Source organism: Pipistrellus kuhlii, unplaced genomic scaffold (genome assembly GCF_014108245.1).
Source record: "Pipistrellus kuhlii isolate mPipKuh1 unplaced genomic scaffold, mPipKuh1.p scaffold_m20_p_65, whole genome shotgun sequence".
Lineage (NCBI taxonomy): Eukaryota > Metazoa > Chordata > Mammalia > Chiroptera > Vespertilionidae > Pipistrellus > Pipistrellus kuhlii.
Genome location: NW_023425568.1, coordinates 1,451,924 through 1,582,256, shown reverse-complemented (window position 1 = coordinate 1,582,256; position 130,333 = coordinate 1,451,924). Strand labels below are relative to the sequence as shown.

The 130,333-nt window shown below is 58.9% G+C and overlaps 1 protein-coding gene across 3 annotated transcripts; it reads left to right on the top strand.

Annotated features, from left to right (window-relative positions):
• The first annotated feature begins 11,178 nt into the window (after positions 1-11,178).
• Positions 11,179-100,029, top strand: BCL11B (BAF chromatin remodeling complex subunit BCL11B). 3 transcript variants are annotated; one of them, XM_045575102.1, is made up of 5 exons: positions 11,179-11,841; positions 25,447-25,809; positions 50,074-50,286; positions 97,670-99,824; positions 99,877-100,029. In XM_045575102.1, the coding sequence occupies exons 1-4, from the start codon at positions 11,784-11,786 to the stop codon at positions 99,820-99,822; spliced, it is 2,787 nt and encodes a 928-aa protein (XP_045431058.1). In that variant the 5' UTR covers positions 11,179-11,783; the 3' UTR covers positions 99,823-99,824; positions 99,877-100,029. The 3 variants fall into 3 exon arrangements, with proteins under 3 accessions (XP_045431058.1, XP_045431060.1, XP_045431059.1); XM_045575104.1 differs by lacking the exon at positions 25,447-25,809 and having other exon boundaries at positions 97,670-99,822; XM_045575103.1 differs by lacking the exon at positions 50,074-50,286 and having other exon boundaries at positions 97,670-99,822.
• The last annotated feature ends 30,304 nt before the right edge of the window (positions 100,030-130,333 follow it).

The following is a 130,333-nucleotide window of genomic DNA, read 5'->3' as shown; positions in this document are numbered from 1 at the left end:
GAAGAGAGAGAGAGAGGAGAGGGATGAGAGAGAGAGAGAGAGGGAGAGAGAGAGGAGAGAGGAGAGAGGAGAGAGAGAGAGGGAGGAGAGAGGAGAGGGAGAGGAGAGAGAGAGAGGAGAGAGAGAGGGAGAGAAACATCCATCGGGTGCCCCAGGACCTCGGTGCTCTAACCACTGAACACACCAGCCAGGGCCACAAGGCAGCTTCTTAAAAAGGGTCTCACCCAACCTTGCCCTGCAGTCCGGCCCCCAGGGCGGCCCCATGCCGGGCAGGCCCTCCTATGACAGCCTCTCAGAGCCAGACACCCCCAGGAGCTGTTCTTCACAGCCCTGCGATCTCTCCCTAGCTTCCTTTACAAACTTCATGAAAAATGCATGGCAAGTCTTTAAGGGCGTTTTAGGAGGTTTGGGAAATGACGCTCTTTAAGAAGCCTCTGGAATCCCATCACGCTGACACTCAGCGGCCATCATTTCGGCCTCTCCTTCTGACAGATAGCTTTTCGTCATAGGTCCTCTATTTAGCCCTCTGCCTCGCCCCCCCCCTCCCCCCCCCGGCTGAAGTATGGTGACCCTCGGTCCCCAGCTCTGAGATGCCGCCTGCTGACACCATGGGGCTTCCTCCCGGCGTTTGCTCTGTGGGCCGTGCCCGGGTGCAGATGTGCCAGGCCTTGGGCGCAGGCCGAGCTGGCTCCTTGGTCACCTGCCACGTGCCGCCCTGGGCGGAGGAGAGGGGGCAGCGCCCAGGGGCGCTGTAACGCTGGCAGGTGAGGGCCATGATGTCTCCCTCCGGGTTTCCCCAGAGGCCAGGCTGGTCCCTGGCACAGAGCAGGCGCTTCATCGGCGTTAGGTGGCTGTGTTCGCAAATGCACCGCGGCGAGGCGACTCTCCTCAGACCTGAAATGAAAGAAATGCTGAGGTGTGTGCCATCGATGGATTGAGCGTGAGGCTGCTCGGCCCTAGCATAAGGCAACAATAAATAATAATAATAATAATGATAATAATAATAACGATAATAGTAAATACCTGTAATTTATTAAATGATTACTGCGTGCCAGGCCCGGTGCCGGGGGCTTCCAGGTAGGCGATTTGATGCAATCCTCAGAACCTATTGGTCGTAATATGGATGCCGAGAAGGGTGTCCTGGTTCCAGTGGCATCGGCATGTGTGTATGTGTGTGTGTGTGTGTGCATGCGTGCACATGCGTGCACACATGTGCATTAAACTGGTTACCACCTGCCCTGCGTATCTCCCAAGGTTGCTGGAAGGACAAACTGCAGTCTGTGCTCTGTAACTGTCTGTACCGATGTTGACCGGCAGACCCTCTGCCTTCCCCGCCGCCTCTCACTGTGCCCCAAGCCCGTGGCGCCTGCTCGGCCGCCTCTGAGACCCACTGCCCCCAGATGATCCCCATCTTTTCTCCTCCGGACCCCTCTTCGCCTCGGCCACTGGGCTCCAGAGCCCTGGTCTCGTTTCCCCGGATTCCTCCCGAATGAAAGAAAGCTGCTGCTGCTGGCACCCCGGTCGGCTTGGTTTCCCTTTCCGTTCTCCTCCGGGTCCTGGGCCTGCCCTGGCTTTGCCTTTGCCGGCGGTGTCTGCTGCTGCCCGCTGCCGCCTTGCGGGATGGTGGACCTGCATCTGGGAGGGACGGATGGGGAGGCGGTTGTCCCCGGGCTGCCTCTTAGCTTCTGGGAATGAAGATCTTTCGGTTCCTGGGCTAGGCGAGGTCAGCCTGGCAGGGGCCTTGGCCCACCTGCCTGGACCTCACAGGCCTCGAAGGTCAGAGAGGAAGGCTGCAGCCTGGGACCGGCGCCCTGCCCCCACTCCTGTGCCCCGGGGCACTCGGGACTCCGCCAGGAGCCCCTGGCGGGCTGGCTGTCACTGCCAGGACCCTGCACCTGTCACAGACTCTGCTCCACCTCCCACGCTCCTCGGAGCAGCGAGGGTACGGTGGATTCAGGCTGTCTGAACGCGGAGCCGGGTGCTCACCACACACACACACACACACACACACACACACACGCACACGCACACGGACACACACACACGCACGCACGCACACGCACACCCACGCACGCACACACCCGCACCGCTGTCACTGGGCCCCGGCGCCCCTCACGGTGCTTGGCACATAGTGGGCACCCCGTCCCGGTGAGCTTGTTGGAAGAATGAGACGTGGTGATGCTCACGAAGGGATTGCTGGGGGCTGGAGCCTGAGCCGGGCGCCAGGACCCACCTCCCGCAGCCCCGACGGTGGGCCCACAGGTGACGTAAGCCTGTCTGACAGGGAGATCACAGAGCCTCACGTCCTCTCCCCTCTCCCCGGACCACCCAGCCGGAGACCAGCTCTGAGGTCCCGGCCGCACAGAGGGGCAGGGTTTGCCGGGGGGGAAAGGGGGTCCGGAAGCTCTTGGCTGGCGGGGAGGGGCTGGCACTGGGCCTGGCTGCCACTCCCAGCAGGCAGGGCTTAGCGGGTGGCCGCCTCCCAGACCCGGTGCCACTCCCAGCAGGCAGGGCTTAGCGGGTGGCCGCCTCCCAGACCCGGTGCCACTCCCAGCAGGCAGGGCTTAGCGGGTGGCCGCCTCCCAGACCCAGCCTCCGGTGTCCATTTAGAAATGACCCTGGACGGGCGCGGTGGGGGCGGCTGAGGCTAGTGCACAGCCTGGGAGCGAACAGCCGCCGTGGCCCTTGTCCCCTCCGCTGGGTTCCATGCAGAGCCTCAGGGGCTGTGGCTTCAGAGGCAGGGGTCACGCCAAAGGTCGGGCAGCTAAGGAGCGCAGCACCCCCTCCCTGGAATGAATTAAAGGGGACCTAGGCGACCACTGCTCCGCCTCATCGGTGGTGATCAGTCGCAGTGGGAACTGCCTTCAAAGCCCTGGGTGGGCTGAAACTGGTTTGGCTCAGTGGATAGAGCGTCGGTCTGTGGACTGAAAGGTCCCAGGTTCGATTCCGGTCAAGGGCATGTACATTTGTTGCAGGCACATCCCCAATAGGAGGTGTGCAAGAGGCAGCTGGTCGATGTTTCCCTCTCATTAATGGTTCTAGCTCTCTATCCCTCTCTCTTCCTCTCTGTAAGAAATCCATAAAATATATTAAAAAAAAAAAAAAAAAAAAAGGCCTGGGTGGGAAGCAGCAGCTCAGACGGCCCAGCTCGTCCGTCCGGGGCGGAGAACGCCCGGCCCAAGGGCTTCTGGGAGAAACCACAAGCCGGGCTCCAGGACTCCGGCTTCTCGGCCTCCCTGCAGCCCGGGCTGGGAGGCGGGGGCTGGCCCGCCTTTGCCCCTGACGCGGGAGCAGTCCCCCTCGGAGATCAGGGGGAGCCTGGGACTCAGACAATTCAATAAACTCACCATCAAACATCCGCAGCCCTTCATACTTTCTCACTTTCTTTAACTCAATTTATTTTTCATTTTGTGGACAGAGATTTAGTCCGGGTATTAGTTTATGATTTTTCGCTGAAGGAATTACTCAACACACACACATATAAAAAGGAAATATTATTTTTATCATTTATTTTGCGCCATGTATACCATAGAAGGAGAGAAAAAAAAAAAAAAAACTCGGAGTGAAATCACTTCAGTACCGCTGTGTTTTTCATTACAAAGTTATTACATATAGAAATTACTCCAAATTATCTGAAATGAATGGAAATTATGAGGTTTAAATTCCCCAGGTTACTGCAGGCACAGCTCTGGAAATTTATTTTGTCATCTTGCTGAACATAATTGCTACAACAAAATTTCTTCCATTTTACAACTGCGGCATAACTTATTTATACCGGTATAGCTGTAATTTTACATCAATAAGTTGCATGGGAAGGAATACACAGGTGGTAATTGAAAACAATAATTTGTACCGAGGTCCAGGTGGAATGGCTGGCGGAGGGAAAGACTCCAGTTACCGTCGGCAACGGCTCTGTCACCCACCGCACGCTCTTCCCATCCGGTTCGCCAACACCCTGCATCTCACTCAAACGCCCTCCATCACATCCCTGTGGTTGCCCCGGGGGACAGCCGGGACTGTCCGGCTTCCCACCACGGCCCCCGGCGGCATCCTGGTCCGAAACGGAGGCCTTGGGGCCGGGGGTGGGGGGAGAGGGAGGCCCTGGCGTCTCTGTGCGGCCCCTGCCCTTCCCCTCCCACGCCTTCCAACCCGCCTCTGGGTTGGGCACACGTCGGTACCCAGAGCTAATTAAGGTGTTTGATAGATTTCAATCGGAGGATGAGTTTTTGCCAGAAACATCAACAATCCGATTCCCCCAACGCCGCCCGGCACGCTCAACCCACTAATGCTTTATACATTACTGTGTTCCTTCCCCGCCGAATGTGCGGCCTGGGTGCAATCCCGCGCGGGTCCCCGGACGGCGTCCTCCCTCTCCGGCTCTCTAATTGTTCCTGTTAAGCAGATACAAATAATGAAACTGCAGATGCCTGCGCCGAGGCCCCGCAGCCGATGGATGCATCTGCCCGTGTGAATCCTCAGATCCAAACTCACAGGGACGGAAACCGCCCGTGAATCCGCCCTGCTCAGATCGCAGGCCATCGGAGACGGGCCAGGGATGGGGGTCCTTGATTCTGTCCAGTTCCATTTCAGGACCCAAGTGGGAGGGAGAGAGAGAGAGTTAGAGAGATAGAGAGAGAGAGAAAGATGGTGGTGATGGTGGAGGTGGGGTGAGCAAAGGGCTTTGTCGCAAGTTCAAACGGAAAGTGTTATTGCCACATCCATAGTTTAGAAGCCATTGTTGTTTCAACGATCCCGAAGGCTTAAAATCACAGCGAAGTCATTTTTTTTTTTTTTTAAAGAGGACCAGATTAAACGCACATGCCGTCCCAGAAAGCACAGCCACCCAGCGCCTCGGTTTCCCCGGGTGGCATTAATTATCTTTTGTTGCAGCAAATTGTCTGCCTTGTAAATTGAGCCGGGCGTGCGTCTTCCAGCAGATTCAATGTTTTAATATGTGCATAATGGAACTCCTATAACTTCCACGTCCTATAGATCTATTATTCCGCCTCCGACAATGCGCCTGCAGCTTACACTGTACTCCACCTCACATTGTTTGTTGTCTGGCGGCCCCAGCCCCGTCGGTTCAGCAGAGGGAACGCCACTCAAATGTTTTCTAGGGTGCAGACTCCCTTTGTGGGCTTCACTCGAAAGCGTACACGGCTGTTTCTAGAGCTACACAACAACGGATAGCGCCCGGACCTTTCTTCCCCAGCTCCGAAGGCATCTGTGCAGCAAGGTGCTGGCTGGTGTCTATGTTTACTTTTCCGTGCGCGGTCCCTCGCAGCATTCTCATTAGACGTGCCTTTCGGAGGATGCTGGGAGGATGCTGGCCTGACTCACGCCTCTCTCTCCTCAGCTCTTCCCTGAGCCCGTCCTTCCCCCTCGCTCCCCTCCACCACTTCCTCTGCAGTGCACCTCAGCACAGACAGGCATTTCAGAGCCTAGGCTGGAGGTGGGGAGGCTGGGGGTGGGGAGGTTGGGGGTGGGGGGTGGGGGGTTCCACAGAGCGCAGGGCTTGCAACTGAGTCAGATTCATCTACGACTCCAGCTCAGCGTTTCCTGAAGCTTCCTCCTTCTCAAACTGCTTAAGGATACAAACTAATTAATCCTCACAGTCTCATAAAACCCTTGTTAGAAGGTGATCATTATTGCCTCCACCCCACCCCTCCCCGTTCCCTATTATCAGACACCTCGCTGCCACTGCAGTCTGACAGCCCGAGTCAGAACGGAAAACCTTCTTCTGGTTCCCGGTTCTTTCCCAAATGAACCATTTAACCCTCTCCCCCCCCGGCTTGTGCTCTCAGGAGGGGAGATGGACGGCTACTGGACCTATGAATTCAAACCCGTGCATGTACACGTGTGTGTACGTGTGTGTACATGTGTGTACGTGTGTACACATGTGTGTACGTGTGTGTACACGAGTGTGTGTGTGTATGTCTGTGTTGCACACTCAGTCATACAATTCGGAGACTCAGTGACAAGAGAGACACAGCAGAGGGACCCTTTCTGCACATCGCCTCCCCCACATGCCCTCCCCCTCTTACAGTCACTCTGAACTCTGTGCACTGGGGAGGTGGGGTCGGGGTGAGGGTTGGGGATTTGCAGTCGGATCATCTTTGTGAACAGTATTTCTCCCCAGCCGACCAACCGGGTGATGCCAGTCCCTACCAAATCTGAATTGATGACTCAACCGAAGAATTAAAATTAGCAAGGCAAGAAAATTCCAAATGAGGTGAGAAAGCTGTAGAAATAGTTCCAGATCCCCTCGTACCGAGCCATTCAATATCATTTCTGATGACAGGGACAGAGAGCTGGGAACATTCCGTGTGGGTGTGAGCCTTTTTCATATATGGAGAGCTGGGTGAAGGATTTTTTTTTTTCATAAGAAAAATAAGGCATGAATCAGAAACAGAGACTTTGACTTAACCCCTTGCAGGCTGCAGCTGTACGGACAGCCAACAGCGGTGCCCCTTAGATTTCCTAGAACATTCCCACGCTCTACACAGTTAAGCAACAGTCAGAAGTCCACCCTCTCCAGCCCTAGAGTTACAGAAACAAACGAGGTACACACAGGTGGTGCGTTTGAGCTAAGGCGCTGCTGCTAAATTCAGTGCCTGCAGGGACCCAGCCAGCCAGGTGTGGGAAGGCCAGCGCTGTGGTCCTGCCTCAGTACAAGGTGACAGACAGACTGCAAAGCCCCCTTCGGGACCCAGCAAGAGAAGCCTTCCTTGCGTGCTCGTGGCACCCGGGAATTTGCTGTCATTTTCACAAGTGGCGTCCGATAATTCTAGAAGCTATGCTAGCAAGCCCAAACGGCCCCTTTTTGTCTTTTTGTGCTTCTGGATTTGCTGGCTCCTAGAGATCCTCGCGTGGTAAGGAGGGAGGACAGGCCCTCTCAGGAACCTGTGCACGTGTAGGATTTGCTCAGTACCTCCGCTGCGGTTTCCTCGAAAGTGGAAACAAGTCAATCCACCGATCAGGTCGATGCATTTTATTTCTCTTCATCTCCTCGCTCAATAGCGTTTATAGATCCCGAGGACGAGAAAGAGGAGACGGTTCGCTCCGGCACTGGCCCTCCACCTGTAAACACGCAAACGCTCGCAGCCTCTTGGCACGGGTTTCCTGCAGAAACGGTGGGAGTTCCCATTCCCACGGCCATTCCTCATCCCGATTCTTAACAAATTTTTGCAAATACATGATATAAAATATAGCAGCTCAGAAGGTGAAGATGACATTGTAGACAATCCTATAGCCCGCCCCCCCCCCCCCCCCCCCCTCAGCTAAGAGTTAAGGATGGGAATCCTTCCAAGAATTGGAAACAAGAATCTCTGCCCCGGGGAGGGTCCCGGGCCTGTGTCCTCTGCCTGCCACGGCAGGGCAGTCACAGGCAGCGTGCACAGGGAATCAGAGCCCTGCACGGGATGCATGGAAAGCGCACCCCGATTTGATGGATCTGAGCTGTGACGGCTGAACCATTCCTCTATAAGGAAATCTAAAATGACTGAGGATATGGGGGTTGGAATGCACCGCAGAGCTAGGAGACAGAGAGCAGGGAAAGAGTTGTGAGTTCAGAAAGCTTTTTGACATCTGCTGGTTTTTTTTTTTTTTTTCCTTCTCTCTCAAAGACAGTGCAGAAAATGTGGCATTTCTTTCCATCTGATTCTAATTTGCACAAAGCCCCAGCACCGGTCGGCACACAGTAGGCCCATTGCAGGGAGGCGCTGGAGGAATGGGTGTGAAGTTGTGTGGTTATTTGGGACTGCGTAAGCACCTGCACTTTTTCCTTTATATATTTTTTCCTTTATATTTTCATATGTGAAGCACCTGCCCCCCCCCCCAACCCCCTCCCCTATTTGGGATGGAGGGACTTTTATTCTAAACAAAGGCTTGGTAGATCAAGGAGTGTGTGTGTGTGTGTGTGTGTGTGTGTGTGTGCCCGCGCAGTGGCCTCGGAAGGGTACAGGATTACAGGATCCAGGGGCCTCTGCCCGCCTGGGCTCCTGAGGAAGGGGCAGCCGGAGCCCCGCCACCCTCTGGCGAGGGCACCAAGAGAGCGCAGAAATACTAGAGCAGGCCAGCTGCCGGAGCGGGCGGGGTCTAGGGAGAGGTCAAGGTCGGCTATTGATCCGGCTTGGAACTCGAGACAGGGAGCGCAGCAAGACTAAAGGGGGAGCTGTGAGACCAGACATTAACAGCTTTCAGCGCTAATGATGCCCGTGCCAGACGGGCGGAGGGAAAAAAAGGAGACTGGAGCGGCAGCTGGGATTGCTCGCTGCCTGCACCCGGCCGCCTCTCGGGGGAAGAGGAGGAGGAGGAGGAGGAGGAGGAGGGGGAGGAGGAGGAGGAGGAGAAGGAGGAGAAGAAGGAGGGGGAGAAGGGCACAGGGGCCAGCGCCTCCTCTCCCGGGGCCGCGACGAGGTGGGGCGCGCCGGCGGGCGGTGGCGTGTCCAGCCCTGCGCTGGCCCGCCCGCGCGTCCGTCCCTCTTCCCGCCGTCGGGCCGCGCGGGGCCAATGGGGAGGCCTCCTCCGTCCGCCGCCGCCCGGGCCGCCCCCCGCCCCCCACTTCCTGCCGGGGTGGGGCGGAGGTGCCCCTTCCCCAGACCTCCGGCCCCGCGCGCCGGCGGGAGGTGGCAGCTGCAGGGAGGCCCCTGCGCGCCCCGCGCAGTCCCCGCAGGGGCCTCTTTCTTGAAAAAAGGAGGGGGTGTACCCCATTCCCCCAGCCCCAGTCCCCTTCCTGGTAACCAAGCCCCGGAGGGAGAGGGTTGAAGGTGGGGATTTCGGGCGCCCGGGCAGCGGGCACGGCCCCTGCGCTGTGACCTTGGGCAGGCGTGCGCCTTCCCGGGACCTCACCGCGCCCACGGCTCCCCGAAAGGGGGCTCACTCCCCGCATTTAAGACCCCGGGCCAGTGAGGGGGCCGGGCGTGGTTTTGTTAAGTTTATGAAAGGCGCGTGTGGGCATCTCGTCTTGCTCAGGCCACTCTCTGGGAGGGTTTTCGCTGCGGGGAGAGGGAGGGCGGTGCTCCCAGACTCCGGACCACGTGGAGGGGGGTGTGGGGTGTGGGCGGCGGGTGGTGGGGCAGCTGCGCGCAGTCCTCGGGCTGGGGGTGGGGATGCAGGCTCAACCCCTCCCCGTACCCCTCCCCCCGCTGGGCCGACGACCCTGCAGCCCATCTGACCACCTACATGCCAGGGCACATTTTATTGTTAATATTATTATTTTTTGAGTGGTTTGGGCAGGGAGCTCGTTCTCTCCTCGCCAATGGGAGCTGCGCTCGGTGGTTCAGTGGTTGGTACCGTCGCCCACGAAGACCTGGGGGCGAGGGGAGCGGGCGAACCGGGGCGCCCCCAAAGGACAGCCCCCGAGGGAGGCGGCGCGCCCGGAGGCGTACCAGCCGGGCCCCGCGCGCTGCGGTGAGCTGCCCGGCCGCGCCTGGGGGCGGGGTGGGGCGGGGCGGGGTGGGTGCAGCGCGGCCAGCCTGCCAAGCCCGGCCCCGGCCAGGCCCCGACCCGCCCAGGCCGCCTCCTGGCCCGGACGGAGGAGCCCGGAGAAGGGGGAGCGCTGCGGCCGCGTGGCCCGCCCAGCCCGGGGGCGCAGGTCCTCAGACAGGCGGCCAGCCGCGGCCTGGGCAGGGCTGGGAAGGGGATGCCCACAGCCGCGGCCTGGGCAGGGCTGGGAAGGGGATGTTCCAGGGCCACGGTCAAACCCCTGACCTCCACCCCCCTGGCCTCGCCGGCTGGAGATCAAGACAGCTGTGTCCTTCCCAGTCTGCTCCGGGGGGGGGGGGGGGTGGGGTGGGGTGTGTGTGTGGGGGGTTTCAGGTCCGGCCCTGGGCCTGGGCGAGGGGCCCTGGGGTTGGAGGCAGCTTTTCTCCAGGTGGCAGGGATTGTCAGAGGGGAGGGGGGCGGGAACTGGGGAGATCCGGCCACCGCTGCTTCTGGGTCAGCATGGACAAGGTCCTGCCCCACGTGGAGCACCCCCGCCCAGGGGCCCCCACACTTCCCACAGGCCCTGGCCTTGGAGGGAGGAGTGAGAGGGGCTGAGGTGGTGGGAGCACACGGACTGGGATGTGTGTGTGAATACTATTCCAGAATGAGGCTCAAACAAGGTCTCACGTTCCTCCTCCCCCCAGTAAGCTCTTCACTGTCTTATCTTAGTTTCTCTTATTTTGTCCACTTCGCTGGACAAAAACATCAGGACTTATACGGAGACCTTTTTTTTTTCTTTTTGGAAGTTTAACCCCAATCCCCCAATAAAATAAAAAAAGTAAAAACAAGCAGGCTCTTTTACAGGGAGACGAAGGAACTGACCATCCCCTCCAGCCGCGGGGCCCACCCCAACTCTCCAAGAACTTTTGTGGGTGGGTGGGTGGGTGGGTGGGTGCGTGCGTGGGGACTGGCCTTGGTTCAACTTGCACACTCGCTGCACTCCGCCCCCTTCTCAGGGGGCCCTGCTCCCTGGAGGGGAGGAGGGGCATGAGGGTTTTAACATTTTATTTAAAAATCTCCTGCCCATCGGCTCCCCTCCTCTTCCCTTGGCACAAAGGGAGGGGGTCCTGACCCAAACAGCCGCTTGCACGTGTGGCCGGCCTGGGCTGTGGCTGTGGTGTGCACATGGGCAGGAGTGTGTGTGTGTGTGTGTGTGTGTGTGTGTGGTGTGGCGTGGCATGCTTTCTTGTTCTCTTGCAGGGTACAATGTTAAAAAGCCACCGCTAGTCGCCCCCAGTGCTCCGACTCTCTGGGTCTTTTTGTCTCTCTAGTGCAGATTAAACGTCACGTCCGCACTTGAACTTGAATTTTATCCCATTGTACAGAGGCAGCCCCAGCCACAGAGAGACCGAGAGCTCCCAGAGAACCCGGACTCCGCCATCTTCACGTTGCAACCTATAGCTCCCGGCCCGCGCCGCACCGACCCCGGCGCGCCGGGCCAGCCGCCCGCAGCCGCCCCCCGGGCCCGGGCGCCAGGGGAGCGGGGAGCGCTCGCGGGGCCCCGCAGCCCCGGCCGGCGCCAGCTGCCAGGTGGACGGGAGAGGAGCCGCTCGCGGAGTCCCCCCAGATCCGCGCCGGGGTCAGCCTCCGAGAGGAAAGAAAAAGCAAAACAGGCAGCCCGCAGAAAACCCAGAAACAGCCGAACCGAACCGGGCAGTTTTACGTTGCTTTGGCTTTTTTTTTTTTTTTTTTGAGGGGGCGGGGTGAGGGGGTACGAGACAAGTCCCCAAGTTTTCTTTCCTTTTTCTTCTTTTCTTTTTCTTTTTTTTATTTGCATTTTTTTTCTTGCCCCCGCTCCTGGCAGAAGTGCGCTTTCCACCCACCAGACCCTGGAAAGAAAGTGTCAGGAGCCGGTGCAAACCCCGGGTCAAGTCCAAGAAGAAGACCTCGGAAGTCCAGCGGGCCGAGCAGTGTGAAGAAGTGCAACGGATTTTCTTTTCCTTCCGAAGAATATATTTTAAGGAAACCAGCCCGTCCCCGGCAAGCAGCAGCAGCAGCAGCAGCATTTTTTTTTTTTTTTTTTTTTTGCCTCTTTCTCCTATCGAGGTTTTCCTTCTCTTTTCCTTTTGCAAACAAAACAACAAGCAGCCTAGAAGAAAGAGCAACATAAAGAAGCGGAGGAGGGAGAGAGGGCAAGCGAGCCAGGGGACGAGAACCAAAAGCACCGACCGGGGCCGGGGCCGAGGCGAAGGCGCGGCGGCGGCGGCGGCAGGAGCAGCGGCGGCGGCGGCTCGGACCCTCCCCGGCTCCCCTCCCCGAGCGGCTCTCCGGGCGATGCCAGAGTAGATGCCGGGGCAATGTCCCGCCGCAAGCAGGGCAACCCGCAGCACTTGTCCCAGCGGGAGCTCATCACCCGTAAGTGTCCGCGGCGCGCGGGGGCCGGGGCTCGGGGCGCCCGCGGCTGGGGACGCCGCGCCGGGGGCCGCCGGGCCGGGCCGGGCGCCGAGGCGGCCCGCGGAGGCAGCGGGCGGCCCGGAGCGCGGCGGCGGGGCGGGGGTCCGCGGGAAAGTTTCCCGCAGCCCGGGCGCCGGGGCCTGGGAGCGGGCGCCGGGCCGGGCAGGGGCGCGCGGGCTGCCGGAGGCGGGTGTGCGCGCGGAGCCGGGCCGGACGCTCGGCCCTCCGAGCGGCGTGTGTGGCGGCGGCGGCGCTGGCGGCGGGGTTTGCAGCGGAGGGGGAGGGGGCTGGGGGAGCGGAGGAGGGGGAGGGGGAGCCGGGGAGCGGGGAAGAGTTGGCGAGCGCGTGGGTCCGCGCGGACGGCGCGGGCGGAGGGGAGCGGGGCGCGCTCCGGCCGCTCCGGGGGGGACGCGGGGCGCTGGGCAGCCGCCACCGCCGGCTCCGTGGAGGCCCGGGTCGCTGCGCCCCGCCGAGGCGGGCAGGCGGGCAGGCAGGCAGGCAGGGCTCCGGCCACGCCGGTCCGAGGATCCTGGAGCCGCCGTCCTCACCCCTCCTCTCGCTGTTTGCAAAAGAATCCAGCTGCGCGGCGGTGTGCCGGCTCCTGCACCCCCTCCCCGTCTCCCCACCTCCGCAGTCTCCCGGGATGATCTCCCCTTCTTCCCCCCTTCTCCCCCCAAAAACACAAAGTGGGGGTGGGGGCGTTTTGGGGGGTGATGAAAAATCCCGCCACGGGGTGGTGGGGATGGGGGGGGCGCGCAAAGATTGTCAGCGAGGAGTGGGGAGCGAGGGATGTGCTTGTAAATTAGTAGTAAAAAAAAAAAAAGAGAGAGAAAGAGAAAGAAAGAAAAAAGAAGGAAAGGAGACCTATCCGTCTCTTACCCATCCTTGTAGCCAGGAGCTTTCATCTCCTCTGTCTACATAAACAAGGCAGGTCGCAGTGCAAAGCCCGGGGCTGCAGCCCGGCGGACCGGAGCCCGCGGCGGGCGGCGGGCGGAGAGGCTGCAGCGGCTCCCGGCGCGGAGCGGGGCTGGCGGAGGGAGAGCGGGGCCGGCGGGGCCGCGGGCCGGCGGGCGGGCCAGGTGCCGGGCTGGCGGCGGAGCTCCCCGGTGCCCGCGCGGCTGCAGCGCGCCCGGCCCAGCCAGCCGCTGCTGGGCGGCGCGGGAACCTTCCCCTGCGGTCCTTCCTCTCGCGGTGCTTGGGCCGCTGTGGATACACACATTTCCATATACATGCACAATTATACTGCAATAGAAACAAAACATCCTCTGGGTGCCATCGAGAGAGAGGCCGCGGGCAGGTTGCGTTCCTGAAATCCTCCGGGCGCCTCGCTCGCCCGCTCGCGGGGCTGGGGCCGCGCCGCCCGCGTGGAGGGAGCCGGGAGAGCACTGCGCGCCCAGCTGCAGCGGCCGCCGTGGCTGAGGACTGGCTGCGGGGCAGCGGAGAGCCGAATATTTATGTTATATTTTAAAAAATTTAAATAAATAAATAAATATATATATATATATAAAGGGGTTCTCCCCTCCCCTGAACACCCGGCGCAGGAACCATCTGCTCGGAGCAGTTGCTGCTGCCATCGCCGCTCCTTTGTTACGGCAGATACCTTCGTAAGAATTTGTGGATTTATTCTTATATTTTTTTTGGGGGGGGGGGAAGGTAATAGATAATCAAAGTGGGGTTCACCTCGGGAGGGGGGTGCCTGGGTGGGAGGAGGGACGAGGACGCCTCTTTTATTTTGCACCATTCTGACAAGGAGGAGGACTTCCCGGCTGCATTTAAAACAAGATGTTTGGCAGCCGGATTGGAGCCTGGTGGGACCCAGGTCCTCCTTCAGGCCGGTGGACGTTGCGCCCTTTACCGATAATCAATAATCAATCGCTTCTCACCCTGGCTCCCCACCTTCACGGGGTGGCGTGGCGGCTAGGATGTCTGCACTTGCAGACTGCCGGGTCTCTCCAGGAGGCAATTTGCCCCGCACAGCTTCTGGATAATTGCAAGAGTTGTTTTTGAGGAGGGGAAAGTTGTGTGGGGGGGGGGTGTCTGGGAAAGGGGGAGTCGTGGGGGGTGCATTGCTAAGCTGGCAGCTTCACAAAAGCAGCCAGGCGTGTTTGCAGTTGTGTCAGGGGGAAGAAGCAGGTAGGTCTGCGTGGCTTTTGCTCGCTCCCTCTCTGGCATTCCTGGGTGGAAGCCCGGGCCAGGATCTGTGGCAGCTGGGTGAGGGGGGGACCAGGGGCGCCTGGTGCAACATCCTTCCATGTTTCATTTGTTCGGAGTCTCTCTGAGCCTCGCTCGGAGCCGTGCTGGGAAAAGCCAGCGCGGAGTTGGAGCCGTGGCAGGGAGAGGGAAAGGAGAGGCAGAGGAGAAGGGAGATGGGGACGAGGCCGCAAGAGGGCAAAGGGTATGCTGCCGGCCTCTCAGGGCACAGGGAGACCTGAGCACCGGCAGGGTGTAAGCGGGGAGAGTGGTCCAACCAGTTCCCAGACAGGCTGTTTATTACCCCGAAGCAGCTGGCTTTCTGTCTGTCCTGTGCCATGGGAGGTGGGAGCACAGGCCGGGGAAAGGCCAGAGCTGGGTGCTGTGTAGGCTGCACCGATCTGTGCATGTGTCCCTCCACGGTGCCGGGGGCCCGGCTGGGCGGTGGGTGCGCTGGAGCCCTGGTTGGCAAAATGGGTGCCTGGCCCCCTACCTATTGTAGACTGGGAATGTGAAAGCAGCCACCTACAGCGTGGTGCGGCTTCGGCTGGTGGCAGCCCGCCGGCCTGGGGAGCAGCAGCCTTGGCTCTGATGGCCCGGGAGACTCCAAGAGCCCAGAAATGGCCTGGGTAATCTTGGGGTGTCAGGGGGTATGGTAGGGGGGAGTCGAAGGACTCCATCCTGGGTTAGTTCAATGTGCAGACAGGACCCATGAGACAACGGAGGGAGGGACGAAGCGTGCGAGAGACAGCTGGGGACAGAAACCCAGGCTTCTGGGCTGTTTTTGAAACGTTCGACCCACATGGATATGGCTTTTCAAACCGGGGGACGGACGCAGCAGCTATTCATCTCAAGACAAACACGAAACAGACACAGGGACCATCGTGACGAGGGGAGGAAGAGCGGCCGGGATGGCCAGGCCGAGGGAAGGGCCTGGAGCCCGGGTGCCTGCACCCGGGGCGAGAGGCAGGGTGAGAAGCCGGGCAGGGCACCCTTCCACGAGGAGCTGAGGTGCTCCGAGAAGCTAAGATGCCGGTGGTGGCGGATTGCATCACCCCAGGAAGGGTGAGAGCTCACCAGCCCACCAACAGGTTTTCGAGCGAATTTCCGTGGGAAGTCACGGTTTTGTGCAACAACCGGAGACCCGAGATCGGACTCGGACGTTCGGCCGCGTGGATTCCGTGGCTGCCTCCGCGCCGGGCTTTGCTGTAGCTGCGTGTTCGGGAGGCGGCGGTGCCTCCGAGGACCCTCACCCCCCAGGGTACTGTCGTCTGTCTCCAGTCGTCCACAGACCTCTCAGAATGGGGCCTCTGGCACATGGCACAAGCTCCAGGCCCCTCTTTATTTTATTTTATTTTATTTTATTTTTGGTCGTTGGAGGGGGGCAGGGAAGCCTGCCTCCCTTCTGCACAGAAGGAAACCCCATATCATTAGACGTGTGACAGAAGTCAGCTGCTCCGATTCCACGGGAGAATAAAAATGTGTTCGCCCAAGGTGTGATGCCGGGCTGGTTTTATTCATTTGCAGTTCACACCTGAGAGGAAACAGCCGGGGGCCTGTTTTAACAGCCCCTAATATTTTTAAAGGGTCTCGTCTCCTCCCAGAGAGTATGCACAGATGCATGTTTATTTTTTTATTTTTTTATTTTTTTTTTGAGGGGAAGAGATTGCTACCTGCCTGTGCTCTGGCCTCGGTGGTTTTTGTCTGGCCTTTCAACCTATTTCTTAACAGAAAACGAGCCATTTCTCACGGGCTGGCGGGAAGGCAGAGGGACCGGCCTCAGGAGCAGGGAGAAAGGCTGAGGGTGGAGGGGGCGGAGGCCAGGCTTTGCTGACCACTGTGCGGCCCGCTGTGGGTGCCTTTGGCAGTCATTAGCATCACGTAGTCTCCGTCTCCGGGAGATGGAGCAGGCAGGAGAGAGCCGTTTCCCGGCTCCCAGCGCCTTATCAGCATCGGGCTCTCGGCACTGCCTGTTCGCTCAGAACGCGGCCTGCACTAGCCGTCCCCCTTACCCCCTTTTCATCTCCCTTCTCCATCGCTTTGCCATCTCTGCTGCTTGTTGTGATAAGAGACTTTCCAAAATAAACTTTCAGTTGCATCGGCTTCTGCTGGATGACAAGCCGGCGGCGCCGAGCCCGCGCGTGGCGCCGCGCGGCAGCTAGGGGGCGCTCGGCGCCCGTGTCATGTCCCGGCCGCCTCGGCTGCAATGGCGAGGAATGGGCTTCCGCAGGCGGCTCAGGCCCTGGGCGCTGCTGCTGCTGCTGCTGCTGCTGCAAAAATGTCTTAAGTGTGAAGTTGTAATATTGATTTTCCCTGCGGAGATCCGAGCAGGGCAGGAGGAGAGGATAAGTTTGAGAAATCTATTGCCAAGCCATCAGCATTGATTTACAAGCCCTTCTTTGGCAGGTGGGGGCACTTCTCTCTCTCTCTCTCTCTCTCTCTCTCTCTCTCTCTCTCTCTCTTAAAACAAACAATTAAAAAGGGTTCGTTTTGAAGGGTGTGTTTCCCCCGATGAGTCTGTGGTCTTGACTTTCTGAAAACCTCCCCCTCGGCTGCCGAGGCCTGCCTGACCCGGTGAGGGGGTCTGGGGAGGGACAGCATGCTGTCCCTCTCCAAGCGGCACGCCCCGGAGGCAGGGGACAGCCGAGGACCGATGCTCTGGGGAGTCGTCATGTACCCCAAAACGGCATGCTGAATGGAAGTCCTTTTAGCTCACGTTTGACAACATCTGGATTCTCATTTCCATGTATCAGGTCATGTTCCCACTGTCCTAAGGGACATGGGGCATCATATAAAACAAAGATATGAAACGCCGACCCACACAGCGTGTGAAACTTTGTCTGGGAGGAGGGCACGTGTGCTAGGCCCCTTTCACCCCGAACAGGGCTGGCCACGGAAGGCCTCACACACGCTCTCTCCCTCCGTGTGCGGGCTGGTGCCGGGGGACGTGCGTGCGCTTCTGCTCGCAGCATCTCTGCGTCTCCAACGGCTTCTCCTTCACGTCCCCGAAAATCTGGAGGCAGCCCAGCGAACCCCAGATCTCGTGCTCACGTTCAGGATCTGAGCAGAGGAGGGTTGCCCTAACCTGAGAGAGAAATAAATTAGGTCAGACAAAAGCCGGGCGCTGTCAGCCGCCGGAGGAGCCTGCCTCCCTCGCGGGCGCGGAGGGCTGGCGATTTATCTGACGGTCCCCTCCACTTCGTTTCGTGTTTGAGTGGAGCCGGCGGTAAGCACCCCGCCACCTGGCCCTCCGCCGTGGGCCGGGCAGTGGCCTCTGGCCCGCAGAAAACCGTTAGAAACAGTCACATTAGAAAACCCCCATTCTGGGCCTTGGCACTTGGGAGTTTCACAAGCTCTACAACCCCGACCACAGATATGACAAAGCTTGAAAAAAAAATGTGCATAAGGGAGAGGGTGCTGGTGAGGCTCTTGGCCTTCGGAGACTGTCTCCTGCATGTTTTGTGGCTCCAGGAGGGCCCCCCTGGCTGCCCGGTGAGGGCCTGCCGTTGGCTGAAATTCTCCAAGGATGGGGATTCTCGGTTCAGGCGGTGCCACAGTGGGGAGGACGTGGGGAAGGAAATACACGTTGGGGACGGTGCCCTGTGCCTCACGGTCAGGTTATGGATGCCCCGAGTGTGCCCCTCTGGAGGCGGTGTCTGCTGGAGGGACACCGGTATGTTCTTTTTATTTTTTTTATTTTTTGGGGTGGCGAGGGCACAGGAGAACACCAGCGATGCTGGTCTGTGCCACCCAGCTGCTCCGGGAATGGCTCTGTCACTCCGGAGCATTCTGCATGCGCTGAGGATCGGGCCGGAGTCCCGTGTGTCCTGTGCCCGCCCCCACCCCGTGCTCCCTTCCCACACACCCCTCCTCCCCGGGAGCCCGGGTCACCCACTCTCCCGTCCTCCCTCCCGAGCGGGCCACGCGTGGGCGGCCTCCCCGAGCAGCGGTGCTCCGAGGCGAGGCAGAACGTGCGGGGCCAGGCTCCGGGAGGCACCGGGGCCGGGGGACACGCTGCCTGCACCAGCCGGCCACGGGGGGCGGTGGCTGGGGTGGGGGCTGGGGCAGCACGGTTTTTACCGGCAAAAGCCACGCCAGATCGGAGGTTTGATTAGCGGCGCTACCTTCCTGGGGACTTTTCGTCCGGCATTTTGACACATGCAGGCCTTTTGTTGTAGGTGGTGGAATTCAAGATATTCATGCCTTCTTTTCTCTCTCTCTCTCTCTCTCTCTCTCTCTCTTCCCCCCCCCCCCCCCGCCGAAATCTGCTTGGGTGTTGGATTAGGGGGGCTGCACTATTTGACTCTCCTGAAAGCCCAGACCACACAAAATTAAGTGACTTAAAAGTTAAAAAACAAAAGCCCTCTGTTTTACATAACTTCTGCCTGACCCCCTTCCACGGAACTGCTGAAACACAAACACATTTGCTCCTGTCCGAAGGCGTTTTTTACCAAAACAACACGGGAAAACACACACACACACACACAGACACACACAGACACACACTCAGACAGACACACACTCACACACAGACACACACAGACACACACACACACTCTCACACACACAGACACACACACAGACACACACACACTCACACACACATACACACACACAGACACACACACTCTCACACACAGACACACACACACTCTCTCTCACACACACAGACACACACAGACACAGACACACACAGACACACACAATCACACAGACAGACACACTAACACAGACACACACACACAGACACACACACACTCACACACAGACACACACACACAGACACACTCACACACACAGACACACACACACACACTCTCTCTCACACACACAGACACACACACAGACACAGACACACACAGACACAGACACACACAGACACACACAATCACACAGACACACACACTCACACAGACACACAGACACACACACACACTCACACACACACACAGACCCGAGGCAGAGAGCTGGATGCCAGTGTGGCTGGGACTCACGTGGGCTCTGAGTGGAGGTGCCGCCCGGAGGAAGACGGGGGGCTTGGACGTGGGCGTGGAGGACAGCCCGCGCCTGCGATCTTGGCGCCTCCCCCGGAAGGCCCCCGGCTGCCGGTCCCTGTCCTGGGGGAGGGCCCCCCTCTCCGGCTTCGCACCTCTGGGGAAGCACAGCCTTCCGTGCAGCCAGCCTCGTCACCGGCTAAAACAGCGCCCTCCTCTCCCGGCCTCACCCTGCGGGGCCCTGCAGGCTCAGGGCATTGCCGTTCTGTAGGATCTTCTGTCGGGATGTGTTCAGGAGGATGTGTACTGTGTGGTGCTTTTTTTTTTTTTTGTAATTAAGTTGACTTTTATTTATGGAAATGTAGGTCACTCCATTCTTGGATATTACAGACTTGGCTTTTTCAGGAACCGTGTAGCCATGGACTGGGCCTGTGAGAACACCTGGACGCTGTTTTCCCTTTTCTGCTTTGAGTGTCTGAGGCCGGCCTCACACACCTGGGGGTTCCGGAGAGCTGGATGTGGGGGGCGGGGGCGGGGAGGGGAAAGGTCTGTAGAGCAAGCGAGGCTATTTCCAGGGAGCGGTTTTGGATAAGCTGCAGTGCCCGGGCACCAGGCTGTGTGTGTGTGTGTGTGTGTGTGTGTGTGTGTGTGTAGGGCCATGTGGGCATCTGGGCTCGTCCTCACATCCTTGCACTAGCCCATCTGGCCCCACCCCCCCCCCCCGGCTGTGAGGATGAGGTTCCTCCTGCACCCTCATCTCTCGGAGGAGGCCTCCTGACTTCCCCCTCCCCTCAGCCAGGCCCCTGGCCATCTTCCTGGGGGGCACAGCCACGTGGCTGAGGGGGTTGTGGACTGGCAGGTTGTGTACCTCACCGCCTTCTGCCCAGAGGTCAGACTGAGATGCGGTTGGTGTGGAGCAGACAGGCCTCATGGGGGTGAAATGGAGGGGGTGGGGTCCCCAGTGTGCGCTGGTCCGGGGTCCCTCCGGTAACTTGAGGGCGGCAGGGAGGGGCTGTGGAGGTCTCAGGGCGGCCCAGGGCCTGGACCACCAGCTCTGCCACACCCAGAACAGGTGGGCGCCTCAGGCTTCTTTGCAAGAGGGCAGGTGGCCCGGAGAGAGGGTCCGTCAGAATGGCCAGCCGGGTCCGCGCAGGACAGGTCCTTCCGGTGGACCAATGGCCAGGGACCTGGACTGCGGCCCTCGGATCGGTCCTGACCCCTCCCGGCCCTGGGAGGACAGTCCTGACGCGTGTCCGGCCGGGCAGGCGGGCCCCGCTGGGCCCCTCCTGCTGCTCTGCCCGCACCCCATCACTCCCGGCCGGCGCTGGGAGAGCTGCATCAATCCTCCGGCCGAGCCTCACAGCGTCCCCGTCACAGACTATTCTCTTCCCCAGGAACGGATTCCCCCCTCTCCCCTTGCCCCTCGCCCCCCTCCCGCCTCGCCGCGGTGGTTATTTTCTCTGGGATCCAATAAATTAAAAATGGATGGCGGCTCAGAAAGTGTGTGCCCCACGGAGTGCGTGTGCGGGCTGTGTTTCCGCGGCCGCCCGGAGCCCGGGCCCCTCCCTCATGTCCCCCCACCCCCAGAGGGAAAGACCCCCCCCCCCCCCCGCCAGACACCCGGACGCGGGCCGGGGCCCTGGAAGCAGGTGTGGAGTCTCCAGCCGGAGGCCGAGCTGGTGGATGGAGGCTGCACAGCTCCTGTGAACACGGGTCCCATCAGGGGGGCGTCGGTGACGTGGGTGTCACGCGATTTTAAGATCCTTGCACCCCTCCCCCCACACCCTTCCCTATTCCCCCCATATCCCCCCACCCCCCCCCATACCCGAGACAGCCCTCCTGTGTGTGTTTCTCCGGATTGTGGCTTAGCCGTGGCAGACAGGCGTTCGGGTTTGAGTCAGTACGGGGTGAGGGGAACGCAGGCGCCCGCCTCTCTCGGCTGGAGTTCCCGGGGGGAAGGGGAGGGCAGGTGCAGGGGCGGTTGTGAGGGACCCACCCTGTGGGCGGGGCCCGGGGGTCCTGTGTGTGTGGGGGGGTCCAGGCCAGGTGAGGCCCAGCTGAGCTGAGCAGCCTGGTGGGGCCGGCGTCCACCGTGTCTCCCATGTCTGTCTGCGGCCCAGTCCCTTCGCCGCCGAGCGTCTGCCCCAGGACCCAGCGCTTCCCTGTGCACCGCGTGCCCGTTGTTATCTGTGGATCCGGCTTCATGGCTTCTCAGTGCCCTCCCCAGCCGGGAGGAGGCCCTGCCTGGTAAATGACGTGTGGTTTTGTCGTAAAAGCGGAGGAACGGGCCCGGTGTGTGTCCGTCCATGCGTGTCTGGCCGTGCCCGTCAGGATGTAGCGTGTCCCCCGCCCTGGCCCGGGGTGCGGCCTGGGGACCGCGCCCCGGGCACCCACTCGTCTCTCCTCCTCCTGGATCCGACGGGGGCCCTCTCTCCCCCTTACCCGCCCGTCACCGTGAGCGCGGCCATGTTTCCAGGGCTGCCCACCTCGGGGAGCTCCCCACCATGGCCCGCAGCCCCTCGAGGGCACCCCTCCTCTCTCCCTGGGGCCCCAGTCTGCCCGGCGAGGAGGGGCTGGTCTGCGGGGCCCGGGCGTTCCAGAAGCTGGTTCTGTCTGAGCGCGTCTGTCATCTTTCCCGGTGCCTTCTCCTCTCCGGTGGCAGGGGCCCGCTCTGCCCGCCGGGCACAGGCTGGCTCTCCGAGGTGCCGCAGGACGGAGGAAGCAGGGTTCGGGGGCCCGGCGCGGCCCGCGTTGCCGGTCCCTGGGCGGGCCAGTGGCTGTCCCTCCTGTTGTTCCTCCGGCGTCGGGGACGCGGTTCTCAGAAGGGGCGCACCCGCGCAGCCCGGTATCCGCCCGCCGGCGGAAGCAAAGCCGCAGGCTGCTCTGGGGGTGTCTCCCAGGCCCGGGGGTGAAGGTCTAAGGCCCAGGAGGCTCTGACCCAGACAGTCAGCAGTTTGGGGGTTGGGGGTGCCCATGCCCCCGTTCTGGGAGGCGTCTCCTGCAGCAGGCCCCGCGCCCCGGGAGGGGGGACGGGAGCCCCGTTCTCCGGCTGGTGGATGCCCTCCTCAGTGGGAGTTTTCCTTCCAACCCTGGAAGTGGGGGGCGCTTCCTGGTGGGTGTTTGGCCTCCCGGCCTCCCTGGGAGGCACTGAGCGGATCCGGGGTCGGGAGGTGGGGTGGGGTCAGGGCTGCCTGTGGCTGGCCAGTGGGCCCGGCGGCCCTGCTGCCCGGTGGGCTGGCTGTGGGGGGCGGAGGCGGGACCCTGAACCGCCCGCAGGGAATGGACGGGGAGACTCACACTCAGAGGCTGGGGCTGCGGGGCTGGCGCAGGAGGAAGGGTAGGCAGGGACCGCTCAGTCAGGGAAGGCTTACAGATGTTCTCCCCACCCCCCAAAAAAAAAAAAAGAGGGGGTTGGGGGGAGGACAAGGAAGACAGAGCTGGTGCACAGAGGGAGGGAGAGGGAGGCATGCTTGCACACGGCGCTTGTGACCTTGCTAGTGTTTAAAGGAGCCCGTGTTTCTTCCGAATGACAACAGGAATTTGAAATGACATAGCTCCCCCCGCCACGTCCTAGAACTAAGTGCGCAGGGAGCAGGGACCAGGCGGGAAGTTCATGGAAAGCAGCGCAGCCGGCAAGGGCAGGGGAGCCAGAGGCCACGCTCAGCGGCAGCAGGCACCTCCCGGCCTGGGTGCTGCTGGGAGCGGGCGCTGGCCGCCTCCGTCCCCGGCTGCTGGCACCACGTGGCCCGGGGGGCAGGCCGGGGCGCCCCCGGGCAGGACTGGCTCTCACCCGGGGGCGGGGGCCGCCCGCCCTGCCCCCCGGAACTCACCCGTGTCATTGGAACTCTCAATGTCATTTCGTTCCCCCCCCCCCCCATCATTTCCTTCGCGCCTCTCTCTTTTTCAACCAAACAGTATTTTGACACCCTCCTCCTGTTTATTAGGGTCCAATGGCGAGGAGTACGCCCTGCTATTCCCAAAGAGCTGCTCTCACGGCCCTCTCCTCTGGCTCTGGGATTGCGGAGATGTAATTGGTAATTAAAGGTGTGAGCTTTTCAATATAAACAGTATTGCTCAATGCTCGATCGTTAAAGGGAAAAGAGGCTCCGGATAATTACCTTTTTCTTTTTTATCCCCACGAACGGTTTGCGGGAACCCAGCTCCCCCCCCCAAAAAAACACCCCACCCCCCACCCCAAAACCGCATGGGGCGGGAGGGCGGCGACTCCACTCTAACCTGGGAGATCAGTGACGTAGCATTGACCCCCAGCTCCTCTCTCAGTCCGCTCCCGTTCCTCTGGCAGCGTGAGGGGTGGTGGCCGGGGCGGGCTCTGTGCCGAGTGCCTCTCGGACCTCCCGGGTGCTTTTGGGGTTTGGGGTTTCCCCATCTGCGGGGGGCCTTGGTGGGACCACGTTGCCACGTTTTGGTAGTTCTGCGTTCCGTTCATGGAAGGCTCTGTCTGCTCTTCAAGAACCCCAGGCAGCACCTCAGACGCCCATCTCCCTCCCTTCCCAGCGGGTCCTCTTTGGAGACCCACACACGCATGTTTCATACGTGTTCTGTGTCCTGTGGACTCAGGCCTGCCCGCGGACACGCACGGAGGAAGCCTGTGAAGCAGTGATTTATGGATAGGGCGGAAGATGCCGCAGGATGTTTTCCTGAAATTATCTGTTCTCTGGCTCCGGCCCGCCCACCGCTCCACGGCCACGGAATGTGTCTGCTCCCTCCCCGTCCTCCCCTCGGTGCTCGTGCGGTTTGCCCGATCCTCCCTGAGCAGCTCACCCCCGAACGGGGACCTTTCTCCCCGGAGTTCCCGCCGCTGAGGACCCCGACCCTCGTGCCATCTCCCCGACCCCTGCCATTTGCTCTCAAAAATCTGCACCTCGAGTTCACTCAGGCCCGGAGCGGGGCGGGCGCGGCTCAGGGCCACGTCTCTGACTTAGGCACCTTTTTTGCTGCCGGCTCTCCCAGGGCCCCCTACCCCCGGAGGTTTTCATTGGTTCCTAAATATCTGTGTCCTGTGCCCCTTACAAAAATAAAATAAAATAAAATAAAATAAAATAAATACAGAAATGTATCGGCTGCTAAAGAAATCGGAAAATGTACAAAACCCATTGGAAGTGTGGTTTGCCATCGGCCCGGAAATGCCCCTGGACTCCGAAGGATTTCTTCCCTTTCCTTTCTCTGGGAGTGAGAGGGAAGCAGCAGGCACACAGGGCAGCGGCTGTCGGTGAGGCTGGGAAACCTACAGAGCCGTGGTCTGCCCTGTGCGGGGTGCTGGGGACGGCCAGCTGCCCCGCAGCCACAGCCCCGCAGGCCCCTCCCCTCCCGGCCTGGCTCTCCCTTCGGCTCTTTCTCCTGGAGCTGGCACCCCCTTGCTGGGAGCGCGTGGCTCCTCTCTCTCAGCAGGCCCGGGCCTCTGCCGGCCGGCTGCCTGGGCTTCTGTGTTCCCGCCCAGGGCTCAGCCAGGCCTCAGGTGGAGGAATGCAAGTCAGACGCACATGAATGGGGAAGCCATGAATGAGAGGAAGGTGGGAGGCGAGGGGGGCGGCAGGGGGAGCTTCCCCCGCCCTCCTTCCCGGGCCAGAGGGCTCTGGCTCCTGGCTCTCGGCCATGGCTGCCCGTCGGCATCACCCGGGAGTCTTACACCTCGATCGCTCCCTGATGTTGGGGTTCCCTGGTGCTTGGCCTGGGTGTGGGAGGTTTTCCAAGGTCCCGGTGGTTCTCCGATGCTGCAGATTCTGAGAGACGTGTCTCTAGACCACTGGTCGGCAAATACATTCGTCCACAGAGCCAGGTATCAGCAGTGCAACGGCTGAAACTTCTTTTGAGAGCCACGTTTTTTAAACGTAAACCATCTAGGGAGGTGCGTTGTTATTCACGTAATGTCGGCAATACTCCTAAGCTGGCCTCTGCTAAAAACGTCCTCCGTCTGACGGAGGTGCGTTCGCGGAGGCCGACCTCCCCCAAAGAGCCGCCGGTGGCTCGCGAGCCGCGGTGTGCCGACCACCGCTCCGGCTGGTGCCGCCCCATCTGGGAGGGCTGCGTCGCCGTGAAACCAGGATGTGTGTTGTATGCTGTGGGGTGGGGTGGGCGTGGGGGAGGGGGCTGGCAGAGCATCAGCTGGGAAGCAGTTAGGTCAGCCCCGCCGAAGCCAGGAGCTCCAGGGATCCCTGACGTTGCTCCTGGAGCCTCCGTGGGCCCATGTGTCACCCACCTTCGGGACGGGGCGCCCCTGCCTCCGGGAGGCCTGGGGAGGGGGACGTGGGGGGCTCTGGCGTCCTGCCTCCAGCCGGGGATGGGCTGGGACGCAGGCGGGGGTGTGTGCGTGCTGGTGACTGCCTAAGCCATCTCTGTCTTCTCTGCCCCCCCCGCCCCGCAGCTGAGGCTGACCATGTGGAGGCTGCCATCCTCGAAGAAGACGAGGGTCTGGACATAGAGGAGCCCAGCGGCCTGGGGCTGCTGGTGGGCGGCCCGGACCCCGACCTGCTCACCTGCGGACAGTGCCAGATGAACTTCCCGCTGGGGGACATCCTGGTGTTCATCGAGCACAAGCGGAAGCAGTGCGGCCTGGGCGTCTGCTACGACCGGGGCCTGGACAAGGGCAGCCCGCCGCCCGCCGCGCGCCCCGAGCTCAGGAGGGTGTCCGAGCCCGTGGAGATCGGCATCCAGGTCACGCCCGACGAAGATGACCACCTGCTCTCGCCCACGAAAGGCATTTGCCCCAAGCAGGAGAACATGGCAGGTAGGGCACCTCGCGCTGGCCCCCTCCCGCGCCCCACGCCCTCCGTGTCCCATGCCCACCCTCGCCGTGCCGCGTGTCAGTGCCGGGCGGCCTCCGGGCCCCCCGCTGGGCTCGCCCTGTCCGAGGGCCCAGGGTCCAGGTGGCCCTCTGTGGGAGATGGGCCCAGGGTTCAGGGCGGCCCGATGGGCTGGTGGTTGCTTTGCTTTAGGCCAGGGGGCGCCGCCCAGGTCTGGCCTACTGTGCGGGCGGCCAGGAGGTCAGGATGGGAGCCCGGGCGTCTGGCTGGCCCACACGGTGCTGTGGCTCACAGCTTGGTCTTGGGCTTGGGAGCCTTGCTCTTGGGCTGGGATCTGTGCTTCTCAGCGTGGCCCGATCGGTTTCCCGTCTGTGAAAGGGAGCCGGTGACCCCTCGTTCCTCAGGGTCGTGGTGAGCTTCTGGGGCTGCCTGTGGGGGGGCTCTGCCCAGCCCGTGTCCCTGAGCGGGGCAGCCACGTGCCATCGGATTGGGTGCAGATGAGGGTTCGAACCCTGATGGTTGACTCTGCACACGTCGCTCCTGGGCCCGTGCCTCGGTTTCCCCACCTGTCAGCCGAGTGATGACACTGGCCAGCCTGCGGGAGGATTCTGTGGGCAGCGGCTCGGTGAATGCTTCACCCGTGGGACGTTCCTTTGGGGCGGTCCCCTCTGTGCTGCCCTGGGCAAGCGGGTGTCGGCGGCCTGCTGGGCCAGTGTGCGGACCCGTCTCCTTCCTGGTTTGGCCACGGAAGCTAGTGGGGAGGTTGGAGGGACTGAGGCTGTGGTGCCCCGTGGAGGGTGAGCCTGGCCAGCCCACGGGGGAGATGGATGGTGCGTGCAGAGACCCCCCCCCCGCCCCCATCAGGAGGCCGTGGGGGCGGTAATACAGCAAGCCCAGCTTCTCTGCAGCAGCCACGTGACTGTGGGCCGGCTTTGCCCATCTGTAAAATGGGATCAGGGAGCTAGATCTGTGGTGGTCTGCGCTGGGGACACTGGCCTGGGGTCGGGGGGGTGTCCCAGCAGGAGAGCGCTCACACGCCTCCGGCACCGAGGTCGTTGAGAACAATGCCCCAGGCCCCGGTCACAGAGACCCCAGCTTCCGAGCTCCGTGCAGGCCCGAGCAATGCTGCCTTCGTTATGTCTGAGAACAGTGCCGCGTCCCTTTGTCTGTACCGGTGAGGGCCTCGCCCTTTCTGTTCTTAATCACGTGCGCGAAGATGGCTCTCCCAGCAGCACCAACGCCTGGCATCGGTGCCCACAGACCCTGGCGGCTCTGCCGGGGACGGGCGGCTCCCTGCGTTTGCCAGGAGCCCTCTGAGTCCTCCTATCGGGGCGGCAGGTGCTTTTCCAGGGAGAGGCTGCATGCAGAGCACGGAGGGCATGTGTGTTTCAGAAAGCAGCTACGTATGCTTTCCTAAAAGGCCACGTTAATTCCTAAGGCCCTGTGTCTCTCCCCCGGCCCTCCCCTTTGGGTGTAGGCTGTAATACAGCAGCGGCCTCCTGGTACTGTTGCGTCATGTGACCAAAGGTATCCTCGGCCTTTTCTGTTCCACAGCAGGGCGGATGGCTCTCTCCATTCCTGAGGACCATGTAAAACAGCCCCTTAGCAGTCTAAAGGGACGTGTTTGTTCAGAGCTTTGAATGTGGCATTTCCATCAGAGGCACAGAGCCGTCCCCATGCCACGCCAGCCGGAGACGGGGTCCGAGCCACGGCCCACCACACTCCTTCTCTCTCTCCCGCCCCCCCATCCCCCTTCCGACTTTGGCACCAACTTTTTATTTTATTTTAATTTTTATTTAATAAAAAGGGGAAGATTAGAGAATAAAACTTCAGGGGCTCCCACGTATGAAGTAATCTAATATGGTGGGAGCATTAATTATTTTAGCGTAATTGAATTCTGAGGACTGCGGCGGTTGCATTTCTGTCGACAAGCCCTGTTTATTCTTTCTCCGTGTAGATGAACAGCAAAGGAAACGCAGATAACTCCCAGTTATTTATTGTAAAATAAATGTGTCAATTCATGTGTAAAGCAAGCTGCTCCGGGATAATTGAGCCTTTATATTTTAAGAGGAGGCCAGGGACCCCAGGCTCGGCTCCCCAGGGCTCCCGGAACCCCGCCTGGCTGCTGCCCGGGCCCCTGGCACCGCTGGCTGTGCCGGGCCTCCCGGTGGCTGTTCGTTCTCGGGGCCTCGCCGCTGGCATGGGGTCCGAGGGGAGGTGCTCGCGGTGGCCAGGCGGGTGGTGACTTGCCTGGGGGGCCGTCTGCGTGTTGTCCCCCTTGAGGCCAGGTGCTTCTGGAAGCCGTGATCCAGAAATAGATGTGCAGGGCTGCCCGGTCACTCGTGGGGGTCCCTCCCGCTCTGGTGGGCAACCCCGGTGAGAACTACCTTGGGATTCTGTCAGTCATCACATTAGGGCGGGACTTCCGGTCACCCTTTCCTGGGGACAGTCATTCTGGGGATGGGGATGAAGGATGAATTCCTATTCCTTTTTATTTTTATTATTTTTTTAATGGGAGGGAAATAGGAGAATGGAAGGAGGACGTTTTGGAAGCCTTGTCTCCTGAGGGCCTGCATTCAGACATCCATCCATCCGTTCAATCATTCAGCAACTGAGGGATGACTGCCCTCCACCCCCCACTCCCCACCCCCACCGGGTGGTGGAGTCCTAGGGGCCCGGAGCACGTGGGGCTGCTGCTGTGTCCCGCGTGGGGGATGCGGCCAGAGTGAGGGCGGGTGGGGTCCCCACCCTTGATGTGTGTGTGGCTACAGGCCCAGGCCCGACGCCCTGAGCGTCCACTCTGGGCGAGGCGGTCTGTGGTGCTTACATCCCATCTGGGGACAGAGAGGCGACGCTGGTCACAGGGGAGGACCTTGGCTTGGAGGTCTGAGTGGGAGGAAGGCATCTGATTCTGGGACATACCAGTCTGTGCAGGAGCTCTTTCCTTCCTTACGGTCCCTTCCTACAGCCCACCCTGCCTCTGGGAGGTTTCTGATGGAGCTCGGCGCACCGGGGGGGGGGGGGGGGGGTGGAGACCCTGGGGGGGGCCGTCGGGAGGTTCCGGGGTTTGCCCAGAGCAGGGCTCTCTGAGCCCATGTCGGGGCCGGCCGTTTTGAGGAGGGGCGAGGGGAAAGGGAGCTCGAGGGGGTGAGGGGTTTGTGGCCTGCCGCCTGGCAAAGGACCCCGCCCAGGTGTGTGCCACCCTGCTGCCTGCCCACCTCGCTGAGCTGCAGTGCCCGCACCTGGGGACGTCCCTCACGGTGATGGTGACTTCACATGACACGTGCTACCCACGTGAGCGCCCTCCCCTCGCCCCAGCCCCGTCGAGTCCTGGGGTTCGTGTGGGCCCCTCTGGACCACTGGGTTCTGAGGATCCCATCGCCAGAAATATGGTGCCGCCCTGTGTGTCCCTCCCCTGCCAGCCCCCATCCCGGTCGCATTGCTGTCCTGGGGCGGTGCTCTCAGGGTGCGCCACCCTGGGGAGGGTCTGGGGTCCGAGCAGCCAGGGCTTGGGCATTGGCTGGACCCTGGAAGGCCAAGTCCCTTTCTGGAACTCCATTGCTACGCCTGCACCTGCTCCTCAGCACACAGATCCTGTGACCACGGAGAAGGGGAGGCTTTGCGAAAGCCGAGCTTGGCGGGGGGCCGGGGGGGGGGCGGGGATGGACCCTGCTTGGCGGCGCGAGGGGCTCGCTTCCCTCAGGGGAATGTCTGGAACGTGTGCGTGGTCCTCTCAGCCGCGTCCCCGAGTTCCGTCCTTAGCATCCCCGTCTTACGGCCTCGGGAGGGGAGGCTTTCCGTCACGCGTGCTGGGTTCCTGCGTGCTCTCCCCTCTCCCCTCACCAAACGGAGCTTCAGCCATCACTCAGAGGTCTGCCTTTTGCCTTCTCTTCCTCCTCCTCCTCCCCCCACACCCCGAATGTCAGATTGCCGGAGACAGGCGGGAGACAGGCAGCGGGGACAGAGGGGGCAGGCGGTCCCCCGCCCGCGGACGGGTCTTCACCTGGAGCCCCAGAGCCGGGGTGGGCCTGGGCCGGGGCGCGGACAGGGGGTCCGGTGTGGGGTCCCGGGGACCCACTGCAGCACGGAAGGCACCGGAGGGAAAAGGCGCCTCATCAGCGGGAGGATTTACATGCTGCCCTGAGACTTCGCCTCAGACGTTTAAAAATAAACAAAATAAGTGCGGTGGGGGGGGGGGGGGGGGTGGAATTGGCTTGGCCAGTGGCAGGAACGAAATAACTTGGCTCGTGCTGGGAGCTCGAGATAAACTCGCTCGCAGTTCGTCTTGAAAAACTTGCATTTGATACATTTCGAGTTGTTATTTTCCCTCCAAATTAAGATTGGTTAAATCCGTGTGTGTTGTGGCATGGATTATCTTTTTCTATTATTAAACCGTGACAGCTAATTATTAGCTGTGTCTACACCATGGAAGAGGGGAGCGCTGTCGGAGGGAAGTGGTCTGGGCTCAGGCTGCAATGCTGACTGCCCCCTTCCCGCGCCCCCCTCCCCTCACCCCGAGCTTGGGCAGGGCTGGTGAGTGCAGGGAAGGGGGTCTGGTCTGCCTGGTAACCCACCCTATGCTAGGTGCTTTTTTTTGGGAGAAATAGTCAGCAGCACTGAAACAGATACCTGTGACCCCCCCCCCCCCCACTTTGAAATGAGACATCCCTAACCCTACTTTGCACTGGGGTTCAGAGAGGTTAAGGGACTTGCCCAAGGTCACACAGCAAAGTGGAATCGGACTCCAGCCTGGCCTCCGTGGACCACACGGGGACAGAAGCTTTTGGTGAGAGGTCGGCAGAGCCAGTGGAGGCAGGCACTGCCTCTAGACCCCATCCGAGGTGGTCCTGGCAGCTGGTCCCAGGTGTGATCCTTACCCTCAGGTTCCCAGAGGCCCTGGCCCACACAGAGTCAGCTCTCCAGGTCTCCGCTCCCTGTCGAATGGAGATCACCTCTCTCACCTTTCAGACCTCTCGTCGGTTTAACTTAGACAATGGATGCCAATCCCGGGGCCCTGCGATCCTGGGTTGTTAGTCACGCAGAGTCACGGCGGGATGCAGGGCAGGGCTCTGGCCTGCTGACCGGCCGGAGGGACCCCATGGGTGTGCCTCCCGCTCTGCCCCGGCGGGGAGACTTGTCTGAGCATGTGTCCCCGGTGCTGGCAGGGCTGAGCCCAGACCCGTGGGGGTCGAGTCAGGACAGGTGGCCTCCTGCCACACCAGGCTGCCCAGCCCGGTGGCCGGAGACCAAGCATGTCTTCCCCTCAGAGTTCTGTGTCCTCACCTGGGACCGGGGGGAGGAATTGCTGTCCGGCCAGCCTCCCGGGAGGCAGTGGACCGGCTGTGCGTGTGCAAACAGCGTCCTCAGCTACGGAATGGGTAAGGCGACCAGACGTCCCGCTTTTGGCGGGACAGTCCCGATTTTTAACAATTTGTCCCGCATCCCAAGGCGTTTTTTTTTTTTTAAAAAAATCCCAATTTTTGGAATCTTTCCAAAACTTGGGACTTTTTAAAAAACATCTCGGGACGCGGGACAAATTGTCAAAAATTGGGACTGTCCCGCCAAAAGCGGGACGTCTGGTCACCTTAATGGGCCTGTCCACCCAGCGGTCGTGGGAAATTTGACCGAATGAAAACGAAGACAGACGTACTGGTCAGCATTTTTTTTTCTTTTTCTCATTAAATTCGGGGCCGTAGGACTGTGATTTAGGCAAGGGGCCCCCACTCCAGGCCAGGAAAGAGGGAGGGAGGGAGGAGGCAGGGGAGAGAACGGGGCCCGGCTCCTGTGGCCCGAACCTAGCCGACAGCCTAGCGACTGTTATTATTATGAGGGTTTTTATTTGACAGTAAGTAGTTAGCAGTTGACTTAAGTTTTTTATTAGGCATTTGACAGCTTTTTTTTTTTTTTCCTTTGCTAATTTTCCCGCCTGACTAATGCATGTTCACCCAGTGCTAGACTCGGCTAGGAGCGGGCTCCTTGCAGGGAGAGGCCCTAGGAATAAGGCGGCCCAGGTGCCACCCCTGCGCCCTCTGTTCATGGAAAGAAACAGAAAGATGGAGTTGTTCATAGTAGGGTTTTTAAAAACATATATTTATTGATTTGTTACAGAGAGGAAGGGAGATAGAGAGCTAGAAACATCGATGAGAGACATCGATCAGCTGCCTCCTGCACACCCCCCACCGGGGATGTGCCCGCAACCAAGGTACATGCCCTTGACGGGAATCGAACCTGGGACCATTCAGTCTGCAGGCCGATGCTCTATCCACTGAGCCAAACTGGTTTCGGCCAAATTAGGGTTTTTAATGGCGCACCAACTCTTACAGCTTCCTACGAGCCAGTCCCTGTTTGGAGGGCTTCCCAAACCTTAATCAACATAATCCTACTGACAGTTCAGCAGGTAGGTGCCAGGGTCCACCCCGCTTTGCAGAATTGAAAACTGAAAGCACAGAGAGGTTAAGCCGCTTGCCCAAGGTCACACAGCCGGTGCGCAGCGGCTCGGGGTGTGAACTCTCCAGTCACGCTCTGCTCTTCGCTGAGGTGGGGCGGTGCTGCCCTGGCCGGGTTTCACCTCATGTTCCCATCCTCGTCTCCGCCCCGCGAGGTGGCAGATCAGATATGAGTGTCACTGTAGCTGAGGAAACCGAATCTCCGAGGGGGTGAGCCCTGGAGTCCTCACCCTGTGGGCAGCCGAGAACTCGGGCGCTGGCTTCGGGCTGACGCCTTCACAGGGGAGCCCCGGGCGGTCGCCGGGCCACCTCCCTCCCGTTGTGTGGCGGCCACTGCCCAGGCTCCCTCTGCTGCCGGCCGGCGATGCGGGGTTTATTTCCAGTCATTTTGGGTGAAGCCCGTGACGGGACTGGGGCCCAGCGTGGGGCGAAAGAGCCAGGACAGCGGCCTCCGCGGGTCCCACACACGTCTGTGGATTTCGTGCCGACTGCCAGCGTTTGTGCAGAGTCCACCTTGTTGGGGTTGGGGGTCAGGGAGAAGGGGGGCAGGCAACGTGGACTCGTCCACTAGGGAAGGGGTCCTGGCTCTGGCTGACATGCTGTGACCTTGAGCAGACCCTCCCCTTCCCTGGACCCGAGCGTCCGGAGCTGAAGGGTGAGACGGTGTTGCCAGTGGTTTCCAGCAGCTGTGAGGGCCTGGCGGGAGGGTGGGGTCCTCCATTCCAGATCCCCACCCACCTGATCCCCTCCCACCCAGCCGCCCGCCCCACCCCCTTCCCTCCCTGTTAGAGACCAGGCTCAGGGAGTTTTCTTTGAAGAAATTGGTGGCGGGAAAGGAAAGCGCTTATCCTACCTAGCCCAGTGGTGGGCAAACTCGTTCGCCTACAGAGCCAAATGTCAACAGTGCAACGCTTGAAATTTCTTTGGAGAGTCAAATTTTTTAAAACTTAAACTATCGAGGTAGGTACATTGTGATTAACTCAATTAGGGCCCTCCTAAGCTGGCCTTTGCTAAAAACTAAGGGGGCCAAAGAGCCCCCTGTGGCTCGCGAGCCGCCACCGTGTGCCGGCCGCGGGCCTGGAGGATCATCACAGGGTCTCTCTGGCTCCACGCTGGGCAGACTCTCCTGGGAGGGATTGGTGCCCTGACCGTGAGGGGTGAGGGAGAGCGCGCAGGCTCAGGGTACCTCCTGTGCCCAGGCCCCTAGTGGAGGTGTGGTTTGATATTTGCTGTTTTTGTTAAGAGCCCCCCCCCCCCCCCCCAATTATATAAACCTGGGCCCCCATCAGATCGGGCCCCGCCCTGGCGCAGGCACTGCTAGGCGGCGGCCAGTGACCTGAGGGCGCCAGGATGTCAGCCTTCCCTCCGATGGCAGGTGTGGTCAGGGCCCCGAGGCCCTCAGCTGGGCCCAGGGCGGGTCTGTCAGCCCTGGTGTGTTTTTGCAGTGGGTGGGTTTTCTTAGCGCCCTCCAGCTGGCCTGCTGGTTTTGATGTGGAAGGGGAGGTGGCTCAGGAAGGAGGAGTGTGTGTGTGTGTGTGTGTGTGTGTGAGAGAGAGAGAGAGAGAGAGAGAGAGAGAGAGAGAGAGAGAGAGAAAGAGAGAGAGAGGGAGAGAGGGAGCGAGAGGGAGATGGGGCTGGAGGAGGGGTGTGAGAGTGGTGGCCTGGGAGGGAGAGGGGAGACCCCTGGGTGAGAGGCAAGTCTGGGAAAGGCTGCCTGAGCTGCTCAGACTCCATGGAAACTGGGACTCTGGGCTCCGTTGTGGGGAGAAATAGCAACGAAACGGCCTTTCCTTGGGAGGCGAGAAGTCAGAGCTCAGGCCTGGTGCGGAGACGAGGCAGCTTCAGGTGGACCACGAGGCAGGGAGAACGCCCAGGCCGGGACAGCCCCCAGGGCTGAGGCCGCGGCAGCTCGCAGAGCCTGCTGGCTGTAGGTGTGGACGCAGCCTTGGGCAAATGAATCGAGATTCCAGGTACTAACTCACAATGCAGAGTCCTGGGCCTAACCTCCCTCGAGCCTGGTCTGATGGGGCTCCGGCGAGGATAGCTGTCCGCCCCGCAGTGCCCAGAGAACACCATGCCGCTCTCCCGGCTTCAGGAAAGGGACCTTTATAAATTTATTTTAAAAATATATATATATATGGATTGATATCAGGGAGGAAGGGAGAGGAAGAGAAAGATAGAAACACCAATCGTGAGAGAGAATCATTGGTTGGCTGTCTCCTGCATGACCCCTACTGGGGATGGAGCTTGCAACCTGGACCGGAATCGAACCCTGGAACCCTTCAGTCCGCAGGCCGAAGCTCTATCCACTGAGCCAAACCGGCTAGGGCAGGAAAGGGATCCTTGGAGGCAGTGGAGAAAACACTGGCTTTGTTTCCATGGCTTTTTTGGGGCAGAGTATGGCATCTGGAGAGTGTACCCCCCCGATGGGATTCCAGGGGTCCTCCCTCCCTTGGGACCGGGGCCGGAGACTGCCTGCCCGGTATCAGGGTGATGCCTGGGCCTCCCTCCCCGTTCGGGAGGCACAGGGCAGACCTGTGATGACCCCTTCCCGCCCCAGCGACCGCTGAGTGGGCTGAGGTCGGTAGACCCCACAGAACTACCTCCTCCAGGGCAGCCGGCGCGGATTCCTTTCCCTCTCCCACCTCCAGTTCAAAGCCTGCCAATTAAGCAGCCTAAACAGTGCGGTCTCCGCCGGCCTCGCTGACATCACGGGCTTGTAAAACTTTCCCCGCGAAGCGGGCGGCTGGATTCGCCGGGGGGAGGAGAGGTCTGTAATTTTCCCGGCCCCGGCCTTTGCTTTGGAGAGAACGGGGAGGAAGGGAGGACTCATTTCCAGAAACAAATGGGCCCACGAGGGCAAACACGGTCCATCCAGTGGGGGGGCCTGCGGCAGGGGGTGCTGAGGTCCAGGGCTCCCCAAAACCGCGTGCAGACGCGGGGGATGGGGGGTGGGGCTGCCAAGGACTGGGGGGCCTGGGCTGGCGCGTTCCAACACCAGGAGCGGGGGGAGGCTGGGGAGATGGACACCAAACTCCTTCCGATCAGAGGCGGGATCTCCTCTCCGGCCGCATGAAACCACCTGCCTCCCTCCGACTGCGGCTCCCCCCCCCCCCCCCAATGCTGGCAGGACGCAGGATGGTTGCAACTTGCAAGACCCGTTCTGCCCGCCCGGTGTCTGAATAGCCAGCGACCCCTCCCCCCGCCCGCCCGCCCGCTCGCCCCCTGGACCGTGCCCACCTCCTGCAAACCATCCCTCCCCCTGCGGGAGGGGCCAGGGCAGCTCCTCCGGCCTGCCTGCTGGGGACTCAGGCCCTGCCCTCCAGCCAGGGGCTCCAGGCACACAGGCCTTCTCCGCGGCTCAGGCGGGGGTGGGGGAGGGTGGGGGTGTGGGGTGGCCCGCACCTCTCCCATCCCGCACGGGAACCGGCAGACGCTCTGGAAAACTTGGTGATTGTGGTGTGTGTGCGGGGGGGCGGGGGAGGGGGCTTCCCTGCTGTCCGTGCCCTCCCCTGCCCACTGCGCACCGGGCATCCCGGGCCCTCAGGTGCGCCTCACACTGGCCGGGCAGCGGCCTCACCCACCGGCCTGTGGCCTCCCGGCTTGGCCTCGGCTACCTCCCCCCTGCTCTCCGGCCGACCCCCCCCTCCCCGCCCCGCGCACGCTGACTGTGTGTTTCTGGGGCGGGCAGGCACATGCATAATTCGGGGCTTAATGAGCCAGCTGCCGGAGGGGAGGGCGGGGTGGGGCGGGGGCTCAGCTGACCCTGCCCGGTCTGGCCCTGCGGGGGGGGGGGGTGGGGGGGGCGCTCTCCTTTCTTCCTCCGGTGACGGCTCCCCTCCCCCTCCAGGCCGGTCCGCTGGGGAGGGAGGGGGGCTGGCGAGACGTCGGGCCAGGGAAGGGGAGGGGCTTCCCGCGAGCACCCGTGCGACTTTTGCTCTGAGGGGGTGGAGGGGGGGCGGGAGGCACACAGGGACTCGGATCCGCCCCAGGACCAGGTCCTGAAGGAGCCGGGCCTTGGGAGGCAGGCTTCCTGGGAGCAGCTCCTGAGGTTTTTTTTCCAAGTCCCGCCCCCTCCTCTCCTCCTCCTCCACCCACCCCCTCCCGGCCCCCTGTGGGCGCCCCACCTCGCTGCGGCCCCGCCAGCCCAGCTCGCCCCTGGCCCCGAGCCAGCCCCTCTCCGGGCCCGGCTGCCGCTGGAGATGGATGGAGGCGGAGACCCAAGGTCAAGGGCGGGAGCCCGCCATCCCGGGCCCCTTTGTGTGCTGGGCCGCCCCTCCTCCACCCGCCGCCCCCTCCTCCTCCGCTCAGGGGCGCGTGCCCCGGCTAGTGACCATCCCAGACCTGGGGGGTTGCATTTCAGGACCTTGGGAACTCCTGCCCGCAGCCCCTCCCCAAAACCTAGGGTCCTGGCCGGGGTGGCTTTCCTGGGGTGAGGTGTGTGTGTGGGGGTGCCCCAGGGTCGTGCCTCCATCCCCAGCGCGGGCCCCGGGGAGCGGGGCTGGAAGGAGCTGGGTCTCCCCTGCGTCTTTATGTCCTCCGGGGCCGGTCCCGCCCAGGGGGGCGGCGGTGTTCTCTGGAGCTCTCTCCCGCTGCCTCCCAGGAGGGGCAGCCCGCTCTCCCGGAGGGAATTCCTGGGCCCGGGGTTTTAAAACACTCCACACAAGTGCTTTCCCAATGGCGCGGGCATGGAACCCTCCGCCGTGCGGAAGCGCAGGAAATGAATGTCAGCCCTCCCTCCCTGCAGCCGGCAGGCCGCCTTTCCAGCGAACGCCTCCCTCCGAGGGAATTTGTATGCAAATGGCCACCTCGCTCAGAGCCTCTATTTTCGCTTCTTAAAAATTGGCCACGGATTGTTCAGAGCCCTCCTGCCGGCCCTCACAGGCCCAGAGAAGCCAGGGTCCAGACTCCCCGTGCCTTTACCACGGAGCTCCGAAGGAAACGTTCAAACATCTCCCCACAGCTGCTGCCTGGACACAAAAACGCATGCTGTTTGGCTCCCGGAGATTAAAAGTTTACCTTCTCAGGGACAGCTCTCCTAGCCGAGCACTGGAAGAACCACGTCTATTTCCCCCCCCCCCCCCATTATTCAGAAATGTGCTGTTAACCAGTGTCAAGGTGATTAAAAAAAAAATGTGCTTGCACCTATCTCCTTAAGATCTGGGCTGACCCAGAGCATCACAGGACCCTGCCCTCGCCAGTGCTCTCAGAGGTGCAATATTTGCAACCCGTGCCTCCGTGGCATTTTGAGTAAGAGCTGACCTTAAAAAACAAAACAAAACACAACAAAAAAAAAAAAAACCCAAAAGAGATCTCCGCGTGAGTGAACCCGAGCTCTGAGCAGCTGGCTTTTCCTGCCGGAGGCCTCTGCAGGTTTCTGTCAATGTCCTTTTTTTTTTTTTGAAAGGCCCGTGGAAAAGGTAACGCATTCAGCGCTGCTGCTGGCGGTCCCGGGCAGGGAGGTTTGCGTACCTGCTCGGACTTGCTGGCTGGCCCCTCAGACGTCCATTTATAACAGTCCTAACAAGATAGAATCTGCCTCTGACTATCTGTAAATACAGGTAAAGATCACAATCCGCCTCGCATAATGGCCCCAGACTGAAAAGGCAGATCCCCGTGTTTGATTAATATTTATGCTGCCGGATTCCTCCGGAGAAAGGGAGATAAAACACGGGGTCACGTGCGTGTGTGTTCCTGGGCCCCCGCCGAGGCCCCCGCGTGTCTTTGGAAAGACGTGAGCGTGGGGGTTTGGGGAGACGAGGCGTGTGTCGGGGGGAATAGCTCAGGCTCTGCCCGGAAGACAGTGACGTGTGGCTGGCCGCCGACTTCATGACTGTCACCGGGGGAGGAGGCCCACGTACCTTTTTCTCTTTATTTTGATGGCTCAGCACGGTGAACATGGCCGGAGATTTCTCCCTCTGGTTTTAGGCTGAAAGCCCCCCTCCCCTCTGCTCTCGTTCCTTTGGGGGCGCCCACCTCGGTGCCCGTGGCAGGTGGGCTGCCTGGCGGGCCTGCCGTGCGGAGTGTGCACGCCGAGCCTGCAGGGCGCAGGGGACTGCCTGCCTGGCTTTGTCCCGGGGCCGTGTGTGGGGAGACGTGCTCGGGAACGGGGGCCTGGGCCGGCCCCATCGCTTGGCGATGGATGCCCGTGGGATCCCAGGGGGCCCTGTTGGAGGTGTGGATCTTCTGTGTTTGACTGTGAGACATCCTGATGCTCTACAGGCTTTTCTAGAAGCCTGGCCTCTCGCAGCGGCACCCGGGCCCTAGCGAAACCTTCATCAGTATTTGTTGCTGCAGGAGCTGGGAGGGGGGCACGTGGGTGCGGAAGCACCCATGGGAGGTGTGGGCACGCACTGCCCTGCCCGTCTCCGAAGTGTTTGTTCGGAACGGCCCGGGCAGACCCGCTCGGCTCCCCGTCCTCGGCTGTCACCCGGGGATGTGCTGTTGTGCTGGCTCCCGCCGCCGCCCGCCGTCCAGGTGCCACACAGAGCACACCCTTTGCCGGGAGGGGAGTCGTTGCCGATTTCAAAGACATGAAAGAGCACAGACTGTCACTGTCCCGCTCCCGGGGGCGGAGGGGGGAGGGGCGCAGGGTGAGTGGTTTGCAGAAGGGTGAGGAGTCACATAGCTGCTCCTGTAGCACGTCATGTTCAAGGTGAGGGGGCTTAGCGGAGGGAAGGGGGGGCGCTTACAAGGAGGAGGGCTTGAGTTTTCAGTTTAGTGGCCTGAAACCAATAGGAAACGTTCTCCCCCGCATTCCCATTCATTTTAGGGGGCTGGCCCCCTCCCCCAGCCCTGCGTTTGGGGACTGCCCTGGAACTCAGGGCCCTGACACTGGCGGGGCCTGCTGCTGCTGCCCTTTGACCTGAGCAGACCGCCGAAGGTGTCTCTCCTGGCTGTTTGGTGTCTGGCTCTCAGCAAGAGAGGGCGTGGGCAGAGGGCGCAGGGGAGGACTGCATACAGCAGGCGGCCTTTAAGAGCGCAGCCTTGCTCCTGGCGGGTGAGACGGCCACTCCGTACGGACGGGCGGGGGATTCGTGTCGCTTCTGCCGCCACCGCCTCTGGAAGCGGACAGGAACCGGCATCTGCGCCCACAGAGCACGCAGCTGGCGCTCGCTCGGGGAGAGGAGCGGGCCTGAGTGTCCTGCGGGGCCCGTCTTCCTGTTTTGTTGCTTCTCTCTCCGAGGGGCTCGGATCCCTCCTCCCCCAGCAAACGCGGAGCGACCTGGATGGGAGCTTTAATCGGAGTCACCTGTGGAGGCCCGGCCCCTGCTGCTCAGACTCGCTCTATAGAGCAGACAGATGCCGGCTTTCTGCGCGGCCTCGGTTCACCCCAGCAGGGCCCGGACCGCCGGCTCGCGTGTTGGGGTGGGGGGTGAGGGGGTGGCCCGCTGCCTTCTCCCCCGGGCACTCGAGGGAGCCCCGTTCCCTGGCATCGGAGCCGGAGCGGGGTGGGGGCCTGGCAGATCCCCGTGGCTGCGTTGGGGCGGGCACGGAGCCAGCGGCTGTCTGGTGTTCCTTAATTGAATACAGATCCCAGTCCATTCCGTGGGGGCATGCCAGAATGGGCAGGGAGGGCAGGGAGCACCCCCCGCCTCCAGGCCGGGCCTCAGAAGCTCGGACCCCCCACCTGAGCGGGCTCCGGGCCTGTCCCCACACCCGGCCCGCGTGGTTTGAAAAAAAAAAAAAAAAAGGAAGGGAGGGAGGTGGGCGCCCTGCACACGCTGTTTGTAGGAGCTGGGTCTTCTCTCCTTTGTCGGAGGCAGCTCGCTAATTAACCGGCAGATGAGTGCAGCCTTCTTGGACACACGCATGTATTTGGGGGCAAGGATATGGTCTTTCCCCTGAAACTCTGAAGTCCCGGTAGCTGCCACCTCTTCCCACGATGCCCCGTGGTCCTCCCTGCCCGCCCCTCCCCCCCCTCCAGCCTCCCCCTCACCCCGAGGGACTAGGCTCCCAGCCCCGGCGGGGAGCGGGGGGGAGAGGGGGGAACAGGCGCGCTCCACGCCGCTAAATAAATCATGTTTACGCTCGGCGTTCTCGGGAGCGAAGGATCTGTTGGCTGTTTTTACTTCCTTATTTCTCAGCATTTGCTTCCTACCTGTTTTTGAGTGCGTGCCCAGAAATAGTAGTTTTGTCAAATGAGGGTAGAATGCCAGCCAGCCTCGCGCTCTGCCAAGGAAGCTGCTGGATTTTGCAAAAACAGAGTGACGTGTTTTTTTTAGTGACACTGATTCCACCCCCCCAAAAAAAAAATAAAAAGAAAAGAAATTAGGATGTAGAATAAGGGTATGAAAACGCACACAGGGAAGGAAAAAAAAAAACCCTCTGTCCGGTTGCCCCGGAGGCCCAGGGCTGCACAGGAGCCATGGAGACAGGGCCGGCGGGGCGGCAGGCACAGCCGGGGAGAGGCCGCAGCTGTTGAGGCGGCCGAGCTGAGTCAGGCTCCTTGCTCTCAGCCCCGAGACTTCCTTTTTCCCTGCCATCTTGACCGATGCGGTGCAGAGATGTTTGTTTTCTCATCTCAGGTTGGTTTTGTGTCTGTGTGGTTCCCGAGGCCTCCTGAGCCGTGCGCGCTGGGTCCTTCCTCGGAGGAGGCGACAGCGAGAGAGATCCCAGTCCCAGCCCGGCTGGCTGGGGCGCCGTGGGGACGGGCCGCCCTGGCATTGTTTACACACAGCGCGGCCAGGGAGGCGCCCCTGCCTCTGCCTTGTGCCCACCTCCTTGTTTCGGGGTGCCTGACAAGGCATGGTCCTGGGGGGTGCTGGGCAGAGAATGATAACCCAAGAGAGCATGCAGGTTATTTATTTATTTATTTATTTATTTATTTAAACGATTTCCCAAAACAAATAAATGGCAAATAAAAGTGGGGCGGGTGCTGGTGCCAGGAGGCCAGGCCTGGCTTCTCCGGGGAGTGTGCCTGGAGCAGCCGGGCCTCTGGGGCGAATCCAGCCCAGCACACCAGCTCTGTGTCAGAAACACTGAGAAAACAGGGCAGCAACCCAGCGCCGGCGTGCTGCGACCCCCAGGTTCCCGAGGGGCGCCCTCGGCAGGGACACGCTGTTTCCACGCAGGACCCTGCACGGCCCCTTTAATCACACCGAGCGCGGAGCGAGGCGCGGCAGCACCTCGGCAGCAGTCAGCAAGGCTCGACTGCATCTTTGCATCGGGAGGAGCAGCGTTCCCGGCGCTAATGCGCTCACCATCTTTGCTGCATGAATCCCGCCGAGTGTTAATTTTTACAAATTCTTGTTGCTGCACCCACGGCCGTCAGCGTCGGTGCGTGAGGGGATGGACGTGGACCTGGCGTCGGGAAACAAGCAGGGGCGACGGGCCAGGCTGCTGCCTCGGAGGGAATGTGGGCGATCGTCGGCAGAGGCCTCCTGTGCGGGAAGGCGGGCTCCGGACCCGTGGCTGCCACGCCGCCTGCCTTCTCGCCCCCCCCCCCCCCCCCCCGCACACACCCCCCCCCCCCCCCCCCCGCCCCAGAGGATTGCAGGCCCCCGGGCAGTGGCGTTTCAGACGTGGCGTGGCCACCGAGAGAGGCCACAGAAAGATGCTCTTATGTGATGGAGCCCCCACCGTCTCTCCCTGTTAGTAAGAGGTAAAAAGAAACGAAAAGGAAAAAAAACCCAAAACCAAACCAAACCAACAACACAATCCAGAGGAAGCTGGTGTGTGCTTATTTTTACTGTAGGAGGCCCACTGCCTACAACACTACTGACTGCAACTAAAAACAAGACACGTATAAAGCTATGAGAGGGTCCCCTTTTTGCCAGTTTGATTTCTTCTGCTTTCTTTTTGCACCTTCTGCTAAGCCGGTGGCAATTCTGCTCGCCGACAAGGAGCCTGCTGGCCCGGGGGACAGCCCCCCTCCTGCCCAGTATAATGTCATGGACTGATCTTAAAAAGGGAGTGAGGCTGACATTTCTCCCCCCCACCCCTGCCCCTGGGCTGTAATCCCTCTCCCTGGCTGTCACCTCCTCGCTGGGCGCTGTGCGTCTCGGTTTCTCGGGGTTCTCTTTATTGGCGGGGCTGCGTGTCCTCCCCGGATTCTCTGAGCTCCTCGGGGTTCGGGCTTCCTCCTCAGTGGACGCTCTCTGGTGCAGGCGGCTGAGCGTGTGGGCCTGAGACCACAGCTTCCTGAGGGCCCCCCCCCCCCGCCTCCCGCGTTAAACACGCCCCAGAGAGGACCGCCCGGTGTCCAGCGAGGACCTGGCCTCGGCATTCCCAGGTCCTCCCCTCCTCAGAGGCCAGGCCCCGTGGATGCCGATGGGGAAGAGCAATGTGCTGTTCGCTGGAATCTTCTTCTGGTTTATTTCCCTGATGTGACGTGAGACTTCGCTCTTGACTGTGGTCCCTGCCCTCTCCACCCCGCTCCTCCGCCCCTGTCCTTCCCCGCCCTCACACACACACACTCACACACACACACACACACACACATGCAACTGTGAGGTGGGGACATGGCTGAGGGGTGGATGCCTGGCCACGCCGGTCATTGGGGTCTGGCCACTAAGTCCCACCTGAAAAGAGGCCACAGGTCCCTGACCCCAGCCAGGCCCCAGTTCTTCACGGCTGGAGCCCCAATGGCGCATCCAGCTTTTTGCTTCCGTTTGCAGGCCGTGCTGTTCATCTGGGGGTGGGGGGGGGGTGTGCATCGGGAAGAGGGGTGCAGGTTGGTGTGTGTGGGTCCCGATGCAGCTTGAGAGGCGATGAGTGGAGGAGCTGTTTCAGGGCAGAAGGCCGGAGACGGACGCCGATCGGGAGGCCAGGAAGAGGGGCGGCGCCTCTGGGAGACTCTGTCCCCTCCCGCCTGTCCGTGACCCCTGGAGCTTCATGGGGATGGGGACTCACACGGTGCCGTGCCCACGTTGCTGACACATGTGCATAGTCTGTGTAACAGAGAAGCATGCACACAGCTCCCCAACTAGAGAAACACGTGGTTTCGCCTGCTGCCCCCAGGCCTGCCCGCTCCAGGATCAGGGCCTCGATTCTGGGGGTCCACCTGCTGAAGTCACCCCTGAGGACTCAGATCTGTGCCGGGGGGGGGGGGTGGGTGTGTGTGTCCCGAAGCCGGGGTCAAAGGCCGCGGCGTCTGGCTGGAGCTTGGGAGTTCTGTTCATTTGCATTCCAGCAGTAGGGATCTCGTGTTCCCGCGGTCCGCAAACTGCGGCTCTCGAGCCACATGCGGCTCTCTGGCCCCTTGACTGTGGCTCTTCTACAAAACACCACGGTCTGGGCGAGTCTATGTGGAAGGAGTGGCCTTAGGAGACGTTTAAGATTAAAAAATGCGGCTCTCCAAAGAAACGTCCGTCGTCGTCGTGCTGTTGATCTTGGGCTCTGTGGACTAGTGAGTGTGCCGACCACTGGCTGTAGGGTTGGCTCAGGGGTGGCAGTGACCAGCTCCTCCACTTCCCCCGAGGAGTTCAGGAGGAGGCTGGGACCCAGCCCTCCTCCCAGCAGGCCCCGGGTGCTCTCTGCCCCCTCTCTGGGCAGGGCCACAGGGGGACGGGGACCTGTGCTGGAACCCCACCGCCCCCCGGCCCGGCTGCAGGAAGGGGTCCTGGCGGCCGCACCCAGAGGGGGTTGGGGTTGGCCCCTGTGCGTGGGGCCCGGTGAAGGGGTGGTCTGTACCCCTTCCCTCCGTGAGACGCAGCCCTGGTGGGAAGAGGAAGGCGGATTTGGGGGTGTTGGGGGCCTATTGTTCTTGGCCCCGCCTCTGCCTTTTCTGGGGTGCATTCAGTGACAGCAGGCTGGGGAGCACAAGCAGTGGAGGCGGTGACTCACCCCTGACAGATCTCAGAGCGGCGGGCGGGCCTGTGGGTGGGGAGGGAGCCGGGGGCGGGGAGGCGCCCAGGGGAGGGGCCCGCTCAGATGCCAGGAGGGACGGGAAGGCAGGTGTGGGGTCTTCGGGTGGGCGCTGTGGAAGCCCTGCCCTCCCTCTGCGACCCCCCTGCCTCCCGCCAGCCAGGCCCAGGGGTGAGGGCAGCCCGTCAGCTCAGGCCCCGGAAGGGCTGTGCTCTCAGCAGGCAGCCCAGTACCGGCTGGCTGTGGATTCGAACCGTGTTTTCGTGTCTCCCATGTAACGGCCTAAAGGAAATCTTCAAACGCAGCTGTGCAAACCCTGTGCCACCCACTTCCCCTCCCCATGGCTCCGCCTTCAAAGGTCACCTCCACGTGAACCCCCAAATGCCAACCCGTGGCAGCTGGGGACCCAGAGGCCGGTGACGGGCACCTGATTTGGACGGAGGCATTGGAGGTGGGGAGTGGGACTTGGGGAGCCCTAGCTCCCCACAGAGGACTTTTTGGTCCCCCAAATGCCTGGTGCCAGGAGCTGAGCCATGCAGTACCCTCTGGACCTCCCCCCACCTCCCGCATACCCCCCTCCAGCTTACAGGTTTCCACGGTGACTTCCTCGGTTCTCGGAAATGCTTGCATTCCTGACTGTTTTGTCTTATTATGATGACATATATTTATAGTGAAATGAAAAGCAAGTTCCAGGCTTTGCTGGTTCCCGGACCTTAGCAATTAAAAACTAAAAAAAAGTTGGAGGGAAGAAATTTATTATTTGACCCCCCCCCCCCCCCCCCAGGCCAGGACCCTTGCTGCTCTGAAATTGAGTAACAAAGATGCCTTAGGATCCTTCTTCTGGGTTCCTGCTGTCTGTCTCAGCCAGGGCCTGCCCCCACCCCCCTGTTCCCCAAAGGGCAGGAGAGACGAGGACAGGTGAGGGCCAGGACCTGTCTGGGAAGTACCAGCCGTCTCACTGAAGGTGGCATTCCGCTCCTTTCAAAGAGGAAATTGCCAAAATGGATGCCACCGGCTGCCAATGAGGCGCATTTTAACCGCGGGGTGGTTTTGCCAGCGAGCGCTGTTACTCTGTGCTTCCCTGTGCACAGGCCGGGCTGGGAAAGTGGGGGTCCTGGGCCGCGGCCATGGAGGCTCCCTCTGTTTGGGGCCGGCTGGTTCCCCCGGGGTGGCCCTGAGATGGCCAGGCCAGGCCCCTCGCCGAAGTCTGGGTCCTTTTAGCTTCTGGACATGCTTCTGCCTTCCCCCTGGGACCCCCTCCTGTGTGTGTTTCTGCCAGGGAGGTGCCGAGCTCTTCAGGCTGGGGCCCCCAGAGTCACACCTCTCCCTCCCTCCCTCCCTCCCTCCCTCCCTCCCTCCTCCTCCTCCTCCTCCTCCTCCTCCTCCTCCTCCTCCTCCTCCTCCTCCTCCTTCTTAACTCGCGCGCTCGTGCGCGCTCTCTCTCTCTCTCTCTCTCTCTCTCTCTCTCTCTCTCTCTCTCTCTCTCTCTCTCCCTCCGTCCTCCAGTCCCCTCTGAGAAGCAACACCTGACCGCCCCAAACTGGCCAGCCTTGGGTTTCCAAGCCTGAGCTGGAAACCTCGCCCTAGCACACCGGAAAAAGAGTCCCGATTTCCCTCCCGTCAGGTAGGGGGAGGTGGGCTGGGACTCGGATCAGGATCCTTCACTGTGAGCCCTGCCTTTGACTTCCCGTGATTTCTCTCTTTCTCGCCCCCCCCGCCTGCCCCACCCCCTTCATACATAGCATTTTTATCCTCCTTAAGACAAAGTAGCTGGCAAAATATTGAAGCGATCCGAAAGAGATGTTTTTATTTGCCCGCCTGCTAACTGGGTTATCTGCCTATCTTGTTTGTGAAATTGGAGGCTGGCTTTTCCTGCAGTCTGCTCCGGCTCTCACATCTTCCCCGGCTCCCATTTCCATATTTCTGCGTGCATGTTCTTTGTTAATCACTTGGCAAGCGCTTATTTGAATATTAAAAATTTCTTTAATCATCAAAGGCAGGAGCACAGCCTCATGAATATTCATATTTTTCCCCCTCCTCATTACCCTGCAGTAAAAGCCAAACAGCCATCAATCGCCCTCATTACGGGCTCTGGCGTTTTGATTGGCTGCCGGCTGCCCAGCGCTTTTCAATTTTTTTTTTAATTTTTTCCCCTTCTCCTATGAGCTGTCGCTTACCTGCCAACTACAAAAAAAAAAAAATCAACGATGCAAGAATAAATTCCTCTGGTTGAAATGCAACTTTGCAAACTTGTCACAGGGTCCGTGTGGCTTGCTGCTGCCGACACGGCCCTCGGCGGCACTACCTGAGCCTCTAAAAAAAAAAAAAGATAAGATTCAGGAAAAAAAGAAGGGGGGGGGGGGAGAGGAAAAATTAAATAAATAAAGAGGGAGAAACTTGAGCCTCCGCGATGAATATTTGTCAAGAGAGTTGACGTAAGTTTCATTTGCATAATGACTTTGTACTTCTGCATTAATAAAATTTGCATATGAAGCCATGTTAATTACTCCTGATCATGCTTTTTGCATTCATGCATAGTAATTTTCCCCGACTTGTGAGAATTAATGTCTTGGCGTTGGGGGGAGGGGCGAGGGGGCTGTCAGGTTCCCTTGCCAGGGGCCCTCGCCACGGGCGGGCGCTGGCTCCCCGGCTGTCTGTCTGTCTGTCTGTCGCCCTCCGGGGCCTGCGGCTGGTTTTTTGCACTCTCAGGAGGAGCTCTTGGCTTTTAAAAAAATGTTATCCGTTGAAAGGCACCGGTAGGGAGAAAAATACACTTGGACACCGTGTATTCCAGAGCTCGTCTCCCGGCTGGGGGTCTGCACCGCTCCCACCCAAGGGGGAGGGGCGTCACCCGAGGGTGCAGCCTGGGGAAAGGCTCCCATTCCCCTCCGAACCAGGCCCTGACTCTCCCGGGAGGGTTTTTGTGTCTCCACGCCGCCCGTGGGCGTGTGCATGCGTGTGTGTGTGTGTGTGTGTGTGTGTGTGCATGCGTGTGTGCTGGGCTAGTGCGCATGTGCGAGGAAGGAAGCCGCACCCTCTGCAGGGCCCGTCCCGAGGGGAGAGCGGGTTACACGCCCCCCCACCCCCCACCTCCTGGAATGATGCATTAAAAAGGACCTCACGCCCGGATGCGGAGTCAGACACGTGTGGGGCCTCGGCGTGGGCGTGTCCTCTGTGTGCGGATGTGCAGAGGGAGGGTCCGAAGCCCACGGCCCGTGGTCCGGGCCCCCAGCCTCGGTTTCCTCATCTGTGCGAGAGGGCGGTGCAGTCACTGGCTCCCTGGGGCGGCGGCCGGGGGCGGGGGGGGGGGGCCCATGAGAGGATAGATGCATTCGCCGTTGATTTCTCTTTCCCTAATGAAAGTGAGCTTCCGTGATAAGCGGGCCAGCCAGCCAGGGGTTTATGTTTAAGCCGCCCGGATCCCCGTAAAGCTGGGATGGCGTCTCGGCGTCCCTCTGCCACATACCACCGCACACGTGCGTCTGGGCCTGTGCCAGGGGCACCCGCCGAGCCCGCCGGAGACATTGTTCTGTGCAGGCGCGCCCTGCAGGGCTCCTCGGGGTGCCTTTCCGCGGGGAGCGGAGGGAGGGAGGAGGTCCAGAAAGGAAAAGAGAGGCATGAACGAAACAATGAATAAATACATAGTGTAAACGAGCAGGGGGACCAGTGATTGCGTGTCTCCCAGAAGCTCTGCTCAGGCCCCACGTGTCCGGACTGTCCCTCAGAGGCGGAGTCTGTGGAGTGACTCACCCAGGAAATGGCAGAGGGGAGAGGAACGGCGGAGGGGAGATCAGAACCCAGGCCTCGGGCTCCGGGCCGCCTCTCCCTGAGCTCCCGGCTTCCTGTGCACGTGTCAGCGCCTGGTCACAGGGCCTGAGCGCTCTCTCAGGGGTTCTGCACTTTATTGTTTTAAATTATCGATTTTTAGAGAAAGAGGAAGGGAGAGGGATAGAGAGTCAGAAACATCGATGAGAGAGAAACATCCATCAGCTGCCTCCTGCACCGCCCCCCACTCGGGCTGTGCCCACAACCGAGGTACATGCCCTTGACCGGAATCGAACCTGGGACCTTTTGATCCGCAGGCCGGCGTTCTATCCACTGAGCCAAATCGGTTAGGGCTGCATTTTATTTTTTTAAATTATGTTTTCTATTGATTTTCAGAGAGAGAGGAAGGGGGAGGAATTGAGAGAGAGAAAGAGAGAAAAACACGGATGAGAGAGAAACATCATTGACCGGCTGCCTCCTGCACGCCCCATGCTGGGGCCTGAGCCTGAAACCGGAACATGTGCCCCAACCGGGAATCGAACTGTGACCTCCTGGCCCACGGGCCGAGGCTCCACCCCCGAACCACACGGGCAGGGCACTGCCCGCGCCTGTGAGGGCAGACACGCGTTCCTGGAGGAGGAACCAGAGCTGGGAGGTGGCCTGGGCTGGGCAGTGAAGCCAGAGACAGGCTTGAAAAGGAAATGGAGATGAGATTCACATAAAAAAAAAAATTCACCGTTTTAACCCTTGCAAGGGGGACAGGTCATGGTTTTGAGTGTAGTCACAGTGTTGGGCAGCCGTCACCACGATCTAATGCCAGAACGTTTTCATTCCTCCGAAAGCAGGCCCTCGCTCTCCGCTCCCCCCCCTCCCCCAGGGCTCTCTCTGGGTTTGCCTGCCCCGGAGCCTGCCTGCACATGTGAGCACACAGTAGGTGGCTCCTCTCAGCACCTTGGGCTTTGGCCCTCGCTTGGGGCCCGGACTGCTGGAGTCGGGGCAGGCTTATACTGCTCCAGCAGTGACTGCCTCCGCCCCCAGCAGGCCTCCTGTGCAGGCGGGTCAGGACTGGGACTTTTTTAAAAATCCCTCGGTACTTGGGGCAAATTGTTAAAAATCGGGACTGTCCCACCAAAAGCGGGATGACTGGTCCCCTTAGTGTACAGCCTTCTGGGCCCAGGTCCTCAGTTTCCGGGTCTGTGCAATGGGTATCGTAGGCCTCACCCCAGGGCATGTTGGGAAGCTCGCTGGCGGCGAGCACTGTGGCTCCTGGCTCCCAGCGGGCTTGCAGGGCCTGGTGGCCCTCTGGATGGCGGGTCCCAGTGGGGCCATGGGGTGGACACACGCCCCCCTGCAGACCTGCATGGGGCGGGGAGCCGGCCCCGGGCCCAGCGGCCTGTCGTCTTGTTGACGTTTTTCTTTTTGTCTCTCTGATGCTTCCCCGCTCAGCTATTTACCCAGGGAATTTGGGCTTCTTCACTTGTGGTTTTGGCAAGGGCTTCACACAAATGTTTTGCCCTGGTGGTCTCTCCGCCGTTTAAGATAAACGGCCAAATCAGACGCAGGCCGTGCCGGGCAGCTGGGGCGGGCAGGCCCCTGGGGCGGGCAGGCCCCCGGCCCCTTGTCCTGGCCGTCGGGCCGGGGAAGGGCGGGAGTGCGGAGGGGGGCTGGGCGGTGCCAGGCAGGGCTCTCTTGGGGGCGTCTGAAGCCTCGGAGAGGCCTGGGGCGTGGGGCGCGGAGGAGGGCCTGGGGCCTGGGGCGGCACCCGCTGGCCGCTCGCCAGGCTGGAGGCTAACGGGCGCCCAGCGCTCCGAGGTGGATGGGGGAGCCGGGCCTGTACAGACAGCCGTCCCGGCAGAGCACGGGGGCCTGGAGTTCCCCGGAGGGGGGTGGCCCAGAGGTACGGGAGCAGATGCCCCATGGAGCCTGCTCCCCAGCACTTTAGACGCTCTACCTCCCCCCCCCCCCATAGGGGGACCTACCTGGGAGTGGGCACCCTGACAGCTCCCTGCCTCAGGCCCTCGGGGATGGGAGCCTGGCCCTCAGACAGCCCAGCCCGGCAGCTGTAGCACCGCCAGGCCCCAGCCTGTGCCCCGCAGTCTCCCCCGCAGGGCCTGGCACCCCGGAAGGGCGGCCTGCAGCCCTGTGCCCCCGGGCCCCCGTCCTGCACCCCGAGCCTCGTGTCCCGTCCAGGGCCCGACTGACCAGTCTTTTCTATTGTTTTTTCTCCAGGGCCGTGCAGGCCTGCCCAGCTGCCCGCGATGGCCCCCATAGCTGCCTCCTCCTCCCACCCTCACGCATCCGTCATCACCTCACCTCTGCGCGCCCTGGGCGCTCTGCCCTGCTTCCCCCTGCCGTGCTGCAGCGCGCGCCCGGGCTCGGGCGACGGGACTCAGGGCGAGGGGCACGCGGAGGCTCCCTTTGGATGTCAGTGTCAGTTGTCAGGTAACAGACGCCGCGGGGCTGGGGGGCGGGCTCCCGGGGGGAGGGGGCGCGGGGTGCACCTGGCAGAGCTAGCCGCTGCCACCTCTCCGGGTGGGCCGGGGCAAGGTGGGGACCGGGGGGGGGGGGGGGCGTGCAGCCTCTCCCTGCCCCCAAAGGCATTTTCGGGTGGGGACGGGGGCCTGCAGGGGACGTGGTGAAGGATGCGGACGGAACGGAGCACCGGGGCCTGGTCCCCGTGGGTCAGGAGGTCCCCACGCCTGCCTCCGCCCGTCCTGAGAGTCTCCCAGAATGCACTGCCAGCCTCCCAATTCCATCTCTCTGGGCTGTTTAGCTAACGCTTAATTGGATAACGGCTAACATCTGAGGTTCCCGCCTGCCCTCGCCACTGCCGGCCCCTTCCCCGCCCCTCCCCATCCCCGTCCCCCCGGCCCCCCCCTCCCACGCCAGACACAGCCAGCAGGATTCCGTGGTGGCTGTCTGTGTACGTGGCCGAGCCGTCCACAGCGCGTTTCTCTCCGTGAGAATGTGTTGCCCATTGGCTTCGAGGGGAAAAAACACTTTAAAGGAGACTTTCGGGGGGGGGGGGGGTGAGTTGGGGGAGGGTGAAGGGGCTGGGGCAGGGCCGTGTGCTTACTGAGGGGCTGAGCGCCTACTGTGCGCCGGCTTTCGGTGGACGAGGCTCGGGCCCGCAGGGGCAGTGAGATGACTCACCCTGGCCGCCATGACAACCACCGCCCCCTCCCCGCCCCCGAGTCCCCAAACTGAGCGCCGCCTCCTGCTCTGGCCTGGGCCTGGCGTGTGTGCCGTGTGCCGTGCCCGATGCCCACACGCCCAGGTGGTGGGCGCACCTGCTGGCCGATTTCCAGGCAGGAGGGGGGAGGGTGGGCGCAGAGCGGGACACGGGCAGGCTTCTCTTGGCGCGGGTGGTGGAAGGAAGGCGGTATTTGTGGGGCCGGGTTTGCATGTCGTTGAAGCCGTTCCCAGGGAGGATTCCCGCCGGAGCCTCATCTCTGTGGAAGGCCACAGACGGCCCAGCTCCAGGGCCACGAGCTCGCTGGGCCTTGCTGCTGGTGAGGTCGCCTTCCCAGCAGCCCCTCTGACAGGTGCTGGCATCGTAGGGCCTGGGGTCCAGGGTGACGGGGGCTCCTGTCCCAGCTGGTAGGTCTGGGCCGTGGTCCCTGCTCGCGGGGTGCTGGGGTCTGGGCTGCCTGGGCGGCTTCCTGTGATCAGCGCTGCGGGCGGGGCAGGGAGGGCGAGCTGTCGGAGATCAGCAGATGTGTACGACCAGACTCCGTCACGTCCTGGGGGGCAGGCGCACCATCTCCTTGGCGCTCAGGGCTCTGCCGAACCCTCTGCTGGCTCCAGCCCTTCCGAGAAGCAGCTGGGCCGTGCGGGGGCGGCTCCGTCCCCATCGCGCAGACTGGGAAGTCACGTCTCCGCTGGGGAGGCTGGGCCGAGCTGGGGGCCTGGGGTCTGTCAGCAGGATGCCTCCTGACAGGGCCGCCCTCCTCCCACCGCGTCCCACGCCTCTGCCTGTGTCCAGGGGATGCTCCTCTCACACCTGCTCGCAGCCACCGGGCCGCCTCCTTCTTGTGAGGGTGAGGACTGAGGGCCTCCTGCTCGCCGCCTTGTGCTGGGCATGCTGCGTACGTTCTTGAATGTAATCCTCACAGCAACCTTGGGTTCTCTCCCACGTTACAGGTGAGAGAACGAGGCTCAGAGACGTCAAGGGCTCTCCGCTCTCATTCATTCATTCATTCACTCATTCACTTATTCACTCATCCATTCCTCCACAGGAGGCCATGCTTGGGTACCAGGGTCTGATACACACTACTTTGTAGACACTGTGCAGCCCAGGCAGAGTCAGGTGAGGGTCCCTGCCCTCCCGCTGCATGTAGTCTGGTGGTGGTGGAGGAGCAGGAAGGGGCCTGTCCCCCTGTAGGGATCCCTGAAAGGAAATGGAGGAGCAGAGGTAGGATTTGATCCTGTGGCATGGCCTCTTCTTTTTTTTTCCTTTTTTAAAAAAAAAATATATTTTATTGATTTTTTTTACAGAGAGGAAGAGAGAGGGATAGAGAGCTAGAAACATCGATGAGAGAGAATCATCCATCAGCTGCCTCCTGCATGCCTCCAACCTGGGGATGTGCCTGCAACCAAGGCACATGCCCCTTGACCGGAATCGAACCCAGGACCCTTCTGTCCGCAGGCCGACGCTCTATCCACTGAGCCACACTGGTTTCAGCCATGGCCTCCTCCGTCTGAGGCCTTCTTGGGTGGTATAGCTTGATGCTCTGAGGACTCAGAGACCGGAGCAGCCCCCACACTTGCTGGCAGCGGGGTGTCTGTGTGTGGGGTTCCTGGGACCTCTCCTTCTGATCCCCAGGGGCCGCTCTCAGTCTCCAGCACTCCACCCTGATTCCTACCGTGTTTCCCCGAAAATAAGACCTACTTACAGGTCTCCTTCTGAGTGAAATATAAGGCATCCCCCCGAAAATAAGGCCCCCCCAGGCTAAACATGAGAGATTTGGTCCACTGATTCTGAAAGAAATGGAGTCACAAGAAATCCACCAGGAAATTCAGGAATTGGATTGTTATGATGATGTTCCAGAAGATGATGACATGATTGTCATTGAATAAATGAGTGAATTCTTGATACTGTAGGATTCACAGTTTGTCTGGTTTGCGTTGACAGCTACCGTACTACCGTACCGTATACAGGTAATAAACTTCCTTTATTTTCATTTAACAATAAATGTGCACTGTATTCTTCTCCATGGACAAATAAGACATCCCCTGAAAATAAGACCTAGCGCATCTTTGGGAGCAAAAATCAATATAAGACACTGTCTTGTTTTCAGGGAAACAGGGTAGCACTGTCCCCCATGCATCAGCTGCGCCGGGCCGCACCCCTGGATTTCCCCGCTCCGGTGGCGCCTGTCCCTCCCAGGCTCCCGCCAGGGCCCCGGCTGTCGGCTTCAGTGGGTCCAGTGCCCATTTGGGAGCCAGGGCACCCCCGGTCCCCGCGAGGCGGGGCAGGCTGCTCCGCAGGTGGGAAGGGCCGCCGTCCGCACTCGGCCTCATCCCTTTCTGGATCTGGATGCACCGAGCCTCTCTCTCCAAGTTAACACGGAAACCCCGTGTGACCGCGTCTCGCACGGGTTAACTGCGCGCCCAGGAACACGCTCGCAGCTCTCGATAGGAGGGGGTGATTGACGGGGGAGAAGACCACACAGATGGGGTGCTGTGCGTCTCTCAGGCTGGTGGCCCCCCACAAGCCCCACCTCCTAGGACTCCCTTCTGGTGGTCAGGGTGGGGGCAGGGACTTGCTTTCTGACCCGAGGGGTCCAGGCGCTCCTGGGAAAGGAAGGTTTCCCTGAGAAATTCCATGCGGGGACATGTCCAGGCCGCCCGTGGAGTCAGGCGGTTCAGGCTGTGGTCCTGGCCCCTCCTGTTCCTGACTGGTGACCTTGAGCACGTGACCCCCTGCCCCACCCCCCACTCTGAGCCTCATTTTCTCCTCCTAATGGAGAGGTACTATGCAAATTGACCCTCACACCCTCACACAAGATGGCCATCCCCATGTGGTCAAACATGGCCACCACAAGATGGCCAGTGGGTGAGGGCAGTTAGGGGCAACCAGACCTGAAGGGTAGGGCAGTTAGAGGCACCCAGGATGGCAGAGGAGGGCAGCTGGGGGGGCATGTTGGCAAGGGAGGACAGTTGGCGGGACCAGGCTTGCAGTTGGGGGTGATTGGTCCAGTAGGGGAGCAGTTAGACATCAGTCAGGCTGGCAGGTAGAAGTGGTTAGGGGCAATCAGGCAGGCAGGCAGGTGAGCAGTTGGGAGCCAGCAGTCCTGGATTGTGAAAGGGATCAGGCCTAACCCGGCAGTTGGACATCCCCTGAGGGGTCCCAGATTGGAGAGGGTGCAGGCAGGGCTGAGGGATTACCCCCCCCCCCACTCCTGTGCACGAATTTCATGTACTGGGTTTCTATGTGTGTGTGTGTGTACACACATACATATACAGGGTGTCCCCTCAAAATGTAAACATACTTTAAGAGCTGATAGCTCAATTTTGAAAGTGAAATGTATTTTATTACCTTTATAATGATTCAAAGTGTGTGTATGCATTTTTGGGGGGACGCCCCATCTGTCTGTATTACCCATGCTGCAGTTAAAAAACGGGGCTCCTTATACCGATCTCTGAAATGGACCCCTTAGTCCTTCCAGCTACAGAGTGACTGTGGGTGACTGGGCCTGGGGCAGGCTGCGGCTCAGAGCTGAGTTTGAGAATCCCTGGGCCGAGACCTGAACCCAGCACCTTCGATTCAGAGGCAGACACTCCAGGGTATCCGTCCCTGGGTGAAGGCTGCTCTGCGCCGTTTGGCCGTGTGACCGAGGAGAAGTCATTTCCTCCCCTTCTCCCATTTCCCCACCCGCATGGGGTGGTGCGTGCTGTGAAGGACTGTTTTGAGGATCGCATGAGGTCATACCCTGTTTCTTTAAATAAGACAGTGCCTTCTATTAATTTTTTCTCCCAAAGTTGCGCTAGGTCTTATTTTCAGGGGATGTCTTATCTTTCCATGCGCTAGGACTTATTTTCGGAGGATGTCTTGTTTTCAGGGAAACACGGTAGGTCAGGAGTTGAGAACCGTGCCCCGTGCCGAACCCCCGAGTCTCCGTTCTGAGAGGCGGACCCCGCGCCAGCCTGGGGAGGCAGAGAGGAAGCGAGAGGCGTGGCTGCCACGCGGATTCCTACGGGAGGGTGGTGGGGCTCCAGGTTGCACGCGAGGCCACCCAGGACCCCAGCTCGGGTGGTGAGCGTGTCTGGGTTCGGGAGGAGGAGTCAGCGGCTGTCCTGGGGTAGCTGCTGACACCACAGGCCATCCTGTCAAGTTCAGTTCCACTGGCTTTCCTACCGGGAGCGTGCTTGCGGTGCTGTGCAACCAGGCTGGGGTTTCTTGGCTTGGGCTAAAGGTAAGGTGGTCAGACGTCCCGCTTTGGGGCGGGACAGCCCCGATTTTTAACCATTTGTCCCGCGAACCACGGCGTTTTAAAAAAAAGAAGGCCCCTTTCCAGACTGAAAAAATCGGGACTGTTTTTAAAACGCCGTGGGACGCGGGACAAACTCTTTCCAAAAATCGGGACTTTTTAAAAACGCCAAGGGGCTGAAACCGGTTTGGCTCAGTGGTAGAGCATCTGTGTGCGGACTGGAGGGTCCCAGGTTCGATTCCGGTCAAGGGCATGTACATTGGTTGCGGGCACATCCCTGGTAGGGCGTGTGCAAGAGGCAGCTGATCAATGTTTCTCTCTCATCCATGTTTCTAGCTCTCTCCCTTCCTCTCTGTAAAAAAGTCAATAAAATATATTTAAAAAAATAAAAATAAAAATAAAAACACCGAGGGATACGGGACAAATTATTATATTAACAATCGGGACTGTCCCGCCAAAAGCGGGACGTCTGGTCACCTTAGCTAAAGGGACCGTAAAGACAGAAGGTAACACCTGGACGCACACAGGAGGGTTTACCCGTAGAACCCGCCGCTTCCCCCTCCTGCTCTATCCCAGGGTTCGGGGTGTGTAGGTTTTTAAAACCGGGCTGTCTGGTGGGGCGCCGTGGACCGGACCCCCCACACCCCCCCGCTGTGGACGCTTCGGTGCAGTTAATGCAGTCTGTCTGGAAAGGGGCCTTCTTTCGGGGAGCTGATGTTAATGAGAGGGCCCGTGCTTTGCACATTTCATCCCAGAACAGGGCCGAGCGGCGGTGGCACTCCGGCCGGACTGGGTTTGCTCAGCACCGGGGCGTCCGTCGGTGGGCAGCCACAGGTCGCGGCTGCCTCGGCCGGTGCAGGGGTGCAGAGGTGCCCCAGGGGGAGTGAGAGCCTCCATGGAGACTCTGGAGGGAGGGGTGGGTACGGGCGAAGAGGAGGAGAAGTGAGTGTGGGTGAGCGCGAGCAGATGGAAGCACGCCCGGGGGGGAAGGTTCGAGACATGCTCCTGCGCCGCCCTCTGCAGTCGTGTTTGTAGTCGGGTCTCCCCCGGGCCAGCCAGGCCTCAGGGCCCGCGGGGTGGGCTCACGCTAGGGGACTTATTAAACATTTAGGGTCACTCGTACGCCGTGTGACGTCTGCACCCTCAGGGGGCCGCAGGTCCAGCGGACGCCAGCCCCTGGATGCTGCCGCCGTGTCTGCTCCCGAGGCCACACCGGCCCTGACCACAATGGGAGAAAGTGCTGGGAGGAGCCGTGGAGAGCCACACGGCCGGCCCCCAGGGTGGAGGGGCCCCTCTCCGGGCTGGGGGAGGTGGCCCAGAGCCCCAGAAAGTCCCCTCTCTGGCTGCCTGAAGTCACATCTCCAGCGCCAGTGGGGGCTGAGGTTGCTGGGGAGCAGGGGGGAGGGGGGCGGGGAGGGTGGGGAGGGGTGGGGGAGAGGCTGACGCTGCCCAGCGGGGGTGGGGGCACCTACCAGTGTCGCTGTCCTTAGATAAAAGGGTTCCCAGCGACCACGTCCAGACGGAGACCTGCAGCCGGGCCGGACCCCAGGCCTCTGCAGGCAGAGCCAAATCAAAGGGTTCTGTCCAAATCCGTACAAGATGTGGCTGCTTTTCCTGCTCTGACAGGAGAGGCCTTTGGAGGTGCCGTTTCTTTCTTTCTTTCTTCCTTTTTTATTTTTTTATTTTTTATAGCTGTCTTAAAAAGGAGCTTGGCTGTTTAGCACAGCTGGTGCTCATTACATTATGCACTGGCAGTAAAATAGCATGTGTAATTAATTTTTAATGCAGCCTGGATGCGGCCCCGTAGAGCGGGGAGTGGATGCGAATGGCCGGCATTGGCCGCCGGCACCGGAGCTGTCCGGGCGAGGCCCGGCCCCGCGGCCGGAAAGGGTGCCGGACGCGGCAGGGGCAGCTGGCACCCTCCGCTGGGAGCCCAGGGGCCCAGGACTCGGCTCCCCTCGGTGGCCGGAGGCTTGTGTGAAGCTTGGACGATGTAGGATCGGGGGTCCCGGAGGGGCCGTCTCATCCACCCCCTGCGTTATCTAGACAGGGAAACGGAGGCCACATGCCGTGTACGGCTGAGCTGGCCTGGATCACACCCCTCAGGCTCTGGCCACTGGGCCACACTGCCTCCCGTCGTTCATTCTGAGGCTGCAGGACACGTGCAGCCGGATTGGGCAGCAGAGAGTATTTGCCCTGAGGAGCCTCACGCCCGTGCTCAGCCGCCGGGGCCCTCAGCTCTGCCGTCTGCAGCTGGGACACGTGTCCGTGCGGCCTCGGTGCGAGACATTCTGTGCCCGCCGTCTCCTCGCGAGGCTGGGGGCAGGGACCCGTTCCCGTGGGACAGGAGAGCCGTGGCGGACACCGTGGGCAGGAGCGCCGCAGGTGCCTCGGGACGCTCCGGCCACGGGGCCCGGGCACGGGCGTGACCCTGTGGCCTCGGCTCGCCACTCCCTGCTTCAGGCCTCCGTTCTCCGGCCTGGGGAGAGAGCCCTCCCCGCTCATCGTCCCGCCAGCACATGGGATGGCCGCGGCGGCGAAGGGAGGGGACGGGGCAGGGAGGAGGACGCTGGGATTGAAAAGCCTGGAGTGTCGTGTGCTCCGAGGGCGACGTGGCCGCCATCTCTCTGACAGCCTCCTGTCGGGAGGCTTTCTCAGTGTTAACGGGGGGGGGGGGGGGGAAGGCCCCCGGCCATCAGGGCTCCTGTGCTTGGCAGCTGTAATCAGCAGTGTCCGAGGCACAGTGGGGCACAGAAATAGTGGCGCACAGTGGGGCACAGAAATAGTGGCGCACACTGGGGGCACAGAAATAGTGGCGCACAGTGGGGGCACAGAAATAGTGGCACAGTGGGGGCACAGAAATAGTAGTGCACAGTGGGGGCACAGAAATAGTGGCGCACAGTGGGGCACAGAAATAGTGGCACACAGTGGGGCACAGAAATAGTGGCGCACAGTGGGGGCACAGAAATAGTGGCGCACAGTGGGGGCACAGAAATAGTGGCGCACAGTGGGGGCACAGAAATAGTGGCGCACAGTGGGGCACAGAAATAGTGGGGCACAGTGGGGCACAGAAATAGTGGCCCGCCTGTGACCTGGTAGCTTCGCTGCCAAGGGTAAGAAGAAACCTGGCAGGAGAGGAACTCATGGTTGATGCTTCCACCCCCACCGACCACACACCGTGGTCACACACCCACCTCACCCCCCACCCTGGCTCCCCTCCCCACCCTTGGTCATTCAATAACTCCCAGGGCTGGGCCGGCTGTAGGCCCCTCACAGCGGCCCCTGCCCCCCGAAGGCTCCTTCCTGCCGTTTTCTGGGCGACCTCAGCCAGCCCTGATTGTGTTTGGATAAACGATCTTTCATGGTTTAGACTGCTCGGGTTTGATTGTGAAATATGCACCGCTCACAGCCTCCGTGCCCGGCCCGGCCCTGGGTTCGAAAAGACAAGCACATTCTGTTCCCCCGCCAACGGGGACAGACCCCTCAGGCCTCGGGGGCGATGGCGGGGCTTCCCTCCAGGGAAGAGAGGCTGCGTCCAGGGGCACGGACAGAGCTGTGCGCTCCTCCTGCGCTCCCGGAGGACGTGGCCGTGACCTTCCCGGGCCTTCGCCGTCCACCGGGCCCGCCCAGCGCTGGGAAGACGGCGACGGGGACCTGTGTGGGCCTGGTGAGGGCTGGACGGGGCCAGCGGCCGAGTCCCCGTCCCCCAGCCAAACCCCGGGACTGTTCTGCCAAAAGCGGTTACTTTCCTAAGGTTTCACCTTACCGGAAACCCAACTGGAGAGCAACAGGATGAGAAAGTCTTTCCCCAAACCCAGGCCTCCTCTTCACCAGAAGAAGGCCCCTCAGGTGGTCTGAGGGTCAGTCCCTCTGTGTCCCCTTCAGTCGCTGACAACGCGGACCTCCGGGCCAGCCGGGGCCGGTGGGAGCCGGTTGGGTCAGTGGCACCCCTCCTAGAAGCTCCCACATCCGTCCCTGTCGCTGACCCCCACCCTGGGAGAAGCCTGCCCCACCCTCTGGCCCAGCCTCCACTTCCCCAGCAGGAAACTCCGTGCACCCTGACTCCTCCCGGGTCCCCCGGCACAGCCTTCCCGCGCGTCCTCAGTCACGCACGGCACCATGGGAGGTGCACCTCGTGTCTGCCGTGCAGCCCCCCCTCCGGGACCTCCTCGCGGGAAGGACCCCGCGGAGCTCATTTCCGACCCCCGTGTCTGGCCCAGGATGGGGCACCAGGACAGCTGGTGATGGAGGGAGACCTGGGGGACCCGCCCGCCCAGGCCCGTTTCTGAATGGGGTCCGGTTCCCAGCGCAAGCCGCATCGCTGCTGCCTGCATCGGAGCCACCGTGCAGCCCCCCGGGGAGCCGGAGGGGCCAGGCAGGCCCGAGGCCCCACCTCGGTCCGCTGCTTGTGTGCTGCAGGACACAGGGCACACTGGGGCCTCTCTGAGCTCCAGTATCCTCGTGAGCGTAAGGTGGTGCAGCTGCTTCCAGGGCGGGCCACTGTTTCTGTGTCCCCACTGTGCGCCACTATTTCTGTGCCCTCACTGTGTGTCAGGCCTTCTGCAGGGGCCTTGGCAGACACTGAAACTTCCCAGCAGCTTCTCTCTTAGGAGGCACCTTCCTATAGTTCCCGGGTGAGAAGACCAGAGGGGTGGTGTGACCTGAGTTCGTATCCCACCTCTGCCACAGCTGGTAGGTGGCAGAAGTGGGATCCAAACTCAGGAATTTTTGGGTCTGGGGGCCACAGCCTGCTTCTCCCCAGGCTTCCTGGCTCGCAGGCTGCCCTGCCGCTGGCCTGCCTGGCTGGGTGAGTGAGAGTAGCCGGGGGGGGGGGGGGGGGAGAGAGAGAGGAGAGAGAGGAGAGAGAGAGAGAGAGAGAGAGAGAGAGAGAGAGAGAGAGAGAGAGAGAGAGAGAGAGAGAGCGCGCTCGGATGAGCTAGTGGATCGCAGAGCTGTGCCTGCTGGCTGCGCCCGGACAGTAAGAAGGCCCGCACTTTATGATTTCAGCGTAAGGGACCCGAGGGGCTCCTCAAAGGAGGTTAATGCCGAAACGGAGTCACTGGCTGCAGAGGCAGGGACGGCTGGGACTGTTTCATAAATCTGGTCGCCTTTTTGAATAAGAGGTGAGGCATGGCGGGGGAGGGGCCGAGTTTAACCAGTGCTTTCGGACGAGGGCTCCCTTTTCTCCCAACTCCTTGCACTTTACTAAACAAGCACCCCTTTGTCCTCGGTTTCACAGTCAAAGGAGCCATTGCTTGAGGGCCCACTGTGCGCCACGGCCTCTGTGCGTGTCACCTCCGTGATTCTCACGGCGGTACGAGGGTGTGCCGCTGGAATTGTCTTATTTATGGTGGTCCGCCACACAGAACGGAGAGCGGCCCGTTGTAACCACTTTCCGGTGTACGTCCGCGTTGTTCTGGTCCCATCACCGCCATCCATCATCTCCAGAACCTTTTATCATCACAAATGGGAGCTGACCCCTTAGCCTTGAACTACCCTCCCCACCCCCCAACACACACACAGCCCACACCCACCACCTACTTCCTGTCTCTGAGAGTTTGACTCCTCGGCCCCCGGGAGAAGCGGGGTCATACCGTGTGTGTCCTCTGGCGCCCGGCTGATCTCCCCCAGCGCACCCTCCAGGCCCCGTCCACCCGTGTGGTGGCGTGTTCCCGGCGTCCCTTCCGTTTCCAGGCTGAGTGATGTTCCACGCTGCGGGTGGACCGCCTCCTGTTTGTCCATGCGCCCCGTGACGCGGGCTTGGCTGCTTCTGCCTTTGGGCGATTGTGAATGATGTTGCTGTGAACCTACGAGTCACGGGCGGGCCGCTATTTCTGTGCCCCCACTGTGTGCCACCATTTCTGTGCCCCCACTGTGTGCCACCATTTCTGTGCCCCTACTGTGCGTCAGGCCTACTGCAGGGGCCTTGGCAGACATTGAAGCTTCCCAGCAGCTTCTCCTTTAGGGAGGTAACTACCTCAAAGATTCTCTTGGTTGATGTTTCTCTCCCTCTCCTTTCCGCTCTGAAATCAGTAACAATATACTTAATACAAAGTAAACTGTCAGCTGTCCTTGGTTTAACATCCACCCGGATAATCTGGGATGATCTCACACCAGACCTTAAATTTAGGTACACCTGCCGGCCGTTTTTCCAGAGAAGGCCAGAGTCACGGAGCGGAGATGTTGGCTATGGACATTTCGTTTTGGGGACACCCTTCGGCCGGGACCTCCTTCTTGCTGGGTCGAAGGCCCTTGCAGGGCAGCAATCCCTATTGGGTGTCCTCCGTGGCCCTCGAGTCTGGGATGGGTTCTGGCATGTGGGGGCGGGCCCCAGATGTGTTCTCCGTGGCCCTCGAGTCTGGGATGGGTTCTGGCATGTGGGGGCGGGCCCCAGATGTGTTCTCCGTGGCCCCTGAGTCTGGGACGGGCTCTGGCATGTGGGGGCGGACCCCAGAGTGTGCGGGGCTGCACCTGGAGATGGCTGCGCTGCTCCCTCCCCCAGGAGCCCGTGTATCTCGGGTGCTGTGCCTCTGGGAACACCCGACCCCCACGGGTCACGGAAGGTTGTGTGGCCCCCGTCCTGCCCTGTGCCACGTCAGAGCACCATTACTCACAGGGAGTGGGGCGGCTTTAAGAAAAGTCTGCGAGGATTCTTGTGAGAAAGAATTAGCAACGTTGAGTAGGAGCTAAATATAGCTGGACACATACTTGCCTATAATCTTTTTTCTTTTCCAAGAAAATGTAATTATTTTTGTAAACGGACTCTGAGAGGCCAGGGGTATTTTTAGTCTGATCTTTCAAGATGGCGCCCATCTTTTCAGGAAGAGCAGCCGGGGCCCCTGGCGTGCGATGCTGCGTCAGGCCCCCCAGCCTGCGATGGTCCACGAGCAGCCCAGCCGTGGCCTCCGGAGGACGGCTGGGCCACCCAGACCGGGGGCGGGTAGCACTGGGAGGACTGCAGTGGCTTCAGCTCAGGAGCCAGGAGGCCGGGGTCTCCCCCGGGGAAGTGGCCCGGCCATCTCTTAGGAGCCGGCTTGGGCAGACCATCCGCAGGAGCCGGGCCTGGGCAGACCATCCACAGGAGCCGGGCCTGGGCAGACCTGTTCGGAACCACCGAGAGCTGAGGGAAACATTCCGCGCTGTCCCTGGGAGCCAGGCATCGCCTCATGGCATTTTCTCCTGGCTTTTCCCATTGCCTCTGCCAGGGGCCGTGGTCTGGCACAGACCCCATAATGGGAGGCCCCGCGTGTGTGCGCGTCTATACGTTGAGTGCATGTATCTGCGCGTTCATGCATGTGTGTATGCATGTGCGTTTGCATGAGGGTATAGGTGATATACGTGTTTGTGTTTATAAGTATTTGTGTTTATATGCATATACATGTGTGTTTATGTGAGTGAGCATATGGGTATAGGTGTGTGCATGTGTGTTTATGTATTTGCATGCGTGTGTGTATATATAATATGTGTATTTGTGTTTGCACGTGTATTTGCATATGTATACATGAGTGTGCATATGCATATAGGTGTGTACGACTGTATGTGTGTCCGGCCGTGTGTGTATGTGTATGTTGTGTTCATGTATACATATGGCCCTGTGTGGTGCACACACATGTGTGTGGTGAGAAGGGGAACGCCCCTGCCCCCACAGCTGGTGCTGAAGGCAGAGGCCCCGGGGGGACTTTCTCCCGAACATCGCCGTTCTTCGCGCGTCTCAGCGGGCGCCGTGGCGTCTCAGTGCCCAGGCCCGAGGCCTCTGAGGGCGCTGCTGTCTCTGGGGGTGAGTTTGTTTTCTGCGTACTTCCTGGGGGAGACCTGGCCCCCCACCCGCCCTACCTCATCCTCCGCGGGAATGTGTGCGGGGAAACTCCCGCCTTGGAGGTGGGTGGCTGGTTCCCATCCTGCCTCTGACCTCTGTGGGCGCTTTGACCTTGGCGAGCGAGGGACTTATCTCCGTGAGCCTCGGCTTCCTCGTCTGCCGAGGAGGATGGCAGCAACCAGGTGGGGTGGGCAGCAGTGGTAACCGGGCACTCGACCGAACGCCGACTTCGTTCTCCACGTCCCCGCCCCCCCGTCTGCGAGGAAGGCGCGTCACCCCCATTTTGCGGGTGTGGAAACTGAGGCAGCCTGAGCGGAGAGCGCTAAGCTCTGCTCTGTTCCACGTGAGAGCCTCCCCTGTCCGCTGCACCGCCTTCAGCAGCCGCTGGCACAGGGAAGGTGGGGAAGGGGAGCGAGTATTAGAACGATATTTTTATGGTCCTTGTAACAATAACGCTTACCGTCAGGGTCACCATCATCGCCGTCTCCCGGGGTGAGGCATGTCCGTGTCCACGCGGCTCTCCCTGCTGAGCTAAGGCCCGCCCGGCGACAGCCCTGGTGTCCGTCCTGTTCGTCCCTCACCCTCACCCCCTCTGCCTCGCCCTCCCTCTGGCCTGGGGACTGGCTGGTGTGCGTGTGTGAGGTCTCCCCTAGCCGTCCTCTTCTCGTGGAGATAATGAGCCCCGTATTTCCAGAGCCGCGGCACTCCAAGTCAGGTGCAAAGCGATGGTTTTCATTTCTCTCTCTCTCCCCCGCCCCCCGCCCCTCTCCCCCCACCCGCCTTTCTCTCTTAATATGCACCTCTTGACGGAGGGATTGGCTGGAAGAAAACAGCTAATAACCTATGGGTTTATGGAGCCGGTGTGAGGGGGCTTAATGGGCTCTCGTACCTGGAACCAGCATTCTGCCCCTTTAAGTCGGCGCTCCGGCTCGCCTGGTATTTTACGGTGCCTGGTTTCAGTTATGCTGGAGCCAGACTTACTGTGTGAGCGCCGTCCGCATGCTGGAATTAGTCGTAAGCCTGCTTCTGTGGCGTTGCCAAATTCCATGTTTGTGTTTTATTTAGAATTCTCTTCACGGCCAGCCGATTCTGTTCCGGCACACACAGGCGCTGTTGCGCCCCACGGAGAAAATAAGCAAGCTTGCGTTTTCCTTGGCAGGGGCCGCGGCCACAATAGACTGCGGTCTCCGGAACATTTTTTAAAAGCTATTTTAACCCGTAACAGATGCATAAAGTCGGCGCAGGCATGCCGGTTTTTCTTAGTTTTAATTAAAAAATAATTGCGGCCTAATGGGATGTTAGTGACACATTGGGATGAATGGTGGGTGACAGTATCGGCGACTTATAAATGAGGGCTTCTCCCGTGGCCGGAGCGGGGGCGGGGGTGGGGGAGGGGAGAGCCGGGGAGGCGGTCTGGGTATCTGTTCTTCCTTGCGTGGTGGGGGTCTGGGCACGGCGGGGCCCTGTGGACGCTGTGGTGAGTGGTGTGTGTGCAGTGCTCTGAAGGGACATCCTGTTGTGGCCGGCCAGGCAACAGAGCTGCCAGGATGTGGCCATGGTACCCTAGAGCATCCTCCACCCCCCCCAGTGCACCATGGGAAATTCTCACCTGCGGGCTCTTCCGTGGCCCGATGGCCGGATGGCGGCCCCCAGATGCCACCTGCTTCTCGGTCCCATGATTCCCCCTCCCGTTCTGGAGCCACCCAGCAGCTAGAAGCCCCTTGGTAACATGGGGGGGGGCATGTTTCTAAGAAGGTGAGGCTGAGAAGGTAAAGTCTGCACCCCAGACACCCACTCCCCCTCGGACCAGTCTTTATGAAAACCTCACGCTTGTGAGGGTCCGGGGTGGGTGGGAGGGATGGAGAGGGGGCTTGTGGGCGGGGGGACGTGGACACAGCTCGCTGGCTGTGCCCGCAGGGCCGGGTCTGGTGAGGCACGGGCGTTTCTGGAGCTTCTGTGACATCTCCTCATGGGGGTGGGGAACGGTACCTCCACTGACAGGCAGCTGGGCGTGGTGACAGGTTGTGTGACCTCTGAGCCCGGTCTGTCAGGCCCCCGTCCCCGGGGGTGAGGCCTGGGGCATAGGAGGCGGGCGCCGTAGGCTCGGGTGCTGAGGCCTGAGGCCGTTCCGTGCAAGAGGCGCTGGAGCGATGTCACCCCCAGCCTTCGCCAGCGGCAGGAAGCCACGCCCCGGCTGTGCCCAGGCCCTGTGTGCCTGGTGGCTGCCTGTCCTGCCCACCCCGCACCCCCTGCCCCGGGCCTGTGTGCTTCTGGGAGGCACGGCCCCCAAGACCGGAGGGACTGGCCCCCTGCCACCAGCCGGGCGAGGCCCTCAGGCCCCCCCACTTTCTCCCGAGACCCCCCACTCTGCCAGGCCCGTGGGGGACCGTCCTGGGGAGAAGGGCAGGCCTGGGGCCTGAGTCAGTGGAGGCGAATGAGCGTTTCTTAGACGATGCTTCCCCGCGCCCGGATTCCTCAGAAGTGAAAATTAAGTTCCTCTATTAACAACGTGAGTCATCCCGGCCCAGAGCAGAGTCCTTCTGGCGTTCCTCGAATTTTTGGAAGGGAAACATGGCATTCACGCTAATCCTTTCAATTATACCTTATTGCCGCATAATCTACTGGCGCTCGCGCGCGCGCGCGCGCGCGCGCTCTCTCTCTCTCTCTCTCTCTCTCTCTCTCTCTCTCTCTCTCTCTCTCTTTCTCTCTCTCCCCGTGGCAGCCCTCCTCGGGCTGGTTCCAGGGCAGGCCCTGTGCCTGCACCGGCACCGAGCGGGCGGACGCGGGCCTGTGCTGGCCTCTCCCCGGCTCACCGGCCTGGCTGCTCAGCGCCCGGGGTCCCGTCCTTCCTGGGCTCATCGGATCCCCTCCTCCTCGCAGTCTCGGTGTCTCATTGCTGCACATGCGTGATGTCCAGTGGACAAGGTTCCATGCCTGTCTTCTCGGGTGCACTGGAAGCAGATGGGAGTTGGGGTGTGTGTGCCCCTCTCCGTGGCCGGCCCTGGCACAGAACCCCGGGTCCCCTCTGCCTGCTGGGCTTCCCACTCAGGTGAGGGTGCAGACAGGCGAGGTGCTGGTCCCTCCGAGAAACGGCTCAGGTCTCTGGCTGTTTCTCTGTCCCTCCCAGAGGCCTGCCCTGACTCTGATGGGGGCAGTGCAGAGAGGTGTCCTGTGGGGAGGGGCAGGTGCAGAGACTGCGGTCTGAAGGCCACGTTCTGGGGGAAAGCAGGGGGGCGGCGTGGCAGGAGGGCCCAGGGAGGCAGGGTCAGCCCCTGGCTGTGGTGTCTGTTCCGAACACTGTGGGCCCCACAGGGCCTGGCTGCCCGTGAGCTGGCCTTTGGCCCCAGATGCAGCGAGCAGGGGGCAGGCAGGGAGGGGTGGCCTCCGGGAGGTCTCTGCTCGGACAGGGGACACTGCAGGGCGGCCTGCTTAGGAAAGGTGAGACCTGAGACTCTGTAGGATGCAGCTGTCTGAGCAGCCCGGAGTCCGCTCTCCGGCTTGGGCGTGCCTCGGGATGTTCTGAAACGCGGTCTTTGGGGCGGTCCGTCTTCCTTTTGCTTCTCTTACTTGGCGGGATGCTCCAGCCCGTCCGCTGCTCCAGGGAGTCCTGGGGGGGAGGGCAGTGCATGGGGACTGGGTCTGAGACTGGGGACTGGGTCTGAGACGACGGAGGTGTGGGGTCCCACCAGGGTGGAAGGCCGCTCCCAGGATGGGGACGGCTCTCGGGTTTGGAATCAGATGCCACGTGTGGCTTCTGCGTGTGGGACTGCCAAGGGGTTCGGGGGCTGTGTGTGGGGAGTGGGGGTGAGCAGGGGCTCACGTTCAGTTACCGCATTTTCCGGCGTATAAGATGACCCCCTAATTTTACAGTTAAAACATAGGTTTAGGCCTATATTCGCTGTATAAGACTACCCCCCACTTCCGAGGCAGCACCAGTTCTTTTTTTAATAGACCGCCTCTCTGACTCTGGCCAATCTGAGCAGGCTTTTTACTAGAACACAGTGTAGCTTGGGGGTAGTCTCATACAGCGAATATAGGGCTAAACCTATGTTTTAACTGTAAAATATATATATATATATATATATCAATCAGGGGGTCGTCTTATACGCCGGAAAATATGGTACTGTGTTAAGCTGAAGTTTTCTCTTTTTTATGAGAAAGAAGTAGAAGCCCATGTGGATGACGAGAAGCACAGGCGGCACAAGCTGGGTTTGTCTGGTCATTACATTCCCAAGAGAGCAAACCAGGGTTTGGAACGGGAGGACCAGCAGGTCTGGCGCAGGGAGGAGCTTGATGAGAACCTCTGGGGGGAGATGCAGAGTCGGAGCCCTCGGACCCCTACATCTGCAGGTGTATGTGTGTCCAGGAGGTCAGGTGTCGTCCTGGGGAGTAAGCGCGGCAGACTTGACTGTCTGGAAGGAGGGGTGTGTGTATGCATGTGCCACATGTGTGCATGCACCTGTGTACGTATTTGCATGCATCTGTGCATATGCGTGTATGTGCATGCATGTGCATGAACAGCGCTCCCACTCTCCATTCCAAGGGCCCGGCTCCATGGCCGGCTGCCCTGTGATGCTTTGTGAAGGGCCAGGGAGCAGGTGCCCAGGGCCACATGAGGCTCTTTGGCTCTTCCACAAAATTACCACGGCCCAGGAGAGTCTATTTTGCAGAAGTGACGTTAGAAGAAGTTTAAGTTTAAAAAATGTGGCTCTCCAAAGAAATTTCAATCGTTGTCCTGTTGATCTTTGGCTCTGCGGACTGATGAGTTTGCCGACCACTGGCCTACGCAGTCTCTGTGGGTTTCCACCCTACGGCTGAGGCCTGCCCCCCAGTCCCCCGAGACTCCCACGGTGGTCCCAGGAGCTGTGTGTTGTGAGCAGCAAGCAGTGGGGTTCTGGTTCTGTAGGATGTGAGCGCTGCAGGAGGAGAGAGATTGCCTGCTCCCTGCATGTGCCCCGTCCTGACCTCCTCAGTCCTCCTCACAGCTCCTCGAGGCGGGATGGCCACTCCCACCTCACTGATGGGGAAACTGAGGCTCAGAAAGGCCAGGTTCTACAGAAAAGTGGCTGTGAAGTGGTGGAGAGAGGGTTGTGCTCGGCCCCTGAGGCCCTGGCCCGGCTTGTCCTCTCTCTGGAGGTGGTTTGAAACAAGCTTATCCGTCCTGTGCCGTGGTCAGAGCCCTGTCAGCTGTCACCACGCCCTGCCCCTTCCCCGCCGCCCCTCCGTCCCTCCCTCCCTGCTCGCAGGTGCCCGCTGTTCCCAGGTCCGTGCGGGCCTTGACCCGGCTGCAGTGTGTGTGCCCATCTGTGCCCCCCCACAGGTCCGGACATGGCTGAGGCCTCCGTTTCCCTAACATGAGCATCTGACCCCCCCCCCCCCCCACCCCAAGGAGCCTGATGTCTGGGGAATGGGAGGATGGGCGGGCACCAAAGTGATTCTTCCAGCGAATATACCTTCCCCTGACCTTTGCCTTGGGGCAGTGAGGCCTCAGCCGGTGGCTGGCTGGTGAGTTCTGTGCTGAGTCTCCAGCCTCCCTGGACCAATGGAGGCAGCCAGAGCCATGACGTCACAGGCCAGAGGGCACCGGAAACCCCTCTCCTCCTGCTAAGCGGGACCCCGCCCTTGGCTTTGGCTCATTTAGTCTCCCGTCTGCAGCGGATGGGACAGCCCGTTTATGATCCGGTGTTGGGGAGACCTGGGGACGGCGAGGGCAGGGATGAGAGCCACCCACAGCCTGTGGGGCCCCTGCCCGCTAAACTCCGAGTGAGGAGCGGGGCAAATCGCGGGCCGGCGGCCCCTGGGGCAGGCCCTGGTTCGCCCCTGGACTGAGGCTCATTCACGCCCAGGGCCTGTGGCCGGTGTCACCCCGGCTTCTCCCTAAGGGGAGGGGATGGCAGCACAAGGTCAGACTGCAGGACACGGTGGCGAGGGCTCCATCCCCAGCTCCAGGCCGCCTCGGGGAAGTGGCTCCTCATTGCCCCGTGCACGGGCTCTGGGCCTCTGGACCCCCCCACCAGCCGGCCGCCAGTCTTAGCATCCACTGCGAAAATGCCTTTGTCATTGTGTCCTCTTAAAGGCTGCTGCTGTGATGTGGGTGCAAGGAGACGTGGGTACGAGGAGACAGAGACTTGGGGAGCCTCTGTAACTCAGGGTCCCCCTGGCCCATTTCCAGGTGGAGCTGTGGGGGGCGGCTGGGATCCCGTTATTCCCTCGGCAGCTCCCGTGTGTACCTCTGGGCTCAGCTGACCACCCGGGGTCCTTCCGGTGGGAGCGAGAGAGCCCCAGCACAGTCATGCTCTGTGTGTGTCTCTGCGTCTCAGCCTCCAGTGCCGGCCTTGGTGCCCAGGAGGGTTGGGGTGAATGAGGGGTGTCTTTCTTGCCCACCAGAGGCAGGCGGGGCACTGGAAGTGACCAGAGAGAGTGCCCGAAGCCCGCCAGCTTCACTCGGGAATTCCTGCTGGAGGACTCAGCTGGAGGGAGTTTTGAGTGAACAGGAAGGAGCAGGGTGGTCTGGGCAGCCAGGGAATTCTGAGATTGGGGTTTGTGAAGGCTTGTCAGATGCAGGGGACCCTGGGCTGGAGCACTATCCTGCCCTCATGCTTTTTGTCTTAAAAAAAATATTTTATTAATACTTTTACATAGATAGAAGAAGGGAGAGGGAGAGAGAGAAACATTGATGAGAGAGAAACATTGATGAGAGAGAAACATCTATCAGCTACCTCCTACACACCTCCTATGGGGATGTGCCCACAACCAAGGTACATGGCCTTGACTGGAATCGAACCTGGGACCCTTCAGTCTGCAGGTGATGTTCTATCCACTGAGCCAAACTAGTTAGGGCTCTTTTTCTTTATTCTTTAGACCGTTACTGCTTGCGTAACAGAGTCTGAAGTCTCTTACTTTAAGTAAACCTGGAAGAGAAGCATTGAAAGGAGGGTGAGAGAATGGGAGTCATACAATGAAGGGATGGGAAGGGTTGTTCCAGTCACCTATACAGCAGTGAAGCACACAACTTACACTGGAGCTTCCTGGTAGCCTTGGCGAAAAGGGAAATATGGTGGATTCTGATTCACTTATAACATAAAGAGCAGAACAGAGAGGTTTTTTTTTTTTTTTTTTTTTTTTTTTTTTTTTTTGCATCAACCTCACGCCTGGGAGACTTCCTCTCATGGATTTTCAGATAAGAGAGGGCCTTTACTGAAGATGAAGGTCCAGACCATAAATATTTTAGGCCCCGTGGGGGAAATGATTCCTGTTGGAACCACTCAACTCTGCCGTTGCCAGGCAAGAGCGCCCGTGGACAGTGCATACCAAATGGGTGTGGCTGTTGTTTCAACAAAACTTTATTTACAAAAAAGCAGGCGGCCTGTCCGAGGCCCACAGTCTGTGGGTTTCTGAGATAAGAATTGTGAGTAGCACACTGACGCACCGTCACACTATGAGCCCACAGAAACACAGACATCGCATATTGACGCTGGTGGAAGTGGATGGTCCTCTTAATGGTCCTCTTATTTGTCCCTGGAGAGGCAGAGTCTGGCCCAGGGGGCGATGGTTGTGTGTTCCCTCCCCAGCTCCTCAGCCTTGAGGGGGAGAGACAGGGCTGGCCCTGAGCGCTCCCTTCCTGCCAGACCTCCTGGCGCAGGGCCGTCGCCTGGGGGCTGACCGTCTCTCAGCAGCTTGTTTCTGCAAAGGAACGGTGTCCGAAGCGAGGTCGTGGCTGGCTCTGTGGCTCATGGGTTATGCCGTTGGGAAGGGACACGTGTGCTGGCTTTTTCTCTTAACGGTTGCAGGCAAACCATGGGAAAAGAACTTGCACGAATGTTGCTGCTTACCTCTCAGTTTTAATATTTCTCTTTACTTGGTCCCGACCTCATTCCACAAAGACGGCGGAGGGTGTGACGCAGAGATGTACGCTTGAGCGTCTCTAGCCAGCTCCGTGCAGCGTGGCCGCGGTGACTAACTGCTGTCAGAATGGGGTGCGCAGGCTCTGGGAGGTCACGAGTGAGGGCGCCAGAGTGGACCACTTCTCCGCGGGCGCGCCCAGCCGGCCCTGGCGTCTCAGTTCGGGGGTTCGGGGGTGTGTGTGTGTGTGTGTCCCTGGATGTTCGTTTTCAGGGTGTGGCCCTGAAGAAGTGACCAAGGACAAAAGCGCCTTCTCTACCAAACCCCAGAATTTCCGTGACTGCCCCCCGGGGGTCCTACCACTCCTATGAGGTCCTGTTGGGTTTTACCCCTCCCACGGCTCTGAAGGTGCACGTTCCCCGAGCAACCATCACACCATCCTCCCTGAAAGGCCATTTCTCTGGAGGTGCCTTCCCTGGACACCCGCCCACCGGGCACCTGGGACTTGGGACCCGGCTCGCCTGTCCTGTCCCAGGTGCCCCCTGAAGGGGAGTCGCAGGCACGGGGTGGTCACACCGAGTGGCTTACACTGAGGCCCAAGCCAAGCGATGGTTTTCCTTCCCCCACGTGGCCTTACTCTAGAGCTGCGGTCGGCAAACTGTGGCTCGCGAGCCACATGCGGCTCTTTGGCCCCTTGAGTGCGGCTCTTCCACAAAATACCACGGCCTGGGCGAGTCTATTTGGAAGACGTGGCGTTAGAAGAAGTTTAAGTTAAAAAAATGTGGTTCTCAAAAGAAATGTCAATCGTTGTCCTGTTGATGTTTGGCTCTGTGGACTGATGAGTTTGCCTACCCCTGGCCTAGAGAAGTCAATGAGTCTCTTTAGGTTTTTGACTTTGTTGGACAAGGGCTGCCCTTCACGATAACCTTCAGGGACCCGAGGGTGGAGCTAAGATGCCGGTGCCTGGTTTTGTCCCAAACGTGTCTCCCACCGCGTGGACTCTGGCTGCACTCTGCCCGCTGCAGGGAAGGAAGTGAGCGAGAAGGTTCTAGGCTCCTGTCAGGCACCTCCTGGTGCCTGGCTCCCAGCCGCTCAGCGCTGGCCCCGGCACGGAGTGACTGTGGGTTGAGCAGCGGCAGGGTCACTGTCGGGCATTCGCAGGACGTCTGTGCAGCAGCACCTGGGGGGACGGCTGCTGCGTATTCACCTGCTGAGTTAGGGTGCAATGCCCAGGCTGGGCAGCAAAGGTTCTGAGTCTGCACCTGCCCCCCTACCCCAGAGCACCCTGCCCTCCCCTGCCTCCCCATGCTGCTTCCGTCCGGTGAAATGCCTTCGGTCAGTGCAGACAGGAGGCCTCAGAGCTGAGGCCAAGGACAGAGGCCCCTTGATTCCAGACTCCTGGGAGGGGGCCGGTCCCCAAGTTCACCTGGGTCCACCGTGTGCGCCGTCTGCAACCGCCACACAGTCCGGGACCGCCCCCCTCCAGCTGCGCCTCCCCTGCCTCCGTCGTCTTGTCCCAGATGACCTTTACATTCCGAGGCCAGGCCAGGTCTGAAGGAGCAGGGTCCCAGAGGGCAGAGCTGGGAGTCCGGGGCGGGGGCAGTGGCTGCCAGGCTGCAGGGTGGACGCCTCTGCATGGCGCCAGGACCTGCCTTCGATGCCCGTTGGCTGGAGGCGGGGGTGGGAGGGGCTGGTGGGGTGGGCACGGGGACCTGTGAGGCCCCCGAGAGGCAGAGAAGGAGGCTGCCTCCTGCGGTGCAGGCAGCAGTGATGCTTCCGTGTGTGTGTGTGTGTGTGTGTGTGTGTGTAGGTGCCTGTCATGGCTGCAGCCCCCGCCCAGCACGGAGCCTGGCCCAGGAGCCTCAGGCAGTCGATGCATCCATGAGCAAGGCTGAGCGAGCAAATGAATGAGTGAATGAATGAATGAACAGGTGAATAAATGAGGCTCCTTGAAACAGGACTCCCTCCCCGACCAGAGACCCAGGCCCAGAGGGGGGAAGGGTCTTGTTGGGGGTCTCTCAGCAGGGGCGGAGCGGAGTGAGACCCCGGGCTCGTTCCACGGGGCTGCCTCGCTGTCCCCATGGTGACCTGGCCTGCGGACGGCCCTGCACAGAGCTCTTGTAAGAAATGGCGGGCGACTGTGGGGGCTGCAGAGAAGGGTAGCGTGTCCGATGGGCACCCTCAATGCCGTCCTGTTGGTGCTGGAGCACCCACCCCCTGGGAGCTCAGCCCTGTGCAGGCCCCGGCTACAGACACCGGTCAGTCCCTGGAGGCCACCGGGTGACAGTGAGATGCATCCGGGAGGTCTGGAAGGGGCTCTGAGCCCGGGTGTGAAGGAGGCAAGTACATCCCCTGGCGTATGGAGGGTAGGGGGGCAGTAATATAGGGGTGCCCAGGAGCTGGTGCAGAGAGGGTAGGGCATGCCCCTGGCAGCAGATCAAGGTGAGCACAGGTGCCAGGCCAGGGGGTGCCTGCTGTCCCTCAGGGGCAGCCCTGCCATGGGCGACGGAGGGCTCCCAGCTGGGTGACCTTGGAAAAACCGCTTCCCTCTCTGAAGGTCCGGGTGTCCCCCACCAACGGGAGGCAGCACCCCGCGGGCCGGTGCTGGCCGTGCCGTCTCCTCAGGGTGTCGCGAGGCTTAGCTCGGGGTCTGGAGCTGAGGACGCCTAGGATAGGGAGGGCGGCCGGGTCCCCGTTGGTGTCCCCAGCCCCCACCTCCGAATACCTCCTCCGGCACTCGAGGTGTTAACTGGGAGGGACGGCTCTCCCACAGGCGGGCCGTGTTGGCGGCAGCGGGTGGGGAGCTGGTTTTCCGGGCGTTCCTGACGGCGTATCTCGGTTTAGCGGCCAGGGGGAGGAATCCCTGGCTCGGGCGGCTGTTTCCTCCGTGGAAAAGTTTGCACAGGCCGCTGGCCACTCCTCCAGGGAGACCGGGTGCTTTGTGGGGGAGAGCCCGCCCCTCGGAGAATGCCGGGGGGCCTGGACGGTCGGGGGGGAGTGTGTCCACTCTGCACCCGCCTCGATGCCCCCAGCACGCTGGGCTGGCCGTGCCCCTCCCCAGGACAGCGAAGGCGGGTCGGGGAGGAGCAGGCCCGGGACTGTGAGGCCCCTGGCCCTGCCTCCGGGAGCCGCTTCACACTCACGCTGAATCAGCAAATACGGACCGAGGGCCACTTGGTGCCAGGCCTGCGGGAGGGCCCCGGTGTGACTGCCATGCAGGCCCAGCCCTCCAGGAGCTCCCAGCCTGGGCTCCCTGCTCCTGATTCCCTTCTGGGTTTGCCCAGGAGAGGCTGTGCCAGCCGCCTGCCCTGTGCCAGGGGCACGTGGCCCCCGTGAGCGTGGCCCAGGCCCTGGAGCAGGCATCTGCTGCCGAGTCCAGAGCGCCGGCCGGAGGGGGTTGGCTTCCCTGGGCCCGGACGTGGAATCCTGTTTCTCTTGGGGGAACGGACAAAGCACCAAGCCCCCCTACACCCCCAGAGCATGTCGAGGTTGGGGACCGCCTTGGCCTGGGGTGTTCCCGGATCTCAGTCACCTCTGTGCTTCTGGCTCTCACCATGCCTCGGGCCTTCGGGGCTGGGCACCTGCTCGGCCGTGCTCTCCCCGAGCTGAGCCGAGGTGACAAAGCTCCCCCTGGGGTGCTAGCCAGGCCTCCTCCCCTCCCCGGGCCTGGCCTGGGGGCCTGGGACGTGGGCCCCTGTGGCGCCCACACTGCGGAGCACTGGGGCGGGCCCTGTGGGGTCTGGCCACGGCCCCGCTGTGCCGCGGGTGGGTATTCATTGAGGAGCACGGGAGAAAATGAGGCCATTAGGGGCCAGAGAGGAGGAGAGCAGGCTGGCGAGCGTCGGGCTCCGGAGCCGGGAGCGGAGGGCTGCGAAGTCAGGGGGAGCTCTTCCACAAGAAATCGCCGCTCCGGTCTCGGGGTTCGGGGAAGGAGGGCGGCGAGGGGCTCCTTCCCGGGCGCTCGGCGCTATGAGGACGCTCCGTCTTCGGAGGGGGCCGGTAATTAACCCCGTGGCGGGCGGCGGCCACGAGCCTCCGGGTGGATTTAATAATTAGGGGCTGCTCCGACGTGGGCCGGCACCTCTCTGTGGGCCGGGCCGGGGCGTGGGGGGGGGGCGGGCCTGCGTTTATGGAAATGTGCTTCCCCCCCAGAGGAGGGGGCTTGTCTTTTGTGCGTACACACACACACACACACACACACACACACACACACGTGTGCGTGCCCACACGGAGCCTGTAGCCAGAACCCTCAGATGTCTTCTCTCCCTTTTCAGTAGAAGAAGAACCAATTATGCCTCGTGGCGCTCTCCAAAAGCCACTCGGATGGTGTGATTTTGTTTCCGTCGAGAGCGCTCCAATCAGCCCCTCAGAAACCACCCAGGGTGGGGGGGTCGGGGCTGGGGGGGGAGTGCGGGGAGGGGACCCTCTCATCCAATATCTGGGCGCCGCGCAGGTTCCTGGCAATTGAGAGTATTGACAGCAATCAGCGCTCCGCGGCCGCAGGAACTTCGCCTCTAATTGAACTGGGAAAGGTAAACCCAGATCCAGGGCTCTGCACGCTGTAATTGCAATAATTTAATTTAGCTATTTAACCTGTAATTCGGCGGTATTTATTAAGGAGCATGGGAGAAAATGAGGCCATTAGGAGCCAGAGATGAATACATTGAAATGAAAATGAACACTTCTAAGTGCCAGTTGACCTCCGGTTTGTAGCGGTTTTTATTAGGCTGGTCACGGTAATTACCAGGACGGGAACCGGTGGGGGGAACGTGCATAAATCCGCAATGAACATTTTTATTCATTATCTCGCGTTTTCAGGAAGCGGGCGAGGAGCGCGCAAAAGCGGCATTGGCGACGCGCTCCTGTTTGTTTTTTCAGAAAGGATCGTTTGTGGACAGTGGCCCGTGCACCGCGTCCGCCGCCCTGGGGAGGGAGCTGGTGTCCGGGGAGCTGAGAGAGGGGCGTGGGCGGGCGTGGCACCCGCGCTGGGTGTGCTGGGGCAGGGAGGGGGGGACCCTGCCAGAGACAGCTGTGCGGACGCAGCGGGTGTGGCCAGGTGGGCAGTCCAGCAGGGGAGGTTACCCCCAAATCACCCATTAGACGGAAGGCTTTCTTTCTTTCTTTTTAAAAAAAATATATCGTATTGATTTTTTTTTTTTTTTTGCAGAGAGGAAGGGAGAGGGACAGAGAGGTAGAAACATCGACGAGAGAGAAACATCCATCAGCTGCCTCCTGCACGCCCCCCCCCACTGGGGATGTGCCTGCAACCAAGGTCCGTGCCCTGGGCAGGAATCGAACTGGGACCCTTCAATCCTCAGGCTGATACTCTACCCATTGGGCCACACCGGTTAGGGCCGGAAGGCTTTCTTGATGTGTGCTGACCACGGGTGGTGTCGGCGAGGTACTCTCACCCGTTAGGGTGAGCTGTGAGCTGTGCAGGGTTTGGGGCGGGGGCACAGCAGGGAACACGCAACCAGGTCCTTCCTGCCCTTGGCCCAGGGACTCTGCCACCGGGGCCCCGCCCTGCAGACGAGCGAGGGATCGGCAGACAGACGCCTGCGTGCCCTGCAGTGGCCCTGCCACGGTGAGCCTGCTACGTGGGCTGTTTGTAGATTCCACAGGAGGAGACGGGGGGGGGGCGGGGGGGGGAAGATATCATCTGAGGATCTAATAAAGTTCCCGCCGTGGGGTGGACCGGCCCCGACCGGTTAAAATAAAGACCTCGAGGCGTCTCCAGGGATGCGGGGAAGTGTTCCCCCTTAACACCAAGAGAGAAAAGCCCAGCCCCGCCGGCGTGGCTCAGGGCTTGAGTGTCGACCTATGAACCAGGAGGTCACGGTTCAATTCCAGGTTGGGGGGGGGGGGCGGGTTGGGGGCTTGATCCCCAGCAAAGCACCTACTATGTGCTGGAGGGTGCACACGGTGAAAAGCTGTGGGGATGGACGTGTGGGAGGCAGCCGATCAATGATTCTCTCTCATCACTGATGTTGCTCTCTCTCTCTCCCTCTCCCTTCCTCTCCGAAATCAATTAAAAAACAAAAACAACAAACAAACAAACAAAAAAATGAGAGAGAGAGAGAGACCCAAAACCCAAACTGTAGACAGCCTGAGCTCAGTCGTTAGATGTGTGTGTGTGTGTGTGTGTGTGTGACGCCGGTTACTTGTATGGTCCCTCCGTTCTGCGTACCCTGGTCTCTCATCTGTGAAGTGAAGAAAAGATTCCTTTAAAAGGCGGCAGCCGCAGTGCTATTGATTTCGGGCGTTATGACGTTTGCCGGTTGGAGAGAGGCGTCCCTCCCAGGCACCCTCCCTCGGGCTCTGCCGGGCTTGTGGTCAGATGAGCCTCTCCTCGCTGTTTCCCAGAAAGCCATCGGCCCTGCGACGCATGGGGGAGGCGGGCTGCCAGGCCCTCGCCGGCCCGGCCGTGACGGACGGCTCCCGGCACGGAAAGCCCGCCTCCCGGGCATGGCCGCGGCCGCGGCCGCTCCTTTTCGCTGGCTTCATGTCCATTCTCGGCCTGTTGATCCCCGTTGGAGACCAGCAGGGCCCGGATGCGGCCCAGACCGCCCTCCTCTGGGGCTGGGGGTGCGTGGTCCAGAGGCGGGCACCGGTTGCATGGAGGGCCCCAGTTTCTGCCCCTTCCCCACGCCAGCCACCCACCCCGTCTCTAGCGGTGGCCGTTTCTATTCAGAGAGAGACGCAGGAGGAATTTTCTATTCATGCAGCTAGAAAGAGCGAGTGGGGAGTGTGTGTGTGTGTGTGTGTGTGTGGTCAGAAGAACTTTATTAGATCCTCAGACGATATCTCCCCCCCACCCCCCGCCACCCCACCAGGGTCTTCATTTCCCTCCCTGAGGGGCCCCCTCCCTCGCCCTCCGATATCCACAGGAATGCCCTGGAGGCCTGCCTCCTGGAACAAAACCATTCTCTTTCCAGTTTTTAATTTCCCAACTTCACTCATCCTCATTATGAAGTGCACCCTGGTTATTGGAGAGAGAAAGGAATAAAATGACAGCTCTGCCCTGAATTCGGGGTCTGCACCTGCTTTGCATACCGACTTCGGCTGGCGGGCAGGAGGGGGCAGGCGGCGTGGAGGCCCTGGGGATGGAGCCGGGACACGCCAGGCCCACGGCAGACACGCCTTCCGCCACGGCCCTCTTCTCACGCGTCCGCTCTCTGTGTCCGACGCGCTGCCACCAAGTGTACCCCTACCCCGTGCCCTCAAACAAGGACATGGCCAGCGCAGGCTAAGTGGTCAGAGAGACATCTTTATATTTTTTAAAAATATATTTTTTATTGATTTCAGAGAGGGAAGGAGGAGGAGAGAGAAACATCAATGATGAGAGAATCATTGATCGGCTGCTTTCTGCACGCCCCCCTCTGGGGTTGGAGCCCACCACCCGGGCCTGCGCCCTGACCGGGAATCAAACCGTGACCTCCTGGTTCCTTGGTGGATGCTCAGGCAGAGAGACATCCACTGGACCCCTGGTTCAGGAGCAGGGGCCTCGGTGTGCATCCAGATGTGCAAACAGAGCTCACAGGTCACGTCTGTGAACCTTTGGCCCCGTTCCTCGCAGCGCATAGTAGGCTCTTGGAAAATGATCCTTCTGCCGCCTCTAGCCCCGAGCTTGGCTCTTACCCAGGTTGTCGGATGATGACAACAGCCGCCTCACCCCGGAGGCCGCAGTGTCCCCTTGGGCGTGAAGACGCCTGGCTTGTGGCCGCTGCCCAGCTTTCACGGCGTCTGCCAGGACCTCGGAAGTGGGTTGGTTTTTTTTTTAGAGCGGCTGGCTGCACACGCTCGGGGCTCCGAGAGCGTCCGCTTCCTCGGCAGAGAACCCCGAGATCCCGTCTCTGTGTCCCCCTCCCACAGACCCAAAGCGCTCTCTTTGCCTAGACACGGTTCCGCCAAAATGCAGCTGAGCCCTCGGAACCTCGGAGACGCCGGGCCCGGGCCTCGTGGGAGCATTTGCCCAAACAGCTGCAGGCGCCGTGGGCCCCGGGGGCCGGGCTCCTGCGCAGGGAGGGCCTCTCGGGGAAGGCTGTGGCCTGGGCCTTCGCTGCAGGCCGCGTGGCCATGAGGACAGGGCGCTGCGCCCCCGCCGAGCTGGCCTGGCCGGCGTGGCCGGGGCAGGGGAGGGAGATGCGGGGGCACGTGAGCCTTCATGTTGGGTGAGCAGCCAGGGTGTGCCCCACCCCCTGATTTTTGAGATCTAGAGGAGGGCGTCCGACCGCGGCGACCCGGGAGCCGCCACCACGGGCAGAACGCAGCCGTGCCGGCTCCTGTGCGGGAACCGGGCCCTTTCCTCTGCCTGGTTGCCTGGTTACAAGATCATCTGTCAACAGCTCCCGGGAAGGGGGCTTGGCTGGGAGGCCGGGCGGGCGGGGGGAGCTGGAGATAGTGTCTGCTGTTGGGAACGCAGTGAGTACATTTGATCATATCTAATTCCCATTTATATTAAGCCGGACAGCCCCACTGCCCAGCTGCCCTCTCCAAGCCTTGGACCGCTGGGGTTTTTTTGACGCATGAATGAAGACTGGGACGCGGGCCAGGGCTTGGCTCACGGGCTTCTCCATCATTTATTAGCTTCTAGTTTTAATTGTTTCCCGACTTCTCTCCAGATATTTATCTAGGAAGGGCTGTCAGTGCTCGCTGCGCCGGGCAGACGCGCGGGGCGGGCGCCCACGGCAGGATTCTAAGGGCTCCTCTCGGAGGCAGGCGGGAGAGGCGCTTCGGTGCAGCCCAGCAGGTGTGGGCAAAGCACCTACTATGTGCTGGAGGGTGCACACGGTGAAAAGCTATGGGGATGGACGGGATCTCCTGCGGGGGGGTGGGGGTGGGTGGGAGGGCGCCATCACACGGAAACTTCTTTGTCTTGAGCACCATCTGACCTGCAGACCTTGGGTGGGTCTGCGCTGTGTGGCCTCAGGCACGCCGCTTTACCTCTCTGAGCCGTGGGTCCTCCCCCCTTTGGAATCGAGGTGACGAGCCTAGTGAGGGTTGGGGAAGACACACGGAGACCCCTCAGCGAGGGCAGGCCGTTTCTTTGGGGTGCTGTGGGTTTCGGCGTGGGGGGCGTTATGAGGTGGGAGGGAGCGTGGAGAGGATGCTGGGTCGGGAGTGTAGGCTTATGGGTGTGTCATTTGCCTTCTGTGTTCTGGCCTCATCTGTGAGACGGGGTTCCCGGGGCGCCCCCTGAGGGACACAAGGGGAATGTCAGGGGAACTGCTGGTGGCTTCTCTCCCACTCCTTCCAGGAGGAGGCCTGGGCCCGCGCAGACCAGCTGTGTGGGTCCTGAGGGGTGTTTGGCCAGGGCACTCAGAAGGAGGCAGGTCGGGAACCAGGGCTGGGCTCACTCGCCCTGTGTGTGACCTTGGGAAGTCCTTTTCTCGTGCTGCAGCCTCAGTGTCCCCAGCTGGCTCTGCGGGAGGGCCGGGCGGACCGTGCTGGTTGCCAGCCCTTTGTGTCATGGTGCGGGTGGTCTCGGGCACAGGCGAGCCTCAGGGGGTCTGTGAGCTGTGGGGGTGCCCCGGGGTGGGACGTGGCCTTGTGGACGGGTGGGCCGTGCGGGTCTGGCGGCCCCGGCGTCGCTCACATGGAGGCAGTCGGCTCCTGGTGAGGACGACAGGCTCTTGAGCCCAATCTCCCAGGCCTGGGTCTGGGCTCCTTTACTCAACAGACGCTCCGGCCGCCACACAAACCTTTGAATCTCACTCTTCTCCGGGAAAGACAGCGCAGTGGCCTTCCTCTCGGCGTCATGGTGCAGATGGGGAAGGTCCCACGGAAAGACAGATTCAGAGAGGCTGAGCACCTGGACCCGGGCCCTCAGCTGAGAACCGCTGGGAGAGGGAACCCTCAGGGTGTCTGGTCCCTGGCTCAGGCTCACAGGGCCGCGCCGGACAGTGTCCTGAGTGGCCCGGAGGACAGAATGCTGGACACGGCCTGCTCCCTGGCCTCTGGGCTGGAGTGACTGTCTGGAAGCCCAGCTCCCGGGCTGGCCGGTCCCACCGCCCTGGGCGAGTTTCCAGAGCCTGGGCAGCTTGATGCAGTTTCGGCCATTCACTGTCACCCCTGCTGCTGGGGACAGCCTGGGGCCTGGAACATTTGAAGTATATATTATTGATTTTAGAGAGGAAGAGAGAGGGAGAGAGAGATAGAAACATCAAGAGAGAATCACTGATCAGCTGCCTCCTTCTGGGGATGAGGCCTGCACCCCAGGCTGTGACCTGACCGGGAGTGGAACCATGACCTCCTGGTCCGAGGTCGATGCTGACTCACTGAGCCGTGCTGGCCAGCTTTGTGCTCAGGCTGGAAGGTCGGACAGGTGGCCCCACACTTTCCCGATTTCACATCTCCTTCCGTTTGGGAGAACGCAGGGGAAGCCCGAATGCTCTGTGCACAGGCACCTCCATGTCCCTCGCACATGTCCCGCCTTCGTGGGAACTCGTGGGATTTACAGTTTACGGGGACATGGTGATTGGCCCAAACCACCAGGCCCACCGTAGTGGCCTCCTCTCACGGACAAGCCTTGTGGCCAAGTAAACACCTGGCTCTCACCGGCTCACCGGGTGGACTGGGATGGCTGCCGCCATGGGGAAGTGAGGAAATGCCTTGGTTAGTCAGCAAGCTTCTTGAGCAGGAGTTTAAAACTCATTTTTGCCGAAACTGGTTTGGCTCAGTGGATAGAGCGTCGGCCTGTGGACTGAAGGGCCCCAGGTTTGATTCCAGTCAAGGGCATGTACCTTGGTTGCGGGCACATCCCCAGTGGGGGGTGTGCAGGAGGCAGCTGGTCAATGTATCTCTCTCATCGATGTTTCTAGCTCTCTATCCCTCTCTCTTCCTCTCTGTAAAAAATCAATTAAAAAAACACACGAAAAAACAAAACAAAAACCCAACAATAACACAAAACCTCATTTTAGATTTGGGGCTTTGCAGGACAGATCCCCTCTGAAATTTTTGGCCAGCAGGATGGGCAGCAGAACTGCCAGACCCGATTGAACAGTGGCGAGAGCAAGCCCCCGTGCCAGTCTGGACGGAGTGTCCCGGAGCCGCGGGGTTTGTCAGTGTGGGTGTTTGCCTATTGTTCCCGCACTCAGCCACACGGGCTGCATTCGACGGGGGCTTAGCCGCTTACTGTATGTCTCCAAGGGAATCATTCTTGCGGAAGAGGGTGGGGAGGGGGCCGGGGGCAGGTCGCCCCTCTGCAGCCGGAACCTGAGCCCTCCCGCATGCACATGGCGGTGCCAAGCGGATGCTTATTCTTCCCCCAGAAAATAACGTTCCTTAAAAAAAAAAAAAAAAAAATTTTTTTTTTTTTACTTGCTTTTAACATTCTGCCCCTGGCATCTGTTCAGGCATTGTGGACGCGTGGAGCCTGTGTTCTGACAATGGGTTAAAGCAAGCACTTATTGAAAAGCATTCTCTACTTAATTACATTTCCTTCTTCTGGAAGCTATTTTAATTTTTTTTTTTTTATAATCACATGTTAATTGTGTATTAGCGGGGCCTTTCTGCTTAGTTGAAAACATAATGAAACCTTTGTAAACAACACAGGGAGGAAGAAAGGGGAGCGTGCGAGGCAGAGACAGCGGGGACGAGCCTGTGCTCCGAGAGGAGAGGCCGGAGTGATGGCGGTGCTGGCCACCGGGGAGGGGCGGGGCCTGACCTGGAAGTCCCCTCTTTGAGTGACAGCTGCCCTCATGGCGAGGGTGGGACCTCAGCTACTGATCCGTGAAGGAGAGGGCTCCTGAGTGGTCCCTCTCTGCCTCCTCCCTCCTAGCCGTCACTCATTCATTCATTCACTCACTCATTCACTCACTCTCTCAGTCACATTCTCAGCAATCACTAGCTGCCTCTGTTGAGTGCTGACGGGATACCTGCTTTGGCCTCTCAGGATGTGTTCACCCCATTAACTCAGAGCTGAGCTCACCCATTGCTGGTCAGCCAAGGCTGGGAGCAGGAAAATCCGCTCTGTCTGTCCTGGGACCTGGCCCCCTTGTGGCTCTGCAGTCCCCTGTCCCTTCCCATCCAAATTTCGGCAGGTTCTGGAAGAAGGAGGGTGTGTGGGGCCCCGGGGCCCTGGGGTGGGCCTCTGAGTGTGCTGGGGGTCAGCAGGCAGGCAGGCAGGCGGGCGGGCGAGGTGAGAGCCCACTGCTGTCCGCAGAGCGTGCGGGCATTGCTTTATTTTCCGCCTTTTCACAGCTGGACCGAAAGCAGCAGCCCCGGCTTACGAAGGGCCCCCCGAAAGCCCGCTCTGTTCCCCGTTCACAGGCTGCCCGCCAGGAGCCGGCAGCTCCCCGGCTGTGATGAGGACGCTGCTGTGCGCCCAGCGCCAGGCCCGCGGTGCGCGCCCCCAGGCCCGCGGCCAAGCCAGCGCCGGGCCGCCAAGCCACACACACGCACCGGCCGGCCCGCCGGCTCGCTCTGCACATCGGGGGGAACTCGGGCTTTCTGATCCCGAGTGTTTCTCCGGCGATTGTTCTAAAAATATCCCGGAGGAGGCACGTTCGCGGAGGAGGCCTTGGGATTCTGAGCGGCCCTCAGCCGTCCTTTTTATGTCATCTCCGCGGATCGTGTTAAAAAAAAAAAGAAAATGGACTGAGGCTTGCGTGGTCATTCTCCCTGCGTGCCCCCCCCCCCCCCCCCCCCCCCCCTGAGTAAGTGTGGCTGCAGCCTGAGAGCCGCGGACGCAGCAGAAACGGTGTTTTTATCTCTCTCGCTTCAGGAAGGATATTTGGGTTTGCGTCTCCTGCAGCCGCTGTTGCAAAGACTCACATCTGAGCAGCTGAATCTAGGGCAGCAGTCCCTGCCCTCCCTGCCTGGGGGGCCCAGCCCAGTCTGCAGGGAGGTGTTTTGGGGGTGGGGGGGCTGTGAGGGAGCGCGGCCACAGCTCCTGCTCCTGAGCCTGCGCAGGCTGGCTCACCCCGCGTAGGGCTCAGCTCCCCAGGAGGCCCGGCTCCAGGCTCCGGGCAGCTCTGGAATCCAGATGATTGCCACGGTGATGAGATAGATTGGGATTCCACAGTCTGCTTATTTGCCAAAAGTAAATGATGTCAGCCCCCCCTTCCTCCTCCTCCCTCTTCTGCTTCCCCGTCTCAGTTTCTCTGCCCTCCATCCCCACCCCTTCTCGCTCTTTGCCTTACCCCCAGTTTGGAACATTGCAGTCTGTTCTGCAGGGTCAAGTTCAAGGGCACACAGAGGGGCCCAGCACGGCGCAGCCCCAGCACTCGGCTTTGGGGGTGGGTGGTTCTTGGTCACATGCTGTCTCACGGCACCCCTGCCTCTACCCACTGGGTGCCAGCAGTGCCCCCTCCCAGGTGGCATCAGCGCTGTCTTAGCACCTGGTCCCGAGTCCCCGGAGGGCAGCGCAGGCCTGAGTGGAGATCTGCTGGTCCAGCCTTTTATTCCTCCCAGTTTTAGGTTGACAAACGACCAGTCATAACAGGGCGGACCAAAGGGCCTGGGAATTGAAGATGAATCCCCAGTGTTGCATGTTGCCCCCACAGTGTATTTTAGAAAGAAGGCCAGGACCATCCTGCTGTGAGGGTCGACCAGGTGTGGCTGATTGGGGGTGGCGGGGTGGCGGGGGCGGGGCCTGTCTGACTCAGAATGGCCAGGCAGGTTGTGGCCAGAGTTCACCCCTTCTTAATAATCAAGAAGTTTTTCTTGAAGACATTTCCTGTGCTGAGCTTATAAGGCAAATCTCCCAGGATTAGGTAACTGAGGATATTGGTGAATGGACACTTTTGAGGAATTTGCCAGTATTCTGGGCAACATATGTTAGGGTTTCATTGCCCTCCCTTTCCTCTCTCCTTTCCTCCCTTCCTTTTTCCCTCTCTCCCTCCCTCTCTTCTTCCCTTCTGTAAAGATGCTCTACACTCCTTTCTTCTTCTCTCCTTTCCTCCCCCTCGTTCTCTTCTCTTCCCTTGGGGGATTTTCGCCGTGTGAGGAATGGGACCTCGCCTCGCTTTGGTGACGCACGCTGTCACCATTCGCTAGAATCCTGTTCTGTGGCTTCACGCGTGGACTCATGACTGGCACGCCCAAAGGGTCAGGTGCCAGGTGCCGTTTCACCCCCAGCAAACCCGTCTTCGGAGAAATCCAGAACTGGGTGGTCAGCGGGTTCTGTGCGGGCTTCCTGGGAGCGCTGCCTGACCAAGGATGTGCCTGGCAGCGTGAGAGTGATCTCCTGGGCTCCGCCAGAACCCACGCTTCCCCAGCCTCTCTCCGCCCGCTGGCCAGCCTGGCCCGCCTGGGGTGCTGCGGCCACTTGGAACTCACGGGGCTCCCCGCCCCCAGGCCTGCGCCTCCCCAGCACAGATCCTGCAGCCAGTTTGGGCTGTAGCCCCTAGCCCCCAGCCCCCGTCCTCCTGGCGCCGTCCCCTCCTCTTTTGTCACCGGCACAGCCTCTCGCCCCTGGGCTTCGCTGCTGCGTTCATCTGCCTTCTGGGCGGGAGGGGGTGGGGTGGTGGAGTGGGCAGTGCCATGAGAGCCAGCTGGCGCAGCCCCTGTGGGCCATAGGCAGGAGCCCCTGGGCCACCCAGCCATCCTGCTGGGCTCACAGGTTCTGCAGGGGGGATCATGGTGTGAGCACGGGCGTGATTCTCTCCCCACCACCTGGTGTGTGTGCATGCATGTGCTAGCACATGTGTGCACACGCATCCCCCCTTCCCCCCATGCATGTTTGTGTGAACCTGGGCGGGGGCGGGGTGCTGGGTTTCTGTTTCCTGTCACCTCCCTTGGCTGTCGGCACAGCTCCGGATGCTCCCGTGTCTAACGCCGACCGGACGGGCAGCCTGGCCGCGCAGGCCGGAAGCCCGGGCACCGTGCGCGGCGCCCGGCGAGGGTGACCATTGCCCGGCCGCGGGCGGCAGGCGGGAGCTGGCACCGCGGCGGAGGCTCCGCGCGGCGAGAGCCGCAGGTTTTTTCATATGGAAATGTGAAATAATGGGGTGATTAAATAGAGCTGTATATTAAAGTACATCTGACATTAGAATTACCATAATGTGCTGTAGCCTTAGGCTGAGTACTTTATTTGCCATCTGCGTAGGCCCCCAATCCCCCGGGGAAGCGCTAAAATATTCTGAATAAACTCAGCCCGAGTTCTTATTGAGAGTAAAATACCATTTGTGGCACGGCGTATTGATTCGTCTTAATTGTGGTGCAGAAAAGAACAGTCGCTCGCTGATGACTTTTGTGCTGGGTGACAGGCTGGCTGCAGCCGCCCGCACGCCGCGGTTGGTTAACCTGGGCAGGCGGGCTCCCGGGCTCCGGCCGGGAGATGTGCTGCCGTGGGCACAGCTGGGGCTCGCTGCCAGCCCCTGCCCTCCTGGGGGTGGGATGGGGTGCCCGCAGGCCCCTCCTCACCAGGCTCTTCCCCCCTCCACTGACCAGGGTAGCCCTCCAGGGGCCGTGCCCTCTGTCGGTGTCCCTGGCTGGAGGACAGGTGCTATGCAATCTAAGAAAACAAAACTGGCCCTAGCCAGTGTGGCTCAATGGACTGAAAGGTTCCAGGTTCGATTCTGGGGTCAAGGGCATGTACCTTGATGGCAGGAGGCAGCTGATCGATGTTTTCTCTCTCATCAAGGTTTCTAACACTCTATCCTTCTCCCTTCCTCTCTAAAAAAAAAAAAAAAAAAAAAAAAAAAAAAAAAAAAAATCAATTAAAAAGAAAGGAAGGAAGAAAACAAAACTGAAAAAGGAAAAGGGACAGAAACCCCACTGGCCTTGGCAAACCCAGGTGCGGAACGGTCCCCGAGGCCCCTCTGGCGGGAGGCGCCCGCGACCCATTAAAGATAAATGAGTGGTCGGCGAAGACGCTCGGTGATCCGCACAGCACAGCCCAGCACTGCACTCCCCCCCCCCCCCACAAGGTCCGGTTTTCACCCCGTAATTGCCTGTCATTAGACGCGATTTAAATATTCAAACATTTCTCCGCCAAGCTTGGGCCAGCATGTTTTTATTACAGATTCAGAACGAGGGAATAACCTTTAGCTTGGGAGACAAACGAGACAAATTTACACGGGCGCGTCTGCTGTTTTCCCGTGTTTTATCAATCCCCGCGGACGGCGCGCGTGGCGGCGGGGCCGCTTGGAACAATACACATACGTTACCGCCTGTTTGCGGGGCGCCCGGACGAGTCCCCTCGCCCTGGAGCGGGGGCCAGTTATCTCCTCGGAGCTGAACGTGCACGCCATTAGCGCCAGATTTACTGCCCCTGCCGCCCTGGGGTGGAAGGTGGAGACTGGTGTGGGTTCAAGGAGGGGAAGGGCGGAGGCCTGCCTGGGGGGAGTTATGAACGATGGGGGGGAGGGTAGGGGAAGGGGGCAGACTTCCTGTGTGCACACACACACCCCCCTGCAGCCCTCTCCCCGCCCTCTTGCCTGCTTATTTCTTAATTCACCCCGTTTCCCATTAAAGGATAAAGGAAGGTTGGCTCTGTGCTTCCTGTCCCATCCTCTGCTACATTCCTGCCCCCAGAGTCCTAGAATCAGCCTTTCAGAAAACCTTATATTTGGGGGGTTGGGGTGAGGGGAACAGAACCCCCAAACACGCTGGAAAAGGGAGGGCCTTCCCAGGCATGCCAGGCTCACGGGACTCCATCCCTTGATTCCAGGGAGGACGTAGTATTTCCAGCAGATTCAAGTGCCTTAGGCCCGTGGTCGGCAAACTCATCCGTCCGTCCACGGAGCACGATGAACATTTCTTCGGAGAGCCAAATGTTTTAAACGTAAACTTCTCCTAATGCCACTTCTTCAACATAGACTTGCCCGGGGCCATGGTGTTTTGTGGAAGAGCCACCCTCCAGGGGCCAGAGAGCCGCATGTGGCGGTAAGCACGGGGGAAGCTCTGTGAAGGTGCTCTGGAGCAGCGGCCGCCAGCCTTGCCGGCCTCACGCGCCCTCCGTGGTCCCCGGGCCGCGGGTCGGTGACGCCGCTCCCGAGAAGCAGGCCTCGTTTTTGGAGAATGTCCTACGTGAGTCACCTCACTTAGAGCCGCTCTGTGTCCTGCCCCCGGCCCCCCCATCTCAGTGGCAAACACCGCTGTTCTCACCCCGCCCCCCGAAGCGCCCCGCGGTCAGCGACGCCGCTTTGTGTCAGCCTGAGCTGCACACCTGGTCCGACCACAGAGCCGGGCGGTTGACGGCGGCGGGGAAGCCGGGCGCACGGCGCCTGCAGCTGCGGTTCCGCCCCGCTCCTGAAGGGGGCTTCCTGGGGTGAGGCTGGGAGGCCGGGTGGGATCGCTGAGCTCCCGGGATGGCAGTGATCCTCCCGGGTTGGGTTTGAAGACCCCCTCCGTGCTTCCCACCGTCCCCCACCCCACCCTCCCGTTTCGTTTCTCTGGGCCTCATGGGCTCGCCGTTGGGGAGGAGTGGATCTGGTCTGAAGGCTTTCCACAGCGCGCACCCCCATCCTCCTGCCGCACCGAGGTCTCTGACACCCAACAGCCGATGACTCAGGCGTCTGGAGTGTGGGCTCGAACACTTCCTTTCCCCGGTGCTGGAACTGACACAGTGGGGTTTGGTCTGCTCCCAGCGGATCTCTGCCTCCTCAGGCTCATCCCGAGCCCCTTCCAATCCCACCTCCAGGTCCTCCCGACTCCAGGATCCCACCTGCTCTGTTCACGCGGTTCCCCTGCCGGGCAGGCCCTTCTCTGCGTGACAGACTCATTCCCCCTGCACCCCGTTTCGGGGTCTCCTCCTGGGAGGAATCCTCTGACCCTCCCAGTCAGCTGGTCTCGCCTTCCTCTGTGTCCTGGACCTCGGGGCCCGCCCTTCCCGGTGCCTGGCGGCCTGGGCTCTCTCCCACTAGGCCCCTGTGGCCGCGTTAGCCTCTTGCCCTTGGCCGCCGGCTCCTGGGGGCAGACGGACGCTCGTTTCTGGTCCCTGCGCCCAGCACAGGCCTGGCCCTTCGTGTGCTCATGGAATGGAGGTCGGAGGGCCGGAGGAGCACCTGTGTGAACGGGGTTGAGGCCCTTCACCTTGGCTGTGATGGTGCATGGTTTCTGGGGAGTCAGGGGGTGTGACCTTGGCAGTGGTCCCAGGTGACCCCTGGCCTTCTTAGCAGAGGTGACGGGGCCCGGAGAGCAGGGCAGAGTCTTCGCAGGCACGCTTAGCCCTGGGTTTGGATGTGCATGGGGGGGGGGTGAGAGGGGAGTGAGGACAGCCCTGTGTGGGGCGCCCCGCGGTCGAGCAGGGGCTGCAGCGGGTGGAATGGCGGGTGGGAGTCCTCCCAGGTGTGATCCTCTCCGCTCGCTCCTCCCGGCCCCCTCCCTGCCTCATCTCGCTTCACACAGCCTTGCTGCCCGTGAGCCCAGGCGCCTTCCGTGTGCTCACGCCCGGCCTCCCTCCCTGCCCCTCTCCCGGGCCTGGTCTGTGTCCGGCCTGACCTCCCTGCACACAGGCTTCCTGCCTGCCTCCATCCGGCTCTAACTTCAGCCCGCAGGTCCTGCTCTGCCTGCGAGCCCTGTGTGCCCGCCGCTTAGCCCACCCGCGCCCAGACCGCCTGCCGCCTGGAGGGGCGGGCCACGCTGGCCTCTGGCGCCAGCACCCAGCACGTGGGCCTGGGAGGACGAGGAGTGGGTGAGTGGGTGAGTGAGGGAGTGCACGCGGGAGAAAGCATGTCCAGCTGTCCCTGGAGCACGTGGGCAGGCTCAGCTCTCCTCGGGCCCACTCGCTTCCAGGAACGCCGTTTTGGCTGGAGGCGGGGTTCACGGTGTTCTGCGCACAGCTGGCCGTCAGGGGACGGCAGGGCTTTGGTTGAGGCTTTGATGAAGGCTGAGGGCCCAGTGCCCACCTGAGCTGACTCCAGGCATCTGAAGCACAAAGCTCTCCTCCGCCACACGGACACAGGGCGGTGTGTGTGTGGTGTGTGTGTGTGTGTGGTATGTGTGTGTGTGTGTGTGTGTGTATGTGGTGTGTGTGTGTGGTGTGTGTGTGGTGTGTGTAGTGTGTGTGTGTGTGTGTGTGTGTGGTGTGTGTGTGTGTGTGTGTGTGTGTGTGTGGTGTGTGTGTGTGTGTGTGGTGTGTGTGTGCTGTGTGTGGTGTGTGTGTGGTGTGTTTGTGTGTGTGTGGTGTGTATGGTGTGTGTGTGTATGAGTGTGTGTGTGTGTGGTATGTATGGTGTGTGTGTGGGGTGTGTGTGTGTGTGTGTGTGTATGGTGTGTGTGTGGGGTGTGTGTGTGTGTGTGTGTGTGTGGTGTGTGTGTGTGTGTGTGGTGTGTGTGTGTGGTGTGTGTGTGGTGTGTGTGTGTGTGGTGTGTGTATGGTGTGTGTGTGGTGTGTGTGTGTGGTGTGTGTATGGTGTGTGTGTGTGTGTGTGGTGTGTATGGTGTGTGTGTGTGGGGTGTGTGTGGTGTGTGTGTGTGTGTGTGTGGTGTGTATGGTGTGTGTGTGTGGGGTGTGTGTGTGTGTGTATGAGTGTGTGTGTGTGTGTGGTGTGTGTGTGTGTGTGTGTGGTGTGTGTGTGTGGTATGTATGGTGTGTGTGTGGGGTGTGTGTGTGTGTGTGTGTGTGTGTGTGTATGAGTGTGTGTGTGTGTGTGGTGTGTATGGTGTGTGTGTGTGTGGTGTGTATGGTGTGTGTGTATGTGTGTGTGTGTGTGTGAGAAGGGACTCCCCACAATGCTGAGGCTGAACGAGGTTTCTTCACTGTGTGAGGCCGCTTCCCGCTCGGCCATGGGACCCGGGCGTTTCCTGCAGGCCCGCAGCTGCCATCGCTGCCCCCGCTGCTGTTCAGGTGCAGCGGGACTGGCTGCTCAGGCCCCTCCGCAGCGCCCCCTGTGGCAGACGCGGTCGCAGTGGAGGGGGCAGCCAGGTGTTGGCCTGGGCTCAGACCCCACTGGGCTCAGACTGGGAGGTGTGACTTTGGGCCCCTCCCCTAACTGGGACCAGCCTTGCTTCCACTTCCTACAAAATCTGGATTCACAAAACCCGTTCCCCAGAGTCGCTGTGCGTCCACCTGAGAGGCCCACACTGGCACGTGCAGGTTGGATGTGAGCTGAACACGGCAAAGTCAAGGGTGAAATGGACCATGTGTATCCGGCAACTTTCCCAGAATGCTGTGGGAGGACTGGGCTACTCCTGGCCTGGGTCTGAGGAGATGTTTGGGGGGAGGGTGGAGATGTTTGGGGGAGGGGAGGAGATGCTTGGGGGAGGGGAGATGTTTGGGGAGAGGGGGGAGATGTTTTGGGGGAGGGAGGAGATGTTTGGGGGAGGGGAGATGTTTGGGGGAGCGAAGGAGATGTTTGGGGGGAGGGAGGGAGATGTTTTGGGGGAGGGGAGAAGATGTTTGGGGGAAGGGGGAGATGTTTGGGGGGAAGGAAAGGCAGGTGTCCAGGCGTTGGAAGGGCAGGTGCACGGATGTGTGAAGGAGCACAGCCCCCAGATGAGGGCAGGAGGAGGGGTGGCTGGACAGGGAGCCTGGCTGCATCCCGAAGGCGGAGCGCCCAGGCTTCCTCCAGGGGAGCAGGGGCCATTTGCTCTGTGATGTGGGCCGATCGCTGGCCTGCTCGCCCCCTCTGCCCAGGGCAGCTGTGAGGTGGGCACTGGTGGTGGCCTGGTGGGTCACCCGGGATCCCGGCATGCTCAGGTGGCGGGCATGCAGCCGGCGAAGAGCGTGGGTGTGCCCCATGGGGCCTGCACCCGGCGGGCCCGGGGGGGCCGTGCGTGGAGGGCTCAGCTGGAGCCGGCCGAGCCGGGCAGGCAGACCTGGGCAGGTGACCTCACCCCGATGGCGATGACTTCAGCGACACGGACACACCCGCACACAGGCCACTGACAGCTCTGAAGGACGTGCTGGTGGCCCGCGTCTCAGCAGGAGACAAGACCTGATCGACCCCTGTCCGCAGGGAGCTGGAATCCGGCCCAGGCAGGACACTTTAATAAATAACCCGAGACCCATCTTGCGGCCTTGAGCAGCGTACGTAGGGTCTCCGAGTGTCCTTTACGGCTGCCGTAAATGCTCACAGCGGGACGAGTGACCCTGAGGACAGAGGGGGGACATGCAGGTCGGTGGGGGCCCAGGGCAGGTCTGGACCCTCTGAATCCTGCCAAGCCCTGGCATGCTTCCTCCCAGCGATTGGCAATGTCTGCCACGGGCACGGGGGGAGGGGCGTGGGCCCTGTCGGCTGAGGCTGGCTCAGCCCGTCTTCACCAGGGACAGTGTGTGTTCGCGTGGTGGTGCTGCCCCCCGTGTCCCCAGCCCCAGCACCCACCCGCCAGGGGCAGCGATTGCTTGTCTGTGACGTCATCAGGGCGATGTCACCGTGTCATGGACGTTTTAGCCAAAAGCATCCCGTCTCCAAGTTTTTGTTAGCACCTGGGCTGGAGGCAGAGGTCCGATGCCGCGGTGCACACAGCTGTGTCATAGGTAAGGTGACCAGGCGTCCCGCTTTTGGCAGGACAGTCCTGATTTTTAACAATTTGTCCCGCGTCCCGTGGTGTTTTAAAGAAGTCCCCACAGCCAAAACCGGTTTGGCTCAGTGGATAGAGCGTCGGTCTGCGGACTGAAAGGTCCCAGGTTCGACTCCGGTCAAGGGCATGTACCTTGGTTGTGGGCACATTCCCAGTGGGGGGTGTGCAGGAGGCAGCTGGTCGATGATTCTCTCTCATCGATGTTTCTAACTATCTATCCCTCTCCCTTCCTCTCTGTGAAAAATCAATAAAATATATTAAAAAAAAAAAACTAAAACAGAAATGAACAAATAAAAATTCAAATTGTTAAAAAAAAAAAAAAAAGTCCTCACAAAAATCAGGACTTTTAAAAAACGTTGCCGGACGCGGGACAAATAGTTAAAAATCGGGACTGTCCTGCCAAAAGCGGGATGTCTGGTCACCTTAGTCATAGGCCACCAGGCCGCGGGCTTGGGGGACCCCCGGCCTGCCCACTGCTTCTCCTGACCAGACTGTCGGGTGTTACAGAACGCTCAGCGGCACAGCTGGCTCGGCAGCAGAGTCCCCCTCCCACCTCGGCTGCTCATCTGTGGAATGGTGCTGCTGACGGTTCTGACCTCGGGGTTCTCGGAGCCCGTGTGAGGCTGACAGCTCTTAGCCAGCCTGGCTTGTGGCGAGGAGGTAACGATGGCTCATTTTCCTGCTGTGACGAGGCCTTGTCCCCAGGGCCACCTCCCTCTGTCAGGCCGCCCTGGGTGGGACACATCCAGGACAAGCAGCAATGGTCAGAGATTCCCTAGACCGCGGCTCGAGAGCCATCTGCAGCTCTTTGGCCCCTTGCGTGTGGCTCTTCCACAAAATACCACGGCCAGGGCGAGTCTATGTTGAAGAAGTGGCGTTAGAAGAAGTTTAAGTTTAAAAAATGTGGCTCTCCAAAGAAATTCCCATCGTTGTGCTGTTGATAGATATTTGGCTCCGTTGACTAATGGTTTTGCCAACCACGGCCCTAGATGGTGTGGCTCAGTGGATAAAGCGTTGGCCTGTGGAAGGGCCCCTGGTTTGATTCTGGTCCAGGGCATATGCATAGCAGGGTTGCAGGCTCTATGCCCAGTGAGGGGCATGCAGGAGGCAGCCGATCAGTGATTCTCTCATTATTAATGTTTCTATTTCTCTTTCCTTCTCCTGTCCTCACTTGAAAGCAATTTATATAAAACTTTAACAGCAGAGGGAGAGGAGCATTTCTTTGCAGGAGTCCAGTTGGGGGTCTGTTTCCAAGCATCATAATAAAAAATGGTGTTTCCTCAACGTTTGCCAGTTTCTGCTTCCCTGGATTAGGTGGGCAGCATTCCAATCCCTCCCGCTGAGCACGGAAGGGAGGCAGCCAGTTGATGTGTGTCTCTCACATCAATGTTTCTCTCTTTCTCTTTCTCACCTCCTTCCCCTTCCTCCCAGCCTTACATTCTGAGAAGCAATGGCAAAAAGATACCCTCAGGTGAGGATTAACAAAACAAAAACAACAACACACAAATCATGCAAAGCCCCAAACCCGAACATCTGCATGGCAGCGGGGACTTCTCTAGGGTGCGTCCACGGACTGGGTCCTGCTTGGCCCCTCCCCCCAGGTGTGTGGTTCCCATTCTCCTGATGAGGAAATGGAGGCTCAGCGCGCTTAAGGCCCTGGTTGACTTCACTGTGCTGGGAGGGTCCAGGCAGAGGCGTGAACCTACACTGCCAGCTCATCGCCGAGAGGTCACGGAGGGCTTTGAACTTGAGAAAGACACGGGGGCTCCCTTTAGAGCCCGCAGAGCGAAGAGGACCCAGCGTGGGCCTTCACAACATGGGAGGAAGGAGGGAAGCAGGGAAAGAGGCGGGCTGGGGCTCTGGCCGCCAAGCCCGAGGCCGCACTCCCAGGCCCGCTGACGTGTCCAGGGCTGCAGGCCCAGCCTCCTGCTGCTGCGAGAGTCACTTCTAAACGGTCCAGCATCGGCCCGGCAGCTGGAACTTCAGCGGCCCGGTGGGAGGCGAGTCCTGTCTGGGCCCCTGGTGGGGTCCTCCCCTGTGGAGGCTCCAGTTCACCTCCGGGCAGGGTGCCGGCGAGGAAACCTCTGGTCCCCGAGGGGGAAGGGGCGGCCCTCTCCCCCCGGGCCTTCTGCTGTGTATGCGAAGGAGCCCCCGTGACTGTGTGTGCCGCGCGCGGGGTTCCGGATAGAAAAGTGCTCCGTGTGGCTCGCGAAGACTTTCTGACATTGTTCAGTTCTTTCTTTTTTCTTTTTTTAAAAAACATATTTTATTGGTTTTTACAGAGAGGAAGGGAGAGGGATAGAGTTAAAACATCGGAGAGAAACATAGATCAGCTGCCTCCTGCACGCCCCCCACTGGGGATGTGCCCGCAACCCAGGTACATGCCCTCGACCGGAATCAAACCCGGGACCTTTCAGTCCACAGACCGATGCTCTATCCACTGAGCCACACGGGTTTCGGCCACTGTCCAGTTCTCAAGGCGATTGTAGGCAGGAGCTCTGCATGAGGCGGGAACATGGAAATGAACGTTTTCTTACAACAGGAAGCGGGAAGAGTGGTCAGGCAGGCCTGAGAGGGCCGGAGCGTTTAACGTCGGAAGCCGTCGGGTCCCGGAAGGCCAGCGCCCGCCCGGGTGAGGGTTGCCTGCGGAGGAGGGGGGTCCAGGAAGCTGAGCCGTTCCGGGTGCAGGGAGAGCGCTCACCCTGGAGTGACGAGGGGCCCAGAAACCCCGTGTGAGGGACACACCGGAGGGTGCAGCAGGCAGGTAGCTTCCTCCGGGCCGCGCCCAGTCAGAGGTGTACACGGGCCTTCCCCCTGCTGCTGAGCCAGGAGTGGAACCAGCCGTCTGAGCCTTTTGGGACGTGTGGCTGCACGTTCCCCAGCAGCTGCCATTTTGAGTTTATTTATTTAAAAAAATGTTTTAATCGGCCATTTCGGCTGCAGAGCTTGCCTCAGAGTTCTGACTTATAGAACTTTCTAGAAAATCCGTGGCTGTCAGAGCAGGAAATGGGAACGCCCTGGAGGTACCCATGGGAATGAAGATGATGAAAGGGAGAGTGGGGAGAGGGAGGCGTCCACTGGGGCTGTGCCTTGAGGAATGGCCAAACGCCCAGGTGCAGGCCCCTTTACCTGGAAGCCCTGTGACCTGTGGGTGTGGCCCTTCACTTGTGCTCTTAGCCCCTGTGCCAGAAAGGGACGTCCATGGGTCTGCTTCTTAGTCATCACTTATTTATCCTGCTCCAGAGGAGGGTTTGAGAGAGAGACTATTAATATGGCCTCTGGCCTGGTCTCCGTGGGTCTGCAGGAGGCAGCGAGTTCTGTCTCCCATGGAGAGCGAGGCTGGAAGACGGTGCCTCCGAGAAAGCGGCACTTTCTGTCTAGCGGAGTGGCATGCAGAAAGGGGTGCTGTGAGGCCCCGCACCCCCACATGCTCCCTGGGGCCTTGGGAAGGTTCCACCCCCCTTACCCCCCCACCACTTCCCGGGTGGGCAGATTCTCCTGGGGCCCCCGAGTGCGGGCCTGAGGCCCAGCCGTCTCCTCTCCACCACACGCGCAGACACGACAGAGGAGACGAGAGTGAGATGATCCCGCAGGACAGCACACCCGCCAAGCTGGCCCCGCCGGCTGTGTGGCTGGCAGAATGGACCCCCTGCGCCCTGGCCGGCCTGCTGTTCTGTGACATCGCTCGCCCTCCGTGGCTCGGGAGGCTCTGCCCCCCCCACCCCCCGGGGGGGTCATCAAGCCGAACCCACCGGCGTGGAATTCACGGCATGGGTCCGAGTCCCTTGGTTTTGACTGCTGAGGTAGCAGGTTCCAGGAATATAATTCCTTGGTGGAAAACAGGAGCTGAATCTCTGTACAGGATTTCAGAAGGCCTTCCATGGACCAGGGCAAGCGGCGAGGGAGGAGGGGGCTGGCTTCTCCCCTGGGCACCCGGCTGTACCTCCCATCAATAACACGGGTTATGGTCACCAGCGTGGTTCCCGTGTTTCCTCAGCGTGAGGGTGTCCCAGGTACGGGGGAGGCGGGGAGAACAAAAGGGGTTCTTCCGGGTCGCGGCCGTGATGTCCTGCTCCCCGTTCCCCCCGGCCAGCGGGCGGATCTGGTGGCGGAGGCAGGGCCTGCCCGCGCTGACCGTGTGTGGGGCAGCAGCACAGGCGGCGGCCTCACCTGCAGGTGGAGGGGGGCGGCCACTGGACGGAACGCTCAGCTCCGTGCCTGCCCCTGTGACGGACGAGACTCCCCACTCGGGCTCAGTGCCATCCGTGTCTGTGATAGTCTGTACCCAATACTCCCCTTCTCCCCTGGGTGTAGCGAACCCTCGCTTGTCGCCATTGGTCCCGGCTGCTGAGGTGGGCCTGATGTTCTTCCATTCGGTTAACCTTCTGGCAAAGGACTTCATGGAGGCCAACGGCCCCCTCCCCCTCCTGGGGGGTCTGTGGAAGCCGACCCCACGCAGTGGGTATGGTCAGAGTGCGTGTGTGAGGCCACGGAGGGGCAGAATCATAACATGTTAATTCCTTCTGTGCCTGCATGTCCACATTGACATTTGATCATGCTTTCTGCGCCTAGAATTTCCTGGAGTTAAAATCCCAAACAATGCAGCCATTTCTCCTAAAAAAAAAAAAAAAAAAAAAAAAAAAAGTCTTTGCAAAGTGATTCCACCTGGCTTGCCTTCTTAGAACTTCCTTAGAGCAAATACTGCCTCATCAGTGGTTCTCAAAGGGGGGGAGGGGGGAGTTCAGTTTTGCCCCCCCCCACAGGGGACAGTTGGCGATGCCTAGAGAAATGTTTTATCTTAGTGACTGGGGGTGGGGGTGGGGTGGGCAGCGGGTGTAGAGGCCAGGGATGCTGCTGAACATCCCACAGTGCCTAGAGCAGCCCCCACGACAATGACTGGGGTCTCAATGTCCGTCAGGCCTTGGCTGACACCCCTACCCCCTCGGGAGGGTTGGCGGTGTGGGCAGGGCACCTTTATGCAGTCCCACCTTGACATCATCCCCGTTGTTGGAGTCGGGCATGCTCGCCCACATCTCACCTGGCTTCTGAGCGGACGCGAATAAGGATGCCTCTTCTTTAGGGGCACAAACGGAGGCCGATGGGATTGGACTGGCCGAGGTCCCATGGCCTGTCCGGGCTCTGCCGGGCAGCCTGCCCACACAGCGGGCTTTCCAGCCCCCAGCGGGCCGGGGACACCTAGGGCCTGGCCCAAGCATCGCCACCCTGCGGGCGGGCCTCCCACAGAGCACCTCCCGGGGGGGTCAGCGGCCCCGCGGTAGCATCTCACGCTCTCTTCTCTGCCTCTGTCCGTGTGTCTCCGCAGGTAAAGACGAGCCCTCCAGCTACATTTGCACAACATGCAAGCAGCCCTTCACCAGCGCGTGGTTCCTGCTGCAGCACGCGCAGAACACGCACGGCTTCCGCATCTACCTGGAGCCCGGGCCGGCCAGCAGCTCGCTCACGCCGCGCCTCACCATCCCGCCGCCGCTGGGGCCCGAGGCCGTGGCGCAGTCGCCGCTCATGAACTTCCTGGGCGACAGCAGCCCCTTCAGCCTGCTGCGCATGGCGGGCCCGCTGCTGCGGGAGCACCCGGGCTTCGGCCACGAGGGCCGCCTGCCCGGCACGCCGCCGCTCTTCAGCCCGCCGCCGCCGCGCCACCCGCTGGACCCGCACCGCCTCAGCGCCGCCGAGGAGATGGGGCTGGTGGCCCAGCACCCCAGTGCCTTCGACCGAGTCATGCGCCTCAACCCCATGGCCATCGACTCGCCCGCCATGGACTTCTCGCGGCGGCTCCGCGAGCTGGCGGGCAACAGCTCCACGCCGCCGCCGCCGCCGCCGCCGCCCGTGTCCCCGGGCCGCGGGAACCCCATGCACCGGCTCCTGAACCCCTTCCAGCCCGGCCCCAAGTCCCCGTTCCTGAGCACGCCGCCGCTGCCGCCCATGCCCCCCGGGGCCGGCACGCCGCCGCCGCTGCAGCCGCCGCACGCCAAGAGCAAGTCGTGCGAGTTCTGCGGCAAGACCTTCAAGTTCCAGAGCAACCTGATCGTGCACCGGCGCAGCCACACGGGCGAGAAGCCCTACAAGTGCCAGCTGTGCGACCACGCGTGCTCGCAGGCCAGCAAGCTCAAGCGCCACATGAAGACGCACCTGCACAAGGCGGGCTCGCTGGCCGGCGGCCGCTCCGACGACGGGCTGTCGGCCGCCAGCTCCCCGGAGCCCGGCACCAGCGAGCTGGCCGGCGGCGGCGAGGGCCTCCAGGCGGGCGGCGGCGGCGGCGGCGACTTCCGCCACCACCACGGCAGCGACCCGTCGTCGTCGCTGGGCCACGACCCCGAGGAAGAGGAGGAGGAAGAGGAGGAGGAGGAGGAGGAGGAGCTGCTGCTGGAGAACGAGAGCCGGCCCGAGTCGAGCTTCAGCATGGACTCGGAGCTGAGCCGCAGCCACCGGGAGAACGGCGGCGGCGGCGGGCTGGTGGCCGGGGTGCCCGGCGGCCTGGGCGGCGCGGCCAAGGCGCTGGCCGACGAGAAGGCGCTGGTGCTGGGCAAGGTCATGGAGAACGCGGGCCTGGGCGCGCTGCCGCCGCCCTACGGCGACCTGCTGGCCGACAAGCCCAAGCGCGGCGGCTTCCTGAAGCGCGCGGCGGCGGCGGGCGACCCGGGCGACGAGGACGACGACGACGCGGGCGGCTGCGGGGACGCGGGGGGCCCCGGGGGCGCGGTGAACGGGCGCGGCGTGGGCGGCGGCGGCTTCGTGCCGGGCGGCGGCGCCGAGCCCTTCCCGGGCCTGTTCCCGCGCAAGCCGCCGCCGCTGCCGCTGCCCAGCCCGGGGCTGCACGGCGCGGCGGCCAAGCGCATCAAGGTGGAGAAGGACCTGGAGCTGCCGCCCGCCGCGCTCATCCCCTCCGAGAACGTGTACTCGCAGTGGCTCGTGGGCTACGCGGCGTCGCGCCACTTCATGAAGGACCCCTTCCTGGGCTTCACGGACGCGCGCCAGTCGCCCTTCGCCACGTCGTCCGAGCACTCGTCCGAGAACGGCAGCCTGCGCTTCTCCACGCCGCCCGGCGACCTGCTGGACGGCGGGCTGTCCGGGCGCAGCGGCACGGCCAGCGGCGGCAGCACGCCGCACCTGGGCGGGCCCGGGCCCGGCCGGCCGAGCTCCAAGGAGGGCCGGCGCAGCGACACGTGCGAGTACTGCGGCAAGGTGTTCAAGAACTGCAGCAACCTCACGGTGCACCGGCGCAGCCACACCGGCGAGCGGCCTTACAAGTGCGAGCTGTGCAACTACGCGTGCGCGCAGAGCAGCAAGCTCACGCGCCACATGAAGACGCACGGGCAGATCGGCAAGGAGGTGTACCGCTGCGACATCTGCCAGATGCCCTTCAGCGTCTACAGCACCCTGGAGAAACACATGAAGAAGTGGCACGGCGAGCACCTGCTGACCAACGACGTCAAGATCGAGCAGGCCGAGAGGAGCTAAGCGCGCTTGTGTGCGCATGCGTGCGTGCGTGCGTGCGGGCGTGCGTGAGTGCGTGCGCGTGCGCAGGCCGGGCGGGGGGAGGGCTCCCCTCTCCCCGCCCCGCACCTTGTACAGTGGAACCAGTGGAACCGTTGCCAAGCGACAGAATGCTGACCTGACACTTGCCTCCGTGTCACCGCCACTGAGCACCCCCGCGTGTCCCTGGGGGGGTCCCCGCCCCCGCCCCCGCCCCCGCCCCCGCGGGGAGGCGGCTCTCCAACCTAAACCTGTGTCTGCGAAGTCCTAGGAACCCCGAGGGTGGTGAAGGCAGTCAAACTTGTGGAGCCTTTTTAACTGTGCAATAATTTCTGTATTTATTGGGTTTTGTAATTTTTTTTTTTTTTTGCATGTGCAGGTACTTTTTTTTATTATTATGATTCTTCCTGTTTGAGTTCCTTTTTTGAAAGATTTTGTTGGGTATCCATCCCTTCTTCATTAAAAAAGAAAAAAAAAAATTTTTAAACCCAGTAAAAGCCTGAGCAATGACTCGCAAGCAATGTAAAGGGGGAAGCCTAGCTTTTTAAATTATAATTTGGGAGGGAGGGCGCTGCTTTTTTTGTGTGGAAATTTTAAGCTAAGCATGTGTAATTTCTTGTGAAGAAGCCAACACTTAAATGACTTTTAAAGTTGTTTACTTTTTTTTTTTACATCAACCCCCCCCCCCCCTTTTTTTTTGTCCTGAAATAAAAAGTGGCATGCATTTTTTTTGTTTTTTTAGGGGGGTGGGGGTGGGGCGGGGCGGGGAGTGGATGTACAGCGGATAACAATCTTAAAGTTGTAGCACTTTGTTTCCGATTTGGAGTGGAGATGTCGCACTGATGATGTCCTGAGAAACGAGGGGCCTTTTCTGTGTTGATTTCAGCCTTCCCATTCATAACAGGGGTGAACGTGGCGTGGTGGGGGAGAGGGTCCCCCAAACTCTGCACACTGCCAGAGAAACAGGAGCTTTTGAGGGCTCCCCCCGGGGAATGCCCCGGAGAATTCTAAAACTGTGCGTTCCCAGCAGACGCCTTCAGATGGAGGTGTACCCTGGGATGCCGTCTTAGCCATTTGCCATAGGAGAGGCTAACACGGGCTGAGGGTACCTTTTTGGGGTCGGTAGTGGTGGGCTGCAGGGATACAGGAAGGAAGAAACCAGTCAGGTTCCCCCAGGCTTCTTCTGGCTTGCCAGCTTCTCTCTCTCTCTTTCTCTCCTTTGTTCTCACCCCACCACGAAAATCCCAGGTCCCATGTCAGTGAGGATGGACCATTTCACAAGCAGACAAGTGCCCCGATGGTGACGAGAGGGACGCCAGCGCCCTCATTTCCTGCACACGTGACATTCCAAGGACCGGGTGGGTGGGCGGGATCTTTTCCAATTTCTGTTCCCTTCACGGGGAAAGCAGGGGAAGAGGTCGGTCCGAAGGCGCCCAGCACCGCTTCCCTTTTTGTCACTCCCGTTCGGTTGGAAGGTACTAAGCCCGTGAGATTAGATGTTTGAATTCTGTTGACCCTGCACTTTAAAGCTTTTGTTTGCATTTAAATGAAATGGCTTCTAAACAAGAAATTGCAGCATATTTCTTCTCTTTGGCCCAGAGGTGGGCTGCATAAGGGACGATTGAGATTGAGTGTCAGTGTTGCTAAGCGTGGCATTCACAATACTGGCACTATAAAGAACGACACAGAATAATAACTTATTGGACAGTTTCTCTTACTGCCATTCGATGCGATGTGAGTGCCTTGAAAACCGATCTTCCTATTTCAGTCTCTTGAGACAAATGCAAAACTTTTTTTTTTTGAAACTAAAAGACTTTTTAAAAAACGTAAAACGAGAAAAGTACATTCTTTAGACACAAACAAAGCCACATTTTACTTTTAAGTCTAATTAAAAAAAAAAAAAAGATCCTGGTGGAAGCTAGAGGACGTGAAAATGCCATCGGGCCCGATCAGATGGAGACATAAACCCAGCACAACCTCGGACTTACCATTGTTAGCTGACCGGGTCCTCAGCCCCTTTTTGTTTGTGGGACGACGCTGCTTAGATCTGGAGAGGAGGTGATTTACTGCTGAATTAAAACTCACTAGACAAGTTGGTATCGTTGAATGAAAAACCAACAGCAACAACAACAACAACAAAAAACACAATTCAGGAACAATGGCTGATTTTTTTCCTAAAGGTAAATTTAGTGCACTCTGTCTTAAAAATACGTTTACAGTATTGGATACATACAAGGGTAACAAAAATCGTGTGTATGTGTGTCGGAGAGGTCCTATTCCCCCCCTCCCCCCAAAGTTTTGCTTCATAGGTTATAAAAGATGCCACCATGGCTGCGTGTATATTGTTTTCTCTCGGTGATGGGGTTTTAGTATATATGATATATATTAAAATTTCTTGATTCCTGTAAAAGTGGACCAGTATTTGTAATAATCGAGAATGCCTGGGCATTTTACAAAACAAGAAAAAAAAATACCTTTTTTTGCTTTTCCTTGAAAACGTTGCGGTAACATTTAAATGGTGGGTCTATAAATTTGTTCTTGTCACAGTAACTGTAAAGTCGGAGTTTTAGTAAATTTTTTTCTGCCTTGGGTGTTCAATTTTTATTTCAAAAAAAATGTATAGAAACTTGTATTTGGGGATTAAAAGGGGGTTGCTACACCATGTAGAAAAAGTATGTAGAAAAAAAAGTGCTTAATATTGTTATTGCTTTGCAGAAGAAAAAAAAATCATTTCTGACCTGTACTTATTTTTCTCTTCCCACCTCCCTCTGGAATGGATATATTGGTCGGTTCATATGATGTAGGCACTTGCTGTATTTTTACTGGAGCTTGTAATTTTTTAACTGTAAGCTTGTCCTTTTAAAGGGATTTAATGTACCTTTTTGTTAGTGAATTTGGAAATAAAAAAGAAAAAGAACAAAAACAGGCTGCCATAATATATTTTTTTAATTTGGCAGGATAAAATATTGCAAAAAAAAAATTTGTATGTTCAGTCCTATTGTACAGGAGAAAAAGGGTTGTGTGACAACCCCGGAGGGAAGGAAGCAAACGGAAGCCTTCGGATGCTTTGGTCCCCAGTCGTTGGGGCTGTGCGTGGTTTTGACGGAACCGGCCCCCCGCAGAGAAGGGCTGGAGCCAGGTTTCCCTCAGAGCGCCCAGCCCTCGCACCCAGGCCCCTCAGAGCGGCCCCAGCAGCCCCGGGGGAGATCCGTGATCCCTGTTGAGTGAAGAAACCAGCTTTTGAATACAGTTCCCAGCGTCCTCCCTTTCTCTAAGAGGCCATCTGTAGGGGTCAGTGTAGAGAGAGCGAATGAGCACCTTCTGTCTGCACGGTCCCCGTGGCAGTCAGTGCCACCAAGTCTCCCGCCCCGAGGAGCAGGAAGAAATGCAAACTGACCTCACTCTAGTCCTTGACAAAACCTTACGCAGAAAGCGTCTGGAGAGGAGGTGGCCCGTCGGCTTCGCGCAGGTGACTTGACCTGCAGCAGAGACCAGCGCCAAGGGGATTTCGGGAGGGAGCCCCCAGGCAGGCAGGACCTTGCATCCCACAGAGAGTCTTGGCCAGCTGTTCTGACCTGCCCTGCTGCTGCTTTTCTGTCCGAAAGCTACATTCCGTCCGTTTCCAAACGCCTAGGGCCTGGGCTGGATCGGTGCCTTCCCCTATCTCTCCCTCCCCCATCTTCTTCTCCATCCTCCACCTCGGTTGGTCCTCTATTTGTTTTCATTTCCATTTAATTTATTTTTCTTTCTCCCTCTCTGTCCCTTCCCTCCTCTCTCTCTCTCTCTCTCTCTCTCTCTCTCTCTCTCTCTCTCTCTCTCTCTCTCTCTCGTTGTAAAGCCAAGTAGCTTTAAGATGATAAAGTGGTAGTTTTTTGGATGAGGGAATAATACATTAAAAAAATACATGTATCAGGAAGCCATTTTTTATTTCAGGAACTGTAAGAAACCATTATTTCAGGTTATGAAAGTATAAGCATCCATCGGGGGCAATTCTTTACCAAATGCAGAGACTTTTCTTCCGGGAGCTTTTCTGCTTAAAATTCCCTCTCCTCCTTGCTACTGACCATTGCCACAGGGAAGTGAGGGGAAGGGGATGGGAAGTCAAGGTGAGGGGCCAGCTTTCTACCTGTTTGACCCCGAGCCCCTTCTCCCCGCCCCCATGGGCTGCCCCGTGAGCCCCCGGTGACCCTTCTGTAGTGAGAAACGTAGCCAGCTCTTCCCAGCTCAGCCCCAGCACCAGGAGCCAGGACCAAGCCATCCTAAAGCACAAAGACTGTGTCTCCGTCCACCGACGGCAGAAAGAAAAAAAAAAAAAAAGAGAGAGCATTTTGCTTCTTCCAAGTATCAAAAGTCTACACTGCAGCAGAGGACCGGGCGGGAGAGGGCCCTTCCCAGGCGGCCCAGCCCGCTGTCGGCTGGTTCCCACACTGCCAGGGCGTGGTTCCGCGCTGCCCCCACAGGAACCTGCCACTTGCCATGAGAGGGTCTGTCGTGGGGAGAGGGGGAGGCTGAGCCGTGAAGAGAGGAGAGGGCGAGAAGGAAAGGAAGTCGGCCTTCCTTCCCGGCTCAGGGCAGCTGGGCGACCGACGTGGTGTCGAACCCAGAACCCAGGCGACCTCGTGATTTTGGTGCTCTTTGTACTCCCCCTTTGTCCCCACAAAGCCAAGTCCCATCGAGTTCAGTTTGCATTTGTATTGGCCAGGCGAACTGTTTTTATGACCTTTTTCTATTGTTGTATGAGCTTCTGTTGTTTACTTGGAGGTTCTGTCTTTTGCTACGAGTTTGAACTATTTATTATTGCTTGGTATCGGTGCCCTGTTTGAGAAACGGGCACTTTTTTTTTTTTTTTTTTTAAATATGGAGAAAATGTTGAGATGGCAGGAGGTCATTTCAATATGGCTTAGTGAACTATTTATTGTTCCTTTTATTCTCTGTACAAGATTTTGGGCCTCTTCCCCCTCCCCTCCCCTTAATGTCACGATGTTGAGTTCAGCATGTGTCTGCCATTTCATTTGTACGCTTGTTCAAAAACCGAGTTTGTTCTGGTTTCAAGTTATAAAAAAATAAATTGGACATTGAACTTGATCTCCGAACCTTGTCCTTTGCCATGTCTTTTCAAGGTGGGGGAGGGACGGCTGATTCCTAAGGGCGAACAGAAGGTCTTTCTCCACTTTCATCCCGGCCTAAGCCCTTTCCCCCAGATCCGGGAAGACGGGGAATGATGGCTCCGGAGGGGATGGTCCTCTTCCCGTAACCAGAACCGGCATGTGGACAGTGGTCCTGGGTCCCAGCTGCTCGCTGGAACCTCCTGGAAGCTTTTAGACATCTTAGCACCAGGCCTCAGGCCAGCCCAGTTTCCACTGGAACCTCTGGAGGTGGGATCTTGGTTAGGCTTAGGGTTAGGGTCGTGGTTGGCAAACTGCGGCTTGTGAGCCGCATGCGGCTCTTTGGCCCCTTGAGTGTGGCTCTTTCACAAAATACCATGGCCTGGGCGAGTCTATGTGGAAGAAGTGGTGTTAGAAGAAGTTCAAGTTTAAAAAATGTGGCTCTCCAAAGAAATTTCAATCGTTGTCCTGTTGATATTTGGCTCTGTGGACTCATGAGTTTGCCTACCACGAGGTTAGGGCATCAGTATTTTTGGAAGTGACCCAGGGCATTCTCATACACATCCAGGCTTGTGAAGAGGGGATTTAGAAGAAACCGCTGAGAATGACAAGTCTTGGGTCCAGCTTCATTTAGCCAACATTGCCGGAACACACCCGGTGAGGGGCGTCGGGTGAGGGGTCAGGAATGAAGGACACAGAGGCCCTGAACTGTCCTGTGCCCTTACCCAGGTGAAGCAAGGATTCGGGCTAGCATCTCCATCATCGTGAGTTTTAACGAGTCACATAGGAGGACTGCCTGCCCTTCCATGTTCTAGAAGTTACCGGATTTGAGGACACTCACTCTAGGGATAATCTCAGTGCCCCTGAGGGTCTTCCAGAAGGAAATAGCCTTTCATTGGTTCTCCCTGGTCCAGTCCCTGGGAGCTGGCAGGATGGGGTCAGGAGAAGGCACTGTTCTGCTGGGTTTTGGCCACTTGGGCACAAAGGTCCCTTTGGCTTCCTCTTGTGCATGAGAGCACACCCCTCCCACCCCCGCCCCGAGTGCAAAGGCACCAAAGATCCACTGGGTTCTTGGCCACTCTGCTCTTAAAGGCACAGAAAACAATCCACGCCAGTCACTTTCTGCAAATTCACAGGGCATCAAGCATGGACCAGAGACGATGGTCCTCTTCCTTTAACCGGGAGCCGGTGTGTGGACCGTGGTCAAGAATCTTGGCAAGGAGACTTTGCAAAACACATGTGAATACCGCGCCATGCTTGCTAAGACATTTTGAGAAATCAGGGCCGCGTGTCCCTCTGTGTCCCATCTTCACTCCAAACAAGGCCCCCCTTGTCCAAGGCCATGTCCAGCCACTGGAGGAACAGGAGGGGAATCTGAATTCCAGCGCCGGAAATGGACTTGGCCTGCCCCACTTCCTGGGGGCTTAGGGAATGAGCGTTCCCAGAGAGGAATCCCCTTCTTTCCATGGGTCCTGGCCTCCAAGTCTTACCCTAGACGGATTTTACATGCAGGTCTCTGAGCCTTAAAAAAAAAAAAAAAAAAAAAAAAAAAAAAATATATATATATATATATATATATATATATATATATATATATATATAATATATATATTTTTTTTAATTGATTTTTTTACAGAGAGCAAACATCTAGATGGAGTTCCCAGCATTGCTTGGGATGAGTGTGCCAACACTCTCTAACACCCGTCATTCACCCTTATAGCCCGCCCCTCCGCCCTGTCCTTCTGAGAAGGCCAAGGTCAGAGATTACATGTGTGGGCAATGGAGAGGCTCGATACAGTCCCCACCAGATCCCATCTGTGACCTCAGGCCAGTCCTTTCCCGGGTCGGGGCCTCAGTTTCCCCATCTGTATAATGAAGAGAGAAGGCGATCTGGAAGGACTCAATTTGCCTTCACAGAGTTGGACCCTGGGGAGAGGGCCCCATTGGAAAACAGTGGCAGAATTTGATGGGGATGTTGGTGTCAGAGACGTTCCCTATTCAGATTATAAAAAATGATTGGAATGAGCAAGGGTTCTTGAAGAGAAAACCCCCTGTGCTTGCGGGTTGTCACTTGGAAATCTGCAGCCACCTTGCGAGTCACGGGGTGTCCACCTCCTCCCCACAGCACCAGCCTGGGCTGGGGCGTCAGAGCAGGCGGCTGAGCCCCTCGCTCGCAAGCGCTCAGCTCAGCAATTAAAGCTGGAAAGCTTTCCCCTTCTGCCCAGGAGAGGAAACTGGCTGAACAGAACTTTTTAAATGTTAATGTGACGAAATGTATAATGAAACTCATGTAACTTTCAAACCAGGGAGAATGAAAATCCTGCCTCCGTTAATTGCCCGCACTATACAGCCTTCAAAAACAACTTCTTAGGGTCCTAGCTGCCGACCATCCCGGGTGCTCGAAGGCTGTCAGAACAGGTGGAGCTCAGGGTCGATGTCATTCCCAGAGTGAAGGCTGAGTGTCTTGCCAGAAGAGGCTCCTGAGAGCTTGCTCTCTCCCACCCACCCCCTTGAGTGCACAAAGACAAGGTCACGTGAGTACACAGTGAGATGGTAGCCGCCTACAAGTCTGATAAAGAGAACTCGGAATGAAACCTACCTTACCGGCACTTTGACCTTGGACTTCAGCCTCTATAATGGTGGGAAAATACATGTCTGTTGTTCAAGGCCCAGCCTCTCTGCTCCCCTCCATCCTCCCGCGGTGTCTGCACCTTCCTGTCCATGGTCAGCCTTGGCCCTGGGATGGCTCTGGTGGCGCCACACGGCACTGTTTAAAAGGGCTGTGCGTTGTTCTCTGTCTTCTTATGGACTTGGGAACTTTAGTGCGGTGAGAAGAATGTGGGATTTAGAACTGGACACCCTTGCAGCTGAGCAGGATCTCCGCTCTACCTCCCACAGCTACATGCCTGATTTCTGTCCTCTCTCAGCCTCAGTCTCCTCATCTGCAATTCCGGAACGCTCCGTACACCGCACAGCTGTTTCGAGGATCAGACAGGAAGAGGTGGACCTGGCACTGGGAGCAGGGAGGCTGCCCAACAAAACTCCATTGCTTCTCCTTCCTTTCCCACTGAGCTCCCAGTTCCCAGCTTGTCCCCCTCCCCCACGCCCACAAGCCTCTTTGCTCCCTGCCTCCCACCCCCACACCCCCCGCTGCACAGAGCACTCAGCAGCCTGTCACTCGCCTTGCCACACTGGGGTTGGACTCAGCCAAAGCTCCCTCCATCCCGCCCCCCCACCATGTGTGCGCCGGGGGAGTCTGGCCTGGCACAGTCACAGAGACACCCACTTGGCACAGCCCGGAGCGCCTGGCAGCTGGGCAGGGGGTGGCTGACATGTGGGGAGGGGCCAGCGCCGGAGGTGGGGTGCTGATCTGGCCTGGTCTGCCCCTCGCTCGCAGGAGGGCTTGGGAGGCTTGGCAGATGGGAGTGACTCATGTCCCATGGTCTCCCTCTGCTTTCTAACCTCCCTCTCCTGCTCCCTCCTGTCTGTCCCTACACGTTTGCTGTCTGTCTGTCTGTCTGTCAGAGTCTCCCTGGCCTCTCTCTCTCTCTGGTCACTTTCTCTGTCTCTTTCTTCCTGCCTCTGTGCCTCCCCCTGCCGTCCCCATCTCCCCAACCCCAGTGCCATACACCCTGAGCCGCTGTGAGCACCTCTCCGGGCGAAGACACTGTTCTTCCTGTCCAGCACCCACCCTGGGCCATTCTGAGGACTCTCGGGAGCCATGACCCTGTCCAGATGTGTGTTGCCTCGGGAGACGGGCCCTCAGGCTCCGAAGACCTTTTAGCCTGGCAGTGCCCGCACTCTCAGAGAGGACACGTCTGTCAGCTTCTTACACAGGTTCCCGTCACAGACTCAGAGAGTCTGAGTCAGCAGGTCTGAGGCAGGGCCTGGAATATGCTTTTCATATACAAATTGAGAGAGAGCTGATGTAGGGTTTGTAGGGCCATGATGCAGGGGTTTCCTGGGCCAAGGTGCAGGGGTTCCCTGGGCCATGATGCAGGGTTTCCAGGGCCAGGTGCAGGATGCCTCAGGTGTATGTAATGATGCTGGTGTCAAGCCTGTCTGCCTCCAGTGTGTCCACGCCAGCTCCAGCCTCTGGCTCTGAGTCCACCCTCTCTCTGGATGGTCCTGTCCCTTCTCAGTCTGGTCCTCTCTGCAAGTGAGGCGGACCGGCTCCCCACAGGGCCCCTGGGGTGCTTGAGGAGGGACTCCCGAGAGCTTGCAGTCTTGGACTTACATCTGTCTGAAAGGGATGGATGCGTCACCTACAGAACCCAGCCCCGCCCGCCTCATCTTCCCTATCAAGGCCCTCAGATGACGGCCCCTGCCCTGGGGACTCGGCGAGCCCTTCCTGACATCTCGCTTCTCTCGTGCTGCCCCTCCCATCCGAACCCTGGGGGCCTAGCCAAGGCCCCCTCCTGCCCCTGCTCCGGTTTCCCCAAGGAGCGGGGTGCACCTGCCATGTTCCTCCCCTTTCCCATCGGATCCTGAGCTGCTGGTCCTCCCCCCCACCCCCCAGCAGCCCTCGTGTCCCCTCCCCTCAGCCGGGCGCTTGCTTTCCAGGTGCTTTTTCGTATTCTCCTCCCCCCCCCCCCCCCCCCCCCCCCCCCGGACGCAGAGCACTTTCTGTGGCCATTTATTTATTTGGTCGGGGGTGCCCAAGCATTTAGCAGTTACCGATGATCCACAGTGTGTGTTGCAAACAAGCCATAAATTCCGGCGGCAATTTGCCTATGAATTGTGTGACCTTTCCGTGATGTATTTGGTTTCCCCCCCAGAAGTAGAACTTCTTTGTCACCCGGCGCTTGATTCATATTTTAATTTTTTTAAAAGCAAATGGCCTGCATCACACGCTGCCACGAGGAGCGGATTGTTGATGCTGTTCGGGTTGCAGTCTCCATGTTTAATTTATGCCGGCGGAGATGCCCGGGGATCCCCGGCCCGCTTTGCTAACAGCTGCAGACCCGCGCGTCCCTGCCCCTGACGTGCTAATACTCCGCCATCGTTTTCTTCACATTAGATGGATTTTTTAAAAGTTAGAATCACGTTTGGCAGTGCCTTCTCAGGATGCACGTTTAGCCGTAGACACAGCAGGTCGGCGTGGCTCCAGACCCACGGGGCCTGGTGTGCCGCCGCCTCTCAGCTTCCCGTGCAGAAGGGCCTGCGCCCGCGCCCCGCCCCCACCCGCTGGAGCATTCCTTGTGTTAATTACCTCAGGAAGGGAGAGGGCTCAGAGGCAATCATCTTTGTTTGTTAACACCCACCCCCCGTGTCTCCCCTCCCCATAAATAAAACATGGCTGAGATTACAATGTCATGTTCTCGGGGACTCCGGCCCCTCCAAGGCTCCAGGAGAAGGCCCGGGACGGCCCCTGGCAGCCGGTCCTGCGGTGACCGGCCAGGATGGCGTCTCATTCGTCGTCCCCTCGTGCCCACCAGGCTTGTAGGGACACAAGGGTGTTTCCTGCTGCTCGGAAGGGGCCTGAGTGGACTCGCAGCGGGCAGAGCTGTGCTGGGGGATGTAGCAAGCATGCCTGGGGGAGCATCAGAAGCGACCCTCAGGCAGTCATGCATTTACTGATTCCTGCCAGGGCTTGGTCTCACACAAACACACACACACACACACACACACACACACACGTCCTAATATATAAAAAGCCAGGGATCATCATGACTAAAACAACTGGACAGATGACTGAACACAGGCTGCATGGGGCAACCAGGCCAGCAGGGGGTTGGAGTGGCAGTTGGGAACAACCAGGCTGGCAGGGGGAGGGCAGTTAGGGGTGATCAGGCAGGCAGGCAGGTGAGCAGTTAGGAGCCAATGGTACCGGATTGGTGAGGATTTAGGCTGGGCTGAGGGTACACCCCTCTACCTCCATGCAGAACTTTTGTGCACCAGGCCTCTCATATACAAAGAAAAAGATGACTGATAAGAAATAGACCTAGCCAAAACCGGTTTGGCTCAGTGGATAGAGCGTTGGCCTGTGGACTCAAGGGTCCCAGGTTCGATTCTGGTCAAGGGCATGAACCTTGGTTGCGGGCACATCCCCAGTAAGGGGTGTGCAAGAGGCAGCTGATCGATGATTCTCTCTCATCAATGTTTCTAACTCTCTATCCCTCTCTCTTCCTCTCTGTAAAAAAATCAATAAAATATATTTTTTTAAAAAGGAAAAGAAATAGATCTAATAAATCAGAACAATATAAATAATAAGATGAGGACAGATGTTGATTTGATGAGAAGAATGAAAGCACTCAAGGCATAAACAAGGTAGTAACGCTTGCTTTGCAAGTGTGGCTCTGAGCTTCCTGGCTGCCAAGGAGAAAAGGGACACCATGGGTGTTGTCACCAGGGTGGAGGCAGCCATAGCATCGAGGAAGCAGCGTGTTTCGGGCACTCTGGGAGCAGCTTCTGTTGTGGCTCTCCTGTGGAGTCCTGCTTCTCAGTGTGTGGTCCACTGTGGGAGGCAAGGGATTCCTGAACGCCACCCACGGATTACAAACGCACATTCTGGTCCAGCTCTTAGTAGTGAGGGACGCACCATCGTACTAAGTTGTGTTGTTTTGTATGACTGATGTTTACTTCCTACTGGATACTCCTGTCTTATGACTGAAACGCCCTTTCAGGCAGGACACCTGCCTGGGTTGCAGGCTCCATCTCCGGTAGGGGGTGTGCAGGAGGCAGCTGATATAATGTTTCCCTCTCACACTGATCTCTCTCTCGCTCTCCCCATCCCTTGCCCTCTCTTTAAAAATCAATTTTTAAAAAATTTTTTAAAAAAGACAATCGTTTAAAAGATATAAACAACCTAACATATCCTAAATAGTTGTTTAAAAAAATACTCACTGAGTTATTCCAAGTTACCAAACATACTTCTCATACATTAAATTTAGTGCGTTACTGGGGTTCATTGAGGACTCTCTTTGATCATCCCATCAAGAAGTCCGCTTTCCTGACCATATTGCAACCTTCCTGTCGAGGCAAAGTGTAGGTCAAGAGCTGAGATCTCCTCACTGTTGGGTAGGAAACTCTGTGATTAGCGAATTAAGAATGTGGCCTTGAATGCATGTGGCTCACAATGGCTTCTAATCTCATATTGGTAAATCTATCGGTAGAATAGCTTTAGGTTTTAATTTTGTTAATTTTTTTTCCTTAGTAATTGCTTTGGAAAATGGAATAGGTAAGATAATGAACTGCAGAATCATTTGCTCCACCTCCGTGGGCCGGAGACAAAAGAGTTGAGAACCATTTACAAGAGGGACTGAGATGAGCCTGAACAGCAGACCCACAGCAATGCAGTTCAACGAAGCAATGTGATGATCCTAAGTGTCTAGGTACCTATTAACAAACTGAACTGTATGTGGCCAAACTGATAAAACTAAAAAAGAGTAACAGGCAAATTCACAGTTACAGCTGGGGTTTACAGTAGTCCTCTCTTGACACTTGGTAGAGCGAGTGGACAGAAAGTGAAAGAAGATGTAGGAGACAGCACCCTCTGCCAGCACGAGCAACTCCCATGACCTCATTGACATTGAGGGAACATCCCCACAACCACAGCAAAAGGCACATTGTTTTCAAGAGCCGAAGGGACAGTCACCAGCACAGACCATATTCTGGGCTATAAAAACAAGTCTTAATAAATGTCAGTGGTTAGGAATTATAAAAATATGTTCTCTGACCACAGAAGAACTAAGCTGGAAGTCAATAACAAAAAGATCTGGGGACTTCCCGAAATATTCTTAAAGTAAACATCACACTTCTTGGTGATTCATGCATCAAAGATGAAACCACAAGGACATTGAAAAAAACATTTTGAAGTGAATGAAAATGTAAACAAAATATCAAAAATCGGTGGGACATAACTGAACAGTGCTTAAAGAGAAACCCCTAGCCCTAAATGCTTACACAGGAAAGAAGCCCTCACATCAGTGCTAGAAAATCTTCCACTGAAAAACAAATGAGAAAAAACAGAGCAAACTAAACCCAAAATAATAACAAAGGGAATAATAAAGATGGAGCAGGAAGCATTAAAATAGAAAAGAGGAAAATAAAAGAGAAAATGAATAAAACCAAAACCAAGCGTTTTTGAAAGATGAATAAAATTGGTAAGTCTCTGGCTGGACTGATGAGGAAAAGCAGAGAAATCTCAAATTACTGGTGTCAAGAATGAAAGAGAGGACATCACTACATGGCTGACCAATATTAAAATAATAAGACAAGAATGTTCATACCTTTATGCCTGTAAATACCATAGCTTATCTAAAATGGACACATTCCTTGAAATAAACTGCCAATGCTCACTCAAGAAAAAAAAGAGAGCCCAAATAGCTCTATATCTATTAAAGAAATTTCATTTTACAGTAAAAAACTTTCCCACAAAAATCAAACAAATGAAAAACTTTCCAGGCTTCACTGGGGAATCCTATCAACCATTTAAGAAAGAAATATTCTATTCGTGAGCCAACTCTTTCTTCCAATAGGAGGAAGGCATCATGGAGCTTGTTTTATGAGGCTAGCATGATCCTGACATCTGAACCACACAAAATAGAGTCTCTTTTCTGTGGTAGGGTTGAGGTTCATTTCCTATCTCTCTCTCTCTCTCTCCCTCTCTCTCCCTCTCTCTCTCTCTCTCTTTTGCATTTGGATATCCAATTGTTATTACAAGAAAAGAAGTCTAAAGATTAATATCCCTGTCAGACATCTTGGACTAAGTCCTTAACAAAATGTTAGCCAATTAATTCAGTCATATATAAAATGATAATACATCATGACAAAGTGAGTTTTATTCCAGAAATTAAAAAAAATCAATTAATGTAATTTATCATGTTAGCAGACTTAAATGAAAAATCATATGATCATCTCAATGCAATGCAGATGCAGAAAATATATTTGACAAAATTCAATAACTACTGATGATGAAAACTCTCAGCAAATTAGTTAGAGAAAGGAAATTCCTAAATTCACAAAAGCTTACTTACAGCTACCATCATACTTAAGGGTAAAACACTGAAAGCTTTTCCCCTTAGATCAGTAACAAGGCAATGATATCTTCATTTACCACACATACTCATTATTACTTGTGAGGTCTTAGACAATGCTATAAAACAGGAAAAAGAAATAAAAAGATATAAATTGGTTAGGAAGAAGTAAAACTCTATAGACAACATTATCTTCTGTATAGAAAACTTCAAAGAACTGAAAACGAGCCAGCAGAACTAATACTTAGTTTACTAAGGTTGCAGGATACAAGGTCAACATACAAGATACAACTATCCTAATATATAAAAACCCTGGATTGTAACAACCAGTAATGACCGGGGCTTGACCAACCAGAAGTCAGTCCTGCAGTTGGCAACCCAGCACTGACTGCTTCCACTGCAGGTTTGGTGCCCCAGCACTGACTGCTGAGGAGTCTGTGAATCAGGGCCAGAGAGAGGCACAAAGAGAGAAGCAGGGACTGATCCATTGCCTCTGTGGCAGCTTTTGATCAGCACTTGCCTCTCTTTTTCTCTCCCAGTCTGGCCAGCAGCTGCACCTCCATTTCTCTCCAAGTTTCCACTGGGGCTGCTAATCAGCCCTGCCTTTCTGATCAGGCCCTGTTGATAGGCCCAGAGATGCTGACTGACATGGAAACTGACCAATCAGAACCAAATCTGGATGAACTGTGAGGAGCCAATGGCTGCCTAGGAGGCGGAGCTTTTGACACTGGCATAGATACCAAACAATCAGAACCAAATTGGCTGGCAGAGGAGGGCAGTTGGGGGCAAGATCAGGCTGTCAGGGAAGGGCAGTTGGGGGCGAGATCAGGCCGACAGGGAGAGGCAGTTAGGAGCAAGCAGGCAGGCAAGCAGGTTAGTGGTTAGGAGCCAGCAGTCCAAGATTCTGAGAGGGATGTCCAACTGCTGGTTTAGGTCCAATCCAAGGCTCATGTTTCTGTGGCCTGTTTGTGTGAGGCTGTTGGAGAAGTTGATGATGGAGCTAGTTCTTAAAGGATGAGTGGGATTGGTCAGGAGAGGATGGTGAGGCAGACGGGTAGAGCCAGAGAGGCCTCCGGACACGGCACCTTCAGAGAGCGTGTGTGAGGCTGGAGCATAAGGTTGCATGGAAGATGGAGAAGGAGGGCGCCGTGGGGCCATGACGGACCCTGAGCGCCTCTCCTAGGGGATGGGGCTCCTGCTACTGACTGGCACTCAGGGACACACGGAACCAGGCTCCAGTTGCCCTGAGAACAGAGTTTCCTGGGAATCTCAACGTGTGTTCTTGGATGGCACCTTGGAGCACATTCCTGCCAGGGGGTGGCCCAGCGTGTGGAGGTTCATGGAGGCGTGTCCGCTGCCCAGTGATGTTTGGTTCCAGAAGGCGGGAGCATCCCCTAGGAGGGGCCCGGAGGCTCTGAGCCGTAACCTGCGAGCTGTTCTTCTTTAAAAATATATTTATATTTTTCAGGAGGAAAGGAGAGGGATATAGGGAGAGAAACACCGGTGAGAGAGAAACATCAGGGGGCTACCTCCTGCACACCCCCCACCTGGGATCGGCCCAACTTCGGGCATGTGCCCCAACCAGGAACTGAACTGGTGACCTCTTAGTTCATGGGTCCACACTCAGCCGCTGAGCCACACTGGCCGGCCGGAGCCGTGCTTCAGGGAGCAGCGCTGGGGAAGGCGGAGGCCCCGGGGAAGTACCGCCCGGCGAGCCGTGTGACGCGGCAGGAAAGAGGGCCCCGAGGTGCCATTCCGCCCTCCGAAATACCCGGACACTTTATGGAGGATGCCGTGGTTTATGACAGTGCACAGAACAGGCCATTGCTCAGCAAATGTGCCCGTCAGACGCCAGGGGCCCCGGCCCACCCTCCTGCAGCCCCGCTGTCTCCTAACGGTGGCGGCAACTCTCTGCCGTTCTTCTCCAACTCCTGTTCCAGAGAAAACTGGCTATGGGCAGCTGGGGTTGGCTGCTTACCGGCTGTGCTGGGAGACTGTGCAACCAGGCTGTCAGAGAAATGGCCAGAGTTTGGGGAAAATAAAAGGAGACAACCTTTGACAGGTCTTCAGGGTTTGCCCAGAAGACCCCTCTGGTCGTAAGCTCCTTGGGGGCACAGGGAATGTCCTAGCTGTGGGGGAGCACTGGAGTAGGGGGAACGGCAGACGCCGAGGTGTGCCATGGAGGCCACACAGTTGGCCTGCGGGACGTCAGTCATTGCTAGTGTCAGGGACCCCGAGTCCAGATGCACATGGACAGCCATACCGATGGTCTCTCAGTCTGGGCTTTAGTAAAACGGCCCATGAGTGGCCCAGCCGACGTGCCTCAGTGTTTGAGCATCGACCTCTGAACCAGGCGGTCACAGCTCGATTCTCAGTCGGGGCACATGCCCGGGTTGCGGGCTCCATCCCCCGTGTGGACGTGCAGGAGGCAGCCGATCAATGGATCAATGATTCTCATGATTCTCTCTCATCATTGATGATTCTATCTTTCTCTCAGTCTCTCTTCTTCTCTGAAATCAATAAAAATGTATTAAAAAAATTAAGGTCCAAGCCTGGGTGGAGCATGACCAAACCCACACTCCGGGCGAGAAGTCCCTGCAGTTATGACGGCTAAAGGGGTTTGGGGACTGGGTCAGGGGCCCCTTTCTGGGAAGGAGTGAGGCCTGCATCTCCGAGGGGCTGGGGACACCACGTAGGCCCATTCGGCTCAGCTCCCTGGCCTTGGCCTTGAGCTGATGGCCAGCTCTGCTGTGCACCTGGCTCCCCTGCACACAGCAGCATGTCAGCGCCCCTGCGGCGACCTCCTCTTGCACCCAAGGGTGCTGCCCCCCCAGGATGCTTTCTCCCTGCCCTGCTGGTGGCAGCAGCATCGAATCCCTGACCTTGATGGGAAGAGGCATTTACCTAATTTCCTGCCGGCAGGTTTGTCTGGAAACACATCCCCATGGAGTCCAAACCGGGCCTCCCTGCCACTTCCTGTGTCACAGGGTGAAACGACCTCCCAGGAGCTGTGGCCCGGAACAGCCGGGGGCCTGTGTGGTTTCCATGTCTAAGGCCACAAGAGCTGTCAGATGCTCTGCAAACGAGACCCACGCGTGAGTGCTGGAGCAGGGCTGACCGGCCTGGCCTTGGGGAGCCCGAGGGCTGGAGGGCGGTTCCCGTGGGCCCCGCAGGCCAGGGAGAGGCTGGCGGGGCGCAGCGGGCACCTGGGGGCAGGATGCCGCACAGACATCGGCATGGGCCCAGCCGGGCGGGGCGGGCAGTGGCTAACAGCCGGTGTCCTTCGTGATTGAAAGCATGTGGCGTCTTGCTCGGCTCCTCTGGGGAAACGCTGTCCCAGGCTGACTGCGGGGCTCCCTCCCCGCCGCCGGCTCCCTTCCAAGAAGCATGTTTTGTAACAGTTGGCCCTGGCTCCCCGGTTCTCACCCCGCGCGGCGAGGAGGCTGTCAGCCCGGGGACGGGCCCGCAGACCTGCCGCGGAGACAGGACACGCTTCTCACGGGAGCTGAGGGCGGAGCGCGGCAGAGGCCGCGCTGGTGACAGGAGACCCGCTCTCCCCGGAGAGCAGCTGAGCCCGGGAGCCGGGAAGTGTGCCCAGAGGAGGAAAGTCCTCAATGCAGCTGCCACTCCCGGGGACGGGGCGGTCACTGCTGCCAGCGCCCTTGTTCCTGGTGTGAACACACTCCGGAGGGAGAGAAGTGACAAGCTCTTCTCCCCTCCCAAGAGCCTCTCATGCCAGTGCAGCCTGATCGCTGTCACACTTTCCCCAAATAAGGAGCCGCTTCGGGAGGAGACAGAGGGAGCAAGCAAAATACATCTTAGACCCCATCCCCACCCGCCCCCCGGCCATCGCTACCCCAAAAAACATGCTGCTCCCCACCCCACCCACCCAGGGTGCCTCCCTGCCTTGGCTCTGTCTTACAGAAATGAGTAAGGACTTTTATTTCTGACTGCGGGCGAGGGAGGGAGGGCCCGAGGCTGCGAGAGCTCGGCCTGGTCTTCCTGCCGCTCTCAGGACAGCCAGAGTGGGGTGAGGGCTGTGACCAGACTCTGGATGGGGTTATGGCGCCCAGGCCAGCCAGGACCCTGCTCCATGGTTTTATGGTTTTATTTCACTTTTCTGGGGGGAAGGAGAAAGGGTGGCAGTGCACCATGCTGGGAGCCCATTGACTGAGGGTTCCCTACCCCCTGCCATGACTCAGCCCCCCGGGGCCTCTGCGCCCCGCCTTTCATGGGCATGCACCCTGTGCCCCTTGCCTCTGAGCCTGGCTACTAGGATCAAAGAAAAACATTTCTTCTGGAGCATCGCCGTGTGGAGCTGGGGCGTTGGGGTGAGTCAGACCCCGGGGCCCAGAGAGCCCTCTGTGCTCGCAGACTCATTCTGACGGGTGTTGGGGGGAAGCTCTGAGGTCTAAGCCTTCATTTCTAGGGGGATGCGAGGCCCGAGGAGGCAATGGAACTCAATGAAAGAGACAGGAGCTGGCAGAGAGGGCCTAGGGTTGGAGCCACCGCTTCTGGTTCGCTTTGAGGCCACCATACTCACGCATCCCACACCTTCGAGAGGAGGGGAAGGACCCTCCCTCGCCCGCCCCCCCCACTGTTGGGCGCCACAGTGTCAGCTCTGAGCTGGCCACTTCATTTTCTTATTTTTTAAATTTATTTTTATTGCTTTCAGAGAGGAAGAGAGAAGGAGAGACAGAAACATCAACGATGAGAGCGAATCATGGACCAGCTATCTCCTACATGCCCCACACTGGGGAGTCGAGCCCGCAACCTGGGCATGTGCCTTGACTGGGAATCGAACCGTGACCTCCTGGTTCATAGGTCGATGCTCAACCCCTGAGCCATGCCGCCCACTTTAAAAACAGCATTTTATTGGATGTTCTCAGAAGTCCAAGGAGATGGTCTAGTCCAGTGGTCCGCAAACGGTGGCTCGAGAGCCACAGGCAGCTCTTTGGCCCCTTGAGTGTTTAGCAAAGGCCAGCTTAGGAGGACCTCATTAAGTTAATAACAATGTACCTACCTATATAGTTTAAGTTTAAAAAATGTGGCTCTCAGAAGAAATGTCAATCGTCGTCCTGTTGATATTTGGCTCTGGTGACTGATGAGTTTGCCGACCACTGGTCTAGTCTGACCCAGGTTTAGAGCGGAGGAAAGTGCGGCTCAGACAGAGCAAATGGCAGAACGGGGCCGGGGAGGGTGAGGCTGGGTCCGAAGCAGGTCTGTCTGCCCCTGGCTCCCTGGCCCCGGGCCAGAGAGAATGAGGAACGGGCATTCTGGTTACTCCCTGGCGGTGGGGATACCAGGAAGGTGTGGGATGTCACTGTCAGCCGTGCCCTCCCTGTAGGCTGGGTGCTGCCTCAAGGCTGTCCAGGCAGCAGGGCACTGTCCCGGCTGGCACCCTGAGACCCGGACCTTGAACTAGGAGACAAGACTGGCCTCCTGGACATTTCCTCTGCTCTGCCTCCTCCATCAGCCTTGGGCTCAGACCGCCCCGTCATTCAAGGGGCATTCCAGTGGGGCTCCCTTCCCTAGGCCCCCCAGGCTGAGAATGAGGGGTCACTGACACCCCCACCCCAGGCTGAGAATGAGGGGTCACTGACACCCCCACCCCAGGCTGAGAATGAGGGGTCACTGACACCCCCACCCCAGGCTGAGAATGAGGGGTCACTGACACCCCCCACCCCAGGCTGAGAATGAGGGGTCACTGACTCTCAGTCCTCTGCTCCTCCCTCTCCGGGACCAGGCTTTGCTGTCCGGCAGCTTCATCCAATGGGCAGCAGTTAGCCTCTGCTCCCTCCCCACGGCCAGCTCTGCTCATCGCTGTAGAGTTTTTGTTGGTAAACTTTTATGCTTTAACTATTCTATGCGTGAATATGCATAAACTATGCACATGGAATGGTATATGCCCACACATAAATTTATAGGCCATACAGAAATGGTATGTCAATCACGTATCATATATACATATCAATTATTAGACATTACATGTCACATATGTGTTCTCCATGTTCTTACATATGTTCTATAACCTTCACTATATTAACATGAGATAGACTTAGATAGACTTTCTATATTTATTATTATTTTATAGCGCTACATGCTGGAAGACTGGCGCTGCTTCTCACTGGCTGTGACTCTGGGCAAATGGCTTAACCTTTCTTTTTTTCCCTATATTTTATTGAATTTTTACAGAGAGGAAGGGAGAGGGGTAGAGAGTCAGAAACATCAATGAAAGAGAAATATCAATCAGCTGCCTCCTGCACACCTCTTACTGGAGATGTGCCCGCAACCAAGGTACATGCCCTTGACCAGAATCGAACCCAGGACCCTTCAGTCCGCAGGCTGATGCTCTATCCACTGAGCCAAACCAGTTAGGGCATGACAACCTTTCTTGGCTCAGGGCACAGAAGGCATAACATCGGCTTTTTCTTAAGATAACAATTGAAAAAAACCTGTTCATTTTAGTAACAATGGAACTATCTTATTGTGATACTTACTAAAATACTCTTATACCATCCTGTTCGCTTGTCGACACGTCCCCGCACGAGGCGCCAGGTGGGACCGCTCTCCTGTCCCCAGCCTACGGGAGCCTGCACCCCCGCTCCCCTTCCCAGGCTGGAGGCCCACGAGGTCCTCAATGTTGCCAGCTCTTTAGGCAAAAAAGGTGCACCCCTTCCCTGTGGCAGAGGAGTTTGCTAGAACTCTCTGTTGGCTCAGCTGCAGGCCTTGCTCCGTTCTGGGGTCAGGGACAAGCAAAGGGGAGGCAGCCTCGCGTTTACTGAGCCTCGGCTACCATGAGGAGACAGGCAGGGAGGGAGACAGAGGCAGAGAGAAACCCAAAGGGAGCAACAGGGAGGACAGAGCAAGAAGGTCAGACTCTTAGAGAGACAGAGAGAGGGGGCACAGAGAGAGAGCTGTGCTAAGACACTGGGAGAAAGGTAGGTACGAGAGAGAGGGGAGAGAGGATAGGAGGCCAGCCCAGTGCAGGGCCAGGAGTGGGGGGTGCGTCTCATGGCAGCCTGGTCCACGCCTCCCCAGTGGTCCCTCGTCCTCTCCGGGGAGGGACTGCGAGCTCCAGGCCCCTGGCCTCCCGAAAGGACTTCCTCAGGAATGGAGCTGGGAGCCTGGCGGGGGAGGGCGTCCCAGGAGGCTGGACTCAGTGATGCACGTGGGACCTGCCTGCCCCAGGCGTCACGGCCTTGACAGAAGCCACGCGACGTACATGGAATGGGAGATCCAGCCGCAGGGCCCTCCGGAAGGAGTCGGGCCGATGCTCACACTTCCCAGGCAGGTGTCAGTCCCACGTCGGACCCTACAACCAACCAACAATAAAAGCCACGAAACCAACGCCCCCTCCGCCCGGCCCCAAATCAGACGGGCCACTGCGTCATGGTGGAAGGAAGCCCGGTGCCGAGCTTAGGAGAGCACGGGGCCAGGAGTCCGCAGGCCGGGATTCCCAGCCTCCCCTGCCTCCGGGGCCGGGAGGGGTGACCTGCTTCCATTCTGCCACCTCTCAGCTCTGTCTGTAACGCAATAGGCAAGTTTCGTAAGCCTCGATGTCCATCTCCCTCCCTCGTCTGCTCAGAGGACCCACCTGTCTCCCAGGCCTGCCCAAGACTCAGGAGGACGGCAGGTATCCCAGCTCAGCACACCACAGGTCCCAGCCTGGCCTGGGCCCTCCTTTCCCAGCTCCCCTCAGTGTTCCCATCTGTGCAATGGGTCTGCCCTCTCCTTTCGGCTCCATTGATTTGATGGACCCCAATGGGGTTGCTGGACCAGTCCAGCCGGGGGCCTGGGCACCATCTTAACCCTCATGCAGAAAGCCAGCTCTCCTGCATTCTCTCATTTAGGGCCAAACAGCTGGGAGGGGTCAGGGTTTCCCAGCTCGAGGGGCCTGGGAGTGACTGAGAAGTGAGGGGGGTGGGCGAGAGGGACGTTCCTGGGTGTCTCTCTGAGATGCATTTCTCCAGGTTGGACCCTCTCCTGACCCTCAGCAGTGAGGTTCCAGGCGGTGGCTCCTGGTACACCTCCCCTTCGCCCCCAGCAGCCCCCGTGTCCTAGCCCCCGTGCTGGGAAGAAAGGGGTGAAGGGCTTGTTTCCTGTCCTGTGATGGGGTGGAGGGTGGAGGGTGGAGGGTGGAGGGGTACGCCGGAGGGCAAGTTGCAACAGCGCTGTGTGTGCGAGCCTGTGCGATCCCCGCTCCCTGGGTGGCTGCTTGGCAGGGACCGGCGGGGCAGCACATCCCTGGAGGTCTTTGTTTCCACTTTGGGAAGCAGCGTGCTTAAGGTGGATTGTGTAAGCTCAGGTTTCTCTGCCTGCTGCTTGCCCATCCTGCTCCCAAGGCTGCGTGCCAGGCTCCTCCTCTGCTGGGGAGGCCCTGGGGGTGGGGGAGTCATTCTTGGCTGTCACAGTGTGACTGACAGCTGCAGTGCCAATAGGCCCCAGCTTCCTGGTTAGTCATGACGGTGGCCGTGGACCGGGTCCCTCTGCTGGGCCTGCGGCCAGGGGCCAGGAGCCGGTGCACCACTCGCCAGCTGTGAAGTCCTGGGCGCGGGACTGGACTGTGTGTCGCAGGTTCCTCATCGGAGGAGCAGGCTCCCGGGGAAGGCTGTGAGGACACCCAATGGGTGCCGCAGAGGAGGCCGGGTCCCTGCTGCGAACACTCGCCACCGCCGCATGCAGGCCCGTGGAGGCCAGCATCTGTGTGCTGGAGGCCCCTCAACTTCCCTGCGTGGGAGGCGGGTGCGGGGGGGCCCTCCCCGCTGCTGGGGGTGGTAGGAAATTCCCTGTGGCAGGAGGTGATCAATGAGGAGGCTCACACTCACTTGAAATGAATGGCCCCCCAGTGCCACCCTTGCTGTGCGGGGCAGCGCCGTGGGGGTGGCGGGGAGAGGGCCAGCGGACTGGACTGCAGAGCAGCCTGGGAGTAGAGCTTAGGCTGGACCAGTGGACAAAACAGACGAAGGAAACCCAAAGGCCGCACGATCAGGGAAAGGAAACAAGCACGCTGTTTTCTCTCTCCTTTTCCTTGTCTTGGCCACGACGGGTTTCCTGTCATTCCTCAGAGGTAAGAGCTCCGTGACAGGCAGGCCTCCTGGGGCCTGGCGCCGCCTCCCTTGCTGGTTTTGAACCCAGGCCGGTCTGGCTGAATTCACAGCCCGCACTGAGAGTCGTAACTGGGAAGTTATACTTCCTCCCCTGCCCAGAGCAGGCGGCATTGTACAAATCGAAGGAGACAATGGTGTGTGAGAGGACTCAGCAGGTGTTTCTTGTGGGCTTGCTATGCATATGGCACTGGGCTCAGTGATGGTAAAGAAAGCCAACCAACCAACCAAATAACTAACATACCAACCCACTTACCAATACATTTACCAGCCCACCAGCCAACAACCAGCCAGCCAACTAACCAACATACCAACCAAATTACCAATACATTTACCAATCTATCAACTAGCAATCAGCCAACCAATTAACCAACATGCCAACCCACTTACCAATACATTTACCAACCCACTAGCCAACAACCAGCCAGCCAACTAACCAACATACCAACCAACTTACCAATACATTTACCAACTCACCAGCAGCCATGCCATCCAACCAAAGCTGTCATTCGGGAAGGTATTTATTGATACACAAACTGTTTGTTCAATGTTTGTCAAGAAAACACTTATTGGGCCCATTCGCATGGCTCAGTGGTTGAGCGTTGACCTATGAGCCAGGAGGTCAGGGTTCGATTCCCGGTCATGGCTCATGCTCGGGTTGCAGGCTCCATCCCCAGTGTGGGGCGTGCAGGAGGCAGCCGATCAATGAGTCTCCCTCATCGTTGATGTTTCTATATCTCTCTCCCTCTCCTTTTCTTTCTGAAATCAATACAAATATATTTAAAAAAATAGAAGAAGAAGAAAACACTTACTACGGGTTTATGACAGGATTACTATTAACCAAAGCCCCGAGGAATATTTCATTGTGGCCATTTTACAGATGGCACCACCAAGGGCGGGGAGAGAAAAGCTGAACGGGACCCGCATCCTGCCGCCCCCAGATCCCCGGGCCCAGGGACCAGCTGTGAGCCTGTGTTTCTCCCCGTCTCAGTGGCACTCAGCCTTCGGGAGGGGCTGGCCATTCGTGCCCATTGGCCGGGTGCCCGAGCGCGCTGTGAGATCCGTTCAGACACAGGCGCTGGCAAATCGGATTTTCAGTGAAAACCACCCATTTCTTAACATTTAAAATGCCATCGAGCCATGTGGCCACCGCCGTCTTGGGCAGAGAACATCTTGTATGAATTTGCATTTTTAATTCTTGGCATTTTTATTTTGCTTCGGTTCCCAAAGAGCGCTTTTTTTTCCTTCTTCTTCTTTAAAAAACAAGACAAGAGTGAGAAAGCAGCCCGCGACCGGGCCAGGGTGGCGAGAGCACGCAGTGACGGCAGCAATGTGTGTGCCCTCACGGCTAATGGCACCGAATTGTACCACGTGCTCCGGTGCAGGGCTGCCTGCCACTGCCACCGGCTTCCCCCGCCGCCCGCACGGCGGGGAGGGCATCCGCCTTTACGGGATGGCCCCTCCGGAGGGCGGCTGCTGCTGAGGAGGCCCGAGGCCAGGACCTGCCTGGCGAATGCAGGGAGGCAGCTCGGCAGCTCGGTGGGGCCTGCATAGCGGCCTTTGCCTGGGGCCCGGCTCCTAGGCTGGCTCAGCACTCTCAGGGGCTGGAGGAGTTGCTCAAAGGCTGTTGGACTTTAGAGACCTGTGGATCAGGTGACAGACGGGGAAATTGAGGCTGAGAGCAGAGAGAGGGGCTGAGGGCTCCTTGTTTATTATTCAGTGATGGGCTCTTAAGCATCCATTCTGCGGCAAGGAGCACAGGAGAAGGCCAACACGGCTGTGCCCTCGTCCTGGGGTGGGGCCGGCGGGTACACAGGACACTTGAATGCAGAGGCTCAGGTGCCAGGAGTGTAGGCATGTGGGTGTGACGTGAGGCCAGAGGCCGGGCCCCACCGACCCTGCTCCCCCTGCACCACGAGCCCTCCCACCGCAGGTGTTGGGTTGTCATTTTACTGCCACGGAGGTGGGCACTGCGCTCAGTTCATGGCGAGAAAGCTGGTGCCTGCAGTAGGGGTGGCCTGTGCCTGCACCCCCATCGCCGGGAATGCCCTGGTGAAGAATGCCCCGGGAGCCGGCCCCGCAGGGAGCCGGCGGTCTGGTATGGGGGACGGAGCCCTCACACACAATCCACAAGGAAGGCGATTTCAGATCCCATCAATGCGCAGAGGAAAAGCAGCAGGACCACACGGGAGAGGGGGCCCCGGGAAGGCGCGGCAGTTCCCAGAAAGGCCTGGAAAGAGCTCTGCGAATCTCAGGGTCAGAAACAGCCAGAGGGGCTGGAACCTGTTTGGCTCAGTGGATAGGGCATCGGTCTGCGGACTGAAAGGTCCCGGGTTCGATTCCGGTCAGGGGCATGTACATTGACTGTGGGCACATCCCCAGAAGGGAGTGTGTGTGCAGGAGGCAGCTGATCGAAGTTTCTCTCTCATCGATGTTTCTAGCTCTCTATCCCTCTCCCTTCCTCTCTGTAAACAAATCAATAATATATATATATATATATATAAACAAACAAAATAACACCCAGAGGGGATGTGGCCCTAACCCGGCGCTCTGCTTGGGACCCGCCTTCTGCTGCCTGTGTGGCCAGGGCCCAGTGACTCCCCCTCCCTGGGCTTCTGTTCCACGTCTGTGTCACGGAATAGAAATAGCGTGTGACACTCACAGCTGCCGTGCAGAGTAAAGGAATGACTGTACGTGTAAAACCTACTCCCTGCGTACATGCCCCCTTCGCTGTGTGCCGGCGTGCGCTGGGTGCGACCCGTGTTCACCCTCTCAGAGCCACCGTGCAAGCCTGGGTCCCACCCACCCCTCTCCCTCCAGCAACGCTGGCTTGTGGGGCCATTCCGCCTGCTTTGCGAAGTGAGGAAGCCGCATTTGAATTTCTAAAAAAAAAAAAAAAAAAAAGTAAAAAGAAAAAAATCCCCCCAAAACAAAAAACAACAAAAGCCCCAAACCAAACAAACACGGCGCCACGCACGCTGTTTCCTCCCGCCCGTGCCTCCCGCAATCTGGTGCTGTGGGCCGGGACGCGGCCACAGATGGCGCGCTCGGGACCAGCCCTGTTTTCTAAATACCCGGCTCCTCAGTGTAAATGGTGCCGCTCGCCCACATGGCGCGCTGGCTCCCTGCTCCTCGGCGCTGTTCCTGGCCGGGCGCCCCGGTCCGGCTCCCTCCCTCCAGATGGCGGCTTCGGCATCCTCTAGAAGCGGGATGCTGGCACTCGGGTGAGCTACCGGGGACCCGCGGACTCTGGAGGGGCCACCATGGACAACTCACTCTCCCACTGGGGGGCTCCTGGTATAGCCAGGAAGAAGGGGTGCACACAGGGGCACACCTGTGGGGAAACCCACCAATGACGTCGTGGTGAGACTAGGGATCGAACCCAGTTCTTCTGCAGCTCTATTCTGTTTTTTCCCCAGTTTATTTTATTTTTTAAATTGATTTTTAGAGAGAGAGAGAAGGGAGAGAGAGAGAAACATGGATGTGAGAAGGTGACACTGATCGGCTACCTCCTGCCACACTCCGACTGGGGCTCAATCCTGCAACCTGGGCTTGTGCCCTGACTGAGAATCAAACCGGTGACCCTTCGGTGCACAGGACAGCGCCCAACCCACTGAGCCAAGCAAGGAAAGTGCCTTCTCGGAGGAATGCTCGAGCGCCCACCTCGAAGACAGCACAAGAGGGTGGTGGGGAGAGGCAGGGATGCCCATGTCCCACCTAAAGGAAGAAGTCCCTGCTTTCGCACCTTCGGGCCTGCAGGCAGCCCGCAGAGTGGCCCCCTGCACCCCTGACGTGAATTCCTACTTCGCTCTGCGTTAGGGACTTCATATTAGGCGCAGACAGGGAGTGGGCAGAAGCCAAGGAGGTAACGTCGAGGAAGCAGGAGGAGCAAATACAGTCTCACCACAAAGCAGCTGGCCTGACCCTCCCCCCCTTTCACAGCTGCTGCTGCAGGAAGGCCCCTCTCTGCTCCTCGCACCCCCATGTGGTGTTCGAAGATTCAGATCCTAGAAGGAGGGCTAGTTTCCCCCAAAGCAATTGATACGCACTTGCTGGTGGTGGGGTTGGGAGGAGGCACTGGATAGGGGGCAAGGGACTACACTGAGTCTGCAGACACCCACCCTTGGCATTGAAAATATAAAAAAATTGAAGACAGCCGAAACTGGTGTGGCTCAGTGGATAGAGCGTCAGCCTGCGGACTGAAAGGTCCCAGGTTCGATTCCAGTCAAGGGCATGTACCTTGGTTGCAGGCACATCCCCAGTGAGGGGTGTGCAAGAGGCAGCTGGTCGATGATTCTCTCTCATCGATGTTTCTAACTCTCTATCCCTTTCTCTTCCTCTCTGTAAAAAAATCAATAAAATATATTTAAAAAAATTGAAGGCAGAATGAAGCATTTTAGCATATGACTAACAGAATGGAAAATACAGAAGAGATGGCAAGAAGGAAAGAAATGGCAATCATGTGGGCACATCCCCAGTAGGGCGTGTGCAGGAGGCAGCTGATCGATGTTTCTCTCTCATCGATGTTTCTAACTCTCTATCTTTCTCCCTTCCTCTCTGTAAAAAAATCAATAAAAATATATTAAAAAAAAGAAAATATATTATAAAAATCTAACTCCTGAACAATCCACAAATTAAAGAGAAATCATAAGGAAAATTATAAAACATGTAGAAATGAATTATAATAAAATCATATATCATAGCTTGGGAGATGCAGTTCAATTTGTCTTTAAAGGAAAACTAATAGAATCTCATGTGCATTTATTAGGAAATAAATAAACGAGTTAAGTGTGAAGTTTAAACAGCTACAAAAAGAATCCCTCCCCCAGAATCTCCTGGAGGAAACCAGCGACAGTCAATGCTTGATTACTTTTACCTAAACCCAATGTGCTCTCTGAATTCTTCAGTTTTGCATTGATTGAAACTGTAGAACTGATTATGGGTGTGATGAGGATTGCCATAGAATATTTGATGATTGCAATTCTCCTGGGAATATGGTATTGATTTTTTTAAACTTTGAAATAATTTCAAACTTATAAGAAAGTTGCAAGATAGAATGAAAACTGACCCTTGAACTATTTGAGAAAAGGTGCTTAACATTATGTCCCTCCATGGAATATTTTCGTGTGTATTTCCTAAAGAAAAAAAGGATGTGCTTATACATAACCCAAATACAACTATATAGAACCACAATACAATGATCAGAATCAGAAAATGATCTTTTTGATACATGACTATCATCCATCCATAGATTTCATTCAATTTTGCCAATTGTCCCAATAATGTCCTATTAGCAAAAGAATCCAAGATCAGAAGTCGTAGTTAATTGTCATGTCTCTTTAATTTTGTTAAGACTGGAATAGTTTCTCAGCATTTCCTTAACTTTTATGTAGAAGGTCATAGACCAATTAACTATCTACAATAATAAAAGCATAATATGCTAATTAGACCAGACAACGGAACGACCTTCTGGACATCCCTCTGGACCAAGCTGCTGTGGCAGGGGCCAAGGCAGAGGTGGTTAAGGGCGAGTAGGCAGGCAGGCGAGCAGTTAGAGGCTATCAGGGAGGCAAGCAAGTGATTGGGGCGATCAGGTAGTCAGGCAGAGGTGATTAGGGGCAATAAGGCAGGCAGGAGAGTAGTTAGAGGTGATCAGGCAGGCCAGCAGGAGAGTGGTTAGGAGCCAGCAGTCCTGGATTGCAAGAGGGATGTCTGTCTGCCAGTTTAGGCCCAATCTGGCAGGGGTTTTGGATTGAGAGAGGGTAGGGGCTGGGCTGAGAGACCCCCCTGCCTGTGCATGAATTTCGTGTACCGGGCCTCTAGTAAATATATCATAAGCTAATATGCAAAGTGTCTCCTTGGGAGTTTGATCAGGAGACTGGGATTTCTATCGCTTACTATGATATGCACTGACCACCGGGGGCTGGCATGGAATGAAGGAAGGCACTGGCTGGCAGCCAGAAGGAAGGCCCCAGTTGGCAGCCGGAATGCCCTGATTGGCCTGATCGCCACCCACACCTAGGGAGCTTACCCATGCACAAATTTCATGCACCAGGCTCTTAGTTTTGCAAAATGTCTACCATTTTGGATCTGCCAGATATTTCCTAATGATTTGACTCAGGGTGTGCATCCTTGTCAGGAATGTCACAGAGGGAGGCCCTGGTCATCTGTTTTCTTCTGTGTTAACCGATGTGGGCTGGGTGGTTTAAACAAAAGACACCTAGTTCTTGCAGACTGGAGCCTGCAAATCCAAGGTCAAGGTTCTGGTCAGTTTAGTTCCTTGGCTTGCAGACAGCTGCCTCCTCACTGTGTCCTCACAGGAGAGAGCTCTGGTCTTAAAGACATCAGCCCGATAACATCAAGGCCTCACCTGACACCACTTTCTGGGCTCTGTCTCAGAGTACAAGATTTAGGGCTTCACGTGTGAATTTTTGGGGGGCACAAACATTCAGTCTGTAGCAGCCAGCTCCAACATTTTTCCCCTGAGCTATTACCCCAGTCTCTTCCACCCAGCAGTCCATAGCACATCCCATCAGCTGGCATGATTTTGGTAAGTCCCGTTACCGGCTTTGTAAACTTTTATCACAGGTGATATCTGTCAAGTTTATTGCAAAGTTCCTCTTTTCTTCTTTTGTAATTAATAAGGATTTTTTTTTGGGGGGGAAGTATTTGGGAACTAGGTAAGTGCCCCACTCCTCATCAAATATTTATTACAAGTTTTATCATCCACTGATGTTTCTTGGCGGAATTAATTATTACTATGATGCCTGCCAAATGGAGATTTTCGAATCCTATCGTTCCTTGTACATTTATGAGTTGGCATGCTACTCTGAGGGGAAAAAAAAAATCTTTCTTTTCTTCCCATTTATTTATTTTTTTATTCACAGATGAGTAGACACATGGATTCTCTTTTTTTTCCAATGGATATAATCTGTTAGTATTATTATTTATATTGGTTCTCCAATTGTCCCTTATTTGATCTTTCCATGGGGGAATAATAGGTGCGGGACAAGTTATTCCACCACAAACAGCCATAACACTGGAGAAAGCATGCAGAACAGCACTATCAGCTACTTGGCAACAGGCTGAGCTGGACTGTGGCCATTGGAAGACATGGAACAGACAACACGAGCCCTATCATGACCCCTGCTTTCTCCCTGGAGGAATTTTATGATCCTAATGCAAGAAAGGGGAGCCCGAGGGGAGCAGAGCAGAGCCGGTGAGGTAAGGGCGACAACCACCAGAGCTTAGGGAGACGGAGATGGTTACCATGCATGGAACAGAGGACCAGAGGAAAGGGAGCTGC

What these genes read in the sequence shown, in the direction of transcription:
- BCL11B (XM_045575102.1), top strand. Translation starts at nt 11,784, where the DNA reads ATGTCCCGCCGCAAGCAGGGCAACCCGCAGCACTTGTCCCAGCGGGAG. An exon ending in CAAGCAGGAGAACATGGCAG is followed by an intron (nt 25,810 to 50,073) that starts GTAGGGCACCTC and finishes TTTTTTCTCCAG; the next exon opens with GGCCGTGCAGGCCTGCCCAG. An exon ending in ATGTCAGTGTCAGTTGTCAG is followed by an intron (nt 50,287 to 97,669) that starts GTAACAGACGCC and finishes GTGTCTCCGCAG; the next exon opens with GTAAAGACGAGCCCTCCAGC.